The sequence below is a fragment of the Rhamphochromis sp. 'chilingali' genome (assembly GCF_963969265.1).
Source record: "Rhamphochromis sp. 'chilingali' genome assembly, chromosome: 4".
NCBI lineage: Eukaryota > Metazoa > Chordata > Actinopteri > Cichliformes > Cichlidae > Rhamphochromis > Rhamphochromis sp. 'chilingali'.
The window spans coordinates 35,592,637-35,736,815 of record NC_137948.1 but is presented as its reverse complement, the minus strand read 5'-3'; the positions used below and the strand labels follow the sequence as shown (position 1 = coordinate 35,736,815).

At 37.6% G+C, this 144,179-nt stretch overlaps 2 protein-coding genes, 1 long non-coding RNA gene and 4 pseudogenes across 7 annotated transcripts; 2 read left to right on the top strand and 5 right to left on the bottom strand.

Moving 5' to 3' along the window:
• Window positions 1–2,570: 2,570 nt before the first annotated feature.
• On the bottom strand, window positions 2,571–8,105 carry LOC308395325 (kallikrein-8-like; annotated as a pseudogene). The gene is made up of 6 exons: window positions 8,057–8,105; window positions 6,698–6,874; window positions 6,359–6,537; window positions 3,249–3,301; window positions 2,826–2,983; window positions 2,571–2,726 (listed from the first exon to the last, which is right to left on the bottom strand). The product of its transcript is annotated as a kallikrein-8-like (transcript).
• A 2,470-nt stretch (window positions 8,106–10,575) lies between these two features.
• Window positions 10,576–13,355, top strand: LOC308395030 (ras-related C3 botulinum toxin substrate 2-like; annotated as a pseudogene). Its single transcript has 5 exons — window positions 10,576–10,631; window positions 11,680–11,797; window positions 11,929–11,991; window positions 12,390–12,549; window positions 12,856–13,355. The product of its transcript is annotated as a ras-related C3 botulinum toxin substrate 2-like (transcript).
• Window positions 13,356–34,506: 21,151 nt separating this feature from the next.
• On the bottom strand, window positions 34,507–123,324 carry LOC308395323 (kallikrein-8-like; annotated as a pseudogene). The gene is made up of 6 exons: window positions 123,278–123,324; window positions 121,921–122,097; window positions 121,582–121,760; window positions 35,185–35,237; window positions 34,762–34,919; window positions 34,507–34,662 (listed from the first exon to the last, which is right to left on the bottom strand). The product of its transcript is annotated as a kallikrein-8-like (transcript).
• Window positions 37,356–40,497, bottom strand: LOC308395923 (lysosomal alpha-mannosidase-like; the record flags this gene model as incomplete). The annotated part of the gene is made up of 5 exons (XM_080880972.1): window positions 37,356–37,564; window positions 37,670–37,802; window positions 38,239–38,432; window positions 38,509–38,682; window positions 40,419–40,497. 5 exons carry the CDS (start codon window positions 40,495–40,497, stop codon window positions 37,356–37,358), a joined length of 789 nt encoding a protein of 262 aa, XP_080737098.1.
• On the bottom strand, window positions 91,527–93,585 carry LOC308395338. Its single transcript, XR_013971381.1, has 3 exons — window positions 93,527–93,585; window positions 93,111–93,429; window positions 91,527–91,717 (listed from the first exon to the last, which is right to left on the bottom strand). It is a non-coding gene; the product is annotated as an uncharacterized lncRNA (long non-coding RNA).
• Window positions 123,325–126,576: 3,252 nt separating the features above from the next.
• On the top strand, window positions 126,577–128,988 carry LOC308395327 (ras-related C3 botulinum toxin substrate 2-like; annotated as a pseudogene). The gene is made up of 5 exons: window positions 126,577–126,985; window positions 127,127–127,189; window positions 127,588–127,747; window positions 128,054–128,187; window positions 128,841–128,988. The product of its transcript is annotated as a ras-related C3 botulinum toxin substrate 2-like (transcript).
• Window positions 128,989–134,695: 5,707 nt separating this feature from the next.
• On the bottom strand, window positions 134,696–136,596 carry LOC308395316 (serine protease 1-like; the record flags this gene model as incomplete). The annotated part of the gene is made up of 6 exons (XM_080880117.1): window positions 134,696–134,851; window positions 134,933–135,075; window positions 135,340–135,401; window positions 135,720–135,896; window positions 136,029–136,221; window positions 136,548–136,596. 6 exons carry the CDS (start codon window positions 136,594–136,596, stop codon window positions 134,696–134,698), a joined length of 780 nt encoding a protein of 259 aa, XP_080736243.1.
• Window positions 136,597–144,179: the final 7,583 nt, after the last annotated feature.

Here is a 144,179-nt window from a genome sequence, read left to right as displayed (position 1 = left end):
GGTACAACCACAGTCTGCTAACCACCCGTGGTGATCGAAGGTTTTGAGGTCTTGCTTGAGCTACTGATGAAGTTTTATCAAAGCTTGTTAAGTTTCCCAACCACATTTTATCCTGATGGTCCAAGGCTTACATCTTTATGCTCACAGACGTACTTCTGTAATTAATCAGTGACCGATTTATTACTTTAAGTTACAGTGTGAGGGGCATTAATGAACATAAATCAGATTTAACTGGATTATGTGTTTAGGTCAAGAGACACAGACCTTCATCTTTAAGAGGCTCTTCTTGAATATCTAATCACGATGTTTGCCATGCAAGTACACTGGGCGGTTGTTTTTAACAGAATCATTTGAAGATTCTGATGAAATGAAGTATTGTTTCAATGAGCTGTGGCACCATTCTTGCTTTAGCAGTGAAAGGAGTCAGGTAGGGCTCCATCAGGAAGAGGGCCCCAGAGGTCCTATCCCCCCGCCCACTTCCCTGGGGCTTGAACATCAGTGGATTTCCACTTAAGCAAAGCCTCATCAAGTTCCTGCAAACAGCACCACACACACACTATCATGTACAGAGTGTGGATGCTGTGTCTAAGACCACGATCAATGTGTTTCCACCATCTGGTGCAAGCTTCATCTGTCTCACTGTGTTCTCCTAAAGGCCAAGACAGCAGGACAGTGAAATCAATCTCACTTATAGGTGCCAGAAATCAGAGGATGTGAGATGGTGGTAATCAGGTTATGCATTTGTTGTCTTCTCAGCAGGTGGGAAACATCTCTCTTTATTTGTTTATGTACATGTGTATCAGAAATCTATTTTCCTGTACAGCTCAGGATTAAGGAACAATGTTGATCTAATCTAATGAAGATCAGTGAAAATACTGACATTAGTGACGTTAACCCTTGACTAAGAGTTTCTTAGTCAATTGTTAATGGGAAACACATTTCCATACCTAAGTTCTTTCTATCTAACATTCATACTCTGATGGACACATGAAAGAGCAGTTTGGGGTTCAGTATCGTGTCCAAGGATACTTTGAGATACAGATCAGATCAGGCTGCGATCGAACCTCCAACCTTCTGATCGGTACTAATTGGACGTTTGCTGCTGCACATGTAGCATCACAGCTTAGAAGATGGTGGTGTGGTGTATAAAGTACTTTGAGTGCTTGAGTAGAAAAGTGCTATTTAAGAACAAGGATGTGCAAGAATTTGCTAGACACGCTCTTCTTTTTCCAAAACTAAAAATGTTATTTCAAATTTGGCAGCCTGTGTGTCAAAGAGACTGAAGAGTAACTAAAGGGCAAAGTCCAGGAATACAGCCAAACTCAGGAGACCAGTTAGGAGCACAACTGAGCAAAGGTGATTCAAAAAAATGGAGAGAAACTCTGCCATGCAGTGCCATGCTGAGCAGACTGGTTTACAGCCACAAGAGAGACTCAGCGTTCACAGATCATAAAATCTTCAGGGAGCAAAGCTCTCAGAGAAGCTATAATGCAATCCACAGATAGAATACAGTCAATAAACTCCAAGTGAAATGTTAAACAGTGCATGGATAGCTTTTTGTTCAGCTTTTTCGTCGTATCCTTTTTCCCCCTTTCTAAAGTCTCTTCAGAGGCTTTGCAGTTTGTCAAACAGCAGCTGGTAAAAAGGCTTTTGCAGTGAGGCAGGGAGCCTGTTCAAACCAGATTATGCTTGATTTGATGACTGCAGAGAACTTGGGGCTGACAGCTCAGATTAGGATCGGTTCTCCCTTGAAAAGGCATTAGTGTGTTCTGTCATGGCAGGATTTCTGTTCAATGTGCAGGTAGATTGAAATCAAAGGGCACCAAAGACACCCAAACCTGAGGGATCATTACGTGACACCCAAAGCATCTGAGCAGTCTTATTCCTTCATCTGTACCAAATTACTCAGATTCACAGACGTCGTGCACAGCAGACCTGCAATACAACGATGAATAACAGGAGTTACGCCTGCGTTTGACAGGTCAAAATGTCACAGGGAGCAGTTCAGTTAAGTTTCATTCCCCTCCAGAAATCACTTCATGCATTATTATCAGGAACCTTTGAGTAATGACAGCACTTAAGTGAGTGTTTCCTTACCATATTCCACTTTGTCACCAAGTTTTAGGATGAGAACGTTTTTTTTCTACTTTATTTTTTTTTATATCGTTGTTATTATTTCTGTTGTAATTTGTGTTTGTTTTTTGTTTGTTTGTTCAGTTTTTCAGCCCTGTTGCATTTTTTTCTATTTCCGTTGTGTTTTATTCAACTTCTGTTACATTTTGCAGGATTTTGCAGCTTTTTCTATTGACGGGTGTTTTCTTCAGGGCCACCATATTATCATTATCTTTAAAACTGCATTTGAAACTTAATGCTGAGTTTTTACTTTCTGCAGTTGAAGTTATCTAAAGAAACTGTGTGTGGGTGCAGCTGAAAAAACGTCTTTTGGCAAATAACACAGAAATTCTGAAATCCTCTACTGCTTATATCAAAGAGAATAAAAGAAACCAAAGCTAAACTCTAAAAGATTATTTATTTCAGCTTGTTTACAGTTATCCACACCTCACAGCTTTTTATGGGTTGATAGTTTTCCTGATCCAATCTGCATACTCAGGATCACAGAGGTCCATGAAGGCAGCCGGTGCTCTGCATACAAAGTCTGGATCTCCCACAAAAGAAGAGACCCCATAAATCCTGCCATTATGAACCACTCCTCCACCAGAGTCTCCCTGCAAGACAGAAATACAGTTTCCCAGTTTTATAAAATCTTTCTGTATTTTGAATGTTTAATAAATGCAGCTGTGAGCTGAGGGATCATGCAAACTCACTCGACATATATCTTTCCCAGGACTTTGTCCACAGAACCAGTGCTGATAGCTCCTGACTCGGTGGACCTCGGGGAATTATTTCTGTAAAATATCATTGAGCTCTGTACAGCTGACAACCTCAGTCTCTGCACAGTGAAGAGAGGGTGATTCACCAGGTTCTAGAAAAAAGGGACAATTAGTTCAGCTTAAAGCACTTTTTTAAAAAATGATGCAGATTTGTATTTTATGCAGAAATGCAGCAGAAAGAAATAAAATGGTCTGAGCTCACAGGAAAAGCTTGTTTTTGCTTTGAACACATTAGAAATGAAGAAAAATACAATTTCAGTACAAATATCTGCAACATCTCTTTACTAATAAAGTAACAGTTTGGATGGTTTGTTTTCTTTTTTCTTAATACAACAAATTTGTTAAAAATCATCTTCCTTCTTTTCTCATTAGCTAGTCCAGTGGTGGCACCATAACCTGCGACCTCAACTCTGGAATGACACAAGAAGTGTTTGGACACTTTTCTCTCCTTTTTTTGTCAGTTACATACAAATACATATATTGATTGTTTTGCACGTTAACTTTGAAATGTTGCCCTGAGGCCTGTACTATGAAGCAGGATCTCATCTCTCCAGGTAACTTCAGAGTTCTATATGAAGGATTTTGACTTCTTACCAGAGAAAATTGTAAGAGTAACCCTGACCTGCTGTTATATTAGTTATGTCCTTTATAGAGTTTTAGTCACCACTTTATCATCACGCACCACACCTGGCTAGCATGCTTGCACTGTGCTTGCTCAGCGCATTGGGACACCATTCAAGCTCACTGCAGCACATGCTACTTCCTGTTTTAAAGGGCCTTGTAGCAGCCCTTGTTACATGCGTGGGCACGGAGCGTGAAGCAGAAAGCACAGCTTAAAAGAGAAGTTGATATACCCGGCGGCGTGACACTGACTGGTGTTTTACGTTTTCTCAAGCCAGCTAACGCAAAGTAAGCCAAGCCTTGTTGAATTTTCTTTGTACTATATCCCTCTGGTTAAGTTCAAGCTTAGAGATCATTTGTCCAGAAAAGCAGCATCACCATTCCTGGAAGATCCCTTGAAACTTTCAACTTTAGACCCTCCTACTGTACTACATGGACAGTGGGAGGGGCTAAAATTCTTCAATAGCATTTTTTCGTAGACATTTTTCAGTTTGCAGCCTATGTTTAAATTCTGTTGTTATATTAAGTTTTATTTTCTCTTAAACTAATAAACAGCAGAAAGTTTGCAGCTGACAGAATAAAAGCTGAAACTGTCTTTCAAACATTAATTAAATGAAATACTTGATTAATGATCCATCAGATTCTCCTGTGTAATGATAGGTCGTGATGTCAGTCAGGATTTTTGCTGTCTTTTTTTTTTTTTTTTTTTTGCCTGTCCCATTTGGTTCTTTAGCCATCAGAATTGTTGTCTGAAGACCAACAAGGATACCCAATGGATTTACTTTGCCAAATGGATCATCGTGGCATTGCCGTATTGGTCCATTTGGTCGATCTTTGTTTTTATTATTTATTATATTTTATTTTCAGATTTTACAGACGGGACAGACATGAGTGAGGGATAGGAAAGGAAGAAAGAAAGAGGAAGGAAAGGAGAAACAGAAGGGGAGAGGGACAGTGAGAAAGGGGGGGGAGAAAAAAAAATCTCCTGGATCACCTGTTGAGAGAAAAATAGAAAACAAGCAAAAGAAACAAAGCAACATACTAAACACAACACCATCGCATTAATCTAGCTAAGTGTAAACAGCAGTAAATACTAAATATTCAATGTTGTTGTGCAGCACGCAGGACAGATGTGCTTCGAAGTAGCGGCCAAGAAAGGTGTAATTTGGGTCTACGAGCAGTGAACACCCGTGTACATACCTGTGTGGATCCGCGCGCTTGTATTCCAAAGGTTTCTCCATGTAACGATCTGCTAGGGAGTGTGTGGGGGGGCCACAGCCCCGTCCTCCAGGGTGTGAAGCGGGTATGGAGGAGGTCAAAACTCCAGACATCCAGAGGCCCCCAGAACACAAGAGACCATGGAAGACCAACAGAGGGGCAGCCGCGCCACTGTTCCAGTAAGAGCTGAGGAGAGTCCCAGATGAGGGTTCACTCAGCAGCCGCGGAGCAGAAGCCAGGGGGAGTTGCAGTGACGCGCCCATGAGCTCCGCCGGCCCCCAGCTGCGCCTGAGTGACCGAGCCCCAGGCCGAGAGGCCGGGGGCACCCCACCTCCGAAGGGGCCCGAGCGAGCCCCAGGCTCCAGGCCCCGATAAGCGGCCACCAAGGAGTGAGCCGGTGTGTACCTGGACACCCACCCCCAGACACAAAGAACCACCAACGCACCGACACCTGAGGGAGTCCGCCACCGGCAGGGGAAGTGGTGGTGGGTGGAGATAGGCCTCCAAATCTTGGAGGGCCTGAGGTGTCCCCAGAGAGGTGGCGTCTGATACCCAACCTGACATATAGACACAGACATACAGGCACACACAGACACAAACATCCATTCCCACCCTCATGCTCTCATGTGCACTTACTCCACACTCAACCAACGTGGAGACAGACATAAAGAGACGCTGTACACACGATCACACTCCCCAAGCGTACTCTACAAACCGGGTCTAGGTACCCTTGCCCCTGGAGGGGGGAATTGCACCCAGACCCAGGTGGTGTTACCCTTTTCCCTGCGGTGGGGAGAGGCAGACCACCCCGACTCCGTAGCAGCAGGGAGGCCCCACACCCCAGACCGCAGTCGGACGGCCAACTTCTCCTAGCCCTCCCGCTCCAGCAGGCCGCAGAGAACGGGGGTGGGAGAAGACTCCAAACCTCCCTCCACCCGCTCATTGTAGTGTTGATGCATGTGTGTTCTAAGGTGCAATTAAAACCCAGGAGGGCATGGAGCTACCTGCCAAGGAGCAGCAGGTAAGCGCATAGTCCCTCCTGATAGTCTTATTGAACAAAGCATCTGAAGTTCTTGCACATTCATATAGTGCTTTTACTACTAAGCAATTTTCCACTCACACACACACACACACACACACACACACACACACACACACACACACACACACACACACACACACACACACACACACACACAACACTGGTTTTTCTGCAGCAGCTGTTACTTTCAGTCTGTATTATGCATTTAAACCCTTCATATTTTTCTAATATTACAGTTTTATCTTCCTTTTTAAAACCTGCACTGCCAGTATAGTTTATCCACATCCATTAGGATTGAAAGCCCTGGTTAACTTGATAACCAGGGCTTTCAATTGATAAGCAGCTTCCTGTGAGTACTTATCCTGATTCCCACTGTTGGGATAAGATAAAGGAAATATATTCTACATATGCTGAACTCACTTCACAGCACAGAGCTCAGGTCAAGAAGAAACTTTAAGAAAAAAAACTTCAAAGCAAGAAACTTTGAGCCACAGGAACATCAAAGTATCATTTGAATCTAAAACTGAAGTTAGCACGACGTATCAGTATCTGTCAGAACACATGAACCTGAAGCAGAAACATCCACAACTCACAGTCAGGTAGTTTTATAGGATGGACATCAGAGCTGCTAGTAGCTGCAGCAGCATGATGTCATGAACTCTGCCTGTGCTGGTGTCTTTGTCTGTATAGATCTCAGCTTCTGCTGTTATCTGCACTTCTTGTTCCGGACCCCCTTGATGCACACTTAGATTTGCAAACATGGTCCTGCATGTGCACAGCAAACATAAAACATGATTACTGATGGTCACCATATTTTATTTCTCATCTTGTCTGAATGTATTTTACTTTTTACTGAATAGCAAAAACATGGCTACTAGACATTCCTTGGGTTAACAAGTTTTAGTTGCTGCTCTGATCTCCTCACCCTCCTGGCTTCAGACGGTGAGCTGCAGAATCCAGCGGTCGCTGATCAAAGAGCCTCCACACAAGCTGGAAGGTCCATGTGGATAAACTGCTCTGAGCTGTACATGATACTGTCGCTCACATTCATCACCTCCAATGACTCTCTTTTGCAGAGCGACCTCTGTGTTCGCCGTCACACCTGAAAGAGGAATCCCCCGCCCACCAGGTCACTGCCAGTTTTTCTTTGTACCTGTAAAATATCTGCTCTCAGAAGTAAGGCAGAAACACACAGTGAGGACCAGAGCCATTAAATATAGATACTGTAGCTGAACACTCGCTGATACACAGAGAAAAGAGAAGAGGCACCACACATAGTGTTGCTGCCATTCACTCTCTAATGACTGCATTTCAGTTTGAATATTGGACACTGCATAGTCACATAGTGTCATTATGAAGCTTTATGAACTGCAAAGCTGCAAAGCTCCACACATTTATGCAAAGTTACTTATCGTCTCTTTTTGCTTTTGGCTTTCATAAAGTTACAGAAGGGAAATGAAGGTAAAATATTTCTATAGAGAAAGTGCTTCACAATAATAATCAATAAAAATAAATACAAACATTAAAAGACAATAATAATATCCACTACCTAAAATTAAGCCTGTACAAATAAGTAGAGCTGCTCTTTCAAATGTTCAGACCGCAGAGATCAAATGTAATATTAGTGCATTCCATAGATTATCAGCCAACAGCCTTGAAGACACACTTAGTCTCTTTTGGTTTTCAGCCTAGAACGAGGAACCACCAGCAGGTTTCTGTCAGAAGACCTCAGTGACCTGCACCTTATAGATGGAAGCAAATGAAGTTTGATCTCAGCTTCATGCTCTTGTTCTGCTCGTGCTCTGATTTGAATTACATGTTCTACACACTTCACTGTATCTCACTGTCAGTTTGTCAATTTGTGACATTAATTCAGAGGAATGTGGTGTAAACCAATGATTTATAAACCTAAAACAGGCCATGATCACTAACCAATGCTAACTTTGAGAAGCAATGCAGAACATATTGTGCCCTCTGTGTGGCTAATGGAGCTCTTAAGAGTAGAAGAGCAAAACAAAAGAAAAAAAAAACCTCGCTCACGAGTCTGCGACTGCGTGCTGACAGAGAGCGAGTGGGTTACCTCTGTGTGACTTCAAGCTGCAGAGGGTAAGGCTCTGACTGTGGTCTGCATATATGTGCCGAGCAGCAATTCAGAATACCCACCGTGCACAGTTTCTTTGAGGTTTGGCATAACTCGATGCATTGAATCATTTTCATATTATACAGACAGAATTATGCAGTAAGAACCTGCAGTTAAATATAGAAACTGTTGTTGAATACTCACTGATACACAGAGGCAAGAGAAGAGGCAGCAGACACAGTGTTCCTGCCATTCACCCTCTAACAACTGCCTTTCTGTTGAGCAAACACTTTGGCGACAGTGGGAAGGAAAAACTCCCTTTTAACAGGAAGAAACCTCCAGCAGAACCAGGCTCAGGGAGGGGCGGGGCCATCTGCTGGGACCGGTTGGGGTGAGAGAAGGAAGACAGGATAAAGACATGCTGTGGAAGAGAGACAGATTAATAACAAGTATGATTCAGTGCAGAGAGGTCTATTAACACATAGTGAGTGAGAAAGGTGACTGAAGAAGAAATACTCAGTGCACCATGGGAATCCCCCAGCAGCCCACCGCATTGCAGCATAACTAAGGAAGGATTCAGGGTCACCTGGTCCAGCCCTAATTATATATTTTGGAAAGTTTTAAGCCTAATCTTAAAAGTAGAGATAGTGTCTGTCCAAACAGGAAGCTGGTTCCACAGAAGAGGGGCCTGAAAATTGAAGGCTGTCCCTCGTATTCTACTTCTAAATACTCTAGGAACAACAAGTAAGCCTGCAGTGTGAGAGTGAAGTGCTCTAATAGGGTGATATGGTACTACAAGGCTTTTCAAGGAGTTTTTAGGACATCCTGATAATAATGAATTACAGTAGTCCAACCTGGAAGTAATAACTGTAGCTTCACTCTGAGACAGGATATTTCTAATTTTAGAGATGTTGCTCAAATCGAGGAAAGCAGTCTTACATAGTTGTTTAATATGTGCATTGAAGGACATGTCCTCATCAAAAATCACTCCAAGGTTCCTCACAGTGTTACTGGAGGCCAAGGTAACGCCATCCAGAGTAAGAATCTGGTTAGATGCCATATTTCTAAGATTTTAAGGGCCGAGTACAATAACCTCAGTTTTATCTGAATTTAAAAGCAGAAATTAGAGGTCATCCAGGTCTTTATGGCTTTGAGACATTCATGTAGTTTAACTAATTGGTCTGTGTTATTTGGCTTAGCTAAGCTAAGGTAGCAAATTCCTAAAAATACAGGGAGTGAATACAAGAGAGTGTGCTTCGGATGAAGCAAGTGAAGATTAAACTATGAAATAAGAAGTTATCTATAAGTTTTTAGTTATTTCGGCTATCCAGATAAGCTACACAAAAACACAACCATGTGTTGGAACAGGAAGTGATAGGAGGTGAGAAAAATAACCTTAGGACAGGTGAGATTGGTCAATGGTAGAGCTATTTTTCTGAAATTACACACGTTAGTAACGTGTGTAATTTCAGAAAAATAAAATAAAAATAAAAATAAATAAAATAAAAATAAAAAATAAATAAAAATAGGAAGACACAGTGCTGGTTCAACAAGACAAAGTGGACAAGTTTACAACACCATTCAACGCAACACCACACAAAGTTGTAAGCAGAACTGGAAACCAAGTCATTATTGAATCACCAACAGGAGCTCGCTATCACCGGAATACCACACATGTGAAGAAATACGAGACAAATGAGACCAGAGAAGGACACTATGACACAATACCTGAAAGGGAGGAAGGTGAAACACCCACAAAGACTGACACCTTCACTCCAACACCACAAGAGGGCTCCCAGGGGCCAGAGAGACCAAGTAGATCACAGAGGGCTAAAAAGATACCCGAGAGGTTTCGTGATTTTGTGGTGAAATGAACTATAATATGTTAAGGTGAAGAGGTAACTTACATTTGGCAAGTTTCAAGTTCATATGTGTATTTCGACATGTATATATTGAAAAAAGAAAGGTACATGTGTGGTGAGACATTTAGATTATATAATTGTTAGAAAGTAAGACAAGAAGAATGTTCAATGTTGGGGGAAAAAAAGACATCAAAGTTATTACAACTAAAGTTTGAATCTAAGGAAAAGGGGGGTGTCATGTATTGATATGGCTATGTCTTAATGTGATGACCTTTGAACCGGATGTGGTTGTCCGAAGGAAGCCCCGTTAAGTGGCTAGTTGTAAGATGGACAGTGTTCAATAAAGCAACATAAAGACCGTGCTTTATGTCCTGATTCAATTCAGAGTGCTCTGCCTAATTTAGTAATAAGGTGGGCACACAACAAGTGGGCTTGACTTTTGCGCCTATTGGCTGATCGTTTACTATCGACTAGTTTTCCTGGATACCTGCTCCGCGGACGGCTGCCACAGGTAGCAAAAACGTGCTAGGTCAAAGGTCAGGGAGGATGGCGGACTGGTGTGAACTTCAGTCAATTCTGCTCATTTTAGCAGATCAGATAGAGAGGGATCATTTACCTGTAGATACTGTTTTGAGTCGTTTAGATGATGTTTCTGAAATGCTTGGGATGATAATTGCTCTTCAAGATGTTAGCATCGATGACAGCATTGTCGAAAGTTTAAGATCAATTCAGCACCGTGTTCGTTTGGAATACGCCGAGGAAGAACAGTCTTCAAATGTTGGTCGTCCACGTCTTGAAATCCCGGCTGCAGCACTCAGGACTTTAGTGCTGTCCGGGATAACCATCGGGGTAATTGCCGATATGTTTTCTGTGTCTCCGAGCACAATTAGGAGGAGAATGACGGAGGAAGGTCTAAGGTAAGTTTATGCTGTAATTTAACACCTGTGTGAGTCTGTACACAGCATTATTTAGATGTTGACCTTAATTATGACGTTTGATATTGAAATATTATCGCTTACTTTTTTATTGTGAATGTCTAAAATAAGCGGGGCAGCTACGGCTAGTATAATAACTATACTAACTATATTATATATGTCAAAAAATACACTCTGTTAATATCACTAATGGCACAGGAGGATGAGTGTACTTAAGTAGTATTTGCACAGACCTAATGGAAAAGCAGAGTGTGCCATGGTTAGCAGGTGTTTCTACATTTTGGGAGAAAAACAGCAATCAGACTGCGTGAATGTTGTTCTTCCAGCAATCTGAACTCTTAACTCTATAAATATGTTTAAACAACAAACAGAATCACGTATATCCTCCCTAACCACCAGCAGGATCTCAGATAGTGTTGACTGTTTGTCATAGTTGTTCTATGTTTGACAGTTAACGTTATTTCAGTGACTTTTCTATTTCAGGAAATCCATCCATCTTTTTAACTACTGGGTCATTAAGGAGGCTGAAGCCCATCCCAGCTGTCATTAGGCAAAGGGCGGGGTAGACCTCGGACAGGCCATAAAACAGGATTAATCTGGTACACTAGTCTCTTTCTTTCTGTAAAAAAAACATCTGTGTCTGCAAACATTTGTGTTATCAGTTTCATTTGAGCCTGAATACATTTGAATACGAATATGAAATTTCTCAAGTTTTTAAAAATGAGAAATTAAACTGTTATTCTACTATGAGACCACACGGGGGCAGCCCTGCCTTATTATGTATTATTCTCTCTTACTAGACATGGTTAGGATGGCTTTTGTGTCAAACTAACCAAAGTAATGTTGTTGGTTAATGTTTTTGTGAACAGTGGTATTTCAAGTATGGTCCTGTTTTTTTCTCCATTACAGGAGTTTCACTGGTTAAACAATCAGTGAATTGAAAGATTGTTGAATGAATGAATAACCAATGAAATGAAAGGTTGCCTATGACTTGTTGGCTGATCGCTGACCTTCTCTACTCTCCCCACAGATTCAACAAATATTCAGCTAATGTGATGGTGGACAGCAAGCCGGTCAACCTGGGCCTCTGGGAAACAGCTGGACAGGAAGATTATGACAGGCTCCGCCCACTGTCCTAGCCACAGACGGTACAGACTCACACAGGCACACACAGTAACTAATGGACATAAAGTTACAGAGACAGAACTTGTATAACATGTCAGCTAATTAAAACTGCAGCAGCTATTCTAATTCTTTGTCTCCTTGTCTCTCCATCCAGGATGTTTTCCTAATCTGCTTCTCCCTGGTTAGCCCGGCATCCTATGAGAACGTCAGAGCTAAGGTGAGTTTTGGCTGTTTTTTATGAGGCCTGTCTCTCAGCTGCCGAGGAACAAAATGTAAAAAAGAACAAACGGAACAAAAGCAGGAATTTATTATAGAGAAAAAAAATAGGTACTTGGATTACAAAATGGAGAAAAAGCCTAAACAGGTCTAATAATTGATGTGAATGAATGATTGATGCTGTGGGTGAAAGTTGGATGATGTATTTCTCTCATCTTTAATAGCTACAGCATATCATTTGTTTTTCATGCCTTCATCCACCTTTCTGTAACACCTGGCATCAGAGCTTCATCTCCCTCCACCTTTGATTCTGTTTTTTGCCTCTAACACGTTCCTTGATTTTGCGTGTTCCCCTTTCTTGCCTCTTATTTAGTTTTCCTTTACTCTGTATTCTGCCAGTGGTACCCTGAGGTCCGTCACCACTGCCCCTCCACGCCCATCATCCTGGTTGGCACTAAGCTGGATCTGAGGGATGAAAAGGATACCATTGAGAAACTGAAGGACAAGAAGCTGGCGCCTATCACCTATCCACAGGGCCTAGCTCTGGCTAAGGAGATAGGTCAGTCACTCTTACTTTATTTGCTTGAAAAGCACTTTAAGATTTGAAGCTCTCCTCACCAGTGAAGATATGAAACTAGCAGATGAAGATGCTAGAGAACTTTGTAGCCTGACTGCCTCTGCAAATTTTTGTTATTCCCCTCATTTCCTGGCATCACAGTAAAAGTATAGTAGCTGTAGTTGACTATAGTGTTCTTTGAAAGTTGAACTTATTCTTCTCCACTACCAGCAAACCTTTCTTCTCTTACTTTGTCTTTGTAGTTCTTTCTCTTCTTTTATTAACATATATGTGTCTTCGCATGTATAGATGCAGTCAAATACCTGGAGTGCTCAGCCTTGACCCAGCGTGGTCTGAAGACTGTGTTTGATGAGGCCATTCGTGCCGTCCTCTGCCCTCAGCCCGCCAAGGTCAAGAAGAAGCCCTGCTCGCTGCTGTAAACGGTACGACTGAATAAAACACAGAGGAAGAGGAGGAAGAGAGATTAGACGTTTGAGAGAAGAGAGAAACAAAGTGAACTCGCTCATTAAATCAACACATAAAGTAGAGTAGAGGTTTGAGGGCTTCTTTTCTTTTCTTTGAACATAAGTCTGAAGCTATTCAATCAAGCCTTTTATTTGTCACATGCAATGTTTACATCTGCAGTGAAATTGGACCCCCCGAACATACATACGTATCAGCTCCAGCCTTGAGACCACAGCTGACACCGATACGGTAGCTGCATGAAATGATGGTGGTTTTCCTTTAGTGCGAACAACTGCATGTCAATTTCACAGTTGGTCTAACAGTCCGTCACTGGTCTCTCAGTCTCCCGTTGGAGAGCTTCTCTGAGATGTTATCAATCTTGTGCTCAGAGAGCAGAGACTGCCGTGAGCTTCTCCAAGATCTTATCCGTGCTGTGTTCAATGAGCCCATTTTGAGAAGTCACGACCCGTCCCATCATTTCCATCACAGCGGGCAGCCTTGTGGGGTTTTGGAAAGCCAATTCCGCCTTCCTTGATAAGCCAGGGCCAAGCCAACTCCGAACAGCAAGAACCCTGTTATCATGGTTCCGAAAAGGTAGATGTCTACAATGTCCTCGATTGACAGTCCCGCCAGGCACACGACCCTCCAGTTCCTCCACCCGTCCATTGTGTATCCAGAGGGGAACGTCCCTCTAGGACACTCGGACTTACTCAAGCCCAGGCTTCTCGTTGAGAAGAGCGTGTCAATTGCATTCAGGGACCAGTTGTTCAAATCCATAATTCCTCTTTTAGGTTGTAACAGACCGTGAGAGTCATCCAGGGCAAAAGTAGAAAAGTAGACGAGACTAGACAAGGACATTGAGAAGCCAAGCAGGAAAGAGAAGGAAGAGGGAGAGGAGAAAAGTGCGACTGCCTTCGTCCAGAGCCAAACGAGAAAGGAAACTGTAGACACTTATCACTAAGAGGTGATTCAGAAGTTTGTTCTTGCACATATAATGGACAGAAACATTAAAGAGAAAAGAAAAGACATAAATGAACACAACACAAGACAGAAAAGTTTCACATGCACACACAAAAAACAAAACAATGTATGGTGTGCAGGTTTGCTATTGTTTTAGAAATGCCAACGAGCTCTTAAGTCCAAATCCAGACGCTGCCCAGACAGGATTTCTTTGTAAAATATATCAGTTTAGAGATTATAGACCCTTTGAGTTTAAGTGTAAGTCTGAGAGCAGCATGCTGCCTTCATCTAAAGTACTGCCAACAATATATATGTGTTTCATGAAACCTAAAATAAAAATAACTTTTGTAACTGAAATAAACACAGTGTTTCAGTATGATTTGTTCACTGTGCTGTTTTCAGGGTGATGAATGTAAGGAGCAGAAATGGTCGTTTGTGAGGAAGCAAGCAACAAGCAAACTTGTGTCTGAATAAGATTTATTAACAAATGTATTATTTGTTGTGCTATTAAAATAAAAATAAAACATTTGATTGCACAAAAGATTCACATTATTTCTCCACAACATGTGACCTTTTGGAGTGAATGCCTATACTCAACTATGGGGGATATAAAATTCTCATTTTGATCCAGCTGCTGATATCGCCTATACTCTATCCTTATTTACATATTGTGGAGAACAGCATCTTTTTCTGGTGGTGAGTTGAAAATGTTCAGACTCAAACAGCACTTTCAGTTTTGCAGTTTAATGTTTGACCAGCTTTTTTTGCCAAAACACCTTCATGTCTGTGAAGGTTCTCAGTCATCCAGGTCATTGTAGTCAAAGGAGCTTGCAAAGAAAAGCGTCTGGACTTCTTTACAGTTTTTTACAGACGCTAGGACACATGTCTCAATACTTAGGTCACTTTTGCAAAACTCTTCACACAATTCTCCTAACTGACCCTCAGCGTGGCAAAGCAGTTCATTTCACATTCAAAATGCACTACAACTACCAAAACACTTCATTCAGGTCTCAAATAAACTCATTCTTCCAGAACACTAGCAAAGGTTGACAGCCGACAAACACACTTTGTCACCCACAAAACAATGACCTAAAAAACACTAACAACATGTAGCATTACACAGTGTTTTCCTGTGTAAAACAAGGAAACATCTCTGTTTATAATTTCAATATATGTTACTGGAATGAATCAGACATCATGCAGAATTCGTTAATATTTGTTTATGTATTTTTATTTTTCTGCACTAAGTAATCCCAAAATACAAGAATTTGTATACACACCATCCACTGATACTCATACAATAGTAATGCTAATCTACTCGGTCTCCTCCATTTGGCCACAGGTTCTCATCCACATCACATCTTATGTCATCTAGGGCAATACACCTAGGAAAGAATCTTCTGGCTGCCAGAATTGAAGGAGTTGAAAAATTGAAGGAGTAACACCTGTGTAGATGTTCATCTACAATGAGAATAAGCTGTGGCTGGTTAAACTGCATTTTTAGATTTAAAATATGTGTCAATAAAATATTGCTGTTGAATTTTGCTGTCTTTTCAAGTTTTGCATTGTGTTATTGTTTTGGCCATAAGTTTAACAGTTTTGAAAACAGTATGTAAGCACATGCAAAATGTCCTGCACGTACAAAGGTTTTTGGCAGTTGTTGTGTCTGAGTGAGAAGATAATTCATGAAATTTGAGAGATGTAGTCATTGAATGCATTTTGTGCCAAAACAATGATAACTGGTCCTCAGTTTAGCCCACATAGACTTCTGTTGTGCTCACTGTGTGAGGAGTTATTCAAATGTGACCTAAGTATTGAGAAATGTGTCCTAGGTCTGTAAAAAACTGTAAGTTACTTGAAGACGTTTCACCTCTCATCCGAGAAGCTTCTTCAGTTCTAAGGTCAAATGGTGGAGAGTCCCAGATATAAACCTAGTGGGAGTAACCCCCCACAGAGGGACAAAAGGACCCCCTGATGATCCTCTAATCGCCTGAGCCAAGGTGTGAAACTGGGTGTGGGTCCCAATCAGCCAGAGTTTCGGGTGAGTTCATTGTGAAACCTGGCCCCACCTTATCATGCGAATTCCTGAGATCAGATGGCCCAGGATGTGAGTGGGCGTTAAGGCGTCTGGGGAGGGAACTCGAAACTGGATTATAGATGGCAGAGAGTTGGTGTCGTAAACCCCCGCCTCTGTTCAAAGATTGTCGCTCACAGTGGACATAGATGGCTTCTTTCACTCCTCTTTCAAACCATCTGTCCTCTCTGTCCAAAATGTGAACATTGGCATCCTCGAAAGAGTGTCCTTTATCCTTAAGATGCAGATGGACTGCTGAGTCTTGTCCTGTGGAGGTGGCTCTTCTGTGTTGTGAAGTGGCTGTTTGGTCTCTCCAATGTAGAGGTCTGGGCATTCCTCGCTGCACTGTACAGCATACACCACATTGTTAAGTCTGTGTTTTGGCGTTTTATCTTTCGGGTGAACCAGTTTCACTGGGGGACAGAAACGCGTCTTACAGAAGACGTTACAGGTCTGTGAGAGCCAGAGATTTTCCATGTTTGAGGTGACCAAATACTTATTTTCCACCCTGATTTACGAATAAATTCTTTACAAATCCTACCATGTGAATTCATGGATTTTTTTTTCACATTCTGTCTCTCACAGTTGAAGTGTACCTCTGGTGCAAATTACTGACCTCTGTCATCATTTTAGGTGGGGGAACTTGCACAATCGGTGGCTGACTAAATACTTTTTTGCCCCACTGTATGTAGCCAGGTGGAAGGTCTTTATTATCGGACATGTCGCTGACTTTGACTTCATGTCCACTCTTACCTGTTTCTTATGTGTGCTGTGTTCCTCCATCTTTCTCCCTTTTCCTCCCCAGCCCTGAAGTCTTTTGAATTTTCACTCAATAACAGCACCTTTTAAAGTTATTTGTTTTTATTTATTTAAACATATAGTAAAATTAATATAAAGTGGTAAATGTTATGCACTACCTAAAGTGTGAAGTCACAGAATGATACTATTTAGTGCAGTTTTTAATCATTACCAGTCTTCATCTTAGAGCTTGTGCTCTTATTGTGCCATAATGTCTCCTTTTAAACTGTGTGGATGTTCACCTCTTCTTCATCCTTCCTGTTCCTTTCACCAAACTGCTCACTCTTGTTCTCCTCTGATCTCACTTCCTGTTCTGGTTATAAGAAGAATGCAGTCAGCATGTGTCAAAGACACTCCCTCCAAATATATGATTTTTGATATGATGATTAGATATTTAACATTTTATTTATCAACTATTTTATGCACTAAATCAATTATTAAACAAATATCATATTGTAGAAAAGCAAATAATAATGCACTAAGCAGTTTCATGCCACAAGAGCTAAATGGTCACGTCACTGTATTTATTTCCCACAAACTACTATACCTAGGATCTTCAGGTTTCCACTATATTTCATTAATCTGCAGCGACTGTAGAACATAAAGTATATTGACCTCTATTGTTTTCTTTATGACTTGGCCTGAATACACACACATACACATCTTTGAATAGCACAACAAATGAGGTAATTTTCCATGTGTTTTAATAGGTTTTAGTGATTTATGGGTTTTATGTATGTGTGTGTATTTTGGTCTTCAGTGTAAATTTATACAAACTGTAATTATTTCAGATGAAAGATCCGTTATTTAATGTTGCTTTATGTTGTGTGTGTGTGTGTGTGTGTGTGTGTGTGTGTGTGTGTGTGTGTGTGTGTGTGTACGCTCAGCAGAGGGGAGGTCAAGGCAGGAGCTGAGTTGACCTGGTACATCAAGTTTGGATTTGCCCAGTTGTTGGTAAACAAAAAAGATTTAAACTCAAAAGATTTTGAGTTCATGCACACTGGAAAAAAAATTCTCTTCATCACAATCATTTGTTTAAAAATATGGCTGTTTTACTGATCTATGGTTATTATTAAAGAGGAAGGAAAGAAGAAGAGGAAGCCTGAGCCCAGGTTCTGTCCATTTTCATAACAAGTGACAGCACAGACATCTGAGCTTTTTCGTCATAAAGATTGTGATGTGAAGCATCAGCAGGTAAAGTGTCGTTAAAGTGTCACTTCAATAATGCTGCTGGCAGAAAGAAGTGTTGACACATACTAGCTTTGAATAAAAGGCTTAAAACACAAACAGTCTAATACTGGGTGTTGCTTTTAAGCTTAAAGAATATAATAAGTTCTAAGACAATTCAGTTTACTTCTTACTGTCCATGTTGTGTTGTGGTATTTACTTTATCATGAATGTACGCTACTTTGTTCTAGCGACTGTAAAAAATAATTGTATTCATGAAATAAACTAGACTTTCACAGTCTGCATCTTCCACAGTTTTCATACTTTTGTTCACTCCAAGTTTGACACAAACCCACAGACAACCAGAGTTAACTATGTGAAGCAATCACAGACACTGTAATGGCTGATTTTTCTAATAAACACAATCAGGTTAACATTAAGGTTTAACATTGAAGGAGATTTGTTCCATAGTCACAGTTATACTTGTATTTCCTTTACTTACATCCAACACTACTATGTTCTGTTTCAGTCCAGGTGCTGGCAGTTTATCCTTTGTTGTTTGGACAAATAAGCTTAAAGCTAAACCTTCATGTTTTTGATGGGAAAGTTTGTTAAACCATTGCTCAACTTATGTCTGCACAGAGCAGATAATTATGATGTACTTGTAAAAAGACTTGATAAGCAGGTCACAGCTGAATCAAGGGGTAATAAAAGTAAGACCACGCGGTCTCAGCACGACTACACATGCAGTGGGTTATCGCACACATTTGAAAGACTCATTGTGTAACTCAGGATGTGACCCCTTATAAAGGAGACAGAGAAGTTCTGTTGTTCAGTCAAGTAAAACCTGGTGAAAGTGCAATTCTAAGACTCTGGTCGTTGCTTAAGTGTATAGATAAAAAATCTTTTTTTCATGCATTATTTTCTTACTATATTAGTATAATCACCAAATCGATCATTTCATATTTATCTCCTGAAACGATCTACATTAACTTTTTATCCCTAGAAATGTGTTTCCAGAGTCCCAGGTTTAGTGACTTCCTGTCCACCATCACATTAGCTGAGTAGTTGTCAAATTTGAGGGGAGCAGAGAAGATCAGACACCAGTCAGCAGGTCAGAGGCCATCTCTCATTTCACAAATCAATCACTTGATTTATAAATGGAACAAACACCCCATCAGACCAGGTAATGACCCATTATGAGACAACAGCCGTCTGAGAGGAGATGTTCTGTATCACAAAACATGGGAAACAAACAAACTCTAGGCATTCTGAAATATATAAAGCTCAACAAAAAAACAAAACCATATCAGATCCTGATGTAATTCATTTTGTTGTTGTCTTTATTAGTCATTTAAAAAGAGGTCTAGAAAAAGTGTCCAGGAAGAGATTCTACTATTTATGCAGCACTGCCCCCGTGTGGCCACAAAGACACACAACAGCTTCATTTCTCAGCCTGTTGCCTTCTTTTTCCTTCATGATGTAAACAGTGAATGAACTGAAAGAAGTCAACCCATAAACTGTTAAACTGATACAACAGTCATGATGATTATGTAACAAGTTGTAGTTGACTTTCTGGTGGTGGTTTTGGTATACAATTTAAAAGCCATTTTCTTTTATAAATACACCATACACTTTGTTCTTGACCATTTCTTTTCCTCATATCCTTAATGGACAGTGGAGGAACACTACATCTAGCTTCTGTTTAACATTTATCCAGGCGCCCCCACACTGTACCTCTACAGAAACCAAGGGAGAGAGACAGACACACAAAGATTTCCACTTGAATCTTCATCTCAAAATAGAAAAAGTTTTATCACAAAATAATTACAAGAGCACAAATAAAAACCAAAGACAAATGAAATAAAAGGCAAGGCCCTGCGACTGAACACAGCACATCTTGCACCTTTAAAATTCACAAATTTCACTTTTCTTTGTCAGTCTGTGGTATTAAAAAAATCTCAACATGATGACCAATGTTTGACCTTTCACCTCTAGCATAGTTTTCTCTGGATTTCAATCTGGCCACTCCTGAAATGACATTTATCAGTGTATGTACAGCATCCATTTTTGGTTTAGACAGTCTGACACAGACCGTCTCCATGGCAACCTCCAAGACTCTTCTTTTCCTAAAAAAAAAAAAAAAAGTCTATATGACCACCAACAAACCTGTTACACCATATTTTTTTCACCAGCTCACCTTTGCTGAAGGTTCTCATACAAATCTAAACATCTTTTGAGAAAGTCCACATCACTCTGATCTGTAATGAAAACAGAAAAACAATGACAACACCAGCAGAGGCCTCCGACATAAACCTGGCAACATAAATCCAGATAACTTTGCTTATTTATCTCTTAAAACATTCAACAAAGATTACATTTCTAACAAATATACCAATATCAATATATATTCCAGAAACAGGACATTCCAGTTAGATCCTCTCCAAACTTACACTGGGCAGCTCAGCCCATCATCCACTTTTACAAAACAGAAAGCCGCCTGATACAACAGCCCCAAAAGTGACAAAAATCCACCTCCAAAAAGCAAAACTTCTCATAATGGAAAAACAAAAAAGATTGTCAGTCCTATCAAACACTTTCTCTTAATCTAAAGAAATTATTCCAACATCAAACTGTACAATTTACAAATAACTACCAAGTCTCTCATGAGAAAACTCTTGTTCACATTAGAGCTGTGTGGTACACAGTACGACTGATCTCTGTGAGTGATTCATTTCACAAAGTGTTTCGGCCTGGTGGCCAGTACCTTTGAAGGAAGTTAGTAATCTGTGCATAACAGAGCCACGTCTCCAGTTCTAAGCAGAGACAAATCTCTGTTTTTTAGGGAGAAGAGAGAGCCCCACATGATGACTCGATGCCAGTAACAGTCTTTTACAGAAGTCTGCAGGCAGCCCACCCTGTGCAGGAGCCAGCTGACCAGCAGCAGCACTAATCTCCTCCAAAGAAAAGTTAGCATCCAGGACAGCTCTGTCCTCAGAGCTCAGCTGAGGAAGCCCCTGCAGCAGCTTCTCCACGCAAGCTTTGTTACTTTACTCCATCCCTAACATGGTGGTGTAAAAGTCCACGGCATACTGACCTGCTCTGCATCCAGGAAAAACCACTAACGCCACATAAACTACACTAACAACACCATACACAATTACACTAACTCATCATCAGCCTCACAACACGCCACACATAAAAAAAACACAACTTTCAGCCAGACAAACCACACAGTCCACCAAACTTCCATCATTCACCAGAGAGAGGGAGAGATATAAAACGAGAGAGTTTAGTGGATGTGTGTTTGTGTGTGTGATACACACAATTTATGAATGTACTCTCCAATAAAGGTTATGTAGTTGATGAAAAGTGGGTTAGATTAAATGTTTACATTTCTTGTGCATGAAGTAAACTATAATATTTATATGTAAAATTCCACACCTACACCTGTGCGCCCTCACACTGCAGCACATTTTACTCCCCTGGTTGCAGAAACCGTTCTATATTTTGTCACAGCTGCAAAAGAAGCTCCACTCAAAGAAACTCAAAGATGATGGAGAGGAAGAGATTTCAGAACATGAGGCAGGAAGGTGGGGAGAGAGTGAGGCGGTATGGCACACAGGAAACGGTCGAGGGCAGACTCAAACCCAAGCTCCTGCAGTGGGAACTCTAACCTTTAGTACATGTGTCCCCACTCAGCCAGGTGAGATATAGCAGAACCATCAATTCAGAGTCTGACAGTAAGGGTGAAGACGAGCCTGACTGTTGGTCTGCTCCAAAACAAGCCCATAAGCAAGCTTTGAAATAATATGTTACAAAATTGTGAAACTGCGACATGAAATTTGATTTGAAAATGAAATTCATCCTGATCAGGAGCTGTTATGATCTAAATGGTGTTCTAGATCCAGTAAGCATTCATTCAACTTGTCTGCAGCAAAATTAAAAAATAAGTTACCACAAGTTGTTTTTTAATTTGGTAAATAATTGATAAAATGTTAAAAGTACTGGTTGTGTTTGACCTCATCACCAGGATGAGTTGGAAATACTTCAAATTCCCTCAGGTGGCCTTTTGCTGGTTGGATTGCCACTACAGTCTGTAAACTGTAGAGGTAATTTTGTGAGCTCATTGGATGAGCAGTTTCTGAAATACTCAGACCAGCCCATCTGGCACCAACAACCACGCAATCTCTTTCCCCCATTCTGATACTTGCTTTGACCTTCAGCAGGTCATCATGAACATGTCTGTATGCTAAAATACTTTAATTTGCTGACGTCTGATTGGTTCACTAGACATTTGTGTTTAACGAGCAGGTGAACAGGTGTACCTGGCAAAGTGTGTGTAACCCTCAGTGTTACTGACATGTTCCACACTGATGCACAACAATACTCTGGGCCCCACACAGTTTTATTAAGTATGTCTAATCACTGTGGACATTACATGTACCTTCTTAAAGGAGAGGTCAAAGGTCAGTTACCTTTATAGGTTCCTGCTATATGTTGTGACATATACACAGCACAGTTGTAGGAATGATAGTTTCTAAGTTCTAAAGCTTTTTGTCAATTTTCAACCAATAAATCTTAAAGTTGACCTCGAAGACCACAAGTTTGAATGGATTGTTAACATGACCCCACTCTACAGCACTGCAACATTTTAACATGAGTTATTTAAGACTTTCCAGGTATCCTGTTTACAGAAAAAGATTGATGAGCAGAAAAAAAAGAAACAAACTTTAATTGTTTCTGATTAGAAGCTGTACAATCCGGACTGACTTTAACAAATGTGCTATAGGCTCAGCTGGAAAATAGTGAGCTTTACAAGACTGATTTTGTTCCAAAGGCTTTCACAGACCTCAACCAATCCTAAGGCTAATTAGCACGGCTAGAATTTTAAAAACATTTGTTAAATGTTGTCATTGCTAACATATACCTGTTTTAGAGCATGGTGAGTAGCGAGAATGCAAAGTTATTGTTACCTCTAAAAAGAAAAATGTGAAGATGTGATGTTAGCATGAGCTATATAGTATCTCCAAAAGTTGATTCTGTTCATCTGGACTTTACGTTTTGTGGGAAAAACGTTTCGTCACTCATCCAATTGACTTCTTCAGTCTCAGCTGACTGCAGGTTTCCCCAATCTTACAGGGAGTGCAGAATTATTAGGCAAATGAGTATTTTGTCCACATCATCCTCTTCATGCATGTTGTCTTACTCCAAGCTGTATAGGCTCGAAAGCCTACTACCAATTAAGCATATTAGGTGATGTGCATCTCTGTAATGAGAAGGGGTGTGGTCTAATGACATCAACACCCTATATCAGGTGTGCATAATTATTAGGCAACGTCCTTTCCTTTGGCAAAATGGGTCAAAAGAAGGACTTGACAGGCTCAGAAAAGTCAAAAATGGTGAGATATCTTGCAGAGGGATGCAGCAGTCTCAAAATTGCAAAGCTTCTGAAGCGTGATCATCGAACAATAAAGCGTTTCATTCAAAATAGTCAACAGGGTCGCAAGAAGCGTGTGGAAAAACCAAGGCGCAAAATAACTGCCCATGAACTGAGAAAAGTCGAGCGTGCAGCTGCCAAGATGCCACTTGCCACCAGTTTGGCCATATTTCAGAGCTGCAACATCACTGGAGTGCCCAAAAGCACAAGGTGTGCAATACTCAGAGACATGGCCAAGGTAAGAAAGGCTGAAAGACGACCACCACTGAACAAGACACACAAGCTGAAACGTCAAGACTGGGCCAAGAAATATCTCAAGACTGATTTTTCTAAGGTTTTATGGACTGATGAAATGAGAGTGAGTCTTGATGGGCCAGATGGATGGGCCCGTGGCTGGATTGGTAAAGGGCAGAGAGCTCCAGTCCGACTCAGACGCCAGCAAGGTGGAGGTGGAGTACTGATTTGGGCTGGTATCATCAAAGATGAGCTTGTGGGGCCTTTTCGGGTTGAGGATGGAGTCAAGCTCAACTCCCAGTCCTACTGCCAGTTTCTGGAAGACACCTTCTTCAAGCAGTGGTACAGGAAGAAGTCTGCATCCTTCAAGAAAAACATGATTTTCATGCAGGACAATGCTCCATCACACGTGTCCAAGTACTCCACAGCGTGGCTGGCAAGAAAGGGTATAAAAGAAGAAAAACTAATGACATGGCCACCTTGTTCACCTGATCTGAACCCCATTGAGAACCTGTGGTCCATCATCAAATGTGAGATTTACAAGGAGGGAAAACAGTACACCTCTCTGAACAGTGTCTGGGAGGCTGTGGTTGCTGCTGCACGCAATGTTGATGGTGAACAGATCAAAACACTGACAGAATCCATGGATGGCAGGCTTTTGAGTGTCCTTGCAAAGAAAGGTGGCTATATTGGTCGCTGATTTGTTTTTGTTTTTGAATGTCAGAAATGTACATTTGTGAATGTGGAAATGTTATATTGGTGTCACTGGTAAAAATAAATAATTGAAATGGGTATATATTTGTTTTTTGTTAAGTTGCCTAATAATTATGCACAGTAATAGTCACCTGCACACACAGATATCCCCCTAAAATAGCTAAAACTAAAAACAAACTAAAAACTACTTCCAAAAACATTCAGCTTTGATATTAATGAGTTTTTTGGGTTCATTGAGAACATGGTTGTTGTTCAATAATAAAATTATTCCTCAAAAATACAACTTGCCTAATAATTCTGCACTCCCTGTATGAACAGTGCATGTATATGGTTACCTGTCCCCTTGCAAAACTTTGCTAGACCCGTCCCTGCACAGTTACCAGCTGTCAGTAGAAAAGGATCCTGATGTTATTTGTCTCTTAGAAACAGTTCATAACTTCCCTTCAACTCATCCATGTCACCTAAAAGGTAAACCTGTTTCTCCATCACCTGTTCAGCTCTGATGATTCAGTAAGGACATCTGCTGGTTTCATCTTCACGTTTCCCTCTCACCACATATCCAAACCGATATCAATGACCAGCAGCTGTTACAGCTGTGGCTCCAGCCAACATCAGCTGATACTAGAAAGCAATATTAAATTAATTCTAACAGCAGCTGATCAAGCTTTAACCTGCTGTTGTTGTTTAGAGCGACCACCGCTGGTTTCCTCTTTCTGGCTTGAAATGTGTGATAAACAAACAAGAGAGAAGCAGGCAGAGCTGTGTTCAGTTTAAGAGAGAGGTTTTTGATACCTGAGAAGGAGTGCAGCAGCTCCATGGTGTCTGTGGCACAAGCAAGGTAACCATCAAGCTCAACTGCACTTTGCAGCCTTCTGGAGATTGGTCTGGAGAAGAATTCATCTTCATCAGATGACTCTCTTTGCTGATCCTCACTCTCATGCTCTGTTGTTTAGTATTCAGGACAGACCATCAATAACTTACAATGTATTAGGTGAAATACTCACTTAAGCATCTGTTCAAATGTAAAAATACACAAAAATGGGATCACATGAATCCTTACCAGCCTCTGTTACATCTGCTCTGTCAGTCCAGGAAGTCTTGAACTTGGATAAGAGGACTGCAGCTGCAGCCAACTCTGGATCCTCCATCATCGCTCCAAAACGCTTTTGAAGGCCATTTTGCAGGGCTCTGATGAGTGGCACGCATGTCTTGCTTGATGTCTCCAGCCTGCTAAGTTTGGACAGTAGTTGTTGGATTACTGGCAGGAGCCATCCCATAAAGGAAGTGGACTCAGACTGAAGAATGTTTGAAGCTTTCACCAGTGGCTTCATGGTGGTACAGTACTCCCTAAGGAATGCAACTTCTGCAGGACTCAACCTGTAAGACACAACAACAAAACCCACCATGACTATAATAGGGATCTTCTGATTTAATATTAAGAGTCTGCTCACGTTTTTAACCATCCATTAAGGAAAATTCACAAAATTTGCAACCATATTGGTAGGTGTCCAATTTTACTCACATTTTCACCTTGAACTCCTCACAAATGCTCCTGATGGCATTTTCCCCCTTCTCATCAATGATGCGTATTATCCTTTCAATGGCAAGGTTGGCTGAATTCCACTTTGTTGCATTGGGACGAATGATCTGTAGTTCACACTTGTCCTCTACCACTTCATTAGCCAAATGAGACCGGCCAGTTTTGTTCCAAATGGCCTGGTATTTTGCAAAGCTTGCACGGGAGAGCCTCTTGTAGGTTTCATTCATGCTCTCTGCTAGGGCAGCATCAGATGTTGCCACAAGGTTTAGCAGGTGACATGCACATCGCTGATGAGGCGGGAGTTGATACTCCAAACCAGAGTCTTCATCAAGAATTGCACTTGCCTCATGGTAGTCAATATGGTCAGTCAGGTCAATAGTTTCTGGGTCTGCTTCATCTTCAGCTTCATCTGCATCATTTTGTGCCCCAAACATGTGGAAGGCCTTGACAAAGTTGGATCCACTATCAGTTGTGGTTCTTACAACTTTGCCTCTAATCTTGTATTGGCAATGGATATCATCAAGCGCACCAGCAAGCATGTCAAATGTGTGAGACCCTCTCAATCTTTTGCATGCTGGTGCTGCAGATCTTCTTTCCAGGGACTCTTCCTCCAATGGCATGTGACTCCAAGGTAATTTTTCTGATGAGCTGACCAACAATCAGTAGTGGTAGCAACAAATTTGACTTTATCCAATGCTGCAACCAAAGTCATCTTCATGTGATCAGCAGCTTCACAGATTCTGGCACGGACAGTGGGTCTGGAGATGACTTTGGCTTGAGGTTGTAATGTGGTAACCAATTCTTTGAAAGATGGCTGTTCTAGCACTGCAAATGGCTGTAGACCCTCACATGTGAAATTGATGACAAGCATGTCAACAGTTGCTTGTGGAACATGTTTGTTTGCAGCTCTCAACATCAGGTCTGGTAACTTGGCTTGTGTATTTGCTGAGAGCTTGTTTGGTGTGGCTGTGGTCTTTCGCTGACGAGATGTTGATGCCACAGTGATATTGTACTGCTCAATCTTCGATGGATGTTTCCTCTGTAGAGATAAATATTATCATACGTCAGGTTCATACATTACTTCATAACATCACTGTGATTAACACTACAGGAAAACACATTTTTAAAACATCATTCAACTAGACATGAGCTAATCTTTGATTGTTTAGCATAGTATAAAAGAGTGGTGAATTTGGTCAAATCTTGCAGATATATTGCTGTATTTATTTACAAATGTAAACCAATTTTGAACGATCATTGCAAAAAACATGAATTTCTGTATACATTCTAAGTTCTGTAATCTGTATACTATCTGTAAAAAGAGTATCGACCAATGTATCAGTATCTAAATTTTTAACTCCTTTTTATCAGTATCACCCTAAAGTTTTCAGTATTAGTCAGGTTCTAAAAATACTAAGAGAGCAAAATATGTGTATATAGCAAATGTAATTTAAGAAAAGGGATCACATACACAAAAATGCTGCCCATACAGCTAACAAATAAAAACAATCCACATTATGTTCTTTAAAAAAATATATCATATCGGGAAATATATAACCCTACTGATTAAGAGCCACGTCACTATGATAGACCTATATCAGGCCAATGATCCTGATCAACTGATCCATCAATCGGGCTCTGGTACATGTCAGCTGAGAGCTGGAAGATTAATTTGAGATGCAGCTCAGCACTGTGTTCAAATTTTGTTTTTTATATAGGCCAGCTGATTGTAGGCCTGTGAGTTTTAAATGACTACAAATTTAATTTATTGTAATGACGGTGGTTATCCAAATAATAAGCTAAAACATTCCTACGAATTTAGCTGTTCAGTGGTGACGCACGAATCCTACTTCCGGGTCTAAAGTAGTCTGCGTTTAATATGGCTTTTGTATTGTTAACATGTTTAATGTTATGTATTTTCTTCTATTTGATCTCAAAAAGCTCCTAAAACAGTCAGTGATCACTGTTGACCTCCCTCGGCTTTTATTACCGCTAATCATTTATTTAAGCTCAGTTTTTAAAACCTTAGTATGTAACTACAGCCCAGCCCATGCAGCAGTATATGAATGACTAACCTCGTATTGTGGATGGATTATCTCAGCATCCTGCCATGCGATTACATTTGTTCCTGATCACCGAGAACACTCACATTAACGTTTATGGAGTGGAAAAAAGTTAGCTTGTTTATATTATGCTAACATAGCTGTGTCGCTAGCGGTCACGTAGCACATCATTATATACCAGCTAGCCAAACTTCAGTAACCCTACAAACGTCACTGCTGTTTAGTTTTCTGTCTTCATTTATGCTGGAAGTGATAGCAGAGCTGTACGTTTGAATTTGTTTCCAAAACCCTGCAGTCAGGACATGCTATATTGTATTTAGATAGAAGCTAGCGAGCTAACGCCCTGCTAACTTCTAACTCTGTTAAATGTCATAAATTCCGTTTTCATGGATGCCTGGATGTTAAACTCAATTGTTACACCTGGTAGAGCAGAACGCTGATCATTTTATTAAAAATGAAAGACTTTAGACAGTTTTTCAACTCTCAGTAATGCCATAGTGATCGTTTGATATATGGACCTGCAGCGGAGTTTAGACCCAGACACGGCTAGTGAGGTCAGACTGAACAACCGGATAGTTCTATCACGTGCACGTGTACACGTTGACAACCGTAACCATGGCCGCCGAGGGTATATAAATGCTTCACAAGGTTCCAAACGTCTGTTTACACTTGCTCGTGGACTTGTTTCGACCTGCTCCAACCTCAGCCTGTGGAAAGCTAAGTTTTGCAAAACATTTTACTGGAAGCGGATATAACTTGAACGCATAACAAGTACTTCATCTGTCGATCGTTTGTACTTGTTTTTGTTTTTCAAGTTTGAAGATGGCTCGCCGTGGACCCGGACTCCCCGACTGTCACCTGGACTTCGCTGCAGGTACGTTTGAAAATTTCTTTAAATGTAAATTACTGTAATAATTTAACAAGTTCCAGTGTGAATATCAAGTTTTAACGTGATCAAATATGTGTATTCAAGATTGTTTCCCGTAAATTGTTTGTATGTTTTAAATTTTCCGGGAGAGGTGTAGAAATTATTAACGACTGATGTATGAATATGAAAAAAAGGTGTTACTTTGACTTGAAGGCTTCAAATTTGACACTTTTCTTTAAAATGAAATGGTTAAAAATAGCTTAATGGACTAAAATTTGTAAAATGCCCAAAAATCAGTTTCTGTGGTAACGGCATCTTCAAGATGTCATGGCCTCAGAACACGCAGGCGTAAACACACAGATCCAGGTCCCCTCCTGACATCCTTTTCTTCTCCGGATCAAAGGCTTTATTGACATAAACTATATTTTTTCTCTGCTGCAAAACACAAAGATAAAAAAATACAAATAAAATAATATCAAAAGAATATGAAAACAGTAGTAATAATGGCATTAAGACCCATCTTCTGTTACGGTAATGCTTTTAACCTTATTAGATAGCAGAGAGAGATATTGTACACGGGGATATTTACACAGGGATAGCATGTTTACCACAGATTAGATGTATCTGTCCTCACGGCACATTTCTAAATATGTGGATTCTGAGTTAAGAGTTTCTGTTTGTTTGTTTGTTTGTTTGTTTGTTTGTTTGTTTGTTTTTGACTTGACCATCATTTTCAGACATACCTGCAGAGCTTTGTGTGTGCAATTCTTACTCTTGCCAAGGAGGTTGTGTTTTTATTTTAATAAATAAATAAATAAATAAATAAATAAATAAATATATATATATATATATATATATATATATATATATATATATATATATATATATATATATATATATATATATATATATATATATATATATATATATATTATAGCTTATGTATATATATATTATAGCTTATGTATATATATATTATAGCTTATGTATATATATATTATAGCTTATGTATATATATATATATATATAATATATATATATATATATATATATATATATATATATATATATATATATATATATATATATGTGTGTGTGTGTGTGTGTGTGTGTGTGTGTGTGTGTGTGTATATATATATATTACATTCCTAATGTTATTTTAAAATTGTTTCCTCACAGGGCGTCTTGACTATGTGGTTGAACGCCCTGCAGAAGCTCAGGACACTGATACCCAGCGTATCAGCGAAGGTGAGTATGGTGAGTATTTTATCCCTCTCTCACCCTCACCTTCTTCTCATGAAGCATCAGATGCAGATGTCGGTGAACAGCAAGGTGAGTATGGTGAGTACCGCCCCTACTTACCTGTAGATGATGAAGAGGTGAGTGAACAGACTGACAGTTCATCTGACTGGAACGACTCAGAAGAGTGGGGGGATTGGCTTAGCGATGACTCTGGGTATGACACCATGGATGAGAGAGATGATTCCCCTCTCATCCGGGAGCACCCTCCAGAGCCGTTTTGGCACGATTGGCAACGTCCTATTGCTCCAGGTGCTGCCCCCATCGCCATGCCGCCTTTCGGCCAGGCCAATGCCCCACTCTTCCCTCGAGTTGTTGCCCCAGTTGGTGATCCGCCAGCTGCTCCTCCCTCAGCTGCTCCCTCTGCTGCTCCCTCTGCTGCTCCCTCTGCTGCTTCTTCCTCAGCTGCTCTCTCTGCTGCTCTCTCTGCTGCTCCCTCTGCTGCTTCTTCCTCTTCTGCTCCCTCTGCTGCTCCTTCCTCTTCTGCTCCCTCTGCTGCTTCTTCCTCAGCTGCTCCCTCTGCTGCTCCTTCCTCTTCTGCTCCCTCTGCTGCTCCTTCCTCAGAAAAGAGAAGCAGAGAAGACATCTGCACCGAAGAGGTAAGTGCAAAGAGGTGCAAGGTGAGTGACCAGTTTGATGCCCCTTCAACATCCTCAGGTAGTTTTGGAGTCAGATGTTTCTGGGAGAGGCTTTTTAACCTTTCCCTTGATGACAGTGACTCTGATTAGTTTATGTTAGAATTTGTTTTTAAACTTTGCCTTTGTGTTTTTACAGATATAAGAACATCTGACTTGCACATGTGAAATGTATTGTTTTTTTCTTGAATAATATATGTTTTTCCCAAGCCCTAATTCACCATGCAGGACAAAGGTAAGTCTGTACTTAATCTCAACACAAATAAGTAGAAAAGGTTTAAAAATGATGCAGTGAACTGACTGTAGTCTCTTGTTTTTACATAAGATATAGCCTGTGGCTAAGAATTCAACACTTCAGACACTCAACATCCAAGATGGAGCAAACACCCCACCCAGAAGACAGCCTTACCCCGACCAACCCGATGAGAAGGATGGATGACCAAGTGAAAAACGGGAGAGTGGTGCTGTGTTCCAACTATGTAAGTTATCACCTCACATTGACAACAAACTGTATTGAAGACAAAATTCTTCCAATAGTTGGTATAAATCATCATCCTATGTCAGCAGCACTGTAGGTTTAGCTTTATTTATATTTTTCATGTGTATACGTTGGGTTTAAAATTGCTTTTTAACAACATACTGCAGCTACCAACAATGAAAATGCTGTTTTGTGTTAAAATGACGTCTTTCTCGTGTTATTACTTTGCAGGGCAGCTGAGAGTGGACAGAGCTGCACAGAGGACCAAAGATCCACTCTCAGCACTTCATACCTGACTGGCCACAGCACCAACCCTCCTCACCCAGGGTGAGGAGGGTCCTGACCCCGCCTGCACAGAGGGAGTTGTGAACATGCACTTCTGTGTCGGTGGGTTTAGGATCCTCCTCACACTCACACTGATGAAGACTGTCACTGGAAGATGTCTCCATTGCATCAGCAGGACGTAAGCATTTGTAAAATATTACAGTTTGTGATGTTTTATACATATTTTTATTGCATCATTTAAAACTATGAGATATAAAATAAACCAATTTTCATAACATTTTCTGTGTATTTAGTTGTTTTCTTAATAAGTTATTTGGAACGTCATTGCAACCTGTCAGCTTTTTATTGAGGATTTAGAAAGTTGCTGGTGGCCCGAGTGTGTAGAGTGGGGTGTTGTTTTTGTCACATGGTGAAAGTGACCTCATGGGGAGCAAAGAGAACAACTGAACAATTTGGGGATTCACAGACTTTCGTAATCGCTAAAAACAATTAATAAAAATTGTTCTGTGTGAACTAAAAGCTCAAATATAAACCATCCTGACACTGACACAAATGATCTGCTGTTTATAAGCAGGAAAGTGTTTTCATGAGCCTGGATGAAGCTAATTTGCATGAGTTTAACCTCCTGGTCAAAAACTTGCATGACTCTGATATCACTCCAACTTTCTTCTGTTTATTTATTCATTTTTGCTAATTGTAGTAGATTAATATGTTCACCAACTGATTGTTGGCCTGAATGTTTGAATGTTTGCAGTTTCAGGTCCTACTGATCAGTTTTAAGTATTGTAGAAAGTGAGCAGCAATTTAATCAAGTCCTGGGATGAAATGGGACAAAAGGGTAATGTGACAGCCACATTAGTTCCCTTCCCTCGTTTAACAATGTGTAAGCAGACTGCTTTAACCTGCAATTTACTGCATGTTGTTAGGCTGCATGGTACAACCACAGTCTGCTAACCACCCGTGGTGATCGAAGGTTTTGAGGTCTTGCTTGAGCTACTGATGAAGTTTTATCAAAGCTTGTTAAGTTTCCCAACCACATTTTATCCTGATGGTCCAAGGCTTAAATCTTTATGCTCACAGACGTACTTCTGTAATTAATCAGTGACCGATTTATTACTTTAAGTTACAGTGTGAGGGGCATTAATGAACATAAATCAGATTTAACTCAACTTTTGCCTCTGTCAGTGCGCCCCAGGGCAGCTGTGGCTACAATGTAGCTTGCCATCACCAGTGTGTGAATGGGTGAATGACTGAATGTAGTGTGAAGCGCTTTGGGGTCCTTAGGGACTGATCTGATCTGTATCTCAAAGTATCCTTGGACACGATACTGAACCCCAAACTGCTCTTTCATGTGTCCATCAGAGTATGAATGTTAGATAGAAAGAACTTAGGTACAGAAAAGTGCTTGTATGAATGGGTGAATGAGGTGTATAAAGTACTTTGAGTGCTTGAGTAGAAAAGTGCTATTTAAGAACAAGGATGTGCAAGAATTTGCTAGACACGCTCTTCTTTTTCCAAAACTAAAAATGTTATTTCAAATTTGGCAGCCTGTGTGTCAAAGAGACTGAAGAGTAACTAAAGGGCAAAGTCCAGGAATACAGCCAAACTCAGGAGATCAGTTAGGAGCACAACTGAGCAAAGGTGATTCAAAAAAATGGAGAGAAACTCTGCCATGCAGTGCCATGCTGAGCAGACTGGTTTACAGCCACAAGAGAGACTCAGTGTTCACAGATCATAAAATCTTCAGGGAGCAAAGCTCTCAGAGAAGCTATAATGCAATCCACAGATAGAATACAGTCAATAAGCTCCAAATGAAATGTTAAACAGTGCATGGATAGCTTTTTGTTCAGCTTTTTCTTCGTATCCTTTTTCCCCCTTTCTAAAGTCTCAGAATCAGAATCAGAATACTTTATTGATCCCTGGGGGAAATTATTTTTTGTTACAGTGCTCCATTTTAAACCAACAACCAACCTCTTCAGAGGCTTTGCAATTTGTCAAACAGCAGCTGGTAAAAAGGCTTTTGCAGTGAGGCAGGGAGCCTGTTCAAACCAGATTATGCTTGATTTGATGACTGCAGAGAACTTGGGGCTGACAGCTCCGATTCGGATCGGTTCTCCCTTGAAAAGGCATTAGTGTGTTCTGTCATGGCAGGATTTCTGTTCAATGTGCAGGTAGATTGAAATCAAAGGGCACCAAAGACACCCAAACCTGAGGGATCATTACGTGACACCCAAAGCATCTGAGCAGTCTCATTCCTTCATCTGTACCAAATTACTCAGATTCACAGACGTCGTGCACAGCAGACCTGCAATACAACGATGAATAACAGGAGTTACGCCTGCGTTTGACAGGTCAAAATGTCACAGGGAGCAGTTCAGTTAAGTTTCATTCCCCTCCAGAAATCACTTCATGCATGATTATCAGGAACCTTTGAGTAATGACAGCACTTAAATGAGTGTTTCCTTACCATATTCCACTTTGTCACCAAGTTTTAGGATGAGAACGTTTTTTTTCTACTTTATTTTTTTTTATATCGTTGTTATTATTTCTGTTGTAATTTGTGTTTGTTTTTTGTTTGTTTGTTCAGTTTTTCAGCCTTGTTGCATTTTTTTCTATTTCCGTTGTGTTTTATTCAACTTCTGTTACATTTTGCAGGATTTTGCAGCTTTTTCTATTGACGGGTGTTTTCTTCAGGGCCACCATATTATCATTATCTTTAAAACTGCATTTGAAACTTAATGCTGAGTTTTTACTTTCTGCAGTTGAAGTTATCTAAAGAAACTGTGTGTGGGTGCAGCTGAAAAAACGTCTTTTGGCAAATAACACAGAAATTCTGAAATCCTCTACTGCTTATATCAAAGAGAATAAAAGAAACCAAAGCTAAACTCTAAAAGATTATTTATTTCAGCTTGTTTACAGTTATCCACACCTCACAGCTTTTTATGGGTTGATAGTTTTCCTGATCCAATCTGCATACTCAGGATCACAGAGGTCCATGAAGGCAGCCGGTGCTCTGCATACAAAGTCCAGATCTCCCACAAAAGAAGAGACCCCATAAATCCTGCCATTATGAACCACTCCTCCACCAGAGTCTCCCTGCAAGACAGAAATACAGTTTCCCAGGTTTATAAAATCTTTCTGTATTTTGTATGTTTAATAAATGCAGCTGTGAGCTGAGGGATCATGCAAACTCACTCGACATATATCTTTCCCAGGACTTTGTCCACAGAACCAGTGCTGATAGCTCCTGACTCGGTGGACCTCGGGGAATTATTTCTGTAAAATATCATTGAGCTCTGTACAGCTGACAACCTCAGTCTCTGCACAGTGAAGAGAGGGTGATTCACCAGGTTCTAGAAAAAAGGGACAATTAGTTCAGCTTAAAGCACTTTTTAAAAAATGATGCAGATTTGTATTTTATGCAGAAATGCAGCAGAAAGAAATAAAATGGTCTGAGCTCACAGGAAAAGCTTGTTTTTGCTTTGAACACATTAGAAATGAAGAAAAATACAATTTCAGTACAAATATCTGCAACATCTCTTTACTAATAAAGTAACAGTTTGGATGGTTTGTTTTCTTTTTTTCTTAATACAACAAATTTGTTAAAAATCATCTTCCTTCTTTTCTCATTAGCTAGTCCAGTGGTGGCACCATAACCTGCGACCTCAACTCTGGAATGACACAAGAAGTGTTTGGACGCTTTTCTCTCCTTTTTTTGTCAGTTACATACAAATACATATATTGATTGTTTTGCACGTTAACTTTGAAATGTTGCCCTGAGGCCTGTACTATGAAGCAGGATCTCATCTCTCCAGGTAACTTCAGAGTTCTATATGAAGGATTTTGACTTCTTACCAGAGAAAATTGTAAGAGTAACCCTGACCTGCTGTTATATTAGTTATGTCCTTTATAGAGTTTTAGTCACCACTTTATCATCACGCACCACACCTGGCTAGCATGCTTGCACTGTGCTTGCTCAGCGCATTGGGACACCATTCAAGCTCACTGCAGCACATGCTACTTCCTGTTTTAAAGGGCTTTGTAGCAGCCCTTGTTACATGCGTGGGCACGGAGCATGAAGCAGAAAGCACAGCTTAAAAGAGAAGTTGATATACCCGGCGGCGTGACACTGACTGGTGTTTTACACCCTTTTTGGCTCCTACCTCAAAGCACACTGTGCGCTGTCGATCTTATGTGCTGCACAGTAATGTTTAATATTTAGTATTTACAGTTATATTCCCATATATCATTGTGATGTTGTTTATTCTATTGCTCTCGTTTTCTTCTGCTTGTTTTCTTTTTTCATTCTCAGCAGGTGAAATTAAAAAAGTATCTATTGTTAGCTAGTTTATTGTTTATTGTTTATTTATTGTGTCATTCTTTCTCCCTGTCCTATCCCCCAGTCATGTCTGTCCCGTCTTTAAAAAACAAAAATAAAATAAATACATAATTATAATAAAGGTCAATCAAATGGACCAATATGGCAAGGCCATGATGATCCACTTGGTAAAGTAAATCCACTTGGCATCTTTCTTGGCCTTCAGACAACAATTCTGATTGCTAAAGATCCAAACCGGACAACAAAAAAACAAACAAAAACAAAACAAAACATTTCTATGAAAAAAAACAAAACAAAAAAACACAGAAAACCGTACATTTGCACTCAATGCTTGAACTTAACGCTGCTACTGTATTTGTTTTTGTCCCTGTTAGCCTTTATGAGCAGTGGCTCAGGAGGCACAGACCATCTCCACGTGTTGAGCCAATATTTTATGTATATTTACTTAGGTGATTATCTTTTCATATACAGATATAGTGTTTTAATGGGGTATTTATTTTAATGAATATAATCATACATAAAAATGTGAGCAATATCATTTATATAGATCTGTTTTAGTGCTGTGATTCCCCACAGCATGCCCCAACAGAGATCCCAATACCTCTGAGTGTTTTCAATCTGAATGAAAATAAGTAAGCAGCGGAAGGGGAGGCCACCGGTGTTCATGAAATCAAGCTTCATGAATTCAGCAGAGGCTTGTTTAGGATTTTAGATTTCTCGTTAATTCAGGAAGAGAGAACAAAAGCTCTCCTATTATTCTCTTTGTGGCTGTTATTAAATTCTGGCGACGATGCAGTGATATTGTTACAGCCCTACTCTTTACATCTGATTTTATTTTTTCTCATTAGGAGTTTTCCTGTTGAAACATTTTTGGCTGTTGTCATCGTCTGTGTGCATTGTCTGTGTTTCCAGGCCAGAAACCGTAGCGGACAGGTGGGCTACGTCCCGGAGAAATACCTGCAGCTGCCCTCCTCCAACAGCCTGCTGAGCATGCTGCAGTCGCTGGCCGCGCTGGCCGCCCGATCCCAGTCCTCCAGCAACTCCACCGAACCTGAAACCGAACTCCCAACCGGCTCCGTCACCTCACACTATTCAAAGCACATTTATATGATGGCTAAAGTGGTGAATGTGGATTATTAAAGGAGGACATTGCATTACACTATCTGTAGATGTCTTTATTATTGTGATCATGACAGGTTCATAAAATAAAACCAGACAGGTTGAGAAAAAAATTATGGGGACCTGCATGAAGATATGCTGACATTACTTGAAACAAGAGGTTCCTACTGAAATTTTACATGTCATGTTAGCTAGTCACAGCTGTATATGGGCTGGGATAAAAAGCACAGCATCCCTTCTGCTTCCTCTTTTTCTAAATCAGAAAGCGTTGTTTGATGTCTTTTGATTTAACATGAGCATTTTTTTCGTAGTGTTAGTTAAACATGCGGTGTTAAGAACACCACGTGACTGATAAATCAGTGTCTCTGTGCGCCAGTGTGGAGTTGTGTCCAACCTGACTGTTGGCGATGACGAGGAAGCGTCCCACCACATCATCAACATTATAGTCTTCAAGATCAGGATCGTCTCTGATAGGTGGGTCACTGCAGAGCTGGTCCCAGCAGAAGCCCTCAGGAGGGTTGTAGCCATTAGGAAGGATCCCTGTTGGTTAACGGGGGCAAGCGGTTAAAAAATAATGTGACACCGTCCTGTTGCTGAGTCCAGAAGTCATTAACATAAAGGGATGAAGAAAGAAACTTTGCATACCAGTAAAGAGGTCAGCCATTGGAGGAGTGAGGCTGTCGGAGGCTCTCCATAGAAGCTCCTGCTCCTTATTCCTCATCCTGCGAGCCCGGTCTTGATAGTCTAGACGACCAAAGAAGAAGCCATCGAATCCCATCTGCAGCAAAAGACAGACAGTTAATGGTTAAAGGAAAGTCAAATGGAAAGCCAGTGAACTAAAGTGTGCCTTCATGTAATAATGCAGCATTCTGGAAATAAGCCCATTTGATTCATTGCAGAGCAGCAAATCTGATAATGACGATACAGCCAAAAATTTGTAATGAGAAAACGGAGAGTCTTTCTCGACGTGAGTGCTACCTTCTAACTCTAATTAGCCTCAACTCTCTTCTTTAACTGATAAATTCTCCCATTTTAAGTCTCACTAGAAATCAGGCCTTCCTTAAGGTGACCAATTATGCTCATCCTTCTATTCTGCCCTATACTGCTGATATTAAACATGGCCAACGTTTGAAAGTGTGACAGTGAATGAGCTGAGCAATTCTGAAGTGTGACTCGTGCAAAACTCGAAGAATAAACATAAAGAGCTATGCTACCTGTGCAAACATGGAGGCGTGTTCCCGGGCGTGGCCAAGGGGGTCGATGTGCCAGGCGACGCGGGGACGGCCACAGGCTCCAAAAGTCTCATTAAGGAACCTCAGACCAATGGTCATCTGGTCTATGACGGCGCTGTAGTGTGTGGCAGCCTCGTCGCTCATACACCAACCACCATTCACAAATTCCAGACGGCCTGCGGGAGGAGCAGCTTTTGGTAAGGATGCACTGAAACACTTAACGCAGCTGTATAGTACTGAATGGGTATTTACCTTCATTAACCAGCTGTTTGACTGTCTGCTGCATGCTGGAGCTCTGACTCTTCCACCAGTGGTAGAAAAAGGCCGTCTCCACATAGATGAACCTCCTATCTGGATTCTTCCACAACTGATCCACAACTGAGTCCAGGATGTACTGAACACCAGCGTGCTGGATGTCATTACGATCTACGCGCACAAATGTGCACAGATTTAGGACAAAAGAGACGTTATTTTGTCAATGCTTCAAGAAGTGGTCAGAATTTAGTTGCTGTGTGTCACAGTTTGAAAAATATTTATTTACACTAACGTATCTTAACAGCAAGAAAGTATATGTGCTCATCTGCATTCATGCATATGCCCAAACAAACCACCCTCATTGCAGATGAGTTCTGCTTACATATTAACCCAGACTGGAAATCAATATCAAATGACGGTCACCTGCACAACACCTGGCCTTACAACTTACTATAAACAACATGTGACATTAAAATATGCAAGCTCGACAATCAATTGCACTAAAAGCATAAAACTCTAAAGCAATGAAGAAGTAAACTGTTGCAGTAAACAGTACATTATGAGGCAGCGTGAAATACACGACAGAGTATAAAATTAAACGAAGGTGTTTTAATATCGTCTTCTGGTACATTTCGACAGTGGCTCGGGCCACTTCGGGGGTGGGGTGCCCTCGGCCTCTCGGCCTGGGGCTCGGTCACTCTGGCGCAGCTGGCTGCCGGCGGAGCTCACGGGCAGGTCACTGCAAACCCCCCTGGCTTCTGCTCCACAGCTGCTGAGTGACCCCTCATCTGGGGCTCTCCTCAGCTCTTTCTGGGACAGTGGCACAGCTGCCCCTCTGTTGGTCTTCCTTGGTCTCTTGTGCTCTGAGGGCCTCTGGATGTCTGGAGTCTTGATCTCCTCCATACCTGCTTCATGCCCTGGAGGACGGGGCTGTGGCTCCCCACACCCTCTAGCAGATCATTACATGAAGGAACCTTTTAAAAACAAGCGCGCTCATGCTCACAGGTGTACACACGAGTGCTCACACACACAAACTACACCCTTTTTGGCTCCTACCTTAAAGCACACTGTGTGCTGTCGATCTTACGTGCTGCACAAAAATTGTTTAACATTTAGTATTTACTGTTATATTCCCATAGATCATCGTGATGTTGTTTATTCTATTGCTCTAGTCTTCTTCTGCTTGTTTTCTTTTTTCTTTCTCAACAGGTGATCCAGGAAAAGAAAAAGAGAAAAAAAAGGTGATGAAGCAGATTTTCATTGTCTTTTCTCTCTATCTCTTTTCTCCTTTTTCTTTCCCTCTCCTTCTGTTAACTTTCTTCTGAACTTTTCTTCTTGTTTTTCTTTCCCATCCCCGAGTCCAGTCTGGCCTGATTACAATATCTTAGAATAAAAATAACTAATAAAGATCAAATAAACTATGACAATCAAGTGGGCCAGTATAGCAAAAGGCCCACTTGGGAAAGTAAATCTGTTGGGCATTTTTCTTGGCCTTCAGACAATAATTCTGATTGCTACAGTGCCAGACAGGACACAAAAAAAAAGAAAAAAAAAGATACATTTCCACATTTCGCACAGCCCCAACAACAGACAGTAGTTCGAACATGAGTGATGGCTGTCACTCCAGTTCACATTCAAATCAAATCCAGAGATCATGTGAATGAACCACCATTAAAACACATCATAGGGCTTTAAAGCAGGAGGATAACGCTGCTGGTCACAAGACCCACAATCACTTGTAGCAGCAATCAGGAAGATATTTAGTACCAGTCAATAGAGCAGATTAACTTGCATCAGCAGAACTACTAGAGTAAATAGAAACATATGCAAACATTTGACAGAGTAAACACAGAGCAGGAGGTTGGCTAATAGCTTCACAGTGTTTTTTCTGTATGTGTCACACTGACCTCCATAGAAGTACTGGTCCACAGTCTTGAGCCAGCCAACGTCATCATGTGTGTGCGGGACCAGGTGGACATTCAACATGCCCGGCTTGGTGGCATGACATGACTGCACACAGACACACACTCTATGAATACAGCTGTACTGCTCTGTCGGAAGAGTCATAATGTCGACAAATATTCACTCCAAAAAGTGATCGTCTGCCAAAAATATTTTCTTTCTTTCTTTCTTTTTAAATTATAAATATGTATTTATTTGATTTGATTTTCGGTTGTTACAGACGGGACAGACATGACTGGGGGATAAGACAGGGAGAAAGAATGAAAGAAAGAGAGGGGGAGAAAGAAAAATAGAGGGGAGAAGAGATGGTGAGAAAGGTACGCAAGATCGACAGCGCACAATGTGCTTTGAGGTAGCAGCCAAGAAAGGTGTAGTTTGTGTCTGTGAAAACCCGTGTGTCCGCCTGTGTGCACACCTGTGTGCACACCTGTGTGGATCAGCATGCTTGTATTCAAAAGGTTTCTCCATGTAACGATCTGCTAGGGAGTGTGGGGAGCCCCCAGACATTCAGAGGCCCCAGAATACGAGGACCCAAGGAGGACCACCAGGGGTGCAACCGTGCCACCCTCCTGGGAAGAGCTGAGGAGAGCCCTAAACGAGAGGTCACCCAGCAGCCACAGAGCAGAGGCCAGAGGGAGTTGCAGTGGCGTGCCCGCGGGATCTGCCGGCAGCCAGCTGTGCCAGAGAGAATTGGGCCTCAGGCCCAGAGGCTAGAGGCCTGAGTGCACCCCACCTCCCGGAAGGGGCCCAGCCGGGCCACGGGCACCAGGCCCTGCCAGTTGGCCACCAGGAGTGAGTCGGCACATACATGAGCGCTCAGCCCCAGACACCAAGAACCACCAACACACCAACGTCTGAGGGCATCAGCCACTGGCAGGGAGTGCAGTGAGGGGAGATAGGCCTCCAAACCTCGGAGAGCCTGAGATGTTCCCAGAGAGGTGGAGTCTAAGACCCAAGCTGACATATAAACACAGACGGTGCATTCCCACCCCCATATACACAAACTCACCCGACGTGGAGACAGACACAAAGAGTCTAACTCTATATCTCAGGTCCAGGTACCCCCGCCCTCAGAGGGGCAAACCGGACCCGGACCCAGGAGATGTAACCCTTCTCTCTGGGGTGGAGGAAAGCAAACCGCCTCCTTATCTGCAGCAGCAGGGAGGCCCCGCATCCCAGACCCCAATCTGACGGCCAGCACCTCCTCCCAGTCCCCCTGCCCAGACGGTTAACAGAACGGGGGTGAGTGAAGACCCCAAACCTCCCTCCACCCGCTCATATGTAGTGTTGCTGCGTCCTGTTCTTAAGTGCATTTAATTATTACTGTCTGTAATTTTAAAAAGCAAAGTTTTCAAGAAATCAACATCCAGGTTTGCAGTTAAAGCCACAAACTCAATCTTCTACCAGTTAATTGTATAACAAACAACCTCACCAGATCTAATAGTACAGGAACAGATCGCTCAGGATTTGACAGGACCAAAACAACATCATCTGCATATATATTCCACAATCACATAGGGATGGGGGTGGGGGGTGGGGCTTGTGTTTAGAATTAGAATTAGAATTAGAATTCAACTTTATTGTCATTGCACATGCACAGGTACAGGGCAACGAAATGCAGTTTGCATCCATCCAGAAGTGCTTTAGTGATATAGATATATTACAATATATAATAGCAATAATATAGATATGTGGCTACAATGTAGCTTGCCATCACCAGTGTGTGAATGTGTGTGTGAATGGGTAAAAAAAAAAAAGAGGCAGCACGGTGGCACGGTGGTTAGCACTGTTGCCGCACAGCAAGAAGGTCCTGAGTTCAATTCCAACATCAGGCTGGGGTCTTTCTGTGTGGAGTTTGCATGTTCTCCCCGTGTTTGCGTGGGTTCTCTCCGGGTACTCCGGCTTCCTCCCACTGTCCAAAGACATGCAGCTTGTGGGGATAGGTTAATTGGATAATTCAAATTGCCACTAGGTGTGAATGGTTGTCTGTCCCTGTGTGTTGGCCCTGCGACAGACTGGCGACCTGTCCAGGTTGTACCCCGCCTTTCGCCCTATGACAGCTGGGATAGGCTCCAGCGCCTCCCGCGACCCTGAAAAGGATAAGCGAATGGATGGATGGATAGATATGTAAGTATATTACAGAAATGGGTCTATTATGGTATGTTATAATGTACACGGTATGAAGTATGTTGTGAATATTCTATAACTATAAGTATGTACAGGCTGTAGTGAGTACAAGCTATGAACAGGATATAAATATGAAAAACTATACAGAATATGAAATAATGATACTGATGTTTGTTGCATTTGAAATTATCTGACAGTTAAAATGTTTTATTATTTGTATTGCTCAAAATGACAGCGTGTAATCTGTTATCAGACTCAACTGGCTTCTCTCAAAAAGTAAAATAAGCCCCCCCACCACTTTAATCACACTCTAGATCTTGTTTTAACATACGACATAGAAACGGAACATTTAACAGATAACTCGTAAGCTGGAGATGAAATGGTGTGCAAAAATGTAGTAGATCATCATTTAGCCTGCTTTATTAAAAAAGCCCTCCATAAAGCTAGAACATCTTACTATTCATTACTGATTGAAGAAAATAAGAACAGCTTCTTCCCATGTGCTGTCAGAACTCTTAATGCAAACTAAAAGTATGAACTGACTTCCCCAGTTCATCCACTGTGATGCTGCTATTGATTAGCTATGTGCAATATCTCAGTCTTTCCATGTTTTGTGCAATATTTTAGGCTCATGTGCCATATCTCTAGTGTGTGCAATATTTATGGTCCTGTGCAATATTTTGGTCTCAGTGGTATCTCAGTGGTATTACCACCCTAAACAACCATAGCCCCTCCATCCAGCCAGCGATCGTGGCTCAAGAGTTGGGAGGTCGCCTTGTAATCGGAAGGTTGCCGGTTCGAGACCTGGCTTAGACAGGCTCGGTCGTCGTGTCCTTGGGCAAGACACTTCACCTGTTGCCTACTGGTGGTGGTCAGAAGGCCCGGTGGCGCCAGTGTCCGGCAGCCTCGCCTCTGTCAGTGCGTCCCAGGGTGGCTGTGGCTACAATGTAGCTTGCCATCACCAGTGTGTGGATGACTGGATGTATAGTGTTTTGGGGTCCTTAGGGACTAGAAAAGCGCTATACAAATACAGACCATTTACCATTTCACCCCTATTTATTTTATTATATAACTGCCCTTGTATACACCCACAATGTTTCTGTTTCAATGTTTCTTACGCATACACCATGTATATAGTTGGTTATTTTTTTCCCTCGTTGTACATTGTTTTCTCTTCTTTACTTTCATTGCATCTCCAGCCCAGTACAGCTTAAGGGAAGTTGGGACAATGTAAAAGACTTTCTTTAGGCAATTGCATTTGAATTACCTAAATTCATGACAGGCATTCAAGCAGTAATGCCTGGACTGAGAAACAAACACACCAAGCTTCTGTGTTGTTTGAGCCAGAGACTGCACTTGTGGATGAACAATACAAACATTTTATGTTTATTATGTCAGTAATGTAACTTGCAATAAAAAGTTATGGGAAGCTTAGACTTAGTTTCAGAATAATTACATCTGATACTTTGTTTTATTGAAAAGGTTATTAAAGTTTTAAATTGTATGACAAATAAAATAATAAATTACTAAAAAACACCAGCTACAATATTCGTAATATGTGTGTTGTTCAGCAGAACAGTGTCCAGTATGTTAGTTGATATACTTTATTTACATTTGAAAACAAAAGTTGGCATTACAAGGAGCGTTTTTAATTCTTAATTTTTAAATAAACATACAGTGTTTATATTAAGTGTTGAATTAGAAAAAGATTCAAGGATATTATGTCAGACAATGGCAGTAAGAAACATAGTGTTAAAATAGCTGTATATAGCATTATCTCTTTGACCTGAAGATTAATCTTGAGAAGAGGTCAAAGGTCAGTTATCGTTATGGGGTCTTGCTATATGCTATGACACAAACATAGCAGAGTTGTAAGTATCATAGTTTCTAGGCTCTAAGGCTTTTTGTCAGTTTAATAGTGAGCTTTACAAGATTGATGTTCGTGCTCAAGGTTGGCACAGGCCTAAGTTCGCTTATGACCACTAGAGCTGAAAACAAGACCTCAAGCAATCCTAAGGCTAATTAGCGCGGCTAGCATTTTAATATCTGTTAAATGTTGTCATTGCTAACATATACCTGTTTTACAGCATGGTGAGTAGCGAGAACGCTAAGTTATTGTTAGCTTCGATAAGAAAAATGTGAAGATGTAATATTACCATGAGCTATATGCTAATGTTATTCACTCAAGCAAACATCTCAGTTACGGATTTGCTGCTTTCTAATATCTATGTTTATTTCTGGATATACCTATACCTACGTGCTTATATTACATCCCACATAAAGGGTGATAAGGCAGTAACTATAAATGACCATAAATTAACTGTAAATTACATTGCAGTGAGCTCCATTCTTATAGTTTTATTACGTGCACACGCAGTTGGCAACCGTAACCAAGGCGAGTGTTTAAATGCACTTCCACAACGTTCCATTCGTTCTTTTGTGCTGGCTCGTGAACTTGTCTTGACCTGCTCCAAACTCAGCTTGTGGAAAGATAACTTTTGGAGAATATTTCTACAGAAAGCGGAATTTACTAGAAAGCGACAGTACAAACGACTTCTGAGTCGTTTGTACTTGTGTTTCGTCATAACAGCAAAGCTGGCTGGCTCATCATGGATCCGGACTCATTGAAAGTCACCTGGCTGGTACGTTTCAAAGATTCTTCAATTATTTTAAGAGTCACTAGACAACTATAATAATTTAACAAGTTCCAGTGTGAATATCAAATTTTTAATGTGATCAAAATATGTGTATTCCAAGATTTTTCCCGGTAAATAGTTTGTATGCTTTAAATTTTGCGGGACAGCTGTAGAATTTATTACCGACTGGCCTATGAATGTGAAAAAAGGTGTTACTTTGATTGAAGGCTTCAAATTTGACACTGCCCCCCAATAAAATGGTTAAACTAGCTTAATGGACAAAGATTAGTAAAATACTCCCCAAAAAAAGAATAAAAATAAAATCAGTTTCTATGGTAACAGCATTTTGTCACAATGATAGAACATGCAGGTGAACACACCAGATCCCCTGTAGCTCCTGACATCATTTTCTTCTCTGGATCAAAAGCTTCATTAGGTAAACTATAACGTTTTTTCCCAGCTACATAACGCAGTGATAAAAAAAATAATCAAAACAAAATAATATAAAAATAATATTGAAAACATTAAGCATAGTCAAAATAATCATGAAGTCAAACCTTTATGTGTGTGTTTTATTTTGTGTTTTATTTTAAAAAATATGTGCTTGGAGTTCCACTGCCTTTGTTTGTATTGGGAACATTTAGGACATGAAATTGGTACATTAAACCTCTGATGCTGTTTCAAAATGTGTTACATTGTTAATGAAAGAATTGTAATAAATAAATAAATAAATAAGAGAATGAGCTACCTAGTTAGTTATACATTTCCTGTAGTATATTTATGTAACAAGCTATTTATGTCCAGTTATTTACAAATGAGTACCTATTATCCATTACCTACTCCAACGTAGTGTTTGCATAAAGGTTTAAAAAGGACAAATAAAAAGAAATGAATGTATACAAAATAAAATAGTGTTACCATAAAAGTGTAGTGTGCACAGAGTGAGCTGCCTTGGTGGAGGTTTGGTGCTCTTCTATTAAAAATGGATGCTTCACTTAATGATGTGAACTTAGTTGACATCTTTTGATCTCACATGAAAAAGTCGAAGTGTCACTCAGTCTGACATAAATGTAGCCTAAAATGCTCTTCTGTCATCATCTGCTCAAACTAATAAATGTAGGTCTGTTGCTTTAGCACTGGCTGTTTATTACATTCCTAATGTTATTTTAAACTTGTTTCCTTACAGACTGTCTTGACTATGTGGTTGAGCGTCCTGCAGAAGAAGGCCTTCCTCAAGTCATCAGGATCCTGGATGACAGTCTCCCGAACGCCATCTCTTCTGATGAAGCACAGGAAACTGATGCCCAGCGTGTCGGTGACGGTGAGTATATCCCTCCCTCAGTCTTCCCCTTTTCTCATAAAGAACTGGATGCTGATGCGTGTCAGCGAAGTGCAAGATGAAAAAACCCTCCCTGAAAATGAGGAATCAATGCTGGAAAGTCATTTTATTGCTTTGAGGTCTGTTTATTGCAAATATCTTTGACTTGTTTTTATGCCTTGTAATGTTTATGTGTGTATTTATGTCTTATAATGTTTATATGTGTATTTATGTCTTGTACTGCTGGTAAGTAACTTTTTTGCACTGAGGTCTGTTTATTCCAAATATCTTTGACTTGTTTTTATGTCTTGTAATGTTTATGTGTGTATTTATGTCTTGTATTGCTGTTAAATGTGTATGTATGTCTTCAATTGCTGGTAAGTAACTTTCTTGCACTGAGGTCTGTTTATTGCAAATATCTTTGACTTGTTTTTATGTCTTATAATGTTTATGTGTGTATTTATGTCTTGTATTGCTGTTAAATGTGTATGTATTTCTTCAATTGCTGTTAAGTAACTTTCTTGCACTGAGGTCTGTTTGTTGCAAATATCTTTGACCTGTTTTTATGTCTTATAATGTTTATATTTGTACTTATGTCTTCAATTGCTGGTAAGTAACTTTCTTGCACTGAGGTCTGTTTGTTGCAAATATCTTTGACTTGATTTTATGTCTTATAATGTTTATATCTGTACTTATGTGTTGCATTGCTCGTGAGTAACTTTCTTGCACTGAGGTCTGTTTATTGCAAATATCTTTGACTTGTTTTTATGCCTTATAATGTTTATGTGTGTATTTATGTCTTGTATTGCTGGTAAGTAACTTTCTTGCACTGAGGTCTGTTTGTTGCAAATATCTTTGACCTGTTTTTATGTCTTATAATGTTTATGTCTGTATGTATTTCTTCAATTGCTGTTAAGTAACTTTCTTGCACTGAGGTCTGTTTGTTGCAAATATCTTTGACCTGTTTTTATGTCTTATAATGTTTATGTCTGTATGTATTTCTTCAATTGCTGTTAAGTAACTTTCTTGCACTGAGGTCTGTTTGTTGCAAATATCTTTGACCTGTTTTTATGTCTTATAATGTTTATGTGTGTATTTATGTCTTGTAATGATTATGTGTGTATGTATGTCTTGGATTGCTGGTAAGTAACTGTCTTGCACTGAGGTCTGTTTGTTGCAATTATCTTTGACTTGTTTTTATGTCTTCAAATGTTTATGTGTGTATTTATGTCTTGTAATGATTATGTGTGTATGTATGTCTTGTATTGCTGGTAAGTAACTTTCTTGCACTGAGGTCTGTTTGTTGCAAATATCTTTTACCTGTTTTTATGTCTTATAATGTTTATATTTGTACTTATGTCTTGTATTGCTGGTAAGTAACTTTCTTGCACTGAGGTCTGTTTATTGCAAATATCTTTGACTTGTTTTTATGTCTTGTAATGTTTATGTGTGTATTTATGTCTTGTATTGCTGTTAAATGTGTATGTATGTCTTCAATTGCTGGTAAGTAACTTTCTTGCACTGAGGTCTGTTTATTGCAAATATCTTTGACTTGTTTTTATGTCTTATAATGTTTATGTGTGTATGTATGTCTTATAATGTTTATATTTGTACTTATGTCTTGTATTGCTGGTAAGTAACTTTCTTGCACTGAGGTCTGTTTATTGCAAATATCTTTGACTTGTTTTTATGTCTTTTAATGTTTATGTGTGGATGTATGTCTTCAATTGCTCTTAAGTAACTGTCTTGCACTGAGGTCTGTTTGTTGCAAATATCTTTGACCTGTTTTTATGTCTTATAATGTTTATATTTGTACTTATGTGTTGTGTTGCTGGTAAGTAACTTTCTTGCACTTAGGTCTGTTTATTGCAAATATCTTTGACCTGTTTTTATGTCTTATAATGTTTATATTTGTACTTATATCTTGTATTGCTGGTAAGTAACTTTCTTGCACTGAGGTCTGTTTGTTGCAAATATCTTTGACTTGTTTTTATGTCTTCTAATGTTTATGTGTGTATTTATGTCTTGTAATGATTATGTGTGTATGTATGTCTTGGATTGCTGGTAAGTAACTTTCTTGCACTGAGGTCTGTGTATTGCAAATATCTTTGACTTGTTTTTATGTCTTCTAATGTTTATGTGTGTATTTATGTCTTGTAATGATTATGTGTGTATGTATGTCTTGTATTGCTGGTAAGTAACTTTCTTGCGCTGAGGTCTGTTTGTTGGAAATATCTTTGACTTGCTTTTATGTCTTATAATGTTTATATTTGTACTTATGTGTTGCATTGCTGGTAAGTAACTTTCTTGCACTGAGGTCTGTTTGTTGCAAATATCTTTGACCTGTTTTTATGTCTTATAATGTTTATGTCTGTATGTATTTCTTCAATTGCTGTTAAGTAACTTTCTTGCACTGAGGTCTGTTTGTTGCAAATATCTTTGACTTGTTTTTATGTCTTATAATGTTTATATTTGTACTTACGTCTTGTATTGCTGGTAAGTAACTTTCTTGCACTTAGGTCTGTTTATTGCAAATATCTTTGACCTGTTTTTATGTCTTATAATGTTTATATTTGTACTTATATCTTGTATTGCTGGTAAGTAACTTTCTTGCACTGAGGTCTGTTTGTTGCAAATATCTTTGACCTTTTTTTATGTCTTATAATGTTTATGTGTGTATTTATGTCTTGTATTGCTGGTAAGTAACTTTCTTGCACTGAGGTCTGTTTGTTGCAAATATCTTTGACCTGTTTTTATGTCTTATAATGTTTATATTTGTACTTATGTCTTGTATTGCTGTTAAATGTGTATTTATGTCTTGTATTGCTGTTAAATGTGTATTTATGTCTTGTATTGCTGTTAAATGTGTATTTATGTCTTGTATTGCTGTTAAATGTGTATTTATGTCTTGTATTGCGGTTAAATGTGTATTTATGTCTTGTATTGCTGGTAATTAACTTTCTTGCACTGAGGTCTGTTTGTTGCAAATATCTTTTCCTTGTTTTTATGTCTTGTAATGTTTATGTGTGTATTTATGTCTTGTATTGCTGGTAAGTAACTTTCTTGCACTGAGGTCTGTTTGTTGCAAATATCTTTGACCTGTTTTTATGTCTTATAATGTTTATGTGTGTATTTATGTCTTCAATTGCTGGTAAGTAACTTTCTTGCACTGAGGTCTGTTTGTTGCAAATATCTTTGACTTGCTTTTATGTCTTATAATGTTTATATTTGTACTTATGTGTTGCATTGCTCGTGAGTAACTTTCTTGCACTGAGGTCTGTTTATTGCAAATATCGTTGACCCTTTTTTTATGTCTTATAATGTTTATATTTGTACTCATGTCTTGTAATGATTATGTGTGTATGTATGTCTTGTATTGCTGGTAAGTAACTTTCTTGCACTTAGGTCTGTTTATTGCAAATATCTTTGACCTGTTTTTATGTCTTATAATGTTTATATTTGTACTCATGTCTTGTATTGCTGGTAAGTAACTTTCTTGCACTGAGGTCTGTTTGTTGCAAATATCTTTGACTTGTTTTTATGTCTTCTAATGTTTATGTGTGTATTTATGTCTTGTAATGATTATGTGTGTATGTATGTCTTGGATTGCTGGTAAGTAACTTTCTTGCACTGAGGTCTGTTTGTTGCAAATATCTTTGACCTGTTTTTATGTCTTGTAATGTTTATGTGTGTATTTATGTCTTGTATTGCTGGTAAGTAACTTTCTTGCACTGAGGTCTGTTTATTGCAAATATCTTTGACCTGTTTTTATGTCTTGTAATGTTTATGTGTGTATTTATGTCTTGTATTGCTGGTAAGTAACTTTCTTGCACTGAGGTCTGTTTATTGCAAATATCTTTGACCTGTTTTTATGTCTTGTAATGTTTATGTGTGTATTTATGTCTTCAATTGCTGTTAAGTAACTTTCTTGCACTGAGGTCTGTTTGTTGCAAATATCTTTGACCTGTTTTTATGTCTTGTAATGTTTATGTTTGTATTTATGTCTTGTATTGCTGGTAAGTAACTTTCTTACACTGAGGTCTGTTTGTTGCAAATATCTTTGACTTCTTTTTATGTCTTCTAATGTTTATGTGTGTATTTATGTCTTGTAATGATTATGTGTGTATGTATGTCTTGTATTGCTGGTAAGTAACTTTCTTGCACTGAGGTCTGTTTGTTGCAAATATCTTTGACTTGCTTTTATGTCTTATAATGTTTATGTGTGTATTTATGTCTGGTATTGCTGTTAAATGTGTATTTATGTCTTGTATTGCTGGTAAGTAACTTTCTTGCACTGAGGTCTGTTTATTGCGAATATCTTTGACTTGTTTTTATGTCTTTCAATGTTTATGTGTGTATGTATGTCTTCAATTGCTCTTAAGTAACTTTCTTGCACAGAGGTCTGTTTGTTGCAAATATCTTTGACCTGTTTTTATGTCTTATAATGTTTATATTTGTACTTATGTCTTGTATTGCTGGTAAGTAACTTTCTTGCACTTAGGTCTGTTTATTGCAAATATCTTTGACCTGTTTTTATGTCTTATAATGTTTATATTTGTACTTATATCTTGTATTGCTGGTAAGTAACTTTCTTGCACTGAGGTCTGTTTGTTGCAAATATCTTTGACTTGTTTTTATGTCTTCTAATGTTTATGTGTGTATTTATGTCTTATAATGTTTATGTCTGTATGTATGTCTTCATTTGCTTTTAAGTAACTTTCTTGCACAGAGGTCTGTTTGTTGCAAATATCTTTGACCTGTTTTTATGTCTTATAATGTTTATATTTGTACTTATGTCTTGTATTGCTGGTAAGTAACTTTCTTGCACTTAGGTCTGTTTATTGCAAATATCTTTGACCTGTTTTTATGTCTTATAATGTTTATATTTGTACTTATATCTTGTATTGCTGGTAAGTAACTTTCTTGCACTGAGGTCTGTTTGTTGCAAATATCTTTGACTTGTTTTTATGTCTTCTAATGTTTATGTGTGTATTTATGTCTTGTAATGATTATGTGTGTATGTATGTCTTGGATTGCTGGTAAGTAACTTTCTTGCACTGAGGTCTGTGTATTGCAAATATCTTTGACCTGTTTTTATGTCTTGTAATGTTTATGTGTGTATTTATGTCTTGTATTGCTGGTAAGTAACTTTCTTGCACTGAGGTCTGTTTATTGCAAATATCTTTGACCTGTTTTTATGTCTTGTAATGTTTATATTTGTACTTATGTGTTGCATTGCTGGTAAGTAACTTTCTTGCACTGAGGTCTGTTTATTGCAAATATCTTTGACCCTTTTTTTATGTCTTATAATGTTTATATTTGTACTTATGTGTTGCATTGCTGGTAAGTAACTTTCTTGCACTGAGGTCTGTTTGTTGCAAATATCTTTGACCTGTTTTTATGTCTTGTAATGTTTATGTGTGTATTTATGTCTTGTATTGCTGGTAAGTAACTTTCTTACACTGAGGTCTGTTTGTTGCAAATATCTTTGACTTCTTTTTATGTCTTCTAATGTTTATGTGTGTATTTATGTCTTGTAATGATTATGTGTGTATGTATGTCTTGGATTGCTGGTAAGTAACTTTCTTACACTGAGGTCTGTTTGTTGCAAATATCTTTGACCTGTTTTTATGTCTTCTAATGTTTATATTTGTATTCATGTCTTGTATTGCTGGTAAGTAACTTTCTTGCACTGAGGTCTGTTTGTTGCAAATATCTTTGACCTGTTTTTATGTCTTATAATGTTTATATTTGTACTTATGTCTTGTATTGCTGGTAAGTAACTTTCTTGCACTGAGGTCTGTTTATTGCAAATATCTTTGACTTGCTTTTATGTCTTATAATGTTTATGTGTGTATTTATGTCTGGTATTGCTGGTAAGTAACTTTCTTGCACTGAGGTCTGTTTGTTGCAAATATCTTTGACCTGTTTTTATGTCTTATAATGTTTATGTGTGTATTTATGTCTTCAATTGCTGGTAAGTAACTTTCTTGCACTTAGGTCTGTTTGTTGCAAATATCTTTGACTTGCTTTTATGTCTTATAATGTTTATATTTGTACTTATGTGTTGCATTGCTCGTGAGTAACTTTCTTGCACTGAGGTCTGTTTATTGCAAATATCTTTGACCCTTTTTTTATGTGTTATAATGTTTATATTTGTACTCATGTCTTGTATTGCTGGTAAGTAACTTTCTTGCACTGAGGTCTGTTTATTGCAAATATCTTTGACCTGTTTTTATGTCTTATAATGTTTATATTTGTACTTATATCTTGTATTGCTGGTAAGTAACTTTCTTGCACTGAGGTCTGTTTGTTGCAAATATCTTTGACTTGTTTTTATGTCTTCTAATGTTTATGTGTGTATTTATGTCTTGTAATGATTATGTGTGTATGTATGTCTTGGATTGCTGGTAAGTAACTTTCTTGCACTGAGGTCTGTTTATTGCAAATATCTTTGACCTGTTTTTATGTCTTGTAATGTTTATGTGTGTATTTATGTCTTGTATTGCTGGTAAGTAACTTTCTTGCACTGAGGTCTGTTTATTGCAAATATCTTTGACCTGTTTTTATGTCTTGTAATGTTTATGTGTGTATTTATGTCTTGTATTGCTGGTAAGTAACTTTCTTGCACTGAGGTCTGTTTATTGCAAATATCTTTGACCTGTTTTTATGTCTTGTAATGTTTATGTGTGTATTTATGTCTTCAATTGCTGTTAAGTAACTTTCTTGCACTGAGGTCTGTTTGTTGCAAATATCTTTGACCTGTTTTTATGTCTTGTAATGTTTATGTTTGTATTTATGTCTTGTATTGCTGGTAAGTAACTTTCTTACACTGAGGTCTGTTTGTTGCAAATATCTTTGACTTCTTTTTATGTCTTCTAATGTTTATGTGTGTATTTATGTCTTGTAATGATTATGTGTGTATGTATGTCTTGTATTGCTGGTAAGTAACTTTCTTGCACTGAGGTCTGTTTGTTGCAAATATCTTTGACTTGCTTTTATGTCTTATAATGTTTATGTGTGTATTTATGTCTGGTATTGCTGTTAAATGTGTATTTATGTCTTGTATTGCTGGTAAGTAACTTTCTTGCACTGAGGTCTGTTTATTGCGAATATCTTTGACTTGTTTTTATGTCTTTCAATGTTTATGTGTGTATGTATGTCTTCAATTGCTCTTAAGTAACTTTCTTGCACAGAGGTCTGTTTGTTGCAAATATCTTTGACCTGTTTTTATGTCTTATAATGTTTATATTTGTACTTATGTCTTGTATTGCTGGTAAGTAACTTTCTTGCACTTAGGTCTGTTTATTGCAAATATCTTTGACCTGTTTTTATGTCTTATAATGTTTATATTTGTACTTATATCTTGTATTGCTGGTAAGTAACTTTCTTGCACTGAGGTCTGTTTGTTGCAAATATCTTTGACTTGTTTTTATGTCTTCTAATGTTTATGTGTGTATTTATGTCTTGTAATGATTATGTGTGTATGTATGTCTTGGATTGCTGGTAAGTAACTTTCTTGCACTGAGGTCTGTGTATTGCAAATATCTTTGACCTGTTTTTATGTCTTGTAATGTTTATATTTGTACTTATGTGTTGCATTGCTGGTAAGTAACTTTCTTGCACTGAGGTCTGTTTATTGCAAATATCTTTGACCCTTTTTTTATGTCTTATAATGTTTATATTTGTACTTATGTGTTGCATTGCTGGTAAGTAACTTTCTTGCACTGAGGTCTGTTTGTTGCAAATATCTTTGACCTGTTTTTATGTCTTCTAATGTTTATGTGTGTATTTATGTCTTGTATTGCTGGTAAGTAACTTTCTTACACTGAGGTCTGTTTGTTGCAAATATCTTTGACTTCTTTTTATGTCTTCTAATGTTTATGTGTGTATTTATGTCTTGTAATGATTATGTGTGTATGTATGTCTTGGATTGCTGGTAAGTAACTTTCTTACACTGAGGTCTGTTTGTTGCAAATATCTTTGACCTGTTTTTATGTCTTCTAATGTTTATATTTGTACTCATGTCTTGTATTGCTGGTAAGTAACTTTCTTGCACTGAGGTCTGTTTGTTGCAAATATCTTTGACCTGTTTTTATGTCTTATAATGTTTATATTTGTACTTATGTCTTGTATTGCTGGTAAGTAACTTTCTTGCACTGAGGTCTGTTTATTGCAAATATCTTTGACTTGCTTTTATGTCTTATAATGTTTATGTGTGTATTTATGTCTGGTATTGCTGTTAAATGTGTATTTATGTCTTGTATTGCTGGTAAGTAACTTTCTTGCACTGAGGTCTGTTTATTGCGAATATCTTTGACTTGTTTTTATGTCTTTCAATGTTTATGTGTGTATGTATGTCTTCAATTGCTCTTAAGTAACTTTCTTGCACAGAGGTCTGTTTGTTGCAAATATCTTTGACTTGTTTTTATGTCTTATAATGTTTATGTCTGTTTGTATGTCTTCAATTGCTGTTAAGTAACTTTCTTGCACTGAGGTCTGTTTGTTGCAAATATTTTTGACCTGTTTTTATGTCTTATAATGTTTATATTTGTACTTATATCTTGTATTGCTGGTAAGTAACTTTCTTGCATTTAGGTCTGTTTATTGCAAATATCTTTGACCTGTTTTTATGTCTTATAATGTTTATATTTGTACTTATATCTTGTATTGCTGGTAAGTAACTTTCTTGCACTGAGGTCTGTTTGTTGCAAATAGCTTTGACTTGTTTTTATGTCTTCTAATGTTTATGTGTGTATTTATGTCTTGTAATGATTATGTGTGTATGTATGTCTTGGATTGCTGGTAAGTAACTTTCTTGCACTGAGGTCTGTTTATTGCAAATATCTTTGACCTGTTTTTATGTCTTGTAATGTTTATGTGTGTATTTATGTCTTGTATTGCTGGTAAGTAACTTTCTTGCACTGAGGTCTGTTTATTGCGTATATCTTTGACTTGTTTTTATGTCTTTCAATGTTTATGTGTGTATGTATGTCTTCAATTGCTCTTAAGTAACTTTCTTGCACTGAGGTCTGTTTGTTGCAAATATCTTTGCCTTGTTTTTATGTCTTATAATGTTTATATTTGTACTTATGTCTTGTATTGCTGGTAAGTAACTTTCTTGCACTGAGGTCTGTTTATTGCAAATATCTTTGACCTGTTTTTATGTCTTATAATGTTTATATTTGTACTCATGTCTTGTATTGCTGGTAAGTAACTTTCTTACACTGAGGTCTGTTTGTTGCAAATATCTTTGACCTGTTTTTATGTCTTATAATGTTTATGTCTGTATGTATTTCTTCAATTGCTGTTAAGTAACTTTCTTGCACTGAGGTCTGTTTGTTGCAAATATCTTTGACCTGTTTTTATGTCTTATAATGTTTATGTGTGTATTTATGTCTGGTATTGCTGTTAAATGTGTATTTATGTCTTGTATTGCTGGTAAGTAACTTTCTTGCACTGAGGTCTGTTTGTTGCAAATATTTTTGACCTGTTTTTATGTCTTATAATGTTTATATTTGTACTTATGTCTTGTATTGCTGGTAAGTAACTTTCTTGCACTTAGGTCTGTTTATTGCAAATATCTTTGACCTGTTTTTATGTCTTGTAATGTTTATGTGTGTATTTATGTCTTGTATTGCTGGTAAGTAACTTTCTTGCACTGAGGTCTGTTTGTTGCAAATATCTTTGACCTGTTTTTATGTCTTGTAATGTTTATGTGTGTATTTATGTCTTGTATTGCTGGTAAGTAACTTTCTTGCACTGAGGTCTGTTTGTTGCAAATATCTTTGACTTGTTTTTATGTCTTATAATGTTTATATTTGTACTTATGTCTTGTATTGCTGGTAAGTAACTTTCTTGCACTGAGGTCTGTTTGTTGCAAATATCTTTGACTTGTTTTTATGTCTTATAATGTTTATATTTGTACTTATGTCTTGTATTGCTGGTAAGTAACTTTCTTGCACTGAGGTCTGTTTGTTGCAAATATCTTTGACTTCTTTTTATGTCTTCTAATGTTTATGTGTGTATTTATGTCTTGTAATGATTATGTGTGTATGTATGTCTTGTATTGCTGGTAAGTAACTTTCTTGCACTGAGGTCTGTTTGTTGCAAATATCTTTGACCTGTTTTTATGTCTTATAATGTTTATATTTGTACTTATGTCTTGTATTGCTGGTAAGTAACTTTCTTGCACTGAGGTCTTTTTATTGCAAATATCTTTGACTTGTTTTTATGTCTTTTAATGTTTATGTGTGTATGTATGTCTTCAATTGCTCTTAAGTAACTTTCTTGCACTGAGGTCTGTTTCTTGCAAATATCTTTGACTTGCTTTTATGTCTTATAATGTTTATGTGTGTATTTATGTCTGGTATTGCTGTTAAATGTGTATTCATGTCTTGTATTGCTGGTAAGTAACTTTCTTGCACTGAGGTCTGTTTATTGCGAATATCTTTGACTTGTTTTTATGTCTTTCAATGTTTATGTCTGTATGTATGTCTTCAATTGCTGTTAAGTAACTTTCTTGCACAGAGGTCTGTTTGTTGCAAATATCTTTGACTTGTTTTTATGTCTTATAATGTTTATGTCTGTATGTATGTCTTCAATTGCTGTTAAGTAACTTTCTTGCACTGAGGTCTGTTTATTGCGAATATCTTTGACTTGTTTTTATGTCTTTCAATGTTTATGTCTGTATGTATGTCTTCAATTGCTGTTAAGTAACTTTCTTGCACAGAGGTCTGTTTGTTGCAAATATCTTTGACTTGTTTTTATGTCTTTCAATGTTTATGTCTGTATGTATGTCTTCAATTGCTGTTAAGTAACTTTCTTGCACTGAGGTCTGTTTGTTGCAAATATCTTTGACCTGTTTTTATGTCTTATAATGTTTATATTTGTACTTATGTCTTGTATTGCTGGTAAGTAACTTTCTTGCACTTAGGTCTGTTTATTGCAAATATTTTTGACCTGTTTTTATGTCTTATAATGTTTATATTTGTACTTATGTGTTGTATTGCTGGTAAGTAACTTTCTTGCACTGAGGTCTGTTTGTTGCAAATATCTTTGACTTGTTTTTATGTCTTATAATGTTTATATTTGTACTTATGTGTTGTATTGCTGGTACGTAACTTTCTTGCACTGAGGTCTGTTTGTTGCAAATATCTTTGACCTGTTTTTATGTCTTATAATGTTTATATTTGTACTTATGTCTTGTATTGCTGGTAAGTAACTTTCTTGCACTTAGGTCTGTTTATTGCAAATATTTTTGACCTGTTTTTATGTCTTATAATGTTTATATTTGTACTTATGTGTTGTATTGCTGGTAAGTAACTTTCTTGCACTGAGGTCTTTTTGTTGCAAACATCTTTGACTTGTTTTTATGTCTTATAATGTTTATGTCTGTATGTATGTCTTCAATTGCTGTTAAGTAACTTTCTTGCACTGAGGTCTGTTTGTTGCAAATATCTTTGACTTGTTTTTATGTCTTATAATGTTTATGTCTGTATGTATGTCTTGTATTGCTGGTAAGTAACTTTCTTGCACTTAGGTCTGTTTATTGCAAATATCTTTGACCTGTTTTTATGTCTTGTAATGTTTATGTGTGTATTTATATCTTCAATTGCTGTTAAGTAACTTTCTTGCACTGAGGTCTGTTTGTTGCAAATATCTTTGACTTCTTTTTATGTCTTCTAATGTTTATGTGTGTATTTATGTCTTGTAATGATTATGTGTGTATGTATGTCTTGTATTGCTGGTAAGTAACTTTCTTGCACTGAGGTCTGTTTGTTGCAAATATCTTTGACCTGTTTTTATGTCTTATAATGTTTATATTTGTACTTATGTCTTGTATTGCTGGTAAGTAACTTTCTTGCACTGAGGTCTGTTTGTTGCAAATATCTTTGACCTGTTTTTATGTCTTATAATGTTTATATTTGTACTTATGTGTTGCATTGCTGGTAAGTAACTTTCTTGCACTGAGGTCTGTTTGTTGCAAATATCTTTGACCTGTTTTTATGTCTTATAATGTTTATATTTGTACGTATGTCTTGTATTGCTGGTAAGTAACTTTCTTGCACTTAGGTCTGTTTATTGCAAATATCTTTGCCTCTTTTTTATGTCTTATAATGTTTATGTCTGTATGTATGTCTTCAATTGCTGTTAAGTAACTTTCTTGCACTGAGGACTGTTTGTTGCAAATATCTTTGACCTGCTTTTATGTCTTATAATGTTTATGTGTGTATTTATGTCTTCAATTGCTGTTAAGTATCTTTCTTGCACTGAGGTCTGTTTGTTGCAAATATCTTTGACTTGCTTTTATGTCTTATAATGTTTATGTGTGTATTTATGTCTTCAATTGCTGTTAAGTATCTTTCTTGCACTGAGGACTGTTTGTTGCAAATATCTTTGACTTGCTTTTATGTTTTATAATGTTTATGTGTGTATATATCTTTGACCTGTTTTTATGTCTTATAATGTTTATATTTGTACTTATGTGTTGCATTGCTGGTAAGTAACTTTCTTGCACTGAGGACTGTTTGTTGCAAATATCTTTGACTTGCTTTTATGTCTTATAATGTTTATGTGTGTATGTATGTCTTCAATTGCTGTTAAGTAACTTTCTTGCACTGAGGTCTGTTTATTGCAGATATCTTTGACCTGTTTTTATGTCTTATAATGTTTATATTTGTACTTATGTCTTGTATTGCTGGTAAGTAACTTTCTTGCACTGAGGTCTGTTTGTTGCAAATATATTTGACTTGTTTTTATGTCTTATAATGTTTATGTCTGTATGTATGTCTTCAATTGCTGTTAAGTAACTTTCTTGCACTGAGGACTGTTTGTTGCAAATATCTTTGACTTGCTTTTATGTTTTATAATGTTTATGTGTGTATATATCTTTGACCTGTTTTTATGTCTTATAATGTTTATATTTGTACTTATGTGTTGCATTGCTGGTAAGTAACTTTCTTGCACTGAGGACTGTTTGTTGCAAATATCTTTGACTTGCTTTTATGTCTTATAATGTTTATGTGTGTATGTATGTCTTCAATTGCTGTTAAGTAACTTTCTTGCACTGAGGTCTGTTTATTGCAGATATCTTTGACCTGTTTTTATGTCTTATAATGTTTATATTTGTACTTATGTCTTGTATTGCTGGTAAGTAACTTTCTTGCACTGAGGTCTGTTTGTTGCAAATATCTTTGACTTGTTTTTATGTCTTATAATGTTTATGTCTGTATGTATGTCTTGTATTGCTGGTAAGTAACTTTCTTGCACTGAGGTCTGTTTATTGCAAATATCTTTGACCTGTTTTTATGTCTTATAATGTTTATATTTGTACTTATGTCTTGTATTGCTGGTAAGTAACTTTCTTGCACTGAGGTCTGTTTATTGCAAATATCTTTGACCTGTTTTTATGTCTTATAATGTTTATATTTGTACTTATGTCTTGTATTGCTGGTAAGTAACTTTCTTGCACTGAGGTCTGTTTGTTGCAAATATCTTTGACTTGTTTTTATGTCTTATAATGTTTATGTCTGTATGTATGTCTTCAATTGCTGGTAAGTAACTTTCTTGCACTGAGGTCTGTTTGTTGCAAATATCTTTGACTTGTTTTTATGTCTTATAATGTTTATGTCTGTATGTATGTCTTCAATTGCTGGTAAGTAACTTTCTTGCACTGAGGTCTGTTTATTGCAAATATCTTTGACCTGTTTTTATGTCTTGTAATGTTTATGTGTGTATGTATGTCTTGTATTGCTGGTAAGTAACTTTCTTGCACTGAGGTCTGTTTATTGCAAATATCTTTGACCTGTTTTTATGTTTTATAATGTTTATGTGTGTATTTATGTCTTATAATGTTTATGTGTGTATGTATGTCTTCAATTGCTGTTAAGTAACTTTCTTGCACTGAGGTCTGTTTATTGCAGATATCTTTGACCTGTTTTTATGTCTTATAATGTTTATATTTGTACTTATGTCTTGTATTGCTGGTAAGTAACTTTCTTGCACTGAGGTCTGTTTGTTGCAAATATCTTTGACTTGTTTTTATGTCTTTCAATGTTTATGTCTGTATGTATGTCTTCAATTGCTGGTAAGTAACTTTCTTGCACTGAGGTCTGTTTGTTGCAAATATCTTTGACTTGTTTTTATGTCTTATAATGTTTATGTCTGTATGTATGTCTTGTATTGCTGGTAAGTAACTTTCTTGCACTGAGGTCTGTTTATTGCAAATATCTTTGACCTGTTTTTATGTCTTGTAATGTTTATGTGTGTATGTATGTCTTGTATTGCTGGTAAGTAACTTTCTTGCACTGAGGTCTGTTTGTTGCAAATATCTTTGACCTGTTTTTATGTCTTGTAATGTTTATGTGTGTATTTATATCTTGTATTGCTGGTAAGTAACTTTCTTGCACTGAGGTCTGTTTATTGCAAATATCTTTGACCTGTTTTTATGTCTTCTAATGTTTATATTTGTACTTATATCTTCAATTGCTGGTAAGTAACTTTCTTGCGCTGAGGTCTGTTTGTTGCAAATATCTTTGACCTGTTTTTATGTCTTATAATGTTTATATTTGTACGTATGTCTTCAATTGCTGTTAAGTAACTTTCTTGCACTGAGGTCTGTTTATTGCAAATATCTTTGACCTGTTTTTATGTCTTATAATGTTTATATTTGTACGTATGTCTTCAATTGCTGTTAAGTAACTTTCTTGCACTGAGGTCTGTTTATTGCAAATATCTTTGACCTGTTTTTATGTCTTATAATGTTTATATTTGTACTTATGTGTTGCATTGCTGGTAAGTAACTTTCTTGCACTGAGGTCTGTTTGTTGCAAATATCTTTGACTTGCTTTTATATTTTATAATGTTTATGAGTGTATTTATGTCTTGTATTGCTGGTAAGTAACTTTCTTGCACTGAGGTCTGTTTGTTGCAAATATCTTTGACTTGCTTTTATGTTTTATAATGTTTATGTGTGTATGTATGTCTTCAATTGCTGTTAAGTAACTTTCTTGCACTGAGGTCTGTTTGTTGCAAATATCTTTGACTTGTTTTTATGTCTTATAATGTTTATGTCTGTATGTATGTCTTCAATTGCTGTTAAGTAACTTTCTTGCACTGAGGTCTGTTTGTTGCAAATATCTTTGACTTGTTTTTATGTCTTATAATGTTTATGTCTGTATGTATGTCTTCAATTGCTGGTAAGTAACTTTCTTGCACTGAGGTCTGTTTGTTGCAAATATCTTTGACTTGCTTTTATGTCTTTTAATGTTTATGTGTGTATGTATGTCTTCAATTGCTGTTAAGTAACTTTCTTGCACTGAGGTCTGTTTATTGCAGATATCTTTGACCTGTTTTTATGTCTTATAATGTTTATATTTGTACTTATGTCTTGTATTGCTGGTAAGTAACTTTCTTGCACTGAGGTCTGTTTGTTGCAAATATCTTTGACTTGTTTTTATGTCTTATAATGTTTATGTCTGTATGTATGTCTTGTATTGCTGGTAAGTAACTTTCTTGCACTTAGGTCTGTTTATTGCAAATATCTTTGCCTCTTTTTTATGTCTTATAATGTTTATGTCTGTATGTATGTCTTCAATTGCTGTTAAGTAACTTTCTTGCACTGAGGTCTGTTTGTTGCAAATATCTTTGACCTGTTTTTATGTCTTATAATGTTTATATTTGTACTTATGTCTTGTATTGCTGGTAAGTAACTTTCTTGCACTGAGGTCTGTTTGTTGCAAATATCTTTGACCTGTTTTTATGTCTTTTAATGTTTATGTGTGTATGTATGTCTTCAATTCCTGTTAAGTAATTTTCTTGCACTGAGGTCTGTTTGTTGCAAATATCTTTGACCTGTTTTTATGTCTTATAATGTTTATATTTGTACTTATGTCTTGTATTGCTGGTAAGTAACTTTCTTGCACTGAGGTCTGTTTGTTGCAAATATCTTTGCCTCTTTTTTATGTCTTATATTGTTTATGTCTGTATGTATGTCTTCAATTGCTGGTAAGTAACTTTCTTGCACTGAGGTCTGTTTGTTGCAAATATCTTTGCCTCTTTTTTATGTCTTATAATGTTTATGTCTGTATGTATGTCTTCAATTGCTGTTAAGTAACTTTCTTGCACTGAGGTCTGTTTATTGCAAATATCTTTGACTTGCTTTTATGTTTTATAATGTTTATGTGTGTATTTATGTCTTGTATTGCTGGTAAGTAACTTTCTTGCACTGAGGACTGTTTGTTGCAAATATCTTTGACTTGCTTTTATGTCTTATAATGTTTATGTGTGTATTTATGTCTTCAATTGCTGTTAAGTAACTTTCTTGCACTGAGGTCTGTTTGTTGCAAATATCTTTGACCTGTTTTTATGTCTTCTAATGTTTATATTTGTACTTATGTCTTGTATTGCTGTTAAGTATCTTTCTTGCACTGAGGACTGTTTGTTGCAAATATCTTTGACCTGTTTTTATGTCTTATAATGTTTATGTGTGTATTTATGTCTTGTAATGATTATGTGTGTATGTATGTCTTGTATTGCTGGTAAGTAACTTTCTTGCACTGAGGTCTGTTTGTTGCAAATATCTTTGACTTGCTTTTATATTTTATAATGTTTATGAGTGTATTTATGTCTTGTATTGCTGGTAAGTAACTTTCTTGCACTGAGGTCTGTTTGTTGCAAATATCTTTGACTTGCTTTTATGTTTTATAATGTTTATGTGTGTATGTATGTCTTCAATTGCTCTTAAGTAACTTTCTTGCACTGAGGTCTTTTTATTGCAAATATCTTTGACTTGTTTTTATGTCTTTTAATGTTTATGTGTGTATGTATGTCTTCAATTGCTCTTAAGTAACTTTCTTGCACTGAGGTCTGTTTCTTGCAAATATCTTTGACTTGCTTTTATGTCTTATAATGTTTATGTGTGTATTTATGTCTGGTATTGCTGTTAAATGTGTATTCATGTCTTGTATTGCTGGTAAGTAACTTTCTTGCACTGAGGTCTGTTTATTGCGAATATCTTTGACTTGTTTTTATGTCTTTCAATGTTTATGTCTGTATGTATGTCTTCAATTGCTGTTAAGTAACTTTCTTGCACAGAGGTCTGTTTGTTGCAAATATCTTTGACTTGTTTTTATGTCTTATAATGTTTATGTCTGTATGTATGTCTTCAATTGCTGTTAAGTAACTTTCTTGCACTGAGGTCTGTTTATTGCGAATATCTTTGACTTGTTTTTATGTCTTTCAATGTTTATGTCTGTATGTATGTCTTCAATTGCTGTTAAGTAACTTTCTTGCACAGAGGTCTGTTTGTTGCAAATATCTTTGACCTGTTTTTATGTCTTATAATGTTTATATTTGTACTTATGTCTTGTATTGCTGGTAAGTAACTTTCTTGCACTTAGGTCTGTTTATTGCAAATATTTTTGACCTGTTTTTATGTCTTATAATGTTTATATTTGTACTTATGTGTTGTATTGCTGGTAAGTAACTTTCTTGCACTGAGGTCTGTTTGTTGCAAATATCTTTGACTTGTTTTTATGTCTTATAATGTTTATATTTGTACTTATGTGTTGTATTGCTGGTACGTAACTTTCTTGCACTGAGGTCTTTTTGTTGCAAACATCTTTGACTTGTTTTTATGTCTTATAATGTTTATGTCTGTATGTATGTCTTCAATTGCTGTTAAGTAACTTTCTTGCACTGAGGTCTGTTTGTTGCAAATATCTTTGACTTGTTTTTATGTCTTATAATGTTTATGTCTGTATGTATGTCTTGTATTGCTGGTAAGTAACTTTCTTGCACTTAGGTCTGTTTATTGCAAATATCTTTGCCTCTTTTTTATGTCTTATAATGTTTATGTCTGTATGTATGTCTTCAATTGCTGTTAAGTAACTTTCTTGCACTGAGGTCTGTTTGTTGCAAATATCTTTGACTTGTTTTTATGTCTTATAATGTTTATGTCTGTATGTATGTCTTGTATTGCTGGTAAGTAACTTTCTTGCACTTAGGTCTGTTTATTGCAAATATCTTTGACCTGTTTTTATGTCTTGTAATGTTTATGTGTGTATTTATATCTTCAATTGCTGTTAAGTAACTTTCTTGCACTGAGGTCTGTTTGTTGCAAATATCTTTGACCTGTTTTTATGTCTTGTAATGTTTATGTGTGTATTTATGTCTTGTATTGCTGGTAAGTAACTTTCTTGCACTGAGGTCTGTTTGTTGCAAATATCTTTGACTTCTTTTTATGTCTTCTAATGTTTATGTGTGTATTTATGTCTTGTAATGATTATGTGTGTATGTATGTCTTGTATTGCTGGTAAGTAACTTTCTTGCACTGAGGTCTGTTTGTTGCAAATATCTTTGACCTGTTTTTATGTCTTATAATGTTTATATTTGTACTTATGTCTTGTATTGCTGGTAAGTAACTTTCTTGCACTGAGGTCTGTTTGTTGCAAATATCTTTGACCTGTTTTTATGTCTTATAATGTTTATATTTGTACTTATGTGTTGCATTGCTGGTAAGTAACTTTCTTGCACTGAGGTCTGTTTGTTGCAAATATCTTTGACCTGTTTTTATGTCTTATAATGTTTATATTTGTACGTATGTCTTGTATTGCTGGTAAGTAACTTTCTTGCACTTAGGTCTGTTTATTGCAAATATCTTTGCCTCTTTTTTATGTCTTATAATGTTTATGTCTGTATGTATGTCTTCAATTGCTGTTAAGTATCTTTCTTGCACTGAGGTCTGTTTGTTGCAAATATCTTTGACTTGCTTTTATGTCTTATAATGTTTATGTGTGTATTTATGTCTTCAATTGCTGTTAAGTATCTTTCTTGCACTGAGGTCTGTTTGTTGCAAATATCTTTGACTTGCTTTTATGTCTTATAATGTTTATGTGTGTATTTATGTCTTCAATTGCTGTTAAGTATCTTTCTTGCACTGAGGACTGTTTGTTGCAAATATCTTTGACTTGCTTTTATGTTTTATAATGTTTATGTGTGTATATATCTTTGACCTGTTTTTATGTCTTATAATGTTTATATTTGTACTTATGTGTTGCATTGCTGGTAAGTAACTTTCTTGTACTGAGGACTGTTTGTTGCAAATATCTTTGACTTGCTTTTATGTCTTATAATGTTTATGTGTGTATGTATGTCTTCAATTGCTGTTAAGTAACTTTCTTGCACTGAGGTCTGTTTATTGCAGATATCTTTGACCTATTTTTATGTCTTATAATGTTTATATTTGTACTTATGTCTTGTATTGCTGGTAAGTAACTTTCTTGCACTGAGGTCTGTTTGTTGCAAATATATTTGACTTGTTTTTATGTCTTATAATGTTTATGTCTGTATGTATGTCTTCAATTGCTGTTAAGTAACTTTCTTGCACTGAGGTCTGTTTGTTGCAAATATCTTTGACTTGTTTTTATGTCTTATAATGTTTATGTCTGTATGTATGTCTTGTATTGCTGGTAAGTAACTTTCTTGCACTGAGGTCTGTTTATTGCAAATATCTTTGACCTGTTTTTATGTCTTATAATGTTTATATTTGTACTTATGTCTTGTATTGCTGGTAAGTAACTTTCTTGCACTGAGGTCTGTTTATTGCAAATATCTTTGACCTGTTTTTATGTCTTATAATGTTTATATTTGTACTTATGTCTTGTATTGCTGGTAAGTAACTTTCTTGCACTGAGGTCTGTTTGTTGCAAATATCTTTGACTTGTTTTTATGTCTTATAATGTTTATGTCTGTATGTATGTCTTCAATTGCTGGTAAGTAACTTTCTTGCACTGAGGTCTGTTTGTTGCAAATATCTTTGACTTGTTTTTATGTCTTATAATGTTTATGTCTGTATGTATGTCTTCAATTGCTGGTAAGTAACTTTCTTGCACTGAGGTCTGTTTATTGCAAATATCTTTGACCTGTTTTTATGTCTTGTAATGTTTATGTGTGTATGTATGTCTTGTATTGCTGGTAAGTAACTTTCTTGCACTGAGGTCTGTTTATTGCAAATATCTTTGACCTGTTTTTATGTTTTATAATGTTTATGTGTGTATTTATGTCTTATAATGTTTATGTGTGTATGTATGTCTTCAATTGCTGTTAAGTAACTTTCTTGCACTGAGGTCTGTTTATTGCAGATATCTTTGACCTGTTTTTATGTCTTATAATGTTTATATTTGTACTTATGTCTTGTATTGCTGGTAAGTAACTTTCTTGCACTGAGGTCTGTTTGTTGCAAATATCTTTGACTTGTTTTTATGTCTTATAATGTTTATGTCTGTATGTATGTCTTCAATTGCTGGTAAGTAACTTTCTTGCACTGAGGTCTGTTTGTTGCAAATATCTTTGACTTGTTTTTATGTCTTATAATGTTTATGTCTGTATGTATGTCTTGTATTGCTGGTAAGTAACTTTCTTGCACTGAGGTCTGTTTATTGCAAATATCTTTGACCTGTTTTTATGTCTTGTAATGTTTATGTGTGTATGTATGTCTTGTATTGCTGGTAAGTAACTTTCTTGCACTGAGGTCTGTTTGTTGCAAATATCTTTGACCTGTTTTTATGTCTTGTAATGTTTATGTGTGTATTTATATCTTGTATTGCTGGTAAGTAACTTTCTTGCACTGAGGTCTGTTTATTGCAAATATCTTTGACCTGTTTTTATGTCTTCTAATGTTTATATTTGTACTTATGTCTTCAATTGCTGGTAAGTAACTTTCTTGCGCTGAGGTCTGTTTGTTGCAAATATCTTTGACCTGTTTTTATGTCTTATAATGTTTATGTGTGTATTTATGTCTTGTATTGCTGGTAAGTAACTTTCTTGCACTGAGGTCTGTTTATTGCAAATATCTTTGACCTGTTTTTATGTCTTATAATGTTTATATTTGTACGTATGTCTTCAATTGCTGTTAAGTAACTTTCTTGCACTGAGGTCTGTTTATTGCAAATATCTTTGACCTGTTTTTATGTCTTATAATGTTTATATTTGTACTTATGTGTTGCATTGCTGGTAAGTAACTTTCTTGCACTTAGGTCTGTTTGTTGCAAATATCTTTGACTTGCTTTTATGTTTTATAATGTTTATGTGTGTATGTATGTCTTCAATTGCTGTTAAGTAACTTTCTTGCGCTGAGGTCTGTTTGTTGCAAATATCTTTGACTTGTTTTTATGTCTTATAATGTTTATGTCTGTATGTATGTCTTCAATTGCTGTTAAGTAACTTTCTTGCACTGAGGTCTGTTTGTTGCAAATATCTTTGACTTGTTTTTATGTCTTATAATGTTTATGTCTGTATGTATGTCTTCAATTGCTGTTAAGTAACTTTCTTGCACTGAGGTCTGTTTGTTGCAAATATCTTTGACTTGTTTTTATGTCTTATAATGTTTATGTCTGTATGTATGTCTTCAATTGCTGTTAAGTAACTTTCTTGCACTGAGGTCTGTTTGTTGCAAATATCTTTGACTTGTTTTTATGTCTTATAATGTTTATGTCTGTATGTATGTCTTCAATTGCTGGTAAGTAACTTTCTTGCACTGAGGTCTGTTTGTTGCAAATATCTTTGACTTGTTTTTATGTCTTTTAATGTTTATGTGTGTATGTATGTCTTCAATTGCTGTTAAGTAACTTTCTTGCACTGAGGTCTGTTTATTGCAAATATCTTTGACCTGTTTTTATGTCTTATAATGTTTATATTTGTACTTATGTCTTGTATTGCTGGTAAGTAACTTTCTTGCACTGAGGTCTGTTTGTTGCAAATATCTTTGACTTGTTTTTATGTCTTATAATGTTTATGTCTGTATGTATGTCTTGTATTGCTGGTAAGTAACTTTCTTGCACTTAGGTCTGTTTATTGCAAATATCTTTGCCTCTTTTTTATGTCTTATAATGTTTATGTCTGTATGTATGTCTTCAATTGCTGTTAAGTAACTTTCTTGCACTGAGGTCTGTTTGTTGCAAATATCTTTGACCTGTTTTTATGTCTTATAATGTTTATATTTGTACTTATGTCTTGTATTGCTGGTAAGTAACTTTCTTGCACTGAGGTCTGTTTGTTGCAAATATCTTTGACCTGTTTTTATGTCTTTTAATGTTTATGTGTGTATGTATGTCTTCAATTCCTGTTAAGTAATTTTCTTGCACTGAGGTCTGTTTGTTGCAAATATCTTTGACCTGTTTTTATGTCTTATAATGTTTATATTTGTACTTATGTCTTGTATTGCTGGTAAGTAACTTTCTTGCACTGAGGTCTGTTTGTTGCAAATATCTTTGCCTCTTTTTTATGTCTTATATTGTTTATGTCTGTATGTATGTCTTCAATTGCTGGTAAGTAACTTTCTTGCACTGAGGTCTGTTTGTTGCAAATATCTTTGCCTCTTTTTTATGTCTTATAATGTTTATGTCTGTATGTATGTCTTCAATTGCTGTTAAGTAACTTTCTTGCACTGAGGTCTGTTTATTGCAAATATCTTTGACTTGCTTTTATGTTTTATAATGTTTATGTGTGTATTTATGTCTTGTATTGCTGGTAAGTAACTTTCTTGCACTGAGGTCTGTTTGTTGCAAATATCTTTGCCTCTTTTTTATGTCTTATAATGTTTATGTCTGTATGTATGTCTTCAATTGCTGTTAAGTAACTTTCTTGCACTGAGGTCTGTTTGTTGCAAATATCTTTGACCTGTTTTTATGTCTTATAATGTTTATATTTGTACTTATGTCTTGTATTGCTGTTAAGTATCTTTCTTGCACTGAGGACTGTTTGTTGCAAATATCTTTGACCTGTTTTTATGTCTTATAATGTTTATGTGTGTATTTATGTCTTGTAATGATTATGTGTGTATGTATGTCTTGTATTGCTGGTAAGTAACTTTCTTGCACTGAGGTCTGTTTGTTGCAAATATCTTTGACTTGCTTTTATATTTTATAATGTTTATGAGTGTATTTATGTCTTGTATTGCTGGTAAGTAATTTTCTTGCACTGAGGTCTGTTTGTTGCAAATATCTTTGACTTGCTTTTATGTTTTATAATGTTTATGTGTGTATGTATGTCTTCAATTGCTGTTAAGTAACTTTCTTGCACTGAGGTCTGTTTGTTGCAAATATCTTTGACTTGTTTTTATGTCTTATAATGTTTATGTCTGTATGTATGTCTTCAATTGCTGTTAAGTAACTTTCTTGCACTGAGGTCTGTTTGTTGCAAATATCTTTGACTTGTTTTTATGTCTTATAATGTTTATGTCTGTATGTATGTCTTCAATTGCTGGTAAGTAACTTTCTTGCACTGAGGTCTGTTTGTTGCAAATATCTTTGACTTGTTTTTATGTCTTTTAATGTTTATGTGTGTATGTATGTCTTCAATTGCTGTTAAGTAACTTTCTTGCACTGAGGTCTGTTTGTTGCAAATATCTTTGACCTGTTTTTATGTCTTATAATGTTTATATTTGTACTTATGTCTTGTATTGCTGGTAAGTAACTTTCTTGCACTGAGGTCTGTTTGTTGCAAATATCTTTGACTTGTTTTTATGTCTTATAATGTTTATGTCTGTATGTATGTCTTGTATTGCTGGTAAGTAACTTTCTTGCACTTAGGTCTGTTTATTGCAAATATCTTTGCCTCTTTTTTATGTCTTATAATGTTTATATTTGTACTTATGTGTTGCATTGCTGGTAAGTAACTTTCTTGCACTGAGGTCTGTTTGTTGCAAATATCTTTGACCTGTTTTTATGTCTTATAATGTTTATATTTGTACTTATGTCTTGTATTGCTGGTAAGTAACTTTCTTGCACTGAGGTCTGTTTGTTGCAAATATCTTTGACTTGTTTTTATGTTTTATAATGTTTATGTGTGTATTTATGTCTTGTATTGCTGGTAAGTAACTTTCTTGCACTGAGGTCTGTTTGTTGCAAATATCTTTGCCTCTTTTTTATGTCTTATAATGTTTATGTCTGTATGTATGTCTTCAATTGCTGTTAAGTAACTTTCTTGCACTGAGGTCTGTTTGTTGCAAATATCTTTGACCTGTTTTTATGTCTTCTAATGTTTATATTTGTACTTATGTCTTGTATTGCTGGTAAGTAACTTTCTTGCACTGAGGACTGTTTGTTGCAAATATCTTTGACTTGCTTTTATGTCTTATAATGTTTATGTGTGTATTTATGTCTTCAATTGCTGTTAAGTAACTTTCTTGCACTGAGGTCTGTTTGTTGCAAATATCTTTGACCTGTTTTTATGTCTTCTAATGTTTATATTTGTACTTATGTCTTGTATTGCTGTTAAGTATCTTTCTTGCACTGAGGACTGTTTGTTGCAAATATCTTTGACCTGTTTTTATGTCTTATAATGTTTATGTGTGTATTTATGTCTTGTAATGATTATGTGTGTATGTATGTCTTGTATTGCTGGTAAGTAACTTTCTTGCACTGAGGTCTGTTTGTTGCAAATATCTTTGACTTGCTTTTATATTTTATAATGTTTATGAGTGTATTTATGTCTTGTATATCTGGTAAGTAACTTTCTTGCACTGAGGTCTGTTTGTTGCAAATATCTTTGACTTGCTTTTATGTTTTATAATGTTTATGTGTGTATGTATGTCTTCAATTGCTGTTAAGTAACTTTCTTGCACTGAGGTCTGTTTGTTGCAAATATCTTTGACTTGTTTTTATGTCTTATAATGTTTATGTCTGTATGTATGTCTTCAATTGCTGTTAAGTAACTTTCTTGCACTGAGGTCTGTTTGTTGCAAATATCTTTGACTTGTTTTTATGTCTTATAATGTTTATGTCTGTATGTATGTCTTCAATTGCTGTTAAGTAACTTTCTTGCACTGAGGTCTGTTTGTTGCAAATATCTTTGACTTGTTTTTATGTCTTATAATGTTTATGTCTGTATGTATGTCTTCAATTGCTGGTAAGTAACTTTCTTGCACTGAGGTCTGTTTGTTGCAAATATCTTTGACTTGTTTTTATGTCTTTTAATGTTTATGTGTGTATGTATGTCTTCAATTGCTGTTAAGTAACTTTCTTGCACTGAGGTCTGTTTGTTGCAAATATCTTTGACCTGTTTTTATGTCTTATAATGTTTATATTTGTATTTATGTCTTGTATTGCTGGTAAGTAACTTTCTTGCACTGAGGTCTGTTTGTTGCAAATATCTTTGACTTGTTTTTATGTCTTATAATGTTTATGTCTGTATGTATGTCTTGTATTGCTGGTAAGTAACTTTCTTGCACTTAGGTCTGTTTATTGCAAATATCTTTGCCTCTTTTTTATGTCTTATAATGTTTATGTCTGTATGTATGTCTTCAATTGCTGTTAAGTAACTTTCTTGCACTGAGGTCTGTTTATTGCAAATATCTTTGACCTGTTTTTATGTCTTATAATGTTTATATTTGTACTTATGTCTTGTATTGCTGGTAAGTAACTTTCTTGCACTGAGGTCTGTTTGTTGCAAATATCTTTGACCTGTTTTTATGTCTTTTAATGTTTATGTGTGTATGTATGTCTTCAATTCCTGTTAAGTAATTTTCTTGCACTGAGGTCTGTTTGTTGCAAATATCTTTGACCTGTTTTTATGTCTTATAATGTTTATATTTGTACTTATGTCTTGTATTGCTGGTAAGTAACTTTCTTGCACTGAGGTCTGTTTATTGCAAATATCTTTGACCTGTTTTTATGTCTTGTAATGTTTATGTATGTATTTATGTCTTGTATTGCTGGTAAGTAACTTTCTTGCACTGAGGTCTGTTTATTGCAAATATCTTTGACTTGTTTTTATGTCTTATAATGTTTATGTCTGTATGTATGTCTTCAATTGCTGTTAAGTAACTTTCTTGCACTGAGGTCTGTTTATTGCAAATATCTTTGACTTGTTTTTATGTCTTATAATGTTTATGTCTGTATGTATGTCTTCAATTGCTGTTAAGTAACTTTCTTGCACTGAGGTCTGTTTATTGCAAATATCTTTGACCTGTTTTTATGTCTTATAATGTTTATATTTGTACTTATGTCTTGTATTGCTGGTAAGTAACTTTCTTGCACTGAGGTCTGTTTATTGCAAATATCTTTGACCTGTTTTTATGTCTTATAATGTTTATATTTGTACTTATGTCTTGTATTGCTGGTAAGTAACTTTCTTGCACTGAGGTCTGTTTGTTGCAAATATCTTTGACTTGTTTTTATGTCTTATAATGTTTATGTCTGTATGTATGTCTTCAATTGCTGGTAAGTAACTTTCTTGCACTGAGGTCTGTTTGTTGCAAATATCTTTGACTTGTTTTTATGTCTTATAATGTTTATGTCTGTATGTATGTCTTGTATTGCTGGTAAGTAACTTTCTTGCACTGAGGTCTGTTTATTGCAAATATCTTTGACCTGTTTTTATGTCTTATAATGTTTATATTTGTACTTATGTCTTGTATTGCTGGTAAGTAACTTTCTTGCACTGAGGTCTGTTTGTTGCAAATATCTTTGACTTGTTTTTATGTCTTATAATGTTTATGTCTGTATGTATGTCTTCAATTGCTGGTAAGTAACTTTCTTGCACTGAGGTCTGTTTGTTGCAAATATCTTTGACTTGTTTTTATGTCTTATAATGTTTATGTCTGTATGTATGACTTCAATTGCTGGTAAGTAACTTTCTTGCACTGAGGTCTGTTTATTGCAAATATCTTTGACCTGTTTTTATGTCTTGTAATGTTTATGTGTGTATGTATGTCTTGTATTGCTGGTAAGTAACTTTCTTGCACTGAGGTCTGTTTATTGCAAATATCTTTGACCTGTTTTTATGTCTTATAATGTTTATGTTTGTATGTATGTCTTCAATTGCTGTTAAGTAACTTTCTTGCACTGAGGTCTGTTTATTGCAAATATCTTTGACTTGTTTTTATGTCTTATAATGTTTATGTCTGTATGTATGTCTTCAATTGCTGTTAAGTAACTTTCTTGCACTGAGGTCTGTTTATTGCAAATATCTTTGACCTGTTTTTATGTTTTATAATGTTTATGTGTGTATTTATGTCTTATATTGTTTATGTCTGTATGTATGTCTTCAATTGCTGTTAAGTAACTTTCTTGCACTGAGGTCTGTTTATTGCAAATATCTTTGACTTGTTTTTATGTCTTATAATGTTTATGTCTGTATGTATGTCTTCAATTGCTGTTAAGTAACTTTCTTGCACTGAGGTCTGTTTGTTGCAAATATCTTTGACCTGTTTTTATGTCTTATAATGTTTATATTTGTACTTATGTGTTGCATTGCTGGTAAGTAACTTTCTTGCACTGAGGTCTGTTTGTTGCAAATATCTTTGACTTGCTTTTATATTTTATAATGTTTATGAGTGTATTTATGTCTTGTATTGCTGGTAAGTAACTTTCTTGCACTGAGGTCTGTTTGTTGCAAATATCTTTCACCTGTTTTTATGTCTTGTAATGTTTATGTGTGTATTTATGTCTTGTAATGATTATGTGTGTATTTATGTCTTGTATTGCTGGTAAGTAACTTTCTTGCACTGAGGTCTGTTTGTTGCAAATATCTTTGACCTGTTTTTATGTCTTATAATGTTTATGTCTGTATGTATGTCTTCAATTGCTGTTAAGTAACTTTCTTGCACTGAGGTCTGTTTATTGCAAATATCTTTGACTTGCTTTTATGTTTTATAATGTTTATATTTGTACTTATGTCTTCAATTGCTGGTAAGTAACTTTCTTGCACTGAGGTCTGTTTATTGCAAATATCTTTGACCTGTTTTTATGTCTTATAATGTTTATATTTGTACTTATGTCTTCAATTGCTGGTAAGTAACTTTCTTGCACTGAGGTCTGTTTGTTGCAAATATCTTTGACCTGTTTTTATGTCTTATAATGTTTATGTGTGTATTTATGTCTTCAATTGCTGTTAAGTATCTTTTTTGCACTGAGGTCTGTTTGTTGCAAATATCTTTGACCTGTTTTTATGTCTTATAATGTTTATGTGTGTATTTATGTCTTCAATTGCTGTTAAGTAACTTTCTTGCACTGAGGTCTGTTTATTGCAAATATCTTTGACTTGCTTTTATGTTTTATAATGTTTATGTGTGTATTTATGTCTTGTATTGCTGTTAAGTAACTTTCTTGCACTGAGGTCTGTTTGTTGCAAATATCTTTGACTTGCTTTTATGTTTTATAATGTTTATGTGTGTATTTATGTCTTCAATTGCTGTTAAGTATCTTTCTTGCACTGAGGTCTGTTTGTTGCAAATATCTTTGACTTGTTTTTATGTCTTGTAATGTTTATGTGTGTATTTATATCTTGTATTGCTGGTAAGTAACTTTCTTGCACTGAGGTCTGTTTGTTGCAAATATCTTTGACTTGCTTTTATATTTTATAATGTTTATGAGTGTATTTATGTCTTGTATTGCTGGTAAGTAACTTTCTTGCACTGAGGTCTGTTTGTTGCAAATATCTTTGACTTGCTTTTATGTTTTATAATGTTTATGTGTGTATGTATGTCTTCAATTGCTGTTAAGTAACTTTCTTGCACTGAGGTCTGTTTGTTGCAAATATCTTTGACTTGTTTTTATGTCTTATAATGTTTATGTCTGTATGTATGTCTTCAATTGCTGTTAAGTAACTTTCTTGCACTGAGGTCTGTTTGTTGCAAATATCTTTGACTTGTTTTTATGTCTTATAATGTTTATGTCTGTATGTATGTCTTCAATTGCTGGTAAGTAACTTTCTTGCACTGAGGTCTGTTTGTTGCAAATATCTTTGACTTGTTTTTATGTCTTATAATGTTTATGTCTGTATGTATGTCTTCAATTGCTGGTAAGTAACTTTCTTGCACTGAGGTCTGTTTGTTGCAAATATCTTTGACTTGTTTTTATGTCTTTTAATGTTTATGTGTGTATGTATGTCTTCAATTGCTGTTAAGTAACTTTCTTGCACTGAGGTCTGTTTGTTGCAAATCTCTTTGACTTGTTTTTATGTCTTTTAATGTTTATGTGTGTATGTATGTCTTCAATTGCTGTTAAGTAACTTTCTTGCACTGAGGTCTGTTTATTGCAAATATCTTTGACCTGTTTTTATGTCTTATAATGTTTATATTTGTACTTATGTCTTCAATTGCTGGTAAGTAACTTTCTTGCACTGAGGTCTGTTTGTTGCAAATATCTTTGACTTGCTTTTATATTTTATAATGTTTATGAGTGTATTTATGTCTTGTATTGCTGGTAAGTAACTTTCTTGCACTGAGGTCTGTTTGTTGCAAATATCTTTGACTTGCTTTTATGTTTTATAATGTTTATGTGTGTATGTATGTCTTCAATTGCTGTTAAGTAACTTTCTTGCACTGAGGTCTGTTTGTTGCAAATATCTTTGACTTGTTTTTATGTCTTTTAATGTTTATGTGTGTATGTATGTCTTCAATTGCTGTTAAGTAACTTTCTTGCACTGAGGTCTGTTTGTTGCAAATATCTTTGACTTGTTTTTATGTCTTTTAATGTTTATGTGTGTATGTATGTCTTCAATTGCTGTTAAGTAACTTTCTTGCACTGAGGTCTGTTTGTTGCAAATATCTTTGACTTGTTTTTATGTCTTATAATGTTTATGTGTGTATGTATGTCTTCAATTGCTGTTAAGTAACTTTCTTGCACTGAGGTCTGTTTGTTGCAAATATCTTTGACTTGTTTTTATGTCTTATAATGTTTATGTCTGTATGTATGTCTTCAATTGCTGTTAAGTAACTTTCTTGCACTGAGGTCTGTTTGTTGCAAATATCTTTGACTTGTTTTTATGTCTTTTAATGTTTATGTGTGTATGTATGTCTTCAATTGCTGTTAAGTAACTTTCTTGCACTGAGGTCTGTTTATTGCAAATATCTTTGACCTGTTTTTATGTCTTATAATGTTTATATTTGTACGTATGTCTTGTATTGCTGGTAAGTAACTTTCTTGCACTGAGGTCTGTTTATTGCAAATATCTTTGACCTGTTTTTATGTCTTATATTGTTTATGTCTGTATGTATGTCTTGTATTGCTGGTAAGTAACTTTCTTGCACTGAGGTCTGTTTATTGCAAATATCTTTGACCTGTTTTTATGTCTTATAATGTTTATATTTGTACGTATGTCTTGTATTGCTGGTAAGTAACTTTCTTGCACTGAGGTCTGTTTATTGCAAATATCTTTGACCTGTTTTTATGTCTTATATTGTTTATGTCTGTATGTATGTCTTGTATTGCTGGTAAGTAACTTTCTTGCACTGAGGTCTGTTTGTTGCAAATATCTTTGACCTGTTTTTATGTCTTATAATGTTTATGTGTGTATTTATGTCTTCAATTGCTGTTAAGTATCTTTCTTGCACTGAGGTCTGTTTATTGCAAATATCTTTGACCTGTTTTTATGTCTTATAATGTTTATATTTGTACTTATGTGTTGCATTGCTGGTAAGTAACTTTCTTGCACTGAGGTCTGTTTATTGCAAATATCTTTGACCTGTTTTTATGTCTTATAATGTTTATATTTGTACGTATGTCTTGTATTGCTGGTAAGTAACTGTTTTGCACTGAGGTCTGTTTGTTGCAAATATCTTTGACTTGCTTTTATGTTTTATAATGTTTATGTGTGTATTTATGTCTTCAATTGCTGTTAAGTATCTTTCTTGCACTGAGGTCTGTTTGTTGCAAATATCTTTGACTTGCTTTTATGTCTTATAATGTTTATGTGTGTATTTATGTCTGGTATTGCTGGTAAGTAACTTTCTTGCACTGAGGTCTGTTTGTTGCAAATATCTTTGACTTGTTTTTATGTCTTTTAATGTTTATGTGTGTATGTATGTCTTCAATTGCTGTTAAGTAACTTTCTTGCACTGAGGTCTGTTTGTTGCAAATATCTTTGACCTGTTTTTATGTCTTATAATGTTTATGTCTGTATGTATGTCTTCAATTGCTGTTAAGTAACTTTCTTGCACTGAGGTCTGTTTGTTGCAAATATCTTTGACTTGTTTTTATGTCTTATAATGTTTATATTTGTACTTATGTCTTGTGTTGCTGGTAGTAACTTTCTTCCACTGAGGTCTTTTTGTTGCAAATATCTTTGACTTGTTTTTATGTCTTATAATGTTTATATTTGTACTTATGTCTTCAATTGCTCTTAAGTAACTTTCTTGCACTGAGGTCTGTTTATTGCAAATATCTTTGACTTGCTTTTATGTCTTATAATGTTTATGTGTGTATTTATGTCTTCAATTGCTGTTAAGTATCTTTCTTGCACTGAGGACTGTTTGTTGCAAATATCTTTGACCTGTTTTTATGTCTTATAATGTTTATATTTGTACTTATGTGTTGCATTGCTGGTAAGTAACTTTCTTGCACTGAGGACTGTTTGTTGCAAATATCTTTGACTTGCTTTTATGTCTTATAATGTTTATGTGTGTATTTATGTCTTCAATTGCTGGTAAGTAACTTTCTTGCACTGAGGTCTGTTTGTTGCAAATATCTTTGACTTGCTTTTATGTCTTATAATGTTTATGTGTGTATTTATGTTTGGTATTGCTGGTAAGTAACTTTCTTGCACTGAGGTCTGTTTGTTGCAAATATCTTTGACCTGTTTTTATGTCTTGTAATGTTTATGTGTGTATTTATGTCTTGTAATGATTATGTGTGTATTTATGTCTTGTATTGCTGGTAAGTAACTTTCTTGCACTGAGGTCTGTTTGTTGCAAATATCTTTGACTTGTTTTTATCTCTTATAATGTTTATGTCTGTATGTATGTCTTCAATTGCTGTTAAGTAACTTTCTTGCACTGAGGTCTGTTTGTTGCAAATATCTTTGACCTGTTTTTATGTCTTATAATGTTTATATTTGTACGTATGTCTTGTATTGCTGGTAAGTAACTTTCTTGCACTGAGGTCTGTTTGTTGCAAATATCTTTGACTTGCTTTTATGTCTTATAATGTTTATGTGTGTATTTATGTCTTCAATTGCTGTTAAGTATCTTTCTTGCACTGAGGACTGTTTGTTGCAAATATCTTTGACTTGCTTTTATGTTTTATAATGTTTATGTGTGTATATATCTTTGACCTGTTTTTATGTCTTATAATGTTTATATTTGTACTTATGTGTTGCATTGCTGGTAAGTAACTTTCTTGCACTGAGGACTGTTTGTTGCAAATATCTTTGACCTGTTTTTATGTCTTATAATGTTTATGTGTGTATGTATGTCTTCAATTGCTGTTAAGTAACTTTCTTGCACTGAGGTCTGTTTATTGCAAATATCTTTGACCTGTTTTTATGTCTTATAATGTTTATATTTGTACTTATGTCTTGTATTGCTGGTAAGTAACTTTCTTGCACTGAGGTCTGTTTATTGCAAATATCTTTGACCTGTTTTTATGTCTTATAATGTTTATATTTGTACTTATGTCTTGTATTGCTGGTAAGTAACTTTCTTGCACTGAGGTCTGTTTGTTGCAAATATCTTTGACTTGTTTTTATGTCTTATAATGTTTATGTCTGTATGTATGTCTTCAATTGCTGGTAAGTAACTTTCTTGCACTGAGGTCTGTTTGTTGCAAATATCTTTGACTTGTTTTTATGTCTTATAATGTTTATGTCTGTATGTATGTCTTCAATTGCTGGTAAGTAACTTTCTTGCACTGAGGTCTGTTTATTGCAAATATCTTTGACCTGTTTTTATGTCTTGTAATGTTTATGTGTGTATGTATGTCTTGTATTGCTGGTAAGTAACTTTCTTGCACTGAGGTCTGTTTATTGCAAATATCTTTGACCTGTTTTTATGTTTTATAATGTTTATGTGTGTATTTATGTCTTATAATGTTTATGTGTGTATGTATGTCTTCAATTGCTGTTAAGTAACTTTCTTGCACTGAGGTCTGTTTATTGCAAATATCTTTGACTTGTTTTTATGTCTTATAATGTTTATGTCTGTATGTATGTCTTCAATTGCTGTTAAGTAACTTTCTTGCACTGAGGTCTGTTTGTTGCAAATATCTTTGACCTGTTTTTATGTCTTATAATGTTTATATTTGTACTTATGTGTTGCATTGCTGGTAAGTAACTTTCTTGCACTGAGGACTGTTTGTTGCAAATATCTTTGACTTGCTTTTATGTCTTATAATGTTTATGAGTGTATTTATGTCTTCAATTGCTGTTAAGTAACTTTCTTGCACTGAGGTCTGTTTGTTGCAAATATCTTTGACTTGCTTTTATGTCTTATAATGTTTATGTGTGTATTTATGTCTGGTATTGCTGGTAAGTAACTTTCTTACACTGAGGTCTGTTTGTTGCAAATATCTTTGACTTGCTTTTATATTTTATAATGTTTATGAGTGTATTTATGTCTTGTATTGCTGGTAAGTAACTTTCTTGCACTGAGGTCTGTTTGTTGCAAATATCTTTCACCTGTTTTTATGTCTTGTAATGTTTATGTGTGTATTTATGTCTTGTAATGATTATGTGTGTATTTATGTCTTGTATTGCTGGTAAGTAACTTTCTTGCACTGAGGTCTGTTTGTTGCAAATATCTTTCACCTGTTTTTATGTCTTGTAATGTTTATGTGTGTATTTATGTCTTGTAATGATTATGTGTGTATTTATGTCTTGTATTGCTGGTAAGTAACTTTCTTGCACTGAGGTCTGTTTATTGCAAATATCTTTGACTTGCTTTTATGTTTTATAATGTTTATGTGTGTATTTATGTCTTGTATTGCTGGTAAGTAACTTTCTTGCACTGAGGTCTGTTTATTGCAAATATCTTTGACCTGTTTTTATGTCTTATAATGTTTATATTTGTACGTATGTCTTCAATTGCTGTTAAGTAACTTTCTTGCACTGAGGTCTGTTTATTGCAAATATCTTTGACCTGTTTTTATGTCTTATAATGTTTATATTTGTACTTATGTGTTGCATTGCTGGTAAGTAACTTTCTTGCACTGAGGTCTGTTTATTGCAAATATCTTTGACCTGTTTTTATGTCTTATAATGTTTATATTTGTACGTATGTCTTCAATTGCTGGTAAGTAACTTTCTTGCACTGAGGTCTGTTTGTTGCAAATATCTTTGACTTGCTTTTATGTTTTATAATGTTTATGTGTGTATTTATGTCTTCAATTGCTGTTAAGTATCTTTCTTGCACTGAGGTCTGTTTGTTGCAAATATCTTTGACTTGCTTTTATGTCTTATAATGTTTATGTGTGTATTTATGTCTGGTATTGCTGGTAAGTAACTTTCTTGCACTGAGGTCTGTTTGTTGCAAATATCTTTGACCTGTTTTTATGTCTTATAATGTTTATATTTGTACTTATGTCTTCAATTGCTGGTAAGTAACTTTCTTGCACTGAGGTCTGTTTGTTGCAAATATCTTTGACTTGCTTTTATATTTTATAATGTTTATGAGTGTATTTATGTCTTGTATTGCTGGTAAGTAACTTTCTTGCACTGAGGTCTGTTTGTTGCAAATATCTTTGACTTGTTTTTATGTCTTTTAATGTTTATGTGTGTATGTATGTCTTCAATTGCTGTTAAGTAACTTTCTTGCACTGAGGTCTGTTTGTTGCAAATATCTTTGACTTGTTTTTATGTCTTTTAATGTTTATGTGTGTATGTATGTCTTCAATTGCTGTTAAGTAACTTTCTTGCACTGAGGTCTGTTTGTTGCAAATATCTTTGACTTGTTTTTATGTCTTTTAATGTTTATGTGTGTATGTATGTCTTCAATTGCTGTTAAGTAACTTTCTTGCACTGAGGTCTGTTTGTTGCAAATATCTTTGACTTGTTTTTATGTCTTATAATGTTTATGTCTGTATGTATGTCTTCAATTGCTGTTAAGTAACTTTCTTGCACTGAGGTCTGTTTGTTGCAAATATCTTTGACTTGTTTTTATGTCTTTTAATGTTTATGTGTGTATGTATGTCTTCAATTGCTGTTAAGTAACTTTCTTGCACTGAGGTCTGTTTATTGCAAATATCTTTGACCTGTTTTTATGTCTTATAATGTTTATATTTGTACGTATGTCTTGTATTGCTGGTAAGTAACTTTCTTGCACTGAGGTCTGTTTATTGCAAATATCTTTGCCTCTTTTTTATGTCTTATATTGTTTATGTCTGTATGTATGTCTTGTATTGCTGGTAAGTAACTTTCTTGCACTGAGGTCTGTTTATTGCAAATATCTTTGACCTGTTTTTATGTCTTATAATGTTTATATTTGTACTTATGTGTTGCATTGCTGGTAAGTAACTTTCTTGCACTGAGGTCTGTTTGTTGCAAATATCTTTGACTTGCTTTTATGTCTTATAATGTTTATGTGTGTATTTATGTCTGGTATTGCTGTTAAGTAACTTTCTTGCACTGAGGTCTGTTTGTTGCAAATATCTTTGACCTGTTTTTATGTCTTATAATGTTTATATTTGTACGTATGTCTTGTATTGCTGGTAAGTAACTTTCTTGCACTGAGGTCTGTTTGTTGCAAATATCTTTGACTTGCTTTTATGTCTTATAATGTTTATGTGTGTATTTATGTCTTCAATTGCTGTTAAGTATCTTTCTTGCACTGAGGTCTGTTTGTTGCAAATATCTTTGACTTGCTTTTATGTCTTATAATGTTTATGTGTGTATTTATGTCTGGTATTGCTGTTAAGTAACTTTCTTGCACTGAGGTCTGTTTGTTGCAAATATCTTTGACCTGTTTTTATGTTTTATAATGTTTATGTGTGTATTTATGTCTTGTATTGCTGGTAAGTAACTTTCTTGCACTGAGGTCTGTTTGTTGCAAATATCTTTGACTTGCTTTTATGTCTTATAATGTTTATGTGTGTATTTATGTCTGGTATTGCTGGTAAGTAACTTTCTTGCACTGAGGTCTGTTTGTTGCAAATATCTTTGACTTGTTTTTATGTCTTTTAATGTTTATGTGTGTATGTATGTCTTCAATTGCTGTTAAGTAACTTTCTTGCACTGAGGTCTGTTTGTTGCAAATATCTTTGACTTGTTTTTATGTCTTATAATGTTTATATTTGTACTTATGTCTTGTGTTGCTGGTAGTAACTTTCTTCCACTGAGGTCTTTTTGTTGCAAATATCTTTGACTTGTTTTTATGTCTTATAATGTTTATATTTGTACTTATGTCTTCAATTGCTCTTAAGTAACTTTCTTGCACTGAGGTCTGTTTATTGCAAATATCTTTGACCTGTTTTTATGTCTTATAATGTTTATATTTGTACTTATGTCTTCAATTGCTCTTAAGTAACTTTCTTGCACTGAGGTCTGTTTGTTGCAAATATCTTTGACTTGTTTTTTTGTCTTGTAATGTTTATGTGTGTATTTATGTCTTGTATTGCTAATTGTTAGGAACCCTAACTTTATTTATTTTTTTAATAGTAAGATGTATGTATGTATATGTCTGTCTGTGTGTGTGTGTGTGTGTGTGTGTGTGTGTGTGTGTGTGTGTGTGTGTGTGTGTGTGTGTGTGTGTATATATGTGTGTCTGTCTGTGTGTGTGTGTGTGTGTGTGTGTGTGTGTGTGTGTGTGTGTGTGTGTGTGTGTGTGTGTGTGTATATGTGTCTGTCTGTCTGTGTGTGTCTGTTTATTGTCCACAGATCAGGTTTGAAGTGTCTGTGTGGTGCAGCTGGTCTGGTCTGTCTCTGTACAGTCGAGGCTGCACCCACCCATAAAACGGTGGAGGCTCACCAGGACATGCACACCTCACAAGTTCCCGGCTCTCTCGGCTCGGTTGAAGACGGGTTTCTTGGAGAAGGGGAGGGCAGTGAGGCACAGTCCCCCGTCCCCCGACGCCCCTCGCGATGCCCCTCCTTCTTCGACTAACCCTCTGCAGAGGAGCCGTGAGAGCCAGGAACTTGTGAGTTTTGTATGTCCACTCAGGCATCCTTCATACCTGGTCTGTAGGAAGTTCCTGTCAGAAGGAGGATGGACAGTGAACATTTTAAGCCCACTCGGCAGCGACAGATGGCCACCCCTTCCTGAGCCTGGTTCTGTCGGAGGTTTCTCCCTGTTAAAAGGGAGTTTTTCCTCCCCACCGTCGCCAAGTGCTTGCTCATAGGGGATTTTTTGGGCTTTTTTTCTTAAAACCAACCGCTGATAAGTTCACTGGCATCAAGTTTAGGACTCTGCAAATATTTAAATGGATAATTCGTCATCAAGTGAGGAATGATCCATTTAAATCATATTTGAGAGTCACATATATTTGTATATAAATATGATTTGTTGGACAATAAGGCAAATCACAGACTAATTTGGACAATTGGGAAAAATTAAATAAATAAAAAAAATTGGATAAAATGCATGTGTCATTGTTTCATATTGATTTCAAATAACATACCATTTGATTTCAACATATTTTTGTTACACTTGCAGTGGTGTTATTTTGTTATGATCCTGTTCCTTTTAAATATAAATATAAATCATCTAAATAGAAATGGAAAACTAGAAAGATTAAAAATATAGCTTTACTAATCTGAAAGTTATTTGTCATTGGATCCATCATTCCCACAGTGGAAACACATTATTTCATATTATGTTCAATTCAGTAGTTAAAAGTATAAAATTTAATAATGTCTATTTTTAGTTTACTTTGTTAATAAACACATTTTTTAGTATTTTAGAAACACTAACATCATACATATCCAAATATGAAGCAATGTTTTAACTCCCATTTACATACAGACCTGTGGCCAACTTTACAAACCATTTTGAATTTTTCCAGCTGAGGCGTTCAAAATAGATATACTTTTGATTGTCACAGTGTTATTTGGGCAGCTGCCTGCCTAATATAACATAACATCACCACAATATTTTACATTAAATGAGGAAATGTATCTTTGTTTCCTCAGCTAAGACTGCTTGGCTGCTGTAGCTTGTGTTTATGTTGAGAGTGACATCTGATTTAAAAGCAAGAAGCAAAAGCCACTGAGCACCATCAGTCAGCACAGAGGCAATGCTACAAATTTAAGGAACGAAGGTCAATTCTTTGTGTGTGTACATGCACAGAGCACATGTGCACACGGTTGTGCAGATTAACTCACAGATGTATATGACAACTCACGTTTGTGGCATTAACATTGTTTTCCAATCTTAAATGTAATACATACATTTCCGTCATTGGCCATAATTCTTGCAAGGAAGGGACTCAAAGGTCACAAGTTATTAAATAAAATTAATTAAACACACCATTAAAAGAAGTTCACTATTCACTCCTTAAACGTCATAGCTAGCAGCAGTTATTTATATCTATGAAAGAGAGAGCTTAATTGTTTGATTAAGCTTGATTGGAATGTCAGCTCCACACTGTGGCTGGTTGATTAAATAAGTTGGGGGAGCAAAAGTAAAATGAGCTACTTGTGGGATACTATTTAACTTGGGTTGGGTAAGCTGCTCATTTTATGCTCATTTTACTTTTCAGATGGTGTCAAGCCTGGCAGTTTGGTGTAATTGTTAGCCTAGTAATTCATAGTAATATATTTCTCACACACAACCTCAACCTCTGCCTCTCCATGTGAGCAGAGACGCAGCAGCATCTTGTTTCTACAGGAAGCTTGATTAAAATGTGAGGCATTTATACGGTGTACAAGATTAAAGAATATAAAACTGATATTACTAAACCTGATTTCCTTCCATCTATTTTCTGCTGCTTATCTGAGTCCGGTCATGATGCCCAGACGTCCCCCTCCCCAGCCACCTACTCCTGCTCTTCCTGGAGAACAGTGAGCCGCCACTCTGGTGCCTTTCGGTGTAAACGAGTAGCTTTCCAAATAACTCAGCTCTTCATCGTGTTTCTAAGGCAGAGGTCAGACATCCTTCAGAAGATGCTCATTTGTGTCAGATTTTAGTCATAGGTAAAGGTATGACTGTAGACTGACGGGTAAATCAACAGGGATCAATACCCTGCTCCTCTTTTTTCCAATACAAGTTCCTCTATCAAATCATTTTTTGACACTTGAGTCAGCAGTCCAAGCAGAGATGTCCAGAAGTTCCTTTTCCCACTTAAGTGGTATTTATGGTCACACAAATGCGTCTGACAACAGACAGGCAGCGAATACTGGGATACCACGGCGAGCCGGCCGAGATACATAATGTGTCCAGTGTGTGTTTGGTCTGCCCTTACCAGCTCGTCTAGGAGACATTCTGGAGGCCTCCTATTTCAGATGCCAGTCAAACCACCTACACTGGCTCCTTTCCTTTCTGTGAATGATCGCAGTTGAGGAGGAGAAGCTATGCTGTCCCCTGGTATGGTCTCCCCAAGGCAACTGGTTCTTGATGAGGGGCCAAACTTAAGTACAATTCAAAAGACCAAAGTTACTAGCCTGGGACCAGTACTGGGGAGGTTTCTTTGTTTTCCAGAACAGCTAATAGCTGTGCCCCATGAGTTCAGCTTAAAATATCCACACAGGTACTTCGTCCTCCCTCGGGTGGGCAGAGAGCTTTGTGGTCCAGGTTGTGGTCCAGTCCCCGGCTGCTTTAGCTGGCTTTAGAAAAAACCTGAAATTAGAATTAAAACTGTTTGTACCTTCACCTGTGTTACTTACAGTGATATGTTATGTAATTTGTTAACTGTCTCTTTAAGCTTTCAGCAGCTGGAGAGTTAAAAATAGTCTGTGTGAAAATAGGCAGGCGGTGAACTCGAGCCTGTGATACGTTTTTAATGTCAGGCTGTGACCACAAACACCAGCGTGGTCATCAGCATTCAGATCAGCTGATAGTAAACAGAAACGGCTTTATGGTCATTCTCTTAATTGTTATTGGCGTTTTCTTTTATTTGACTTGTTTAAAATAATAAAAAGCTGATTTGGGTTCATTTTATAAGCAAATCACATAACTTAATACAACAGAAATAAACTGACAGAGTAATGGAAAATAAAAAATTATAAATGTGGCCCAAAGCTACACGGATCACTGGCCACAATTCATTCAGCTGGAGGTCTTTTTTTTTTTCAAAGTTAATTTTAAATAGAAATAAATGTGGGCAAGAAATTTAAACTAAATAGGGAGCAAGCCTGAACCCTAAAGGCTTTACTAAGTGTTAATTATGCAGGTTTAGACATGGGCTGATTTGTAAGCTTGTGATAAACCTTAAATAAGTATATATGTATATTTTTGTCTGTTCCCTTGAAACGCATGCAGGTTCTGCAGGAGTTTCAACAGCAGCTGTTTGTGCAGAAGAACATGGCGTTCCAGCAAGCACCAGACTTCATGTTCCAGCCTGTCGACTCAGATACGGTAAATACTGATGTTTTTCTCTTTTTATTCATTATTAAATGCATAAAATATCACATGCGATTGCTTTTAGTGATTATTGGGGAAAATAAACTCGTATTTATTATGCATGGAATGAAATCCCCAACCTTAAAAATTTTGAACTTAACATGATTTCTCTAAAATGTTCAAGTAAAACTTGAAGAATAATTTTTGAAACTATTAAAATCCAAATCTCAAAGTGTTTGGGTTGCTTTTAATACAAATTTTGTAGCATAAAATAAGGTTCGTGTTTGACTAATTTAGTTGGCAGGAGGTGTTAATCAGTTTACCGGAAAATCAATTTCTACAGAAAAGTGAAGTGAAATGTGGATCCTTCAGGTTTGAACTGCACAGGTTGGAAACCACAGGTAAAATGCTGTAATGAACACAGATCAGAGGAGATTGTTGAGAAGTGGAACAAAGCTCAACAGATGACAGATTAATTTGTTTAGACAACAATCAATACAAAATCAGACGAGTGGAACAAGCAGCTCACGGGCATCCTGAAAGCTGAGCTGGCCGTGGCCACAAAAGCCCGGACTGGACTCGGCTCAGGACCTTGATGCTCAAAGCGGCTTTAGGCAGAGCAGATCCACCTTTTTGGTCCAGAGTTAAACATCTCAACAATACCAGATGCAGAAAAGATTTTTTTTTTTTTAGACATTCATGATCACTGGAGTATGAAGCTTGAGAAGCTGGGTGATGACCTTTCCTCTAAATTGATACACAAGCAGGAAAAAATGTTCTAATTTTCTAAAAAATTGTAAGTAACAGACAAAGTAGCTCCATTGTTTGAGTGTCAATAATCTGTCTGCACTGAAATAAACAACTAATTTAAATAGATTTTAATCACAAAAGTGCTGCACACACATTATGGAACAGTCTGGGTAAGAAGTCAAAGCAGGAAACATAATAAGTCCTGCGTGATTGGTCTTTATCTTTGTTAGTCTGAACTATGAGCCTGAAGGCAGAACAGTGAACTTTGTACTGTACTCCTTGCCCTGCACAGGAACTTAGATTATTTCCCATTTTTAGTTTTTATTTACAGATGTGTCGTCTCATTTCCTCACCGTGGGACTATTTCCAGCTCGTGTTTGTTCCGACTTTATCAGACTGTTTATCTTCCTAAATAAATGCACAACCTCCACTTTTAATTAAATATTTGGATTGGACGTGGATCTTTAACATGTCACCAGGTGAAGGACTGGTGACATCCTTCAGAAGATGCTCATTTGTGTCAGATTTTAGTCATAGGTAAAGTTATGACTGTAGACTGACGGGTAAATCAACAGGGATCAATACCCTGCTCCTCTTTTTTCCAATACAAGTTCCTCTATCAAATCATTTTTTGACACTTGAGTCAGCAGTCCAAGCAGAGATGTCCAGAAGTTCCTTTTCCCACTTAAGTGGTATTTATGGTCACACAAATGCGTCTGACAACAGACAGGCAGCGAATACTGGGATACCAGTTATAATTCTGACTTTGAAGTAAAGCCACTTTTTGTTTTGGCTGTTTTTAATCAGTTCCAGTCGTGTTTAACCCCCATTTAGATTTACTTTCCCAAACTTTGTGGCACTAATGATTCTGTGTCCAGGTTTAAAACACCTGCTCTTTGAATTTGTACAGAAATTCTAGTTTAAGTCTGAGTTTTGTGCTGCTTTGGAGTATTAGTTGTTTTATATTACCTGAGTCCTGAGTAAAGTGTGGTATAAATGCAGGCATGGTCTCAGTGTTTTCTTCAGTGTTCTGGCTGATGTTATTGAAGCCACAGTGAGCATTTTTGTCCGTTCACCAGTGTGGCGGTATTTGAAAAATATACATCACGGGTGAAATGAAGATGGTTAAACTGTTACATCGCAGCTTTAATTTGAATGAACGTGTTTGTCTGTCTGCAGGCTTCTCAGCCAGACGAGCTGACCATCGAGGAGCAGGAAATCTTGGAGGGCATCGATGATGGCGACATGGAGGACTGGGTCAAGGTACAAAAATAACACAAACACAGTTATGTAGCAGATGCACTCTCATGTTTGAGGGTTGGTTGTTTTGTGTATTAGTTCACTCTCTGGCTCTTAGACTGTTTGACAAACATTTAGTTTCAGTTTTTATAAGACCTCGCACCGGTACAGACTATCTACTGGACGTTTTAGTGTTTCTCTGGGATCAGTTGAACTGATGTGGCTTCAGGAATTAGAATAATTCAACTAAAATGCGTGCGGTGCATTGAGGCAGGTCAGGTTGGCCTGGGTGGTAGAAGCTCTGCTGAACATAAAGACAAATCAAAAAATGTACAAATACACAGTTCTCTGCTTCGTTTTTTTGGCCCCGCAGCCGTAAAGGGCTGATGGGAGATTCTCGTCACGCAGCCGGGCAGGCAGGTGGGCGGGCATGGCACCCAAGTTTGTGAATGCAATAATTCATGAATGAGGCAGTTTTTAAATTCATACCTTAAGTGCAGCTACTGAAAATCTGGACCAAATCCTGATTGATGGTGATCCAATCCTGCCTCAGCAGCGCTCCGGTTTGATCACAGTTTGTCAGCTTCTGCTTTTTAACAGCGGTTCGTGGACTCTTGATCAGTTTGAGATCTGCGGAGTGACCTGGTCATGGATATAAAATGTTAATTTGATGATCTCCCAGCTACTTAGTTATCATTTTCACTTTGTTTGTCACAGACTGTTACAAAGTTGCTCCTGGACCTTTGGGAGAAAATTTGAGAAGTCTTTGAGGACATTTTTCGGGTGGTCAGTGGTGTCTACTTAAATGTAGAAATGTCAGCTGTGGATGCTCCCATCATTGTGTGAAGTCATTCTTTTATAAACGCCTCTGCAGAGCTGCTGGTGTGTAGTCATTGTGTACTTTGTGTGTGGTTGTTTTCAGATCATTTCCCTGAAGGAACATTGTGCATTGTTGCTGTTTTACTTTTGTTTATTGTGTAAGTCTGGCTTTCCTGTGAGCCATTGTGCAAATGTTCCACGTGTTGAGCCAATATTTTATGTGTATTTACTTAGGTGATTATCTTTTCATATACAGATATAGTGTTTTAATGGGATATTTATTTTAATGAATATAATCATACATAAAAATGTGAGCAATATCATTTATATAGATCTGTTTTAGTGCTGTGATTCCCCACAGCATGCCCCAACAGAGATCCCAATACCTCTGAGTGTTTTCAATCTGAATGAAAATAAGTAAGCAGCGGAAGGGGAGGCCACCGGTGTTCATGAAATCAAGCTTCATGAATTCAGCAGAGGCTTGTTTAGGATTTTAGATTTCTCGTTAATTCAGGAAGAGCGAACAAAAGCTCTCCTATTATTCTCTTTGTGGCTGTTATTAAATTCTGGCGACAATGCAGTGATATTGTTACAGCCCTACTCTTTACATCTGACTTTATTTTTTCTCATTAGGAGTTTTCCTGTTGAAACATTTTTGGCTGTTGTCATCGTCTGTGTGCATTGTCTGTGTTTCCAGGCCAGAAACCGTAGCGGACAGGTGGGCTACGTCCCGGAGAAATACCTGCAGCTGCCCTCCTCCAACAGCCTGCTGAGCATGCTGCAGTCGCTGGCCGCGCTGGACGCCCGATCCCATTCCTCCAGCAACTCCACCGAACCTGAAACCGAACTCCCAACCGGCTCCGTCAACGGAGACTCGAGGAGTGAGATCCGCCTCCACCAGATAATATCGGAGTTTTGATTTCCTGCTTTGTTTAATACCCTCGTTGCCACTGTCTGTGTTGCAGTTTCATTCGCAAAGGCTTTGTACGACTACGCGGGACAAACGGAAGATGAGCTGTCGTTCCCAGAAGGCGCCATCATCCCCATCCTGAGCAGAGAGACCCACGAGGACGATGGCTTCTGGGAGGGCGAGTTTAACGGCGTTGTTGGTGTAAGAGTTCAAATAATAGTTTGCAAAAGCTTGTGACTGCAAAATTGTGTCTGCCTAAGGGACAGTTTGTTCCAGGAGATAAGCGAGAGTTAGAAGATTAATAGGAAGCACCTGGCCTCCAGACGGAGAAGATGTCCTTTTAAATGTGTCCAAAGTCGTCAACAGAACATTTGTGGTTTTGAAACTTATGCCTGTGTTGTATCTGCTTGACGCATGAGGGGGCGTCATAAAAGTAAACCCTGATGGTATAAAACAACTGCTTGTGTATCATTGGGCGGAGATCGATGCTGTCTGTGGGCAGTGTTCATCTCCCCACGCGCGTGTTCATTAAAATCATTGTTTGACCGAAGCTCTTCTGGACCATTATTGTTTTGTGCTCACCCTCAATATTTGAACTCGTAACAAACAGCAATAACGGCAAAACATGTAATGGACGTGCTGGTCCACTAGACAACATCATGTTGATGTAAAGCTTTGGGTCTCTTATGCAAAGTAAAGAGGCTGAAATAAGGTGTCCATGAGTATCAGTTTTCAACATTCAGTATTAAGAGACAAAGACTGTACGGGTTGGGCCAGTCGTCAAGTCCTGGAGCAAAGTGAGCCTGCAAATCAATAAGATGCAAATCAGTTTATACCTTTCATATAATGTTTGAATTTGTTTATTCTGAGTTTTATTGTTCAGTTAGTTTCCACAGTTCATATATCATGTGTAATTTTTCATTAGTTTCAGTGTTTGTTTGTATTTTATTCTATTCATGATGGTTGTGTTGACAGATTTGTCCAAATTTAAAGCTATAGATGTGAACTTTTGGTTCCTTTATTATTACCTGTATAATTAGTTTCAGTCTTTGTGAAGTGGGGAAGGAGGACCCAAAAGCAGGACTCGTGCGATGGAGAGTGCTCTTTATTTACAGTGGAGTAAATAAGACAACACAATAATCTCTTGAGCTCCCTCGACTCCTGTGTCATGTCTTCACCCAAAACTCCGTGCTCTCTGCTCCGTGGCTGCTGTCCACCTGTGCTCCACTCTCCTCCTCCTGGGAAAAAAAACAACAGAGGCAGCCGTCAGGACACCATGCCGCCTAATCAACAAAAAACAGTCCCAGTCTAAATAATCTAAAAGACCAACCACGGCTCCAGTGATGGCAACACACAGTTCTAGTGACCAACCCAGTGGGCGGCACTCGAGACAAAGCAGTTCAGGTGGCCTGCATACATTTAGTATCAGGCTTTACAAAAAAAAGTATCAACTATGTTAGGATCCATGTTCATCATGTGTGATGTGTGTTTACATTTGAAGGTGTTTGTGGATTTGTCACCTCTCTTCAAGGTGTGGTTTGTGTTTGATGCTGAAACAGATAGACTGCTGATTGGCTGAAGTAGGGTTCAATAAAAATTGTTTGGTTGTTGTTTTGTGCACTGCTCAGGTCCACATTAAATAAACTGCTGCTCATGTGTGTTTGTAGGTTCTCAGTCATCCAGGTCATGGTTGTCTAAGGAGCCTGGAAAGAAAGCGACTTTACTTCTTTAAGGTTCTGGATGATGTTTAACTTCTGATCCAAGAAGCTTCTTCAGTTGATGTGCTTCCTTTGCTCATTTTCCACCTCTGCACAGTTTCGTTTGATGACAATGCAGTGCAGTTCTCCCAAACATACAACAGAGGGCGCTATGCACATTCACTGAAGTGCAGAAAAATACAAGTGGAGGAGGAAACAAACAGCAGCATCAAGAGAGAAAACTGAAGTGTTCAAAGCGAGTTACTTTAGTCTCTTATTGTAATATTAATCGACATCTAAACATCACGTTGATGCTTCATGTTTGACTTCCGTGTCCTTTTACTGCTCAGTTGGAAAATATTGATGCAATTTAAAAGAAGAGGAGAAGAGTAATTTCTGTGTACTACTTCAAAAGTAATTTGAAAGCACTGCCTCATATGGAAAATGAATCATGATGAAATCCTGAAACAAATAGTGTTTGTGAATATGAAGAGTTTAGTTTTCAGTTTGGTCTTAGAAGTATAAAAATGCAGGACTGAAGACAAGATGGAAATGATGTGTTATGAGAAATAAAACACATATGTCACTATGTACTATAATTTTATTTTGTTTATTTTTTGTTCTTGTAGGTTTTTTGCTTTAGTGTAAATTTTGAAAGCACTGCTTTTAGTTTGAAAATTGGATTCAGTGTTCAGAGTTCGGACAAAACAATGGACGGTTTCAAGAAATGTATTTTATCAACAAAACTTATTTTCATGGTTACTGTATTTATTTTAATGCCCTCAGTGCAGTGATTGAAAAAAAGTTCATCTGACACCAATGAGCCAACAGCCTCCACGTAAACATTTCTTTTTTTCTTTCTTTTTTTTAAAACAGGGTTTAATCAGCGCTGACATACAGACATTTATGCGCTGGGTATAACAGACATGCTTACCGTGTGAAAGGACCGCGGATGTCTTGGAGCAGAGAAACATGCTGTATTGTTGTTTTTCTTTATTGCATAAGCAGCGCCCGACTGTCAGAAACGCTCTGTGCGGGTAGCAAAGTCGGCTCCAACGCACCTGCAGGCATCCATTTGAAAGAAAGGTGTCGCTGCGGCTAGGCTCTCGGGATAATCAGACTTTTATTTATATTTGCGGCATTCTGGTGCGTTAAAACTAGCAGCCTCTGTGTCCCGCTTGGATCACCATTCTGAAAATTCAGATATTTAAATAAAATGATGAATCGGCGAGTGATGAGGAGCCACGTAGATCCTGAAATGAGGTTTGATTAAATTAAACTCTTATGAACAGTGATGACGCGTTCCAAACAAACGATGCTTTCTACATGGCCAAATTGTGTGCTAACTACCTCACAGCGCTGTGTCCGGGGTCCGAAAAAAAAAGTTAAAACGATATACCTTGCGAAAGTTGTGAAGTGCTGAGGAAAATACTGTGTGTCTGATGGGGTGTTTTTATATAGGTGGACTTGGTTTCAGTTGACCTCTGACATGGAGAGATGAAAAGAGCAGTTTGTAAAGAAAAAAGGTGGAAACTATGGAACTACAGTTGGGATGTGTGTGCTGGGATGCTCTTGATAAGTATGCAGCTTTTATTGTTTTATGACTTGTTTTGCTGACTGTTGGGGCCCTACCTGTAACCCCCTCTGTCTAATCATCAAGTCTTACTGTTGCAGTGCGTTTGTGTGGCTACTAGACAATTATAGGTTGTATTAAAGCAGGGGTGTCAAAATCAAATACACAGTGGGCCAAAATTCAAAACTGGAACAAAGTCGTGGGCTAACATTAATATTTATTGAAAAAAAAATCTTCCTCCAGATATAAGAATGAATATTTTCTTATGGACTCAAATAAGTTTTGCTGGAAACCTGAATATGGAACAAGCAAAGCTTAATACTAAACAATATATATATTAGCTGTATAATACCAGTAGGCCAGCTCTAATAGTAATTTGGTATGGCTTCGCGGGCCAAATGTAATTAGGCTGCGGGCCAGAGTTTGACACCTGTGTATTAAAGGAACATTGGGGGGTCGATACAGTGCTATTGTGGCTAGTTAAGAATGTGGTTTTTAGAAGTATCACAAGAAAAGTTTATTTCTAAAGGGATACATGTTGTTTGTGGTACTCTGTTTTAAAAACTATTAGCCTCTGTGTCTTTCAGAGCACAAAAGAAAAGTGAAATGCTCCTAAACTAGTTATATTACTACTGAGGTTGAGGCAGTAACAAAGTTCTTTAAATCATCAGGCAAGAAAATCCAGAAACCTTGGGTTAGCCGTGGCTATCCGGGTCATCTGAGCCCGAATAGCCTCCTTCTCCTCCTCCTGCACAGGAAATAATCCAAAGTCCGTTAAATTCAAAAGAGTCACTGAAATAAATGTCTGCTGGGTAAAACACGGTCAGGTTAAAAGCGAGCCGTTTAATGTGGCTGATAAACGAGTACAAAAACAAAAGGCAGATGCACACAAGAAAGAACCTAACTAGAAGTAAACTGGGAAAACTAAATGCAAAGAACAAAACCTTGAACGTTGCATAAACATGGACACTCCTGGAGACATGGAACAACAGACAACCTGACAAAGAATGAACAGAAACACACAGAATAAATACACACAAGGGTGATTAGGGGGAAGTGGAAACACATGGGGAAACAGCTGACACTACTCTGACATAAGGAGACAAAGGAAGCAAAGCTGACTACACTGAAATAGGACACAGACCTTCAAAATAAAACAGGAAACATGAGACGCAGACAAGACAATATAAACTTGATAACATAAGAGGGCAAAGGGAGACTAAAACACAGGGGTAGAAGACACAAGAGGAATCTAAATAAACAAATGAGCTTAGATAACCTGATGAACTTAAAAATAAACCATAAACATCAAAAATAAACTAAAACTTAAAACGCTGGGTCAAAAGACCCAGGATCGTGACAGTGGGAGGTTGAAGCTGCCACAGGGCAAAAGCAGGACAGGCTGCCAGTTTATCACAGGGCTAACACAATATATGTGATAGAAAATCAACTGAAATGTTTGATATTTATTTATAATAATAAGAGAATAACTACTATTTATAATAATATTATAGTTGTTATTATAAATATGTGTATATTTTTTATAACACCCAACATAAAAGGCTTCTTTCCAAACCTGAGCTGTTTCAGACGCTTCTTGAAATTCTGACTTCTCTGAACTCAAATTCAAATACAAATACAAATTCAAAATACAAATACAAATTCAAATTTTATTTGTCACGTACACAGTCATACACAGTACGATATGTAGTGAAATGCTTGGACAACTGCTCGTGACCTAAAGAAAACAAAAAAAGGAAAAGGCTATGAATAAGATAGGAAATAAATATGAAAAATTAAAAAGGGTAAATTTAACTAGGAAGGAATAGAATATAAATTAAGGTTAAAAATGAAATAACTGTACAACACAAATTAGAATGAAGGGTAAATTTAACTGGGAAGAATAAGATAAAGATAAATATATACATTAAAGTTGAAAATAAAATAACTGTACAACAAAATACACAATATAGAACTATATAAGAATGTATGAAGAAATCTAAATATAAATAAATATATACACAATAACAGCAGCTGTACAAGTATTAACCGGAAATGAAGAATATAGTGACCAGTGTTGTGCAAAACCAAAGTCCAGAAAGTCCAGTGTGTGTGTAAGAACTGTATGTGTGGGTCAGTACTGTGTGGTGGTGTGATTGAGAGACCGTATCGCCTGCGGGAAGAAGCTCCTCCTCAGTCTCTCTGTGTTGGTCTTCAGGGAGCGGAATCGCTTTCCTGACCTCAGCAGAGAGAACAGTCTGTTGTTGGGATGGCTGAGGTCCTTCACGATCTTCCTGGCCTTGGTCCAGCACCGAACTCAGTGTAAGGTGTCTGCTCCCTCACTGTGGCTGTGCCTGGAAGTACTTCTGCTTCTTGTCTTCCCCTAATGCAGCTTTAAAGTATTAAGTATGAAGCAACAGTGCTTCTCTTTGCGCCTCTGAAATCTGTGTTCTCTCTACTGATAAACAAAAGAAACAATGTAAAATGTATTAATAAATCAGTAACAAAAATATAGCGTAGAAGGTAAGTAGAGATTTTCATACCATCTTCAAGCCTAATGCTTTTAAGTCCCACACTCAATGCAGCCTGACTCAAAACCTGATTCTAAATGGTTCAGCACAGACACAGACTCGCTGACTTTTTATAGTCACTCTATAAATGCTGTCCATTTAAATCATCTCACTTGTAAACACTGCCGTATCCACCGGAGATCAGTGAGAATGGATTCTGGAGTCTTCCCATCCTCCTGTTAGTGATCCTCCATCTGAATGGATGATAACAACCTTCTGAACTGACTAGCAGGTGTAGAAAGCCCGACTAGCCCATATCTATGGGACTGATCACTGCTGATAAACCCACTAAATGGATGGATAAGAGCTCTGGTCACATTTGGAGTTGGGCCACAGCTCTGCACAGTGGCTGCCAAATGGTCGTCTTCTATTGTGAAATTCAGCACAGCAGAGAAGAAATAGCACATTATGACACAGTATGATGGAAAGGCAAATAAGAAAAGTGTGTAAATTAATAGATTCAACTCATGTTTTACTTTACATTTTGACAGCATGACTGCTCTTCCCTTCCATCAAGTACATTTTTCCACTTCTAGAATCCCTAGAAGCCAGAAACACAAAACAAGGCTACGTCCACACGTACACGGGTGTTTTTGAAAACGGAGATTTTCCGTTTTCGTTTTTTTTTTAATCCCGTCCACACGTAAAAGCCAAAGACGAAGGAAAACGCTGCTAGGAACATGCCAAAGCAGCAGATGGCGCTATATTCCTATCCATGTAGAAATGTTGGCCAATCAGAAGTCAGCCTGGGTGGGAAAGAGTAAACAAAGATGGCGCATAGAAGCAGAACTGAGTCCTATGTGTGGAGGGACAGTAACTGTGTAAGCATTTAAACACTGCAGAGAGTAAAATGAACAGTAATGGTATTTTGTGTAAGTCCGCCATTGTAGAAATTCATTTCACCGAAACAATAACCTGGCGCACAGTGTGACGTCAAAAAATGCGCACACCTTTGACGCTGCGTTTTCTCCGTTTTTCTCGTCCACACGTAAACGCAAAAACTGAGTTTTCAAAAATATCCACCCTGGCCGGAGTTTTTAAAAATCTCCGTTTTCAGTGACCGAAAACGCCGTTTACGTGTGGACGAAAGGTGCGAACGCATAGAAAAATCTGCGTTTTCAAAAATACCCGGGTACGTGTGGACGTAGCCCAAGATACTGCTGTTATTATTAAATAGTTTCAATTTGTTTCTTAGTTTATTTGTGATTTAAATTTTCACCTTTCATCTTTATGCTTAGTTTGTTCTGGTTACTTTGAATTTTGTAGCCTCGAGCTTATTTCTCAGACTATCTCCTTTTGTAATTTGTAAAAATAGTTCAGTGAGTTTATTTTCCTCCATTGTCCTGCGTTCTGTGTCACGTCTGTGTTTCTGTTCTTGCACACCAAGTTACTTATTGTGTTAGTCTGTTGTCTCTTGTGGTTTTTATTTAGTTTTACGTCGCTTGTCTCGTTTTCTTATTTAGGTTCAGCTGCCCTCCCAGGTGTCTCCTGTTTGTCCTGAGCTCCTTGTGTATTTACTCCCTCAGTTTGTCTTAATTGGTTGCTGTGTCCTCCCTCTCTGTATTGTTTCCTTCCTCAGTGTTTCCCTGGTTTTGCTAGTATCCAGTTTCCCTGCTGCTGCCCTGCCACTGTGTTTTTGTATTTTTTGCTACTGCATTGAAGCTGATCTTTGAGTTCATCCTTTGTCTCCTGAGTTCTGCATTTGGGTCCATATTTGAAATATATTCGAAAAACTAACTCTGTAGGTGCTCACACGCCACTGCACGCTCATGCATGTGTGGGAAAGAAAGAGAAAGAGAGAAATACTGCTACAAGCTAGTTCAGAAATCAGAAATCAGAAAGGGTTTTATTGCCAAATGTTGAGCAGGTTTACAACATTAGGAAATTGCTGCGGTGCTTCAGTGCAAACATACTGTTATAAATTACGTTTAAATAGACATGAAAATAAAAATAAGAGTAAGAATTAAAAGTGCTAAGTAGATAGATATATACATGATATATACATGAGTGCAGGTGGTGATCAGTGCCAAACATGGAATGATGCAGTGAACACAGCGTAGGGTCATGTGTTAGTGGTGGGAACAGTCATACGGTTATTGTTCATGTGTCCGACAGCAGAGGGGAAGAAACTGTTCTTATGGCGAGAGGTTTTGGTGCGAATGGACCGGAGCCTCCTGCCTGAGGGGAGCAGGTCAAACAGACTGTGTCCAGGGTGAGAAGGGTCAGCTGTGATCCGAGCTGCACGCCCCAGTGTCCTGGAGGTGTACAGGTCCTGCAGAGATGGGAGTCTGCAGCCAATCACCTTCTCAGCAGAGCGCACAACACGCTGCAGTCTCTGTTTGTCCCTGATAGTGGCTCCAGCGTACCACACAGTGATGGAGGAGGTGAGGATGGACTCGATGATTGCAGTGTAGAATTGCGTCATCGTCCGTGTTGGCAGGTTGAATTTCTTCAGCTGCCTCAGGAAGTACATCCTCTGCTGGGCTTTCTTAATGACGGAGGTGATGGTGGGCTCCCACTTCAGGTCCTGGGTGATGGTGGTGGTAGTTGTGATAAATGGTAGTTTAAATTGTGTCCAGGTAATGAACCATTAAATCTCCTCTTGCACCATCTGAATCTCTCTGCAATCACATCACATAGTATGCATATTTTAATTTATACAGCCAAATATCACAAATCTGACCTTAAGGTCTTTGCCACCTGGACACACACACACCAACCGCTCTGAAGAAGCTTAGAGTGGATTTGGAAATAGACACCTGAGGTGAAAGAATTCAATTGATTAAAGTTGTGCTATTATTAAAAAGGTAACAATATCAAGATATGATTCAGGAGGATGTGAAACAACTTCTTAGGTTATGTACTTATTGATTATCAATAATTAACAATGAATATGTTTATTTTACAACCATGCAAACATGACTGATTAACCTGCATGGGGAAAAACTGAATATTGAGTATTAACAACTAAGAGTGCAATAAGTGACCACTGAAAGAGGCCCACACAAAAAGTTTTAAGGCTGTAAGACAGCTGTATGTCACAGAACAATGAACTTCATTTTGAGCTTACTCATAATCAAATAGCATTTCATATCTTTGTTCACTAAGGCAGGAAAACAGCCTCAAGGTTTTGTACTGAGTGAATGAGACATTGTGGATTCGTTTCTGTCAAACATCAGTGTTCAATGTTGTCACTTATGGAAGTGCAATAACGATATGTACAAGACAAATAAAAGAAAAGAAATTGTTATATCAAGTGAGCCAATATCACATTAACTGAACAACTGATGTTTCATGCTTTTTTTATACTGCTTTTATAAAAAGTTTGAGACAGACCCTAATGAGCTACTGAAGCAAATAAATAACTGTCACTGAGCTTTGCATCTATATCACTGAAAAAGGCAAAGAGTTTGTGAAACAGAACAATTGGGACTGCGAGTATAGTTGCTGCACAATATGTTGTTCAGGTGGTAAGCCAACCATCTGTAAGTATATTACTCTTCTCTCAGGTTTCACGGTGTGCACAGAGGTGGATTTGCACAAGAGAATCTTTCACGACCATAGCTGTGAGAAAAATGATCGTCTGTATCACGTGCACATAACTCTGACCCATGGAACACATTACCATCATCTATGTGGCGGCTCTCTGATCCACAGCCAGTGGGTTCTAACTGCAGCTCACTGCTGGAAAGATCAACCTGGATGGTGAAATATGTATTTTTCTTGTTTAGTTGGTTGGTTTTTTAAACTTCCAGGAAGAGCAAAAAAATGTAGCAACATCTGTAGTCTATGAACAAAATGACATCATGCTTCTGAAGTTACAAACCCCCATTAGTGACTGCAGAGCTTCTTTATTAACAATAATATAACTGAGACTTGAATATTGAGCAGAGGGTTCTGGTTTTGATTTTAGGTACCTGCTTAGGAGCTACATCCATGATCTATAATAACTGACAATAAAACACGAGCATGAGGAAATGGAAGGAAATGTAATGTTTTAATAAAATGTTTGAATCTGAAAAGATTAGCTGACTTAGAGTGAACTGGAAATACTCAGCCTGCAGACATGGAGATGGAATTTTATTTATTTTTTAATTTGTAGGATGGATGTCATTCAGATTGCAGGCCATGGTGGCTATACGGTTGATGTAAACTACAACAAACGTAAGACCAGTATTGTTTTGATTATTTCACAATTTTTTAGTTTATATTATACTTTGATTTTGTCTTGTGTGCCTGTTATAGTTACTTTTTCATTTTATTTGAAAACTGTGATGACATAAAGTATTTATTTCATTTTTTTGTGGATATACTGTCAATTTCCCTCCTTTTTAAATGCTGCTCAGCTTCTTTTAAAGAACACATTTTGTTCCAGAAATGAGGCAAATCATGTTTCTTTCAATATCTGATTTCCTTGCATGAAACATGCAGTAGCATTTGTTATTTTCCTTTTTTCTCTAGTCCCTGATGAACCGCCTCATCTCCAGTGTGCAAAGATGCATGTTGTTGAGTGTGAGCTTAACCTCCATCCATGTAATTCAGCATTCTTATGGCCAAATGGAAACACGATGTGTTACAAAGAACCTCGAGTGGACATATGTAAGGTGAGTTACCATGCTGCCAACATTTTATCTGTATCATTATCAGATGTTTTGGTACAAAATATTTATGTTTTCTCTCTCAGGGTGATTCTGGTGGTGGAGTGATGGCCAAAAACAACAAGATTCATGGTGTGCATGTTGGTGGTTGTGAACCTGCCTGTACCGGACCAACTATTTCTCTGAAGGTCTGCTCTTACATTGGTTGGATAAATCAAGTCATTACACGGAGTAATGGAAAATAATAAAATTAAAATAACATTCAAAATAAACAGTCCGCTCTGCAAGAAGCTGCTTCGGTGTGAATTGTTTCTACATGTGAACTTTCGATTGTTAAAATATAAATACGTCATGTGTGTTTTCAATGTAGTTTCAGGCATCAAGTAGATCATTCAGTTGTTCAGAAACTGTGAAGTTTGCATGAAGGTTGTTGGGTCCTTTTTGCCAGATGATATTAAGTACAATTACTACAGTAAAGTACAAATGTAAGGAATTTGTACTTTATTTTATTTTATTTGGTCTTTCCATCACATTTGTGGCTTCTTCTCCGCTGCTTCTAAGTGGAAATTGGTACATTTAACTTCACTACAAATATCTGACATCTTTAGTTGTTATTTTACAGATGAAGATTTGTGCTCATGAAACACATGAAGTACAATTTTGTTTCTGTAGTTGATCAATCAGTTATTTGACTTGCATGAATTTAGCAACTATTATTATATGTTTAATCTTTAAAAGTACTTACTGTTGATATTATTTTCTGTAAATTGTTCAAAATCATAAATGTGTGAGAAGCACTCAATCAGGGGCGACTCCAGCATCAAACCTTTAGGAGGGCTCAGCTCAGTCTTAATGTCATGCTTTTAGTGTTGCCTTCAAAAGAAATGTAATTTTTGGATGACCTACAGCAGTGTCTAAGAATAACAGATTTTAATATAATACATCAGCTTTACGGTGGTCACTTTAGTTTAAAACCCGATGCAATGGCACAGTCATGTTGACCAGTAAATTTCAAAAACAGTTTAAGAAAAAGCAGATCAGAGGAGAAACCTGCACGGCATTGTTTCAGTCTCTTAACCACATAGAGGCCAGTCCACCAAATCATCAAGTATTTAAAGTACCATTATACAATACAGACAGTTCAAAATCCCCCTGCGACTCCACCTGCACAAGAAGCAAACTGGTAATAGAGCTGGTTTTAAATGACAGCTTTTGAATTCATGCAAACCCAAACACTTTGTTGAGCAGACTCAGCACAGAGACTCGTGTACACCAATTCAGAGAGTGGAGAACAGATTTGTAGTCTGTCACATCAGTATAGTAGCATTCATCCTGTTCAAGTTTACAGTGATGTGAATGCTGCTAAATGCTATTATTCACATTAATAGCAGAGTGCTACTGAAAAGCACACAACGCATCCATTTAATGCATGTAGATTTTGTGAAAAAGCCACCTGATCTCTGTTAGTTCCAGTCTCTCTGTCCGCGCTTCCTCTTTGTACTGACAATCACACACAAACATTTTATATTCAACTAAAACAATAACGAAAAATATATTCTTGTAATAATTATTTTAAAGGCGTCGTTTGATAAGAGCATAGCACCCTGCTTAGTTATGAGCGATCTCCATAGATGAATGTGGGCAAAGCAGAAGTGACATATATGTAGCCAGGTGGAAGGTCTTTATTATCGGACATGTCCCTGACTTTGACTTCATGTCCACTCTTACCTGTTTCTTTCTCCCTCTCTGTCATCCCCTCTCAGTCTTTGTGCAGTCACCCAAAGGTTAATTATAAAAGTATATCAGAGTTTACAACCGAATAAAAGGCATAAACTGGTCCATATCAGTTTGCTGCTGCTGGCGAGGGTGTTGCTAGGATCTTGAAGCATACAGGGCTTACAACAGCCCTGAAGTCTTTTGAGTTTTCACTCAATAACAGCACCTTTTAAAGTTATTTGTTTTTATTTATTTAAACATATAGTAAAATTAATATAAAGTGGTAAATGTTTGCACTACCTAAAGTGTGAAGTCACAGAATGATACTATTTAGTGCAGTTTTTAATCATTACCAGTCTTCATCTTAGAGCTTGTGCTCTTATTGTGCCATGATGTCTCCTTTTAAACTGTGTGGATGTTCACCTCTTCTTCATCCTTCCTGTTCCTTTCACCAAACTGCTCACTCTTGTTCTCCTCTGATCTCACTTCCTGTTCTGGTTATAAGAAGAATGCAGTCAGCATGTGTCAAAGACACTCCCTCCAAATATATGATTTTTGATATGATGATTAGATATTTAACATTTTATTTATCAACTATTTTATGCACTAAATCAATCAATTATTAAACAAATATCATATTGTAGAAAAGCAAATAATAATGCACTAAGCAGTTTCATGCCACAAGAGCTAAATGGTCACTTCACTGTATTTATTTCCCACAAACTACTATACCTAGGATCTTCAGGTTTCCACTATATTTCATTAATCTGCAGCGACTGTAGAACATAAAGTATATTGACCTCTATTGTTTTCTTTATGACTTGGCCTGAATACACACACATACACATCTTTGAATAGCACAACAAATGAGGTAATTTTCCATGTGTTTTAATAGGTTTAAGTGATTTATGGGTTTTATGTATGTGTGTGTATTTTGGTCTTCGGTGTAAATTTATACAAACTGTAATTTTTTCAGATGAAAGATCCGTTATTTAATGTTGCTTTATGTTGACTCTATGGAGAATAAAGCCTTACATGAGTGTTGCTATTTTTAATTGTGGAGTGGAAGACCTACTGTACTTGTTGTTTAGTCTGTGATCTGAATGCCAAATTTAACCAAACTGAAAGCAAAGGTTACAGCTGGGATATTCCACACATTTGAAAGACTCATTGTGTAACTCAGATGTTTATGAGCTTTGATCACTCCAGCATAATAATTATCATGTAACTGCAAGAAGACTTAATGAAACTGAAACAATGCACCCTAACACAGGCATTTGAACTGTAGGCTAATGAGTGCATGAAGTGTACCTCTACAGCTGAAAAGAGTTTGCCTCTATAATTTCTGGATCTACTGATTTGTTTCTGATGTATCTCTTCTTTTATTTAGCCTGTATTTGTATAGCGCTTTACTAGTCCCTAAGGTCCCCAAAGCGCTTTACACAACCAGTCATCCACCCATTCACACACTGGTGATGGCAAGCTACATTGTAGCCACAGCCATCCAGGGGCGCACTGACAGAGGCGAGGCTGCCGGACACTGGCGCCACCAGTAGGCAACGGGGGAAGTGTCTTGCCCAAGGACACAACGACCGAGACTGTACAAGCCGGGGCTCGAACCAGCAACTTTCCAGTTACAAGGCGAACTCCCAACTCTTGAGCCACAATCACCCCATTATGTACAGAAAGATGATGAAATCCTCTTTATTTGAGAAAGTGTCCTTAAACTATTTTTCCTCCTTCTTACTGAGTTTCCGAGCTACCTCTTTGTTAAGTGAATAAACTATTTGAACAAGAAAGATATCATGGCATTTATGATGATACTCTGTGTGTGTGTGTGTGTGTGTGTGTGTGTGTGTGTGTGTGTGTGTGTGTGTGTGTGTGTGTGTGTGTGTGTGTGTGTGTGTGTGTGTGCGTGTGTGCGTGTGTGCGTGTGTGTGTGCGTGTGTGTGTGTGTGTGTGTACGCTCGGCAGAGGGGAGGTCAAGACAGGAACTCGCTGAGTTGACCTGGTACATCAAGTTTGGATTTCCCCAGTTGTTGGTAAACAAAAAAGATTTAAACTTAAAAGATTTTGAGTTGATGCACACTGGAAAAAAAAATTCTCTTCATCACAATCATTTGTTTAAAAATATGGCTATTTTACTGATCTATGGTTATTATTAAAGAGGAAGGAAAGAAGAAGAGGAAGCCTGAGCCCAGGTTCTGTCCATTTTCATAACAAGTGACAGCACAGACATCTGAGCTTTTTCGTCATAAAGATTGTGATGTGAAGCATCAGCAGGTAAAGTGTCGTTAAAGTGTCACTTCAATAATGCTGCTGGCAGAAAGAAGTGTTGACACATACTAGCTTTGAATAAAAGGCTTAAAACACAAACAGTCTAATCCTGGGTGTTGCTTTTAAGCTTAAAGAATATAATAAGTTCTAAGACAATTCAGTTTACTTCTTACTGTCCATGTTGTGTTGTGGTATTTACTTTATCATGAATGTACGCTACTTTGTTCGAGCGACTGTAAAAAATAATTGTATTCATGAAATAAACTAGACTTTCACAGTCTGCATCTTCCACAGTTTTTATGCTTTTGTTCACTCCAAGTTTGACACAAACCCACAGACAACCAGAGTTAACTATGTGAAGCAATCACAGACACTGTAATGGCTGATTTTTCTAATAAACACAATCAGGTTAACATTAAGGTTTAACATTGAAGGAGATTTGTTCCATAGTCACAGTTATACTTGTATTTCCTTTACTTACATCCAACACTACTATGTTCTGTTTCAGTCCAGGTGCTGGCAGTTTATCCTTTGTTGTTTGGACAAATAAGCTTAAAGCTAAACCTTCATGTTTTTGATGGGAAAGTTTGTTAAACCATTGCTCAACTTATGTCTGCACAGAGCAGATAATTATGATGTACTTGTAAAAAGACTTGATAAGCAGGTCACAGCTGAATCAAGGGGTAATAAAAATAAGACCACGCGGTCTCAGCACGACTACACATGCAGTGGGTTATCGCACACATTTGAAAGACTCATTGTGTAACTCAGGATGTGACCCCTTATAAAGGAGACAGAGAAGTTCTGTTGTTCAGTCAAGTAAAACCTGGTGAAAGTGCAATTCTAAGACTCTGGTCGTTGCTTAAGTGTATAGATAAAAAATCTTTTTTTCATGCATTATTTTCTTACTATATTAGTATAATCACCAAATCGATTATTTCGTATTTATCTCCTGAAACGATCTACATTAACTTTTCTATCCCTAGAAATGTGTTTCCAGAGTCCCAGGTTTAGTGACTTCCTGTCCACCATCACATTAGCTGAGTAGTTGTCAAATTTGAGGGGAGCAGAGAAGATCAGACACCAGTCAGCAGGTCAGAGGCCATCTCTCATTTTACAAATCAATCGCTTGATTTATAAATGGAACAAACACCCCATCAGACCAGGTAATGACCCATTATGAGACAACAGCCGTCTGAGAGGAGATGTTCTGTATCACAAAACATGGGAAACAAACAAACTCTAGGCATTCTGAAATATATAAAGCTCAACAAAAAAACAAAACCATATCAGATCCTGATGTAATTCATTTTGTTGTTGTCTTTATTAGTCATTTAAAAAGGTCTAGAAAAAGTGTCCAGGAAGAGATTCTACTATTTATGCAGCACTGCCCCCGTGTGGCCACAAAGACACACAACAGCTTCATTTCTCAGCCTGTTGCCTTCTTTTTCCTTCATGATGTAAACAGTGAATGAACTGAAAGAAGTCAACCCATAAACTGTTAAACTGATACAACAGTCATGATGATTATGTAACAAGTTGTAGTTGACTTTCTGGTGGTGGTTTTGGTATACAATTTAAAAGCCATTTTCTTTTATAAATACACCATACACTTTGTTCTTGACCATTTCTTTTCCTCATATCCTTAATGGACAGTGGAGGAACACTACATCTAGCTTCTGTTTAACATTTATCCAGGCGCCCCCACACTGTACCTCTACAGAAACCAAGGGAGAGAGACAGACACACAAAGATTTCCACTTGAATCTTCATCTCAAAATAGAAAAAGTTTTATCACAAAATAATTACAAGAGCTCAGCCAGGTGAGATATAGCAGAACCATCAATTCAGAGTCTGACAGTAAGGGTGAAGACGAGCCTGACTGTTGGTCTGCTCCAAAACAAGCCCATAAGCAAGCTTTGAAATAATATGTTACAAAATTGTGAAACTGCGACATGAAATTTGATTTGAAAATGAAATTCATCCTGATCAGGAGCTGTTATGATCTAAATGGTGTTCTAGATCCAGTAAGCATTCATTCAACTTGTCTGCAGCAAAATTAAAAATAAGTTACCACAAGTTGTTTTTTAATTTGGTAAATAATTGATAAAATGTTAAAAGTACTGGTTGTGTTTGACCTCATCACCAGGATGAGTTGGAAATACTTCAAATTCCCTCAGGTGGCCTTTTGCTGGTTGGATTGCCACTACAGTCTGTAAACTGTGGAGGTAATTTTGTGAGCTCATTGGATGAGCAGTTTCTGAAATACTCAGACCAGCCCATCTGGCACCAACAACCACGCAATCTCTTTCCCCCATTCTGATACTTGCTTTGACCTTCAGCAGGTCATCATGAACATGTCTGTATGCTTAAATACTTTAATTTGCTGACGTCTGATTGGTTCACTAGACATTTGTGTTTAACGAGCAGGTGAACAGGTGTACCTGGCAAAGTGTGTGTAACCCTCAGTGTTACTGACATGTTCCACACTGATGCACAACAATACTCTGTGCCCCACACAGTTTTATTAAGTATGTCTAATCACTGTAGACATTACATGTACCTTCTTAGAGGAGAGGTCAAAGGTCAGTTACCTTTATAGGTTCCTGCTATATGTTGTGACATATACACAGCACAGTTGTAGGAATGATAGTTTCTAAGTTCTAAAGCTTTTTGTCAATTTCCAACCAATAAATCATAAAGTTGACCTTGAAGACCACAAGTTTGAATGGATTGTTAACATGATCCCACTCTACAGCACTGCAACATTTTAACATGAGTTATTTAAGACTTTCCAGGTATCCTGGTTACAGAAAAAGATTGATGAGCAGAAAAAAAGAAACAAACTTTAATTGTTTCTGATTAGAAGCTGTACAATCCGGACTGACTTTAACAAATGTGCTATAGGCTCAGCTGGAAAATAGTGAGCTTTACAAGACTGATTTTGTTCCAAAGGCTTTCACAGACCTCAACCAATCCTAAGGCTAATTAGCACGGCTAGAATTTTAAAAACATTTGTTAAATGTTGTCATTGCTAACATATACCTGTTTTAGAGCATGGTGAGTAGCGAGAATGCAAAGTTATTGTTACCTCTAAAAAAAAATGTGAAGATGTGATATTAGCATGTACGGAGCCCCTCTGATGACATGGTCCAAAAAATAAATAAATTGTGGCCACAAAATACTACTTCGTGGCCACGAAATGGGTATAACGTGCGCACGAAATGCTTATTTGTGAGCACGAAACACTTGACCAATAACCGTGATCCTTCCCAGGCCCTTGCAGTTGGTTGACAATAGAATCTATCCCAACGTCCGGGTCGTACTTACATCTGCAATGCAACTGGGCTCTTAATATCCTGTTTAACTGTCTCTCCATAATAATGGTTCCTTTCAGTGCCAGGCTTTTCAAAATGCATGTGTAGCTCATTCCCAGCCTAAAATTGTCAGGGATCTGGGTCTGAGGGACATAGACCTATTATTGTGTATTGTTTACTCCACTGTAAATAAACGCATTTTGGGTCCTCCTTCCCCACACACCCAAGGTCTGCCACGCAGACCATGACAAAAATAAAACTCAATCATACTGTCTCTGGCCATGTTGTACAGGTTTAGCCTACTCTTATGCTTATGTCTCTACACAGCTGTCCAATGTATCAATATGATGTGCGCACGTCATCTATTTGTTGCCACAAATGCGTAATTCGTTGCCACGTTATACCCAATTCGTGCCCACAAATTAGCATTTCGTGCGCACGTTATTTCGTGCCCTCGAAATAGTATTTTGTGGCCACAAATAAGTATTTCGTGGGCACTTATACTATTTCGAGGGCAGGAAGTAGTATTTTGTCACCACAATCTATTTATTTTTTGGAGGATGTCATCAGAGGGGCTCCGTAAGCATGAGCTATATAGTATCTCCAAGAGAAAAGCGATCAGCTGATCATTGATCAGTTTCATGATTTAAGTAGCAACAGGAGAGAGAGGGAGAGAGAATGGGAGAAGAAGAGGCAGCTGGCCACGTAAAGACACAGAAGAACTCCAGCTTTGTGTATTTGTTTTTCATTCAAGCTGAAGTCCGGGACAAATCGGGTTCCTTTTCAATACGAAGCGCGGCCGGTCCGGCGGCCACCACGGGTCTCTCCTCCTCCTTCCTCCTCTTTCCCTCATCCACCTGCTGTGACTCAAAATTTGTACTCAAGTACAAGTACTGTTACACTGCTTAAATTGTACTCAATTACAAGCAAAAGTACTGGTGTTAAAAAAAATACTTGAGTAAAAGTACAAAGTACTCTTCTCAAAAACTACTCAGAGTATTAATTACTTTTTAACAGACTGATGTTTTATTCTGTCGTCAATAGCAGGCATTCAACTCGATTCACCAGTATAAATATTTATGTTCAAAGCACATTTCTCAGATGAACAAGGTATAGAAAGGTAACTTGTTTTGTAAATAAATGTAGATATAAAAGAAGGAATTTTGTTTGTTAAAACAATGACAAATATGTTTCTGAACATGCGTAGAACCGTTTAAACTTTTCCCCATACACTGAACAACAGGCAGGTGAGTGTCTTAAACTCTTAGCATTTCTGTCACACTTGAACCTTTTGTTCAGTTTCAGCAAGAGCTGGTTTTCTAAATTAACAGAGGCAATCCGACTTGGTTTGGCTGTGAAGAGTAGACCAGCACAGCTAAAAAGTCGTTCACACGCAGCAGAAGCAGGCAGAGCTGTGTTCAGTTTAAGAGAGAGGTTTTTGATACCTGAGAAGGAGTGCAGCAGCTCCATGGTGTCTGTGGCACAAGCAAGGTAACCATCAAGCTCAACTGCACTTTGCAGCCTTCTGGAGATTGGTCTGGAGAAGAATTCATCTTCATCAGATGACTCTCTTTGCTGATCCTCACTCTCATGCTCTGTTGTTTAGTATTCAGGACAGACCATCAATAACTTACAATGTATTAGGTGAAATACTCACTTAAGCATGTGTTCAAATGTAAAAATACACAAAAATGGGATCACATGAATCCTTACCAGCCTCTGTTACATCTGCTCTGTCAGTCCAGGAAGTCTTGAACTTGGGTAAGAGGACTGCAGCTGCAGCCAACTCTGGATCCTCCATCATCGCTCCAAAACGCTTTTGAAGGCCATTTTGCAGGGCTCTGATGAGTGGCACGCATGTCTTGCTTGATGTCTCCAGCCTGCTAAGTTTGGACAGTAGTTGTTGGATTACTGGCAGGAGCCATCCCATAAAGGAAGTGGACTCAGACTGAAGAATGTTTGAAGCTTTCACCAGTGGCTTCATGGTGGTACAGTACTCCCTAAGGAATGCAACTTCTGCAGGACTCAACCTGTAAGACACAACAACAAAACCCACCATGACTATAATAGGGATCTTCTGATTTAATATTAAGAGTCTGCTCACGTTTTTAACCATCCATTAAGGAAAATTCACAAAATTTGCAACCATATTGGTAGGTGTCCAAGTTTACTCACATTTTCACCTTGAACTCCTCACAAATGCTCCTGATGTCATTTTCCCCCTTCTCATCAATGATGCGTATTATCCTTTCAATGGCAAGGTAGGTTGAATTCCATTGTGTTGCATTGTGACGAATGATCTGTAGTTCACACTTGTCCTCTACCACTTCATTAGCCAAATGAGACCGGCCAGTTTTGTTCCAAATGGCCTGGTATTTTGCAAAGCTTGCACGGGAGAGCCTCTTGTAGGTTTCATTCATGCTCTCTGCTAGGGCAGCATCAGATGTTGCCACAAGGTTTAGCAGGTGACATGCACATCGCTGATGAGGCGGGAGTTGATACTCCAAACCAGAGTCTTCATCAAGAATTGCACTTGCCTCATGGTAGTCAATATGGTCAGTCAGGTCAATAGTTTCTGGGTCTGCTTCATCTTCAGCTTCATCTGCATCATTTTGTGCCCCAAACATGTGGAAGGCCTTGACAAAGTTGGATCCACTATCAGTTGTGGTTCTTACAACTTTGCCTCTAATCTTGTATTGGCAATGGATATCATCAAGCGCACCAGCAAGCATGTCAAATGTGTGAGACCCTCTCAATCTTTTGCATGCTGGTGCTGCAGATCTTCTTTCCAGGGACTCTTCCTCTATCCAATGGCATGTGACTCCAAGGTAACTTTTCTGATGAGCTGACCAACAATCAGTAGTGGTAGCAACAAATTTGACTTTATCCAATGCTGCAACCAAAGTCATCTTCATGTGATCAGCAGCTTCACAGATTCTGGCACAGACAGTGGGTCTGGAGATGACTTTGGCTTGAGGTTGTAATGTGGTAACCAATTCTTTGAAAGATGGCTGTTCTACCACTGCAAATGGCTGTAGACCCTCACATATGAAATTGATGACAAGCATGTCAACAGTTGCTTGTGGAACATGTTTGTTTGCAGCTCTCAACATCAGGTCTGGTAACTTGGCTTGTGTATTTGCTGAGAGCTTGTTTGGTGTGGCTGTGGTCTTTCGCTGACGAGATGTTGATGCCACAGTGATATTGTACTGCTCAATCTTCGATGGATGTTTCCTCTGTAGAGATAAATATTATCATACGTCAGGTTCATACATTACTTCATAACATCACTGTGATTAACACTACAGGAAAACACATTTTTAAAACATCATTCAACTAGACATGAGCTAATCTTTGATTGTTTAGCATAGTATAAAAGAGTGGTGAATTTGGTCAAATCTTGCAGATATATTGCTGTATTTATTTATAAACCAATTTTGAACGATCATTGCAAAAAACATGAATTTCTGTATACATTCTAAGTTCTGTAATCTGTATACTATTTATAAAAAGAGTATCGACCAATGTATCAGTATCTAAAATTTTAACTCCTTTTTATCAGTATCACCCTAAAGTTTTCAGTATTAGTCAGGTTCTAAAAATACTAAGAGAGCAAAATATGTGTATATAGCAAATGTAATTTAAGAAAAGGGATCACATACACAAAAATGCTGCCCATACAGCTAACAAATAAAAACAATCCACATTATGTTCTTTGAAAAATATATCATATCGGGAAATATATAACCCTACTGATTAAGAGCCACGTCACTATGATAGACCTATATCAGGCCAATGATCCTGATCAACTGATCCATCAATTGGGCTCTGGTACATGTCAGCTGAGAGCTGGAAGATTAATTTGAGATGCAGCTCAGCACTGTGTTCAAGTTTTGTTTTTGTTTTTTATATAGGCCAGCTGATTGTAGGCCTGTGAGTTTTAAATGACTACAAATTTAATTTATTGTAATGACGGTCGTTATCCAAATAATAAGCTAAAACATTCCTACGAATTTAGCTGTTCAGTGATGACACACGAATCGTACTTCCGGGTCTAAAGTAGTCTGCGTTTAATATGGCTTTTGTATTGTTAACATGTTTAATGTTATGTATTTTCTTCTATTTGATCTCAAAAAGCTCCTAAAACAGTCAGTGATCACTGTTGACCTCCCTCGGCTTTTATTACCGCTAATCATTTATTTAAGCTCAGTTTTTAAAACCTTAGGATGTAACTACAGCCCAGCCCATGCAGCAGTATATGAATGACTAACCTCGTATTGTGGATGGATTATCTCAGTTGTCCTCCTGGCTGAAGTTTGGTCCTTTTACAGCATCCTGCCATGCGATTACATTTGTTCCTGACCACCGAGAACACTCACATTAACTTTTATCGAGTGGAAAAAAGTTAGCTTGTTTATATTATGCTAACATAGCTGTGTCGCTAGCGGTCACGTAGCACATCATTATATACCAGCTAGCCCAACTTCAGTAACCCTACAAACGTCACTGCTGTTTAGTTTTCTGTCTTCATTTATGCTGGAAGTGATAGCAGAGCTGTACGTTTTAATTTGTTTCCAAAACCTGCAGTAAGGACATGCTATATTGTATTTAGATAGAAGCTAACGAGCTAACTCCCTGCTAACTTCTAACTCTGTTAAATGTCATAAATTCCGTTTTCATGGATGCCTGGATGTTAAACTCAATTGTTACACCTGGTAGAGCAGAACGCTGATCATTTTATTAAAAATGAAAGACTTTAGACAGTTTTTCAACTCTCAGTAATGCCATAGTGATCGTTTGATATATGGACCTGCAGCGGAGTTTAGACCCAGACACGGCTAGTGAGGTCAGACTGGACAACCGGATAGTTCTATCCCGTGCACGTGTACACGTTGACAACCGTAACCATGGCCGCCGAGGGTATATAAATGCTGCACAAGGTTCCAAACGTCTGTTTACACTTGCTCGTGGACTTGTTTCGACCTGCTCCAACCTCAGCCTGTGGAAAGCTAAGTTTTGCAAACTATTTCACTAAAAGCGGATATAACTTGAGAGCAGAACAAGTACTTCATCGTTTGTACTTGTTTTTGTTTTTCAAGTTTGAAGATGGCTCGCCGTGGACCCGGACTCCCTGACTGTCACCTGGACTTCGCTGCAGGTAAGTGTGAAAATTTCTTTAAATGTAAATTACTGTAATAATTTAACAAGTTCCAGTGTGAATATCAAGTTTTAACGTGATCAAATATGTGTATTTCAAGTCTGTTTCCCGTAAATTGTTTGTATGTTTTAAATTTTCCGGGAGAGGTGTAGAAATTATTAACGACTGGTGTATGAATATGAAAAAAAGGTGTTACTTTGACTTGAAGGCTTCAAATTTGACACTTTTCTTTAAAATGAAATGGTTAAAAATAGCTTAATGGACTAAAATTTGTAAAATGCCCAAAAATCAGTTTCTGTGGTAACGGCATCTTCAAGATGTCATGGCGGGGTCAGAACACGCAGGCGTAAACACACAGATCCAGGTCCCCTCCTGACATCCTTTTCTTCTCCGGATCAAAGGCTTTATTGACATAAACTATATTTTTTCTCTGCTGCAAAACACAAAGATAAAAAAATGCAAATAAAATAATATCAAAAGAATATGAAAACAGTAGTAATAATGGCATTAAGACCTATCTTCTGTTACGGTAATGCTTTTAACCTTATTAGATAGCAGAGAGAGATATTGTACACAGGGATATTTACACAGTGATAGCATGTTTACCACAGATTAGATGTACCTGTCCTTATGGCAGATACAGTCTTTGTGCACATTTCTAAAAATGTGGATTCTGGGTTAAGAGTTTCTGTTTGTTTGTTTTTCACTTGACCATCATTTTCAGACATACCTGCAGAGCTTTGTGTGTGCAATTTTTACTCTTGCCAAGGAGGTTGTGTTTTTATTTAAAAAAAACCCAAATAAAAAAAACAAATATATATGTGTGTGTATATATATATATATATATATATATATATATATATATATATATATATATATGTGTGTATGTGTGTGTGTGTATATATATATATATATATATATGTGTATATATATATGTTTGTTTGTTTTTTATATTTAGGACATGCAATTGGTACATGTGGTCTAAATGTTACATTATGGTTTGCATCCACATATTTAACCTATGAGCTTTTTTCAAAATGTGTGACATCGTGAATTGTAAATAAAACAGGAGAATGAGCTGCATGGTTAGTTATAAATGTACTGTAGTATATTTATATAATAAGTTACTCATGTCCGGCTATTTACAAATCAATACCTATTATCCATTACCTATTCCAACATAGTGTTTGCATAAAGGCTTACAAAGAACAAATAAAACAAATTGAATGTACACAAAATACAGTGTCATATATAGTGTCAATATAGTGTCACCTTAAAAGTACACAGAGTGAGCTGCCTTGGTGGAGGTTTGGTGGTCTTCTATTAAAAAACTTGACTTAAAGATTGAACAAGTAGAAGTGTCATTCAGTCTGACATAAAATGCTTTTCTCTCATCCTCTGCTCAAACTAACAGATGTAGGTCTGTTGCTTTAACACTGGGTGTCTATTACATTCCTAATGTTATTTTAAAAATTGTTTCCTCACAGGGCGTCTTGACTATGTGGTTGAACGCCCTGCAGAAGAAGGCCTTCCTGAAGTCATCAGGATCCTGGATGACAGTCTCCAGAGCACCACCTCTTCTGGTGAAGCTCAGGACACTGATACCCAGCGTATCAGCGAAGGTGAGTATGGTGAGTATTTTATCCCTCTCTCATCCTCACCCTTATCTCACGAAGCACCAGATGCTGATGACAGTGAACAGCAAGGTGAGTATGGTAGGTATTTTATCCCTTTCTCACCCTCACCCTCTTCTCATGAAGCACCAGATGCTGATGACGGTGAACAGCAAGGTGAGTATGGTGAGTACCCCCCCTACCTACCTATAGACGATGAAGAGGTGAGTGAACAGACTGACAATTCATCTGACTGGAGCGACTCAGAAGAGTGGGGGGATTGGCTTAGCGATGACTCTGGGTATGACACCATGGATGAGAGAGATGATTCCCCTCTCATCCGGGAGCACCCTCCAGAGCCGTTTTGGCACGATTGGCAACGTCCTATTGCTCCAGGTGCTGCCCCCATCCCCATGCCGCCTTTCGGCCAGGCCAATGCCCCATTCTTCCCTCGAGTTGTTGCCCAGGTTGGTGATCCGCCAGCTGCTCCTCCCCCAGCTGCTCCTCCCCCAGCTGCTCCTCCCCCTGCTGCTTCTTCCTCAGCTGCTCCCCCTGCTGCTTCTTCCTCAGCTGCTCCCTCTGCTGCTCCTTCCTCAGCTGCTCTCTCTGCTGCTCCCTCCTCAGCTGCTCCCTCTGCTGCTTCTTCCTCAGCTGCTCCCTCTGCTGCTCCTTCCTCAGCTGCTCCCTCTGCTGCTCCTTCCTCAGCTGCTCCTTCTGCTGCTCCTTCCTCAGCTGCTCTGTCATCTGCTTCCTCAGCTGATCTCTCTGCTGCTCCTTCCTCAGAAAAGAGAAGCAGAGAAGACATCTGCACCGAAGAGGTAAGTGCAAAGAGGTGCAAGGTGAGTGACCAGTTTGATGCCCCTTCAACATCCTCAGGTAGTTTTGGAGTCAGACGTTTCTGGGAGAGGCCTTTTAGCCTTTCCATGGATGACAGTGACTCTGATTAGTTTATGTTAGAACGTGTTTTTAAACTTTGCCTTTGTGTTTTTGTTTTTACAGATATATGAACATGTGACTCGCACATGTGAAATGTATTTCTTTTTTTCTTGATATGTGACATTAATATTAATATTACATTGTGAATTAAAGGTAGTTTTTTAGTTGTTATTACTTCCAGTTACGTCCAAGATGGAGCAAACACCCCACCCAGAAGACAGCCTTACCCCGACCAACCTGATGAGAAGGATGGATGACCAAGTGAAAAACGGGAGAGTGGTGCTGTGTTCCAACTATGTAAGTTATCACCTCACATTGACAACAAACTGTATTGAAGACAAAATTCTTCCAATAGTTGGTATAAATCATCATCCTATGTCAGCAGCACTATAGGTTTAGCTTTATTTATATTTTTCATGTGTATACGTTGGGTTTAAAATAGTTTTTTAACAACATACTGCAGCTACCAACAATGAAAATGCTGTTTTGTGTTAAAATGACGTCTTTCTTGTGTTATTGCTTTGCAGGGCAGCTGAGAGTGGACAGAGCTGCACAGAGGACCAAAGATCCACTCTCAGCACTTCATATCTGACTGGCCACAGCACCAACCCTCCTCACCCAGGGTGAGGAGGGTCCTGACCCCGCCTGCACAGAGGGAGTTGTGAACATGCACTTCTGTGTCGGTGGGTTTAGGATCCTCCTCACACTCACACTGATGAAGACTGTCACTGGAAGATGTCTCCATTGCATCAGCAGGACGTAAGCATTTGTAAAATATTACAGTTTGTGATGTTTTGTACATATTTTTATTGCATCATTTAAAACTATGAGATATAAAATAAACCAATTTTCATAACATTTTCTGTGTATTTAGTTGTTTTCTTAATAAGTTATTTGGAACATCATTGCAACCTGTCAGCTTTTTATTGAGGATTTAGAAAGTTGCTGGTGGCCCGAGTGTGTAGAGTGGGGTGTTGTTTTTGTCACATGGTGAAAGTGACCTCATGGGGAGCAAAGAGAACAACTGAACAATTTGGGGATTCACAGACTTTCGTAATCGCTAAAAACAATTAATAAAAATTGTTCTGTGTGAACTAAAAGCTCAAATATAAACCATCCTGACACTGACACAAATGATCTGCTGTTTATAAGCAGGAAAGTGTTTTCATGAGCCTGGATGAAGCTAATTTGCATGAGTTTAACCTGCTGGTCAAAAACTTGCATGACTCTGATATCACTCTAACTTTCTTCTGTTTATTTATTCATTTTTGCTAATTGTAGTAGATTAATATGTTCACCAACTGATTGTTGGCCTGAATGTTTGAATGTTTGCAGTTTCAGGTCCTACTGATCAGTTTTAAATACTGTAGAAAGTGAGCAGCAATTGAATCAAGTCCTGGGATGAAATGGGACAAAAGGGTAATGTGATGGCCACATTAGTTCCCTTCCCTCGTTTAACAATGTGTAAGCAGACTGCTTTAACCTGCAATTTACTGCATGTTGTTAGGCTGCATGGTACAACCACAGTCTGCTAACCACCCGTGGTGATCGAAGGTTTTGAGGTCTTGCTTGAGCTACTGATGAAGTTTTATCAAAGCTTGTTAAGTTTCCCAACCACATTTTATCCTGATGGTCCAAGGCTTAAATCTTTATGCTCACAGACGTACTTCTGTAATTAATCAGTGACCGATTTATTACTTTAAGTTACAGTGTGAGGGGCATTAATGAACATAAATCAGATTTAACTGGATTATGTGTTTAGGTCAAGAGACACAGACCTTCATCTTTAAGAGGCTCTTCTTGAATATCTAATCACGATGTTTGCCATGCAAGTACACTGGGCGGTTGTTTTTAACACAATCATTTGATGATTCTGATGAAATGAAGTATTGTTTCAATGAGCTGTGGCACCATTCTTGCTTTAGCAGTGAAAGGAGTCAGGTAGGGCTCCATCAGGAAGAGGGCCCCAGAGGTCCTATCCCCCCGCCCACTTCCCTGGGGCTTGAACATCAGTGGATTTCCACTTAAGCAAAGCCTCATCAAGTTCCTGCAAACAGCACCACACACACACTATCATGTACAGAGTGTGGATGCTGTGTCTAAGACCACGATCATTGTGTTTCCACCATCTGGTGCAAGCTTCATCTGTCTCACTGTGTTCTCCTAAAGGCCAAGACAGCAGGACAGTGAACTCAATCTCACTTATAGGTGCCAGAAATCAGTTGATGTGAGATTAATGGTGGTAATCAGGTTATGCATTTGTTGTCTTCTCAGCAGGTGGGAAACATCTCTCTTTATTTGTTTATGTACATGTGTATCAGAAATCTATTTTCCTGTACAGCTCAGGTTTAAGGCACAATGTTGATCTAATCTAATGAAGATCAGTGCCTTTTTAGAGTCAGTGAAAATACTGACATTAGTGACGTTAACCCTTGACTAAGAGTTTCTTAGTCAATTGTTAATGGGAAACACATTTCCACACCACCATCTTCTAAGCTGTGATGCTACATGTGCAGCAGCAAACGTCCAATTAGTACCGATCAGAAGGTTGGAGGTTCGATCGCTGCCTGATCTGATCTGTATCTCAAAGTATCCTTGGACACGATACTGAACCCCAAACTGCTCTTTCATGTGTCCATCAGAGTATGAATGTTAGATAGAAAGAACTTAGGTACAGAAAAGTGCTTGTATGAATGGGTGAATGAGGTGTATAAAGTACTTTGAGTGCTTGAGTAGAAAAGTGCTATTTAAGAACAAGGATGTGCAAGAATTTGCTAGACACGCTCTTCTTTTTCCAAAACTAAAAATGTTATTTCAAATTTGGCAGCCTGTGTGTCAAAGAGACTGAAGAGTAACGAAAGGGCAAAGTCCAGGAATACAGCCAAACTCAGGAGATCAGTTAGGAGCACAACTGAGCAAAGGTGATTCAAAAAAATGGAGAGAAACTCTGCCATGCAGTGCCATGCTGAGCAGACTGGTTTACAGCCACAAGAGAGACTCAGCGTTCACAGATCATAAAATCTTCAGGGAGCAAAGCTCTCAGAGAAGCTATAATGCAATCCACAGATAGAATACAGTCAATAAACTCCAAGTGAAATGTTAAACAGTGCATGGATAGCTTTTTGTTCAGCTTTTTCTTCGTATCCTTTTTCCCCCTTTCTAAAGTCTCTTCAGAGGCTTTGCAATTTGTCAAACAGCAGCTGGTAAAAAGGCTTTTGCAGTGAGGCAGGGAGCCTGTTCAAACCAGATTATGCTTGATTTGATGACTGCAGAGAACTTGGGGCTGACAGCTCAGATTAGGATCGGTTCTCCCTTGAAAAGGCATTAGTGTGTTCTGTCATGGCAGGATTTCTGTTCAATGTGCAGGTAGATTGAAATCAAAGGGCACCAAAGACACCCAAACCTGAGGGATCATTACGTGACACCCAAAGCATCTGAGCAGTCTTATTCCTTCATCTGTACCAAATTACTCAGATTCACAGACGTCGTGCACAGCAGACCTGCAATACAACAATGAATAACAGGAGTTACGCCTGCGTTTGACAGGTCAAAATGTCACAGGGAGCAGTTCAGTTAAGTTTCATTCCCCTCCAGAAATCACTTCATGCATGATTATCAGGAACCTTTGAGTAATGACAGCACTTAAGTGAGTGTTTCCTTACCATATTCCACTTTGTCACCAAGTTTTAGGATGAGAATGTTTTTTTTCTACTTTATTTTATTTTTTTTATATCGTTGTTATTATTTCTGTTGTAATTTGTGTTTGTTTTTTGTTTGTTTGTTCAGTTTTTCAGCCTTGTTGCATTTATTTTTTTCTATTTCCGTTGTGTTTTATTCAACTTCTGTTACATTTTGCAGGATTTTGCAGCTTTTTCTATTGACGGGTGTTTTCTTCAGGGACTCCATATTATCATTATCTTTAAAACTGCATTTGAAACTTAATGCTGAGTTTTTACTTTCTGCAGTTGAAGTTATCTAAAGAAACTGTGTGTGGGTGCAGCTGAAAAAACGTCTTTTGGCAAATAACACAGAAATTCTGAAATCCTCTACTGCTTATATCAAAGAGAATAAAAGAAACCAAAGCTAAACTCTAAAAGATTATTTATTTCAGCTTGTTTACAGTTATCCACACCTCACAGCTTTTTATGGGTTGATAGTTTTCCTGATCCAATCTGCATACTCAGGATCACAGAGGTCCATGAAGGCAGCCGGTGCTCTGCATACAAAGTCCAGATCTCCCACAAAAGAAGAGACCCCATAAATCCTGCCATTATGAACCACTCCTCCACCAGAGTCTCCCTGCAAGACAGAAATACAGTTTCCCAGGTTTATAAAATCTTTCTGTATTTTGAATGTTTAATAAATGCAGCTGTGAGCTGAGGGATCATGCAAACTCACTCGACATATATCTTGCACTGTGCTTGCTCAGCGCATTGGGACACCATTCAAGCTCACTGCAGCACATGCTACTTCCTGTTTTAAAGGGCCTTGTAGCAGCCCTTGTTACATGCGTGGGCACGGAGCATGAAGCAGAAAGCACAGCTTAAAAGAGAAGTTGATATACCCGGCGGCGTGACACTGACTGGTGTTTTACGTTTTCTCAAGCCAGCTAACACAAAGTAAGCCAAGCCTTGTTGAATTTTCTTTGTACTATATCCCTCTGGTTAAGTTCAAGTTTAGAGATCATTTGTCCAGAAAAGCAGCATCACCATTCCTGGAAGATCCCTTGAAACTTTCAACTTTAGACCCTCCTACTGTACTACATGGACAGTGGGAGGGGCTAAAATTCTTCAATAGCATTTTTTCATAGACATTTTTCAGTTTGCAGCCTATGTTTAAATTCTGTTGTTATATTAAGTTTTATTTTCTCTTAAACTAATAAACAGCAGAAAGTTTGTAGCTGACAGAATAAAAGCTGAAACTGTCTTTCAAACATTAATTAAATGAAATACTTGATTAATGATCCATCAGATTCTCCTGTGTAATGATAGGCCGTGATGTCAGTCAGGATTTTTGCTGTCTTTCTTGCTTGTCTCCAAATGGGCTAGACTTTATTGATATAGATTTCATCCAGTCTTATTGAACAAAGCATCTGAAGTGCTTGCGCTTTTACTACTAAGCTACCCTACAGCAATTTTACACACACACACACACACACACACACACACACACACACACACACACACACACACACACACACACACACACACACACACACACACAACACTGGTTTTTCTGCAGCAGCTGTTACCTTCAGTCTGTATTATGCATTTAAACCCTTCATATTTTTCTAATATTACAGTTTTATCTTCCTTTTTAAAACCTGCACTGCCAGTATAGTTTATCCACATCTGTTAGGATTGAAAGCCCTGGTTAACTTGATAACCAGGGCTTTCAATTGATAAGCAGCTTCCTGTGAGTATTTGATTCCCACTGTTGGGATAAGATAAAGGAAATATATTCTACATGTGCTGAACTCACTTCACAGCACAGAGCTCAGGTCAAGAAGAAACTTTAAGAAAAAAAACTTCAAAGCAAGAAACTTTGAGCCACAGGAACATCAAAGTATCATTTGAATCTAAAACTGAAGTTAGCACGACGTGTCAGTATCTGTCAGAACACATGAACCTGAAGCAGAAACATCCACAACTCACAGTCAGGTAGTTTTATAGGATGGACATCAGAGCTGCTAGTAGCTGCAGCAGCATGATGTCATGAACTCTGCCTGTGCTGGTGTCTTTGTCTGTATAGATCTCAGCTTCTGCTGTTATCTGCACTTCTTGTTCCGGACCCCCTTGATGCACACTTAGATTTGCAAACATGGTCCTGCATGTGCACAGCAAACATAAAACATGATTACTGATGGTCACCATATTTTATTTCTCATCTTGTCTGAATGTATTTTACTTTTTACTGAATAGCAAAAACATGGCTACTAGACATTCCTTGGGTTAACAAGTTTTAGTTGCTGCTCTGATCTCCTCACCCTCCTGGCTTCAGACGGTGAGCTGCAGAATCCAGCGGTCGCTGATCAAAGAGCCTCCACACAAGCTGGAAGGTCCATGTGGATAAACTGCTCTGAGCTGTACATGATACTGTCGCTCACATTCATCACCTCCAATGACTCTCTTTTGCAGAGCGACCTCTGTGTTCGCCGTCACACCTGAAAGAGGAATCCCCCGCCCCACCAGGTCACTGCCAGTTTTTCTTTGTACCTGTAAAATATCTGCTCTCAGAAGTAAGGCAGAAACACACAGTGAGGACCAGAGCCATTAAATATAGATACTGTAGCTGAGCACTCGCTGATACAGAGAAAAGAGAAAAGGGCACCACACATAGTGTTGCTGCCATTCACTCTCTAATGACTGCATTTCAGTTTGAATATTGGACACTGCATAGTCACATAGTGTCATTATGAAGCTTTATGAACTGCAAAGCTGCAAAGCTCCACACATTTATGCAAAGTTACTTATCGTCTTTTTGCTTTTGGCTTTCATAAAGTTACAGAAGGGAAATGAAGGTAAAATATTTCTATAGAGAAAGTGCTTCACAATAATAATCAATAAAAATAAATACAAACATTAAAAGACAATAATAATATCCACTACCTAAAATTAAGCCTGTACAAATAAGTAGAGCTGCTCTTTCAAATGTTCAGACCGCAGAGATCAAATGTAATATTAGTGCATTCCATAGATTATCAGCCAACAGCCTTGAAGACACACTTAGTCTCTTTTGGTTTTCAGCCTAGAACGAGGAACCACCAGCAGGTTTCTGTCAGAAGACCTCAGTGACCTGCACCTTATAGATGGAAGCAAATGAAGTTTGATCTCAGCTTCATGCTCTTGTTCTGCTCGTGCTCTGATTTGAATTACATGTTCTACACGCTTCACTGTATCTCACTGTCAGTTTGTCAATTTGTGACATTAATTCAGAGGAATATGGTGTAAACCAATGATTTATAAACCTAAAACAGCTCATGATCACTAACCAATGCTAACTTTGAGAAGCAATGCAGAACATATTGTGCCCTCTGTGTGGCTAATGGAGCTCTTAAGAGTAGAAGAGCAAAACAAAAGAAAAAAAAAACCTCGCTCACGAGTCTGCGACTGCGTGCTGACAGAGAGCGAGTGGGTTACCTCTGTGTGACTTCAAGCAGCAGAGGGTAAGGCTCTGACTGTGGTCTGCATATATGTGCTGAGCAGCAATTCAGAATACCCACCATGCACAGTTTCTGTGAGGTTTGGCATAACTCGATGCATTGAATCATTTTCATATTATACAGACAGAATTATGCAGTAAGAACCTGCAGTTAAATATAGAAACTGTTGTTGAATACTCACTGATACAGAGGCAAGAGAAGAGGCAGCAGACACAGTGTTCCTGCCATTCACCCTCTAACAACTGCCTTTCAGTTGAGCAAACACTTTGGCGACAGTGGGAAGGAAAAACTCCCTTTTAACAGGAAGAAACCTCCAGCAGAACCAGGCTCAGGGAGGGGCGGGGCCATCTGCTGGGACCGGTTGGGGTGAGAGAAGGAAGACAGGATAAAGACATGCTGTGGAAGAGAGACAGATTAATAACAAGTATGATTCAGTGCAGAGAGGTCTGTTAACACATAGTGAGTGAGAAAGGTGACTGAAGAAGAAATACTCAGTGCACCATGGGAATCCCCCAGCAGCCCACCGCATTGCAGCATAACTAAGGGAGGATTCAGGTTCACCTGGTCCAGCCCTAATTATATATTTTGGAAAGTTTTAAGCCTAATCTTAAAAGTAGAGATAGTGTCTGTCCAAACAGGAAGCTGGTTCCACAGAAGAGGGGCCTGAAAATTGAAGGCTGTCCCTCGTATTCTACTTCTAAATACTCTAGGAACAACAAGTAAGCCTGCAGTGTGAGAGTGAAGTGCTCTAATAGGGTGATATGGTACTACAAGGCTTTTCAGGGAGTTTTTAGGACATCCTGATAATAATGAATTACAGTAGTCCAACCTGGAAGTAATAACTGCAGCTTCACTCTGAGACAGGATATTTCTAATTTTAGAGATGTTGCTCAAATCGAGGAAAGCAGTCTTACATAGTTGTTTAATATGTGCAATGAAGGACATGTCCTCGTCAAAATTCACTCCAAGGTTCCTCACAGCGTTATTGGAGGCCAAGGTAAGAATCTGGTTAGATACCATATTTCTAAGATTTTAAGGGCCGAGTACAATAACCTCAGTTTTATCTGAATTTAAAAGCAGAAATTAGAGGTCATCCAGGTCTTTATGGCTTTGAGACATTCATGTAGTTTAACTAATTGGTGTGTGTTATTTGGCTTAGCTAAGCTAAGGTAGCGAATTCCTAAAAATACAGGGAGTGAATACAAGAGAGTGTGCTTCGGATGAAAAAAGTGAAGATTAAACTATGAAATAAGAAGTTATCTATAAGTTTTTAGTTATTTCGGCTATCCAGATAAGCTACACAAAAACACAACCATGTGTTGGAACAGGAAGTGATAGGAGGTGAGAAAAATAACCTTAGGACAGGTGAGATTGTTATTTTTCTGGAATTACACACGTTACGGTTGCTAACGTGTGTAATTTCAGAAAAATAAAATAAAAATAAAAATAAAAATAAATAAAATAAAAATAAATAAAAATAGGAAGACACAGTGCTGGTTCAACAAGACAAAGTGGACAAGTTTACAACACCATTCAACACAACACCACACAAAGTTGTAAGCAGAACTGGAAACCAAGTCATTATTGAATCACCAACAGGAGCTCGCTATCACCGGAATACCACACATGTGAAGAAATACGAGACAAATGAGACCAGAGAAGGACACTATGACACAATACCTGAAAGGGAGGAAGGTGAAACACCCACAAAGACTGACACCTTCACTCCAACACCACAAGAGGGCTCCCAGGGGCCAGAGAGACCAAGTAGATCACAGAGGGCTAAAAAGATACCCGAGAGGTTTCGTGATTTTGTGGTGAAATGAACTATAATATGTTAAGGTGAAGAGGTAACTTACATTTGGCAAGTTTCAAGTTCATATGTGTATTTCGACATGTATATATTGAAAAAAGAAAGGTACATGTGTGGTGAGACATTTAGATTATATAATTGTTAGAAAGTAAGACAAGAAGAATGTTCAATGTTGGGGAAAAAAAGACATAAAAGTTATTACAACTAAAGTTTGAATCTAAGGAAAAGGGGGATGTCATGTATTGATATGGCTATGTCTTAATGTGATGACCTTTGAACCGGATGTGGTTGTCCGAAGGAAGCCCCGTTAAGTGGCTAGTTGTAAGATGGACAGTGTTCAATAAAGCAACATAAAGACCGTGCTTTATGTCCTGATTCAATTCAGAGTGCTCTGCCTAATTTAGTAATAAGGTGGGCACACAACAAGTGGGCTTGACTTTTGCGCCTATTGGCTGATCGTTTACTATCGACTAGTTTTCCTGGATACCTGCTCCGCGGACGGCTGCCACAGGTAGCAAAAACGTGCTAGGTCAAAGGTCAGGGAGGATGGCGGACTGGTGTGAACTTCAGTCAATTCTGCTCATTTTAGCAGATCAGATAGAGAGGGATCATTTACCTGTAGATACTGTTTTGAGTCGTTTAGATGATGTTTCTGAAATGCTTGGGATGATAATTGCTCTTCAAGATGTTAGCATCGATGACAGCATTGTCGAAAGTTTAAGATCAATTCAGCACCGTGTTCGTTTGGAATACGCCGAGGAAGAACAGTCTTCAAATGTTGGTCGTCCACGTCTTGAAATCCCGGCTGCAGCACTCAGGACTTTAGTGCTGTCCGGGATAACCATAGGGGTAATTGCCGATATGTTTTCTGTGTCTCCGAGCACAATTAGGAGGAGAATGACGGAGGAAGGTCTAAGGCAAGTTTATGCTGTAATTTAACACCTGTGTGAGTCTGTACACAGCATTATTTAGATGTTGACCTTAATTATGACGTTTGATATTGAAATATTATCGCTTACTTTTTTATTGTGAATGTCTAAAATAAGCGGGGCAGCTACGGCTAGTATAATAACTATACTAACTATATTATATATGTCAAAAAATACACTCTGTTAATATCACTAATGGCACAGGAGGATGAGTGTACTTAAGTAGTATTTGCACAGACCTAATGGAAAAGCAGAGTGTGCCATGGTTAGCAGGTGTTTCTACATTTTGGGAGAAAAACAGCAATCAGACTGCGTGAATGTTGTTCTTCCAGCAATCTGAACTCTTAACTCTATAAATATGTTTAAACAACAAACAGAATCACGTATATCCTCCCTAACCACCAGCAGGATCTCAGATAGTGTTGACTGTTTGTCATAGTTGTTCTATGTTTGACAGTTTACGTTATTTCAGTGACTTTTCTATTTCAGGAAATCCATCCATCTTTTTAACTACTGGGTCATTAAGGAGGCTGAAGCCCATCCCAGCTGTCATTAGGCAAAGGGCGGGGTAGACCTCGGACAGGCCATAAAACAGGATTAATCTGGTACACTAGTCTCTTTCTTTCTGTAAAAAAAACATCTGTGTCTGCAAACATTTGTGTTATCAGTTTCATTTGAGCCTGAATACATTTTGGATGAAATTTCTCAAGTTTTTAAAAATGAGAAATTAAACTGTTATTCTACTATGAGACCACACGGGGGCAGCCCTGCCTTATTATGTATTATTCTCTCTTACTAGACATGGTTAGGATGGCTTTTGTGTCAAACTAACCAAAGTAATGTTGTTGGTTAATGTTTTTGTGAACAGTGGTATTTCAAGTATGGTCCTGTTTTTTTCTCCATTACAGGAGTTTCACTGGTTAAACAATCAGTGAATTGAAAGATTGTTGAATGAATGAATAACCAATGAAATGAAAGGTTGCCTATGACTTGTTGGCTGATCGCTGACCTTCTCTACTCTCCCCACAGATTCGACAAATATTCAGCTAATGTGATGGTGGACAGCAAGCCGGTCAACCTGGGCCTCTGGGATACAGCTGGACAGGAAGATTATGACAGGCTCCGCCCACTGTCCTAGCCACAGACGGTACAGAATCACACATACTCACACAGGCACACACAGTAACTAATGGACATAAAGTTACAGAGACAGAACTTGTATAACATGTCAGCTAATTAAAACTGCAGCAGCTATTCTAATTCTTTGTCTCCTTGTCTCTCCATCCAGGATGTTTTCCTAATCTGCTTCTCCCTGGTTAGCCCGGCATCCTATGAGAACGTCAGAGCTAAGGTGAGTTTTGGCTGTTTTTTATGAGGCCTGTCTCTCAGCTGCCGAGGAACAAAATGTAAAAAAGAACAAACGGAACAAAAGCAGTAATTTATTATAGAGAAAAAAAATAGGTACTTGGATTACAAAATGGAGAAAAAGCCTAAACAGGTCTAATAATTGATGTGGATGAATGATTGATGCTGTGGGTGAAAGTTGGATGATGTATTTCTCTCATCTTTAATAGCTACAGCATATCATTTGTTTTTCATGCCTTCATCCACCTTTCTGTAACACCTGGCATCAGAGCTTCATCTCCCTCCACCTTTGATTCTGTTTTTTGCCTCTAACACGTTCCTTGATTTTGCGTGTTCCCCTTTCTTGCCTCTTATTTAGTTTTCCTTTACTCTGTATTCTGCCAGTGGTACCCTGAGGTCCGTCACCACTGCCCCTCCACGCCCATCATCCTGGTTGGCACTAAGCTGGATCTGAGGGATGAAAAGGATACCATTGAGAAACTGAAGGACAAGAAGCTGGCGCCTATCACCTATCCACAGGGCCTAGCTCTGGCTAAGGAGATAGGTCAGTCACTCTTACTTTATTTGCTTGAAAAGCACTTTAAGATTTGAAGCTCTCCTCACCAGTGAAGATATGAAACTAGCAGATGAAGATGCTAGAGAACTTTGTAGCCTGACTGCCTCTGCAAATTTTTGTTATTCCCCTCATTTCCTGGCATCACAGTAAAAGTATAGTAGCTGTAGTTGACTATAGTGTTCTTTGAAAGTTGAACTTATTCTTCTCCACTACCAGCAAACCTTTCTTCTCTTACTTTGTCTTTGTAGTTCTTTCTCTTCTTTTATTAACATATATGTGTCTTCGCATGTATAGATGCAGTCAAATACCTGGAGTGCTCAGCCTTGACCCAGCGTGGTCTGAAGACTGTGTTTGATGAGGCCATTCGTGCCGTCCTCTGCCCTCAGCCCGCCAAGGTCAAGAAGAAGCCCTGCTCGCTGCTGTAAACGGTACGACTGAATAAAACACAGAGGAAGAGGAGGAAGAGAGATTAGACGTTTGAGAGAAGAGAGAAACAAAGTGAACTCGCTCATTAAATCAACACATAAAGTAGAGCAGAGGTTTGAGGGCTTCTTTTCTTTTCTTTGAACATAAGTCTGAAGCTATTCAATCAAGCCTTTTATTTGTCACATGCAATGTTTACATCTGCAGTGAAATTGGACTCAGTTGCAATCAGACCAGTTGTTCAAATCCATAATTCCTCTTTTAGGTTGTAACAGACCGTGAGAGTCATCTAGGGCAAAAGTAGAAAAGTAGACGAGATTAAACAAGGACATTGAGAAGCCAAGCAGGAAAGAGAAGGAAGAGGGAGAGGAGAAAAGTGCGACTGCCTTCGTCCAGAGCCAAACGAGAAAGGAAACTGTAGACACTTATCACTAAGAGGTGATTCAGAAGTTTGTTCTTGCACATATAATGGACAGAAACATTAAAGAGAAAAGAAAAGACATAAATGAACACAACACAAGACAGAAAAGTTTCACATGCTTTGTACTCAATTTCATTTTTTTGCAGAGGAAAAATAAATTTGTCCTGAATATTGTTGGAGTAATTTTGTCCCACAGGCATCAATTTAACCCCATGATTTATGTGACCTTTGTTTTAGATTCTCACAGGAGCACAGAAGAAGAGAAAAGGACTGCAGACCCTGAAGAATATATGCAAATCTGCCATGTCTCTAATGTATATCTACAACTTTAAACAAAACAAAAAACCAAACAATGTATGGTGTGCAGGTTTGCTATTGTTTTAGAAATGCCAACGAGCTCTTAAGTCCAAATCCAGACGCTGCCCAGACAGGATTTCTTTGTAGCATATATATGTTTAGAGATTATAGACCCTTTGAGTTTAAGTGTAAGTCTGAGAGCAGCATGCTACCTTCATCTAAAGTACTGCCAACAATATATATGTGTTTCATGAAACCTAAAATAAAAATAACTTTTGTAACTGAAATAAACACGGTGTTTCAGTATGATTTGTTCACTGTGCTGTTTTCAGGGTGATGAATGTAAGGAGCAGAAATGGTCGTTTGTGAGGAAGCAAGCAACAAGCAAACTTGTGTCTGAATAAGATTTATTAACAAATGTATTATTTGTTGTGCTATTAAAATAAAAATAAAACATTTGATTGCACAAAAGATTCACATTATTTCTCCACAACATGTGACGTTTTGGAGTGAATGCCTATACTCAACTATGGGGGATATAAAATTCTCATTTTGATACAGCTGCTGATATCGCCTATACTCTATCCTTATTTACATATTGTGGAGAACAGCATCTTTTTCTGGTGGTGAGTTGAAAATGTTCAGACTCAAGCAGCACTTTCAGTTTTGCAGTTTAATGTTTGACCAGCTTTTTTGCCAAAACACCTTCATGTTTCAATCATTTTAGTAATCCTGCGAACAGTTAATCATGTCACATGGTGCTCAAGTCTTCAGCTGTGATTTTATTTGTTATTTAATTAATACAGTTTAATGTCTTATAATATAGATAGCTACACAGGCATACAGAGAGATTGTTTACTTTATTAATCCCCAGTGCGACTGAAGATTAAACTGAATATAAAGCATTTAAAAGAAGCTCAATCTTAAACTCATAACAGAACAGTAATGTTAGTCCATATAAAACTGATGTGGAATATTTTCCTCTTGAATTATTAGGTTAACTTTGATATTTTGTGGTTAGTTTGCCAGGATGATGACTGTCATCCTCTCTGCCTTTCTGCAAGAGGCTCCATATGCCGCTGTTCTAGTGGATACTGTAAAAATAAATAAGCAATAATATATGATAATACATTATCATTAAACTCTTAACTATACAGTAGTAGTAAAAAATATTTTACTACTTTCCAAATATCAATGAAAGTATAGGCATTCATGTAATAATAATAATAATAATTATTATTATTATTATTGTTATAATAATAATAATAATAACAATAATAATGAACATGAATTATGTTTCATTCACAAAATATTTTCTCTTGCCAGTTAGTATTGTATTGTAGTGGTATTGTAATTTTCAGGAGACTGACAGTAACAGAAATTAATTCCATAGACAAGAAATCAACATGGACGTGGACCGCCACACTGCAAAACATTTGGTCATTTTTTCTGAATGGTTTATAGTTATGACCCTATTAAGGATACACAGAAGACAATGGACGAATGGACAAAATAAAACATGTAGAGTACTTTTCAAATTCTTTTTGGTGTTTGCTCAAATATGGGACCTTAAATACGTTTTTTTTTAATAATATAATTTAACTAGACCATACCTAGAATTTTTTGTGGTACATTTCCCTGATGACAGATCCTGATTTAATTTCATGGTTGGAAGGACCAGGAAAAATTCTAAAAATTGTTTGAGTTGAGACAAAATGACCCTATTAGCAAATCACCATCGGTTTAAGAAAGGACACAAAAAAATTCAGTTAACATACAAAATCTGATATGAAAGAGGCAATATAGATAAACTACTGTCAAACAATAACATTTTTTGAGATTGAGCCCATTTGAATATAACAGTTTAATTTGACAGACAAGCACATCTATGTAATACCATAAAAGTATATGTTGGTGTACGTGTGTGTGTGTGTTCAAGACATGTTTGCAGTTGGAAGTGTAGATTCCTTTTGTGAACAGAAGACAGTTCTTAGATAACTCAGTGCTTGTTACCCCGGGCTCACGCTTCTCCATGTCGCAATCTGATAGATGAGTCTGCTTTTGGCAGTTAGCAGGAAAATGGTACTTGTTTGACTGCATTGTGCAAAGTGTAAAGTTTGGTGGAGCGGGGCTCATGACGTGGGGTTGTTTTTGTGGAGTTGGGCTCCACCCTGAGTCCTGACCTCTGCCCGTCAGAACACCTTTGGGATGAATTAGAGCAGAGACTTTAAGCTCATCCATCATCAGTGTCTGACCTCAAAAATATGTTTCTGGAACGGTGTTCTGCATGCGGTGTTCCTGAGTTCACTGATGTTATGGTGTGTAAAATTTTCACCACTGGATGTCAGTAGATTGCAGATTGCGGTTAACTTAGTTCTGTTTTTTTATACCCATCCCAATCATCCTAGCTATGTTGTTAGGATGTTAGATAGGAAGCACTTAAGCACAGAAAGAAATTGCTTATCTTGTATAGAGTGCTTTGAATAGAAAAGTGCAATATCGGAAGAAGGCCATTTACCACAATGTCTCAGAACCCTACTGTGTTTACAAATCAAGTAATTCTGTGAAATGATTGATTGATGACTGTCCTTCTCTGATCCCCACAATGCCTCACAACTACTTAACTAATGGGATGGTGCATAGGCAGCCAGTCAGCCTGGGCCTCTGAACACACAGTTGCTCAAGAAAATTATAGCAGGGTCAACCCATTGTCCCTCCTACAGATGGTATACAAGCATACTTGCAGTTCCAAAAAGTTAAACTTTAACATTAGTCTGCAAGCCTAAAATTCTGTTTGTGACCTTGGAAATAGCTTAATAAAATAGAGCACTTATATCATATCACACACACACACACACACACACACACACACACACACACACACACACACACACACACACACACACACACACACACACACAAAGGAATGAAATTCATCTCTTTGTGAATGAAATGTTTTTTTTATATGTTTTGTTAATAAGTGTTATGTTTTTTTAATTTTTTGAAATATGTATAGCTAAAAAAAATTTTGATCAGGTAACAAATTTACAGTTATTTCAAAGTGTCCTCCAGTTCTTGCAAACAGCAGCAGTTGTCCACATGATCTATATGTCCACTGTATTTTCAGTTTTGTTGTGTGCTGAAAGCTCATAAATGCTTATCATGTTTACTGTTTCTTTGCGATCATGAAGATGTGTGGCTTTCAGCAAAGATACAACTTTAGTTATTTTGTGAGGTTTTGCCAGAATGATCAGAGGTTTTTTTTAATCATGCGAAGGACAACATAATTTTCTTCATTATTGACCCAGATCCTAACCCCAAGTTGCTCTTCGATGTATCAATTGAAGCATGAATGTGTGTGTGAATGTTAAATACAATGCACTTCAGAATAGGAGAAAGTGCTTGTATGAATATGTGAATGGGGCATGTTATATAAAGCGCTTTGAGTGCTCTTGGAGAGTAGAAAAGCACTATATACCAATCAGATCATTTACCATTTATCATCTGAGTCTATGATGTTGACATCAGTGAAGAGATATCTATCCATCCATCTACAAATCATTTTTAGCCATCATACTGAAACCAGGGAGATGACACTGGGGTGAATCCAGAGTACTTTTTTACAATCTATCCCAGCAACTGGCATTGTGGTTTTAGTCAGTTAATCCTGAGCAGTCCATGTGTTTTTGAATGTTACTGTACTGCATGCATGCATCACTCTTTTCTGCAGGCTGTAGATTCATATACATGTTTGCTTGCGGCTTGTATCAGGATTCTTCTTTTCGGTCAGAAACCTTAGGCAGGGAAATACAAGAGAAAACAGGTCTAAATAGTCAGATGCCAGTCAGCCTAAACGAAGGGTTTTGAAGTGTAAGATTTGGCATTGTGTCATAATGAGGAAAATTGCAGTCTGTGTAAGTTTCAGACCACTACAAATCCTAGTGCAAAAACCATCTTTTTATTTCTACTCAAAAATCACTTTTATGCGATAAAAAATTTAAGAGTTTTTAGTATTTTCTGTGATTTAGAGATATTTGTAAATGATCACGGTAACCATAGCCCTTATTTGGGTGCTCATGTCATTGCCCACATGAGCACCCAAGTTTCTCAATAAGATATAAGAGGCCCCAGGTGGAGCAACCTCAAGCAGCCCACTCAGGGACTCCAAGACAGCCGGGTACTCTGAACTGTCATTCGGCACACAGACAACTGTCAGGACCCGTTTCTTGAACCAAAAGCACAGGACCTGTTCCTCTCTCCCATTGGGAAAAACTCCAACGCACAGACAGCAAGATACCCACCCCGGCCACTGTGCTTTGGCCTTCTCCATCACACTGTTTCAAGGCATGGAGTGAAATCACAACATTACATGCAATCCTGGCCTCCCTTATGAGAAACTGCACAAACTGGCTAAGCTTGGAAGTCTTCTCTTCTATCATCGAGACCTTTCTGTTCCACCTTGAAGTCAGCCCATCATGAAGCTTAGAGAGGATTTTTTTGATTCTCATTATAGTCATTAAGGACCTGTAGACCCTTAATCTGGCTTTCAGCAGCTTCACAGCTACGCTGGAAGTCTACAAACACTTAAGTTCTAAACTGTCCTTGGAGCCAATTCTAGGCCATGCACTAAGTTTATCTCTAAAGGCTTTGACAATAAGAAAAGAGTTTTCAAATCTCTCATCTAAAACTTCCCATGGTGCTTTATAAGCAGCCTCAGTGCCTAACAGGAAATAGTTTTCAACAGCCTTCTTAGCTGGTCCACTAACGTACTTGCACAAATAGTAGATTTTCTCAGAGGCTGGTGTGTTTTTTTCTTTTGATCAAAGTTTGAAAGGCAGCTTTCCAGTTCTTATACTTTGGTGGGTCACAACTGAATGTAGTTGGCTTTGGCATAGGAAGATGACTAGCACTAATAGAATCTGCTATGGCAAGTGCTGCAATGCTACCGTCATGCTGTGGCTGTATAATAGCTTGTTGTGGTGAACATCTGTCACATATGTGAGTTACATATGTGACTTGTGTGATGACTTGAGTCTCCTTCCTTTTCCCTTTCAGATTTTCATGCAAGTAGTAACTGCTTAATTTCTTCTCCTGAATCTTCATCTTGCTCTTGCTTTTACACTTGCATGGATGCCTTAGCAGCCTTAACTGTTTGAGTGCTTCCAATCACTCCAGTTCCTTGCACTTCTCTTCCAAAACCTTTCGCCTGGCAGCATTTTCAACCTCAAGTTTTGCTTGCAACTGTGCTTCTTCTTCCTCCATCCTTAAACATCATCTACAGGCCTCAGCTGTTTATTCTGCAATCTGTCTTTTATTTTCAGCTTCCAGCTGCAGAAGCTCTGCTTGCTGACACTGTTGTTCATGTATGATTTTCAATGTTGCTTGAGCTGCAGCAATTTTAGCAGCAGTTTCTTGTCCGCTCACAGATGATGCGCTGGAGGACTTAGAGGTGACTCTTGATGACCTCCGAATTTTCCTTTCCGTCCAGTCCATCCTTTCCAAAATGTTATTCTGACTTATGAAGTGGTGTTTCATCATTAGGTGTCCTGCAGCTGATTGATGGCATGTCACGAACCCGGTTTCCATCTTCACAGTGTCAATTTCACAGTTTCTGAAGAACAAAATGATCTACTATCTGAAACTATATTCACACCACACATAAGGTGTGTGGTTTTATACACATAAATTTACATTTCTGAGAAAAAGTAGTTCTGGGATAGAAACAAATCACACCACACATATTTCTTGTAGAGCTGATTGTTTAATTTTTTTTCTTGAAATCTTATTTAATTGAATTATTTTCCATTATTTGGTGTAATGAAGTTTTTTATCCAACCAATGTAAGAGCAGACCTTCAGAGAAACAGCTGATCCGCTACAGACACATTCCTCACTTCCAACATGAACACCATAAATCGTGTTGTTGAATAACACTCCACCACCAGAATCACCCTGAGAAAGAAAATATAATCCATAGGTTTATTTTAAAACATCTGATAATGGAGAGTAAACGTTAGCAGCATGGCAGCTCACCGGACATGTGTCCACTCCAGCTTCTTCATAACACATCGTGTTTCCATTTGGCCATAATAATGGTAAATCACATGGAGTGAGATTAAGCTCACAGTTAACAACATGCATCTTTGCACACCTGAGATGAGGCGGTTCATCAGGGACTAAAAAAAAAGAGGAAAAGAACAAAAGCTACTCAGTGTTTCATGCAATGAAATCAGATCAGAAACACGCTTTCACTCATTTCTGGAACAAAATGTGTGAAGCTGAGCAGCATTTAAAAAGGAGGGAAACTGAGAGTATATCCACCATAAAATCAAATAAATACTGCATGTCATCACAGTTGTAAAATTAAAAAGGTTCACAAGCCAAAATCAAATTCTAAAGTAAGCTAGAAAAATGAAAAAATAAAATAAAATAGGTCTTACGTGCGATGTTCTGTAGATCTACTAGATAACCACCAAGGCCTGCAATTTTAATTTCATTTCCTCTACAAATTAAAGAATAATAATTAATTAGTCCATCCATGTGTTGTGAGTATTTCCAGTTCACTATGACTAAAGCTAAATTAACTTTGAGGATTCAAAAATTAAACATTAAATTTCTGATTATTCTCTGAATTTTATGCCACTCTCATATTTTATTGTCCTTTACTCTGGGTCATGAATGCATCTCCTAAAGTAAAGAGTCTTATTCTCATTCTAAAGCATACTTGCAGATTTGCTTTAAGCATGTAAGAAAATCTAAATAATTCAGGTTACAACGACAGTTTAAAAAGAAAACCTATCATGCTTGTGTTGGAACTCACATGTTCGGAGGAACGGTACAATCAGGTAACTGAACAGGGTCAGTCCTGATCGATGCCGGTGAGATTTTCAGTAGCATGATGTCATGTTTTCCTGTTTGGTCCTCAAAGATTTGGTGATCCTTAATTGCAACCATACTTCCTGGACCTGGATGAATTCCTACATATGCAGACATAGTCCTAAACAATGGAAATGGTTATAACAAAGTCTTTATTATGAAAATAAAGAACAAATATCAGTAATGATTTTTGCCTCTGGCCTTTTCGATTCTGTCTAATCTTAAGTTTTAAGTGAAATTCTCATTTTCTCACCATCCAGGTTGATCTATCCAACAGTGAGCTGCAGTTAGAACCCACTCTCTGTGGATCAGAGAGCCTCCACATCGAGAAACAGCTGTTCCTTTGGTTGCAGTTATTTTCACATGGTACAGATGCTTGGTGTTTTCACAGTCATAACCGTTGAAGATTCTTTTGTGTAAATCCAGGACTGCGCTCTCTGTGACACCTGAAATAAGCCCAGTAATTTACTTACAAATAGTTGGTTCACTGTCTGAACAACATTATCTTTCTCAGCCAGTTGTTTGGCTGAAAAGATTTATCATAAATAACTGATGAAATTCAAACATATTGTATGAGCGAGTGTTCCTGATACTGGGAAATTCTGACAAATGTACAAAACTGATATCAAAGGAGAAACAAAGAATTAGAAGGACATACATGATATTAACACAAAACAAGCCTTTATTAACATAGATGTGTCATAACCTAAGGAACAGTTCAAACAGACAAAGTTCAAACAAGCACAGGAAGTGAGTGCAGTAGTTCACTTACCAACCCACAGGAGGAGAAGGAGGAACTTCAGATGAGCCATTGCTGTCATTCAGCTTGCAGTGAATGCTGTGCTGGGACCCTTTTAAGCCTGTTCTCACTGTGTTAGTGATGGATCCACCAATCAAAGAGCCTAATGTTATCAACAAAACCCCATTGGTTCGTTGGGACAGTTTTCATGCAAATGTTGAACATCTCTTCATCTTAACAAAAAAGTGTCCTCATTATTTGTAGTCTTTGTCATCCACATACTCCAGGAAATGATACTGCATTTGTTAAAATAAGTTGTTTTTTAACAGAATAATTTCAAAGTTGAAGTTAATTTATACACACACAACTTTTTAGGGTGTGTGTATATCTTTTTCTAAGAGTAGCATAAAGGAAAAACTATAAAACATCTGTTCTTCAATTAGCAAGATATTGACTGACTTCATTTAACAATGTGTTTATTTTCTTTTTTGTTTGTATTTTGTATTGCACTTTCCTGTATTTTAATAAGTGATACTGCTGAACAACTACGTCTGGCTCACTGAGCACAAAACTCGGGGCCTTAGAATTTCCTGTTCAGTTCAATACTTGCTTATGAGAAGCAACATTTTCAAGAAGCAACACATATCAGTTGTGGTAACAGCCTTAAAACCTTTCTCTGTGCCTCTTTCAGTGGTCAGCTACTACTTTCTAAGTTTTTGTTGGTATTTCTTATTCTTTCAGCGCAGCTTAGTCATTCATGTTCGCATGGATAAATAATAATACTCATAATCAAATATAAATCAATTCTTGGATAAAAAGTTGTTTGACATCCTCCCTGATCATATTCCTAGCTTTTTAATAACAGCACAATTTTAATAATAATCAGTTTGTTTCTTTGATTTTTCATCATATTTTTCTGATATTCACTCTGTGCTGTTTCAGATCAGTTTGTGATGTGTCCAGGTGACAAAGCCTTTTGGGTCAAATTTGTGATATTTTGCTATGTAAATTAAAGTGGCCTTTGTCTTGACTGTTGTCACATATGATGATGTTTCAAAGGTTCTGCTATGGGCTCAGATGGTGCAACAGAAGATTAAATTTTTAGTTTTATTTTTTTCTTACCCGGACTAAAAACATATGCAGCAGTTTTTCTCAACTAGTCTGTAACACTTTCTGACACGTTCTTTAGACGGACTCAGGCGCACACCAGGAATTCCTTGTGAAAGAAGACAGTGCGTTTATTTACAGTGAGAAAACACCAGGTGAATATATGTACAGAGTGCCAGTGAAAAGGCGGTCCGGGGCTCCAGGGTCCAAAGGAAACAGGGAAAGGGTCCAACATGCTCCACTCTCTCACAGAAAAGTCCAATTCCTCTCCTCCGCTGCTCCTCTCGCTCACATACTCAAACTGTGACCACAAGTTTGCATCATGGCGCTGATCCAGAATCCTTCCCTTATTGTTAATTCCTAGTGCTATAATAAAAAAGCGATAAGAATAAAAAAATGAAGTAATAAATATACAATAATGTATGTATGATGATTCAATTTGTTTGACTATCCACTCGGTGCAGGCACAACGTTTATGTATTATTGTATAAAATACAATCATGTATTTTCTTTAAAATGTGTTTTTTGAATATCATAATTACAATAATCCAATCCATAATTGTGTTTTCTTGTCATTGTCTTTTCAAAGCAAATAGGAGTTTAAACCACAGCAGTGAAATATGAGCTGAGTCAACTGAAGGTGAACAAGAAAGAGCCTGACACAGCTGTTGTGTTGTGCAGTTTCACCTGCAGTATATAACATATCAGACTAGAGTTATGTCCTACAGCTTCGGTTCCTGAGAGTGTGAAACGTTAACATGGTCCTTGTGTGTGTGTGTGTGTGCACAATGTTTCTTTACAAGTGAAACTAGAACCACTAGATATGTGGTTCTAGTTTGGCTCTGTTGGCTCTGCTGCTGCTTTGTTTGCTTTACTTCCAAACTTTCTGCATTTAGCAGCATTTTGCTGTTAGCTAATCAAACAGAGGCAAGCAGAGAGAGTCTGTCACCTTCCTCCCTAAACTTGATTAAATATTACCACAGTGTAATAATGTACATATAGTTGAGGACAGAGAGACAAAACAGGTGAGATGAGGAAGTGAAGAGAGAGCGTTATGCAGTTTTCCCACTCCCACCTGATAAAACCATCTGTTTTGTTTCTCATGACACTTCTTTCTCTCTGATTCTTTCACTGTCTGTGAAAACAGAAGACTTTATTCATAGAGTTGTTGTTTTTCAAGGTTTTTATTTTGTTCTGTTCCATTTTGGCATTTGGGGATTTTGTTTTGCACAGTATGAGTGCTGCACACTTTGGAGGAAGAATGAAATTGTTGCTAATAGTATTTTTGTCAGACTGTGCCATGTATGTCACCATAAATTCACTCAACAGTCGTGTTTACCGTTCTAAAAGTGCTCTACATGTACTATGGTCCAGTGGGTGCTGCACAGTCTCCTGTTCTAACATTTAATCAGTCTCTTGGTGCTACATGACTCGTGCACATGAGCAACTAACAGATGATCACTCGAAACAGGAAGTATCTGTGCTCAATTTTCAGTGTCATGGCAAACGCTGTGGAGGATATTTTATGATCACTGACCATAATTTCAAAATACTTATTTGAGAAGTCATTGTAATATTAACTTTGAGCCTTTTATTTTTGATGACAGATCATATTGACTGATTGTTCTGAGAGGCTGTGGCTGAGAATATTATAAGATGGAATCAGAAAAGGAAGATGAAAAAGGAATAGAGAAGGACACGGGGGAAAGAAAAGAAAAATATAAAGTGCGATGATGCAGAGTAGAGAGAGTAGATGTGAGATGAATCAGTAAAGAAGTAAGAAAAGAGCAGCCTGCAATAGTCCACTGTTAGTATAACGTACAGTGGGATGCAAAAGTTTGGGCAACATTGTTAATAGTCATTATTTTCCTGTATAAATCGTTGGTTGTTACAATAAAAAATGTCAGTTAAACAGACACACACAGTGATATTTGAGAAGTGAAATGAAGTTTACTGGATTTACAGAAAGTGTGCAATAATTGTTCAAACAAAATTTAACTCACTAACAACCTTGGAAGAGATTTTTATTTGTTTATTTTGCATAGGCTATTAGTATTAGGGACCCACTAATCCAATAGTTTGATTAGATATCAGTCCCATATTTACAAAAAAACCTTGGTCAGATATTGGTGACAATGAGCTGATCTATTATTCAATTCTTTTTTTTTTCTTTTTTTTTTCTGCCTGTCCCATTTGGTTCTTTAACCATCAGAATTGTTGTCTGAAGACCAACAAGGATACCCAATGGATTTACTTTGCCAAATGGATCATCGTGGCATTGCCGTATTGGTCCATTTGGTCGATCTTTGTTTTTATTATTTATTATATTTTATTTTCAGATGTTACAGACGGGACAGACATGAGTGAGGGATAGGAAAAGAAAGAGGAAGGAAAGGAAAAACAGAAGGGGAGAGGGACAGTGAGAAAGGGGGGGAGAAAAAAAAGTAAAAATCTCCTGGATCACCTGTTGAGAGAAGAATAGAAAACAAGCAAAAAAACAAAAAAAAAACAAAGCAACATACTAAACACAACACCATCGCATTAATCTAGCTAAGTGTAAACAGCAGTAAATACTAAATATTCAATGTTGTTGTGCAGCACGCAGGACAGATGTGCTTCGAAGTAGCAGCCAAGAAAGGTGTAATTTAAGTCTACGAGCAGTGAACACCCGTGTGCATACCTGTGTGGATCAGCGCGCTTGTATTCCAAAGGTTTCTCCATGTAACAATCTGCTAGGGAGTGTGTGGGGGGGCCACAGCCCCGTCCTCCAGGGTATGAAGCAGGTATGGAGGAGATCAAAACTCCAGACATCCAGAGGCCCCCAGAACACAAGAGACCATGGCAGACCAACAGAGGGGCAGCCGCGCCACTGTTCCAGTAAGAGCTGAGGAGAGTCCCAGATGAGGGTTCACTCAGCAGCCGCGGAGCAGAAGCCAGGGGGAGTTGCAGTGACGCGCCCGTGAGCTCCGCCGGCCCCCAGCTGCGCCTGAGTGACCGAGCCCCAGGCCGAGAGGCAGGTAAGCGCATAGTCCCTCCTGATAGCCCTCAATGTCTAAGTGTATATTAAAATTGAGAGGTGGGCAACGACGCCAGGGGTGAGGTGTACACCCTGATGGTAATTTGGACTCCGTGATTGTGCCCACCCCCAAGATCCTATATGTATGTGTAATGAGAGTGTGATCTATTATTCACTTCTGGTTTTACTTCAACATGCCACAGGAGGGCTAACGTAGCATGGAAGCAGCTAAGAGCACAGCAACAGTAGTGTGGGCGTGTTTTGCCCCACCCACAAGTTAATTATTGTAATTATTACTTGACTTGAAAAGAATCAGCCTTTTGGGATTTGCTTACCTGGATGACTGAGCATGCATCATCTGGACGTAGCGTTTTCAGTGAGAGAAACGTTTCGTCACTCATCCAAGTGACTTCTTCAGTCTCAGCTGACTGCAGGTTTCCCCAGTCTTATAAACAGTACATTTGCAAAATGACTGAAACTAGCACCACTGATCCCATTGATCAATGGCCTTTGATCAGTAGTTGTTCATCAATGGTCATGAGAATCTGTATATTAATTACCAAGGAACTGACCTCCCAGACCATTGTTCATTCAGTGGTGCTAGTTCAAATTTAAAGGTTCCTTGTTGATTGATATGAATTTTATTTCATGTGAATAATCAGTAATTACTTATTAAAAGCACTATGTCCAGGTCATTCACTGTCATACAGGTTCTGCTGTGTTGATATATATTGGGCAGCCAGATGTGCTTTCTTCACCTCCAGAAGTGTTTTTAATTTTGAGATGTTGCTTAACTGGTTAAAATTGGGAGCTGAATTGGAAACATGTGTTTCTTCAAAAGACCAAAGCTCAACCAGTAACAGCACGAGGTGGAGGAGAAGTGAGAGACAGACTTCTTTTCTTTGGCAGTTAATGTTGCTGTGCCCACAGTTCCTTATAGTGGTGAAAGATAAGTAAGTAAGCACTGAAAGTACTTTTTTTTAAAAAGAAAAGAAAAAAGAAACAGCTGCTACCCGACAGAACTCCTTAATGCCATTTGCAAGTCAAATTCACCTTTTAGGCTGGTAAGAGGACACAGGAGCATTTTCATCTTCATGGTGTTTTATTGCTGTTTTACTGCTCTTGGAAATATCAGTATCAGTTCTACAGTAAAAAAAAATTGCTCCTGTCATTATTTTATCAATGCAAACGTGGTCATGGTAAATGGCCTGTATTTGTATCGCGCTTTACTAGTCCCTAAGGACCCCAAAGCGCTTTACACAACCAGTCATCCACCCATTCACACACTGGTGATGGTAAGCTACATTGTAGCCACAGCCACCCTGGGGCGCAAGGACAGAGGGCGAGGCTGCCGGACACTGGCGCCACCAGGCCCTCTGACCACCACTAGTAGGCAACAGGTGAAGTGTCTTGGCCAAGGACACAACGACCGAGACTGTCTAAGCCGGGGCTCAAACCGACAACCTTCCGATTACAAGGCAAACTCCCAACTCTTGAGCCACGATCACCCCCACGATCGTAGTTTGCATCTGTACACAATGCAAACTACAGCCGAGGAAGGCAAATCAGAGACATCAATGTGTATTCATACACTTCCTTTCATAATACTCATTGTGTTGTCTATTGTCTATTCTCTGCTCTGCTGACTATATACAATTTTTGAAACAGAAGATACATCCATACATTTCACAATAACTACTGGAGCTGCTGCAATTTTGGCTTCCAGATGTAAGCCAGAGACATAATAACAGGAGAATTCTAGATGGAAAAGTGTGCACAGTATGTGTTTTGGGGTTTGAGGGTACTCACTGTTTCTGCACTCAAAGCTCACAGACTGACAAAAACAACATTTTATAAGTAAAATTTAGTCTCTTTAAATTTTTGTGCCACTTGTATAAAAAGGTAAAACAGTGGTAAGTTTTGAGTTTGCAGGAGATGTTTTACTTCCAGTCAGCCTGCAGATGGTTAGCAGGTGATACTCCTGCCGTTGGCTTATCAAACAGAGGAAAGCTGTTAACTTATTCTCCCTCAATGTGTGTTTGATAAAATTTACATTCTTATAGTTTTAAACACGTTATTATAAGCTGCTCTTTTTATGACTGTAATTTTGCACGCAAACACAATAATTTACTTTGGCCAAAGTGTCTTGCAAAATACTGCACAAAATATTTTGTAAGTTCTTCTTATACAAACTTTCAGGAATTTATTGGTGATGACAGATTATATTGACTGATTCTTCTGGAAGGACAGAAAAATAAAAACTGGAGGATGCTGAGTAGAGAGGGTGGATGTGAGATGAGGCAGTAAGAGAGTAGGTGGATAATAGAAACTAATAATAAGATCATCAAGAGTTAATAAATGTGATTAGTTTCATCATTTTTATTTTAGTTTGTTGTTTTTGGTGAAGGAATGATGAAATTATACCTTCAGCAACGACTAGTGAGGCGAAAATGAGAAGCTGTTGTGTTTCGGTGTGACCACACGGGGCAGTGCTGTATAAATGTTGTGTTTTCTTACCAGGCATGGTCTCTTTAAAAATGCCCAACAGAGCAACAAAATGACTTTAATTATATGCTCTGTGGTCAGTTGTCAGTTTGTGTTGTTTGTTAAGCTTTTTGTATGTCAGTATGTCCAGATAAACTTTGTTCCTCGTGGTTTACTTGATACAAACCGTCGTATTATGTGTCCTTGCATTAGTGTGATCAGGGCCGTGCAGAGAGGTTTAAAGGGGCGGGTGCTCAAAGTTAAAAAGGGGCACATTGAACCAGGTTGAATAACAACAACACACATTCATCAAGAATCTAATATGGGAAGGGCAGGGCTGTGTTGATCTGAGACTGTAGACATTAAAAAGTCCATAGGAGAGAAGGTAGCTGATTAAACAAGTGTCATGAGATAATAACAAAATGCAAAGATTGGTGACAGCGCTTGGAACCATAAGGCAACAAAAAACTGTGAGAAATGAATTAGGCTCTGCCTGTGAATCACTCTTTGCTTCTCTTCTTCCTTCCATCCCATCATTTCATATATCACTCTCCACTTGCTGTCTATCTGAGAACAAGGCACAACTTGCTATAAACTACAATCTAATTATCCACACCTAACAACTCTTGCACTTAATCTATAATAAAATGATGACAGTTTAATGTTATAGCCCTGCCTTTAGTAGCCTCACACAGCTCCTACTGTTTCCTCCTCATGTCCTTACCAGCCATGTCTGGACAATGTTATATCATGAGTAATATTTTTTTTTTAAATCCATCTAAATAAAACAAACACATGCACACACACACAGTGACATTTTAGACCTTCTTCAGAATACTGTATATACTATGGGCATCATGGTGCTGATCCAGAATCCTTACATTATTATTTATTACTAGAGCTACAATAATAAAGCAATGAGGAGGGGGAAGTAATAAATATGAAATAATGTATTTATGATGATTCCATTTGTTTCACTATCCACTCTGTGCAGGGCAAAGCTTATTACATTTTTAAACTGTAGAGATACAATCATTTTACTGCTGTAAAATCCAACT